This window comes from Chionomys nivalis, chromosome 1 (genome assembly GCF_950005125.1).
Source record: "Chionomys nivalis chromosome 1, mChiNiv1.1, whole genome shotgun sequence".
NCBI classification, from domain to species: Eukaryota; Metazoa; Chordata; class Mammalia; order Rodentia; family Cricetidae; genus Chionomys; species Chionomys nivalis.
Genome location: NC_080086.1, coordinates 4554072 through 4698250, shown reverse-complemented (window position 1 = coordinate 4698250; position 144179 = coordinate 4554072). Strand labels below are relative to the sequence as shown.

The following is a 144179-nucleotide window of genomic DNA, read 5'->3' as shown; positions in this document are numbered from 1 at the left end:
GACACAATTGCTCCTGGCAACATCTCTCTATTCCCGAGAGAATGTTGAGCACCAAAGACACTCCACCTGGAGCATTTCTTTTTGGCAGAACTGGCCTTTGGGCAAAGAAATGTCCATACCTCAACCACTGACAGAGATACAGAGCGAGCATCAATGGATAAAACAGGACTGTCATATCCTGCCAAGACAGGGTAAGATAGTTTTGAAAAGTTGCTTGCCTTTGAAAATGGTATGTCAGTTATGTTAGGCCTTAGCCAAAGTTGGTTGCTTCAACACTGCAAACGTGACCTTGGGTGATTGCCCAGGTAGCTAGTTGTCTCTGTGATTTGTTGCATGTTTTGGAAGTTGTTTGATTGCACTTCCTAATTACTCAGGTAGCATTATTTCTCTTCTCAGATCTTTGATGGGGTTGAAGACTATATAAATATAGTTACTTTCCACTCATGACTTGGCCAAGCTATTTATTATATAAGACATAAGCTAGTTAGAATAGGATATTTGTACTTACTGTATATAATTTCGTAGTAGGTTTAGAACTCTCTTACTTAAACAAAAGGGGGAGGTGTTGCGGGAGGTCCTTCCGCTCCTCCAGCCAATAGCCACTGAGATACCAGCCCATTGGGGCATGGTCTCTCTCTCTTTAAAAAAGCGGCCACTTCCCTCCTTGTTCTCTCTTACTTCCTGCTCCACTTCCGGCGACTAGACTCCCTTCCTGATTGTGCAGAGGGCTGTTGTCTGGGACGGTAATCTGTAAGTTTTTTCCCCTTTAAATAAATAACCATTCTATTAACCATAATTCCAAACTGGTGTTTGTGACTTATGCCATTGGGGCATGGTCTCTCAGCGGTTATTGGCTGGAGGAGCGGAAGGACCTCCCGCAACACCTCTTCTTCAAGTTTCTGTTTGGGTTCCTGGCCCGCACTCCCTCCCTTAAGCTGCTGTGGGTCAGAGGCTTCCATCACAGCTCAGAATGAAGCAAGAACAATGGATATAACGAAACCACACCAGGACAAAGGCGGAAACACACAGAACCAAAGCATCACGTCAGGGGTTGAGGTAGAGTTCTGTGAACACGAAGATGATACATTTAAAGGTCACACCTGAAGCTGTTTGTCAGGGCAGCTCAGAGGAAGAAGCAGAGGTCACAGTGATCCCGGCAGAGAGCTAGAGAGGGAGAGTGGAGTCCTGTGGAGCTCCTCAGTGGCCAGCACGCGCCTCTACACCTCACCTTCGCCTTGAGATGGTATTTTCTCTAGAGAAAATGAAAAGGAAACAGCCTTTCATCTTCATAGGGTAGCAAGGCCGACATGTTCAGTTCACCAAAGAATTGAAACAGAGATGACAGCTCCTGCTGGGGTGAACATTTAATCTTTCTTTGATGCTAAGGTAGACTAAAATACTTGACAATACTTGTTAGTTCACAAACAACTTTCACAAAATGTTCATGTGTTTTAAAAAGCCTCCATTACATACTGCAGTTTGAGTTGGTAATTTTTGCACCATCTGGTAGCTATTATAGTATCCTGCAAATAGAAGGTTGGAGGAGACTTGGAAGGCCTGTGTTTACGTTCTCTTGAAAAAAGAAGAGACTTCTCCGTGGTCAGACAGAATCCTTAAATGGTTTATGGCGTTCTGAGCTCAAAGCAAACACCAGATAAGTAAACACGCAGCGCTTGACTCCTCCTGTGTACCTTGAGTTGAAGGTGGGACTGCAGCAAGTCTGCAGGGACCTGAGCTTAGGTGGCTCTGTCATCTGCAAGGGAGAAATGGCCCTGGGTCGTGCAACAATGACTGGAAAGATGCCTAGCACTCTGCATTGTGTTTCCAGACTGTGTGTGCATGGAAAGCAGAGGAGAGAAAATGCCAGCCATTGTCTTCACCAAACAATGCAGAAGCCATCTGTAGGGCGGGGTAGTTGAAGAATCTTCCCGGGAATAAGGAAGGCATAAACATTGCCACCCGGCTCAACGAGCGGCAAAGAGTGACAAAAGCAGAGATGTACTACAAGCGACAAAGTTTTTTTTTTTTCTTTTTTCTGTTGGTTTTTCGAGACAGGGTTTCTCTGTGTAGCCCTGACTGTCCTGGAACTAGCTCTTGTAGACCAGGCTGACCTCGAACTCTCAGAGATCTGCCTGCCTCTGCCTCCCGAGTGCTGGGATTAAAGGGTGCGCCACCACTGCCCGGCAAAGTTATTTTCAAATGCTACCCTTCCTACTGTATTGTCTCCAATGCTCTTGGGTCACATGCCTGAGCCAGGAAATAGCATGTGTGTGCGTGTGTGCGTGTGTGTGTGTGTGTGTGTGTGTGTACTGTGTGCATGCAGGGATGAAAACAGACTTGACACTTAATCTCCATCTTGTTGGGTTTTGAGACGGGGGTGTCCCTGAGCCTGGAGCTTTCCCTTTGGCTGGCTTCTGGTGACCCTTGGGTCAAGCTGCCTCTGCCTTCCCATCACTGGGGGTTGAATCTCCTGACTCCTGTGGGGGGGGGTGTAGCTGGGCATCTGACCTCAGATCCTTCTGCGTGCACAACCAGCACTTCACCCACTCAGCCATCTCCCACACCAGGAAGCTCTTCCTATTCTGAGTTCTGGGCTCGTTTCTCTACTCAAAGACCTTTAGGGTCACGCTGTCTGCTGAGCTCCCTCACGAGGTTGAGTATGAACAGAGATAAAAAGTGGAATCAGAAACTTGAGGCATGTGTGCAGTATACGACGTGGACTATGGCTCTACCTGGGACAAGGTCACTCACCTAGCACCAGAGACTTTTACACGTTTTTGTTTGGTTTTATATTCATTTTGTTTATTGTGGGGAAGGAGGCTCACGCTCCTGCCAAAGCATGCCTAATTGCGGGAGTCGATTCTCTCCTTCCTCCATGTGGGCTGGGGGCACTGAACTCAGGTTGCCAGGCTTGGTGGCATGCACCCTTACCTATCAACTCTCTGGAGACACCAATGGTCTCGAAGTGTCTTGTCTCCATGTGCCTCCAGAAATATTGTACTTGCATATTTAACAAACTTGGCTTTTGTTTCCTCTTAGACCAAGACCATCAAAGTCTCTCCTGAGGAATTTTCCAAAGGCACAAGGCCTGCAGACCTCCAGTACATAAAAATGAGGAACTCCATAGCAAGGGCAGGGCACGAACAGTGGTCCCCCAGAACTCCGTGTAGGATACCAGAAAGATGGCGTCCCCCACGAGCCTCTGGTGACTTGGTCTCCTTGCATCCCATCCCCCGCAGGAATGCGGACCGTTTCCACTGATGATATAATCATAGTCCTACCGGAAGGGGTTGCCATGGCTGCTGTGTCACTAGCAGGCCTTCACAGTCATACAGATGGATGAAGAAATAGCTCAATCCGGAAAGTATTATTATACCCATTCCGCTTAGGCAGAAACCTAAGCCGGGGGCAGTTTACTTATGGTTGCCCTATTTCCTGAAGGAAATGTGTGTTAAAAATTCTTCCTCTGTCTAAAGTTCTACTTCTTCACCTTAAAACACTGGAATCCTTTTCTTCTAGTTGTTACTGATACCTGGCTTTTGTTTAGGTTTTGTTTGCTTGTTTTGTTTTGGGCTGACTTTTGAGGCAGTGTCTCACTATGGAGCCCTGGCTGACCTGGAATTCACTCTGTAGACCAGGGTGCCCTCAAACTCATGGAGATCTGCCTGCCTCTGTCTCCCAAGTGCTGGCATTAATGGAGTGAGCCCCCATGACTGGGCTGTTTGTTTCTGAGAGACTCTCACTGTGTGGCCCGGATAAGCCTGAACCTGCGTAGTCAAAGCTGGCCTAAAACTCACGGTGACTCTTCTGCCTCCGTTTTCCAGTGTGCTGGTGTTATAATAATACCACTGGCGGTTTCATTTTTTTTTTTAATCTCTGTGATTGGGACCCACAAGGAGAACCAAAGCAGAGCTTGTAGGGCAGCTGCAGAGCTACGGCTGTCACTTACTGTTGTGTGGGCTTCACATTTGTGCCACCGCGGCTGGAGAGGGCTCCATAAATGGTTCCGCTTAACAGGGTGTCCATTTATGGGGTGCCTATGGGGAAGTTAACATTGGGAGCTGATTTTTCTTAGCAGAAAATGGAAAAATCTGCATGGAGTTTCTATAGAAAACTCTGGGTTGAGTTCACTCTGGAACACATAATTACTTCATGCCGAAATCAAGAAGTCAGTCGGCGATTGTCCTCACAGATGTGCTGGTAAATTACAACCCATGCCTTGTCACTGCCACCGACCAAAAGATACCCTTTGCTGGGTGCTTAAAATAATGATCTTCCCTCGTGTAAATTAATGGGGTTGGGGGTAAAACGCAGCACTGTGTGTTCCAAGGCATTTATGATGACTCGCGACACGACTTGGGACCCGAGGAAGACTTCCGAGGAGATTAAAATGTTATTGTAGCACTCTGAAGGATGTGTGCATGCTCACACACGTGTGCACACACACAGGCACAGATGTCTCTCTCTCTCCCTCTTTATTCATCTCTTTTCCCTTTTCTAGAAGAGGGTAACATCATCCATGCTAACGCATGCATTTGAGGATTTTGTCCATGTGTCCACTGTGTTTGGATCCTGTTCACCTCCAATCTTCCCCCAACTCCTCCAAGACCCGGCTCTCACTCGCCCTTTCGAATCCTCCTTTTTCTGTAATAACCCACTCCATCCAGTTCATGCTGCCCTTGTTCTCCTGCACGTTGGTCAACACTGGAGCAGGGTTGACCTGCCGGGGGCTATGCTCTTAAAGAACACTAACTCTACCTGCCCCATTAACTGGCAACAGCTTCATAGCTAAAGGTGCCAGACTTCTGAGCACCTCCCCACCAAATCTGTGCTAGCGTGTTCATTGACTTGATCTTATACAAACAGGACTGAAGAAAAACACAGCTGCCGTGACGCCATGCGTGGAGGTGCATACCTTTTAACCCAGAACTCCAGAGGAGAAGCAACTGGATTTCCATGAGTTTCAGGCTTGTCAGGGCTACAGACAGACCTTGACTCACCCCTCACCCAAATATATCTTTCTCAAAAACTGTTCATTGATTGAATAGTTATGTGTCTGTTAGGGAAAAGGAAACTGTCCACCCCACCCCCAACCCCGCAAGAATTATCTTTCTTGACATTCAGCGTGTGCATATCTGTGTAACCTCACTTTCCATCTGCAGGCTGGGGGCACCTCAATGTAGCACAATGGTCCCTGCTACGTCTGTCCCAGGGCATGGAGGAAATGTGTCAAGAGAGTTTTAACACAGAACAGTGATTTGAAACTTTAATTTCCTTTTCTCCTGGTATCGTGCTGCAGTTTGAAAGAGAAATGCCCCCATAGGTTCAGGTATATCTCTACAGGGCCCCCAGTTGGTGGCATTGTTTGAGGCAGAGGTGGAACCGTGCTGAGGAAGTTTGGGAGCAGGCTTTGAGAGTCCATAGGCTCATTCCACTTCCTGTTCGCTTTGTCTGCTTCCTGAGCGTGGCTGAGACTGTGATCTCTGAACTTCCTGTTCCTACGACCAGCTACCATGCATGTCCCTCTGTTAACCAGAATGAACCCTCCCATTTGTCCTCTGCCTTGATCATGCTGTTCTGAGAGAGCAACGGAAAAGCGGCTGCTACCTCACCTGTGCCGTCTCACCTTGTCGATGGAGTTTTCATTTCATCCAGTTCTGTCTGAGAACTCATTCATCTTTGCACACAAGCAAAGCTTCATGTGTTTTGGAAGCACTTTATCCCCAGACTCAGGAAGGATAGACAGCTCAACTGGGCTAGCTCCCAGAGCAGTTTAAGGGGAAGACAAACTAGGAGAGAAGTTCTTCTGAACATTCCTGACATCGTGTGTGTGTGTGTGTTTGCGCGCGCGTGTGTGCGTGTGTGTGCGTGTGTGTGTGTGTGTGTGTATGTGTGCATGTGTACGTGTGCATGTTTCAAGCATGTTTGGTGGGTGCACATGTTTGTGAAGGCCAGAGATTGGATTCAGGTATTCTTCCTCAGGCTCTGCCCACCTGGAGCTTGATGATGGGCTAGGCTGTCTGACCCGAGCCTAGCTGCAAATCCCCCTGCCTCCCCTCCCAGTGCCGGGAGTACAGGTGTGCCCTAGAACACCTGATTTGTACCTTGGGCTCTGGGGATTTGAACTCAAGCCCTCTTGTTTGCACAGCAAGCTCTTTACCAAATGAGCCATCTTCTTAAGCTCGTTATTTCTCAGGAAGTTGTTAAAGATCTATTTTTCAGTGTGTGTGTGTGTGTGTGTGTGTGTGTGTGTGTATTCAATATTTAAGTCCTTTAATTTCTCTTTCAGTGCTGTTTTGACTTTCTCACCCAGTGTACTTCCTGGTTTTCCCGGTGCCGTCTTGGACACATAGCTCTTCTGCACTGTGTTAAATGCCAAGCGTGAGAATTTTCCGGCAGCTACTGACATGCTCAGTCCTTGCTCTCTGGCTGGTTCTGAGTTTGAAGCTGTGACTGTGATCTCGCACTGAGGCTGCACTCATCTGTGAGCCCTGAAGTGTGTGCTTTCTCGCTGTGTGCCCTCTGTTCCCCACCCATCCTCTTACCTGTCATCATAGCTCTCCCCTGGATATTTCTACCTGATCCCACAGAGGAAGCACAAACCATGGCCAACTTGATAGGAAGTCAGATGGATGTTTGATCGTAAGATTAAAAGACCGCCGACATTCACACAGGGATTTCACAGAGATCAGTTAAATCATGCACGGATCATGACGTTCCCAACTCAGGAAATGCATAATAACATCTACAGGGTGGGCAGACACATGGTTCTGCTGTTTGTCAGTCTCTCCTTTGACACAACCCTGACCTGCTAAAACTGCCCTTTTCAGACTTACCATTAGCCTCCCGGAGCAGTCAGCAAATGGTTACATGAGTCAATACTCTGTTTGACTGCAGAGCCACCAAAGAGTGACACTAGGTTCCTCAGAGGTGTGGCTCTGTCCTCACCAATGGTCTCAGTCATGGCCATCAAATTGGCAAGCCCTGCAGAATCAGAATAACACTATTTAATATTTAATATATCCCAACTTCTTGTCTATGGTTTCAAAGCTTAAAGACATGCTGGTAGTGGCTTAAATATAAGTTAAATACAAGAACATTTTAAAGTTTTTATATTTTAGAGACACAAGTGATGGAGGAAGGTAATTGGTTAATTAATAAAGAAACTACTTGGCCTGATAAGTTAGAACATAGATGGGTGGAGTAAACAGAACAGAATGCTGGAAGGAAGAGGAAGTGAGGTAAGATGCCTCAGACAGATGCCATGCAGCTGCTCCCAGGACTGCCAGGTCAGACATGCTGAATCTTTCCTGGTAAGACTGGTGCTACACAGATTATTAGAGATGGGTTGACCAGGATATGAGAATTAGCCAGTAAGGGCTAGAGCTAATGGGCCAAGCAGTGTTTAAAAGAATACAGTTTGTGTGTTGTTATTTTGGGGCATAAGCTAGCCAGGCGGCTGGGAGCTGGGTAGCAGGAATGCATCCCACAGCTCCCACTACACACAAGAAAAAAATACCTGTGAGTGAAATGACATTTTGATTAAAAATAAAAATGTAATTACTTCTTTATTGAAAGAGTGTATGTGTCCCACACAGCTGGGTCCTGGAAGCTGGGGTGTCCTGGAAGCTGGGGTGTCCTGGAAGCCGGGGTGTCCCGGTGAGAAAGAAATGACAAGCACACACAGAAAAGCTGGGATCGGGTGGGCTGTGCTTTCTGATGGAGGGAACTCATCTGCTTTATTAGAAACGGCACTGGAGGGGTTAGCCGGTGGGAAGTCTCTGTGGGAGCAGTCTGGGTTGCAACCGGCAGCAGGAGGAACCTAGCTTTTCACACACTGGTCAATCACTCATAAACACTCAGACGTGGACAGGAGGGAAGCTTTCCAAGTCCTCTGAGCCTCACCCAGGGAAAACTTTGCCACCCCTATGGGTCTGAGGCACTGGGGTCTTGCCATGCTGTTCCCACATCAGCAACACACTCCACTCAGATTTCATCTGCTCCCCACAAGTGTAAAACTGAAAAACAACACAAAAAACTTCCAATGAATCTCAAATGAACAGCACGTGATGGTGTTTGTTAATGAGGAACATTTGGGGAAAATGCTCAAAAACACAGGTTCTCATATCTGTGTCTTCTCTTGGTATTGTTTGTTGCTTTGTTTGAGATAGGATCTCATATTTAATATATAGATGATGATGATGTGAACTCATGGTCCTCCAGCTTCTGCTACACAAACAGCTGGGACCACAGGCTTTTTATACCACACCCTGTTCATGCAGTGCTGGGGATGGACCCCAGGGCTTTGTGTGTGCAGGGTGAGAGCTCAGCCCACTAAGCTACATTCCCAGTTTTTTGTTTTGTTCTGGGCTTTTTTGTTTTGGTTTTTGGTTTTTTTCAAGACAAGGTTTCTCTGTAGCTTTGGAGCCTACCCTTGAACTAGCTCTTGTAGACCAGGCTGACCTTGAACTCAGAGATCTGTCTGCCTCTGCCTCCCAAGTGCTGGGATTAAAGGCTTGTACCACCACTGCACTGTCCTGCTCTAGCTGTAGACTTTAGACAAGACATCTCCTGGTGCTCCAAGAGATCAAGTCACAGAATTTCTTTCTGAAAGAACTCCTTGGAGGTCCAATAAAGTATATTTTCATCATCAATAACTAGAGCTGGCCACCAAGAAGTAGCCACAGGAGCTTGTTTAAATGGGTGACTTAGTTGTCAAAGGTGGAGGTAAGGGGCTACTTTGTGGGAAGTACTTGCCTAATGCTCAAGGCTTTTCATCTCCAGCATTCCCATCTCCCTACCACCTCCACCACCACCACAACTACCACCACCACAACTACCACCTCCACCACCACCACAACCACCACCTCCACCACTGCTATAACCACCACCTCCACCACTGCCACAACCACCACCTCCACCACTGCCACAACCACCACCTCCACCACCACCACAACTACCACCTCCACCATTGCTATAACCACCACCTCCACCACTGCCACAACCACCACCTCCACCATTGCTATAACCACCACCTCCACCACCGCCACAACCACCACCTCCACCACTGCCACAACCACCACCTCCACCATTGCTATAACCACCACCTCCACCACCACCACAACTACCACCTCCACCATTGCTATAACCACCACCTCCACCACCGCCACAACCACCACCTCCACCACCACCACAACTACCACCTCCACCATTGCTATAACCACCACCTCCACCAGTGCCACAACCACCACCTCCACCATTGCTATAACCACCACCTCCACCACTGCCACAACCACCACCTCCACCCCGCTGGCACTGCCACCCCACAAGCTCTGGGCTGTTACCTAAACTGATTCCTGGCCAAGCTGGGTCCTGTGAATACCCTATTTGGGGGCCCAGACAACAACCGGCGGGGCAAACCTAGGGTTGCATCTGGATGTACAAACTGAAAAGCAAGCCCCAGAGCTGGCTTCTACCTCAGGAGCCTTCCTCCTCTGTAGGATTAATGTCAACACCTGTTATTAACATGAACAAAGCGCCAACCGTGTGCACATGGCTTGTTGACCAGCAGTTATGCTGGCACAGCTTGGTGGAAGGCACTGGGGGTTTGTACCGATGCTCTTGTCCTGACAGGTTTTCCGAATCAGTAGAAGAATTTATGGTTCCACCTACGGTGACTAATCAGCTTTACTTCAGCTTAAATTACTTGTCCTTATTAGAGCCCAAAATTAATTTTCTTTTAATAATTAAAGTATGATTTGCATTTATGAATTAATGTTGTTGAGGCTACCTCATATCATTAATTAAAAGAGCATTGATTCATGATGAGTTTATGAGCACTCAGGTTTTTTGGGGGGGGGGTTTGTTTTCCACCCCAAGAAAATATTCTTGAGATGAAAGCTGCTGATTCATAATCAGATTAACTTAAAGATTTGTCTGAGCCAGAAAAGGAAGAGGGGGAAATGGGAACCAGCAGAAGGGTAGAGGCTGTGGTTTTAACTTTTATGAGGAATAAAATGTTCTAGAATCAAAACTTGCTGCTGTTTATAATGAAAAAGCAGCAGGGTGACTCTGGAAAACAACGAAACCTTGCCCTGCTGATAGCAGTCCTCGCTGTTCCGTGCTCCAAGGACGGAGAAATCCAGCCCAGGTTTGTCCTGGGAGCTGGTCCCCGGAATGCTGTGTTTACTACCAATGACATTTCAGGAATGCACTGTCTGAGGTGACAGAAGTGGCTTTGCCCACCAGACAGCAGGGACACTCCTGAGCCGCAAGGGCCTGTGCCTCACCCTGCATCCAGCTGGTGGTGATTGTGTTGTGTTTTTATCTCCTGTGGCCTAGCAGTTACAATCCCATTTAACAGGAACAAGCAGATCCTGGGCTAGGTAGTGTCTCAGCCTTTAAAACAGAGCTGAAATATCACTTAGGGCAGAGACTGAGAACACAGGCACTAAGCTGATTGGCTTACAATGCTGCCATGGTGGGCTCTTCCCCTGTGTGAGCCTGTAAATCCTGCTGTGCGGCGTGCAGACCTTTCCCCTTGAGTCCAACCCAGACATGGAAATAGATCAACCTGTTACCATGGATACTTAAAAACATGGCCAGTGACTAAATTTTGTGTCCAAATCATATCTGTGCCTCCCCCAGTACTCCTTGGAGAGAGACCGCCCAGGGAAGCGGCCCAGTGTCCGACAACCCCTGTCCCCGTCCAATGGTCCGGATCTTAGCATTTATCTGCCCGGGCCCCATGATAGGGTTCTGAGCTCCTGGATTCTGCTGTCCACCCACTCTAGGCCCAATGATCCCTGTACCGACTCCCAGTTTGCAGCAACTCAGGGATAATTACTCTGACTTTTAAGGCCTTTTTAATTCTCTCTTTATCCAGATAGGAAAATTCTACTTGACTTTTGTTTTTTAGCTTAAGCAAAATGCTTGCCCCAGAAAAATCAGTTCAAGAATGAATTTAAATGTGAGACTTAGTCGGCCTCCTTAGACTATTTCACTCTGGACCTTGCACACATCCAACCATTATCCATCTGACCAAATTTGCCTGTGTCTATCACCCTGGCAGACGGGTACATAAAGGAAAATGAGAAGCATCTTGGCATTCTTCATGTATGTATAGCTGGGTCACGGTGCTGGGTGGAAATGGCCAAGCTGAGCCCAGAGAGCTCACCCAGCCGGCGCTGGCTTCTAGTAAGAATCAACTCTGAGACAATGGCTGAAGTAGAACTACGGAAGAGACAGGAAAGGGTGACATGGTTTCAGCTTGGGAAGAAGAAAACGTCATGCTGGCAAGGTCCTTGGCCTGCAGGGAAAACTGTCAGAATTGTTGGTCAGGACCACAACATTTGGAAAATTCTCCGTTCTAATGCAATGGTGGCAATCTCCCCAAACCACAGTAACTCGCATTGCAGAAGTTGTTTTTCCCCCTCCCTGCCCCCCGCAGGCCCCATGACAATGCTTCTCAGCCCTCTGACCTTCCTCGCTGACCTCTCTAGTCCGTCCTAGAAGTGGCCAATCTTGGGCCCCAAAGAAAGCTTTCACCTACATCTCCTATCGGTTCTTCCTCCTCCCCGCGATATCAACCCCTAGTCTGTAAGCAGACAAGGAGCACTTGATATATTTGCTCCAATCAAACCCAGTCTGTTGTGTGTCTTCCACCAACTTTTCAATAGTAATATAAATAATATTTAGATGTTCTACTAGTTACACTGTAGATAAAGCATTGCTGCCAGTAACATTTAAAGATCAACACATTTTTGTCAAATACATTAAAATTGTTGTCTCTAGCCCATGACCAGTTGTATTCCCAGGAATCCCCCAAATAAACGCAAAGGTACATATAGCCACGCAAAGCCTACAATAATGGTGTTCTGTGTCAATGACTTTTCTTGTCTCTGTGAACAAATTCATGACAAGAGATGGCTTTCAGGACTTGTTTCAGCTCATAGGAGCTATTCCACCGTTCCGTAGAAGGCAGCCATGGACAGCTGTTTGCAGCTGGCAGTCTGTGGTGACTGCTGGCTCACATCTTGACAGACCAGGAAGCAGAAGGCTGAACCTAGAAGCAAGACTTTGCTATAACCTTCAAGGCCCAGTGACCTCTTTCTCGCACTCAAACAGTTCTTTATCTTCCCCAAGCAGTACCCTGGGGACCAAGTGTTCTAACCCATAAGCCTGTGTGTACAATTCACCCACAAACCCTAACCGCTCTCAGCAGGTTTAGGATGGTAACCCAAGTATGAAGAACTCAGCGTTAACAGCAGGATATGGATAAGCAAACTGTGTACATTTTAACAGTGTATTTCCTAGTGGTGAAAAAGGAATACATTATCAAAACATACAGTATGGATAAATCTCAGGAGCTTCCACTGAGATGAAGGAGCTGGAGGCTGGAGGGGCCTCTGTGGTTAAAAGTACTTGCAGCTCTTGCAGAGGCCCTGAGCTTGGTTTCCAGCACCCACATCAGGTGGCTCACAAACCAACTATGACTCCAGCTCTAGGGGATCCAACATCCTCCTCTCGCCTCCATGGGCACTGCACACGTGTGTGCACACACATGAACACAAAAATAATCAAAACCAAATCATTGTTAAAAGCAGCCTGATGTGCATACAAAGAAGGAAAGTGTCTGTGCAGCTTGAGAAGAAGCCCTATGCCCTGAGAAACACATCAGGTAAAATGATGATTGAACAGCGACACAGCCTGACCAGGAAGGAGGACCGTGCAAACGCCTAGGGGGAGGAGCGTGATAGAGATGTAGGCTGTGGGTGTGCACAGCATCGAGACTCACAGAGCAGTGTGCTCAAGACTTCTGGAGTCGCTGTATGTTTCCGATCTAAAACTCTGAAACTCAATCATAGACGTCGAACAATAGGTTTGCTTTCTAGTTATATGGACCAGCCATCCTGAGGTTACCATCTGTATATTTTAGGATTTTGGGATCATGCTATCCAACGCAGTAACCGAGAGCCATGCTAGGTGGCTCAAAATGTGCTGCGTGACTGCACCAAGCCAAGCATGAGCTAGCTATTCCACGTGGACTGTAGATCCTGGCTACATGGGGAAGTAAGTGTTGTGTCTCCTGACCCCTTATACTGGCTAAGTGCTGCAAGAATATTTCAACTGCTTTTCTTTCTTAAATGTGCCAAGCAATTTTATGTTAGTCCCTTTATATTCACTGGATAGGCCTGAATTATGTATCTTTAGTGATGGTCTAGAAATGGAGGCCTCATATCCCATTGATCTATCATTTATCTGTCTGTCTGTCTGTGTGTCTGTCTATCCATCATCCACCTATCTATCCTGAAAGGATCTAGAAACAATTAAAGAAAGGCAGCACTGGCGGCAGAGACTGGCGCGCAGACGCGGCAAAGATAGGCGCACAGACGCGGCGGACGCGGGATGGTCCAAGCATGAAACAGTGAAGCCCACACTGAGAGCAGATCGCCCCACTACTGATGGAGGTGGGTCTTGTATTAATCTGTTGCTTTCATTGGTTAATTAATAAAGAAACTGCCTAGGCCCATTTGATAGGCCAACCCTTAGGTAGGTGGAGTAAACAGAAATGAATGTTGGGAGAAAGAAGCCGAGTCAGTGAGTCGCCATGATTCTCCCACTCCAGACAGATGCAGGTTAAGATCTTTCCTGGTAAGCCAGCTCGTGGTACTACACAGATTATTAGAAATGGGTTAATCTATATATGAGAGCTAGCCAGTAAGAGGCTAGAGCTAATGGGCCAAGCAGTGTTTAAAAGAATACAGTTTCTGTGTAATTATTTCGGGGCATAAGCTAGCCATGCGGGCAGCTGGGTGCTGGGGACCCAGCCCTGCCGCTCATATTACAACACACTACAATTAAATCAAGTAGATTTTGGGGGGGCTGGCCTGCAGAGTGGTAGGCCTTTAATTGGTGAGGTCCCCTGGCAAACGGGGAGCCTGGTCCTGTCCCTGAAGACCCTCCAGAGTGGGGAGAGTGTTTTTGGCCCACGGCAGGACCCAGGGAACGAAGCGGGGGCATTTCCCGACACCCCTTGACTCCCTGGTCAGTCTGTGAGGGCTGCTCCCCTCTGCTGGGGCTGCTCCTCCTCTGCTGTGACCTCTCTCTCCCTGGTCCATCCCAGCTTGTGCCCAGGGGCCTCCTCCCTTCTCCCTCCCTTCCACAGGGCCGCAGGATCACCCAGTTTAGCCTGTTTGGGCACTGGGTCGGGAGCTCGTGGCAGAGGGGCAGCGGGAGTTTCTTGATTTTGGTGGCTGGCCTGCAGAGTGGTAGGCCTTTTGTTGGCAAGGTCCCTGGCAAACGGGGACCCTTCTGAGTGGTGAGAGGGATCTCGGCCCACGGCGGGAGCCAGGAAACAGAGCGAGGGCATTTTGTAAGCAGGGCCCCTGGCCAGCAGGGAAACCTGATCCTGTTTTAAGAGACCCATTAGATAGCATCGATAGGAGGAGATGGGCAGGCACCAAGGCAAGAATTCACCCAACAATCTGAAAACAACATGAAAACACCAGAACCCAATGATTTTACAACAGAAGGACTTGAACACCGTAACACAGAAGAAGTGGAAAAATTGACTTTATGAAAGCAATAGAGTCCCTTAAGCAACATGTAAAAAATGCCCTTATAGAAATGGATGAGAAGTATAACAAAAAGTTTGAAGAAATGAGTAAATATGTAAATGATACCCTGGGACACCAAGAAAAAATGATCAAACAGGTAATGGAAACAGTTCAAGAATTGAAAACTGAAATGGAAGCAAAGAAGAAAACACAAACTGAGGACCAGCTGGATATGGAAAATCTAGGACAACGAGCAGAGACTACAGAAACAAGCATAATCAATAGAATACAAGAGATAAAAGAAAGAATCTCAGATTCTGAGGACACCATAGAGAAAATAAATGCACTGATCAAAGAAAACAGCAAAGTCAACAAATTCTCATCACAAAACATTCAGGAAATATGGGACACAATAAAAAGACCAAACCTAAGAATAATAGGGATAGAAGAAGAAGAAGAGTCACAGCTCAAAGGCCCAGAAAATATTTTTAACAAAATTATGGAAGAAAACTTTCCCAACATAAAGAAAGATATTCCTTTGAATATTCAAGAAGCATACAGAACACCAAATAGACTGGATCAAAAAAAAATCCCCTCACCATACAATAACCAAAACACAAAATATACAGATTAAAGAAAGAATATTAAGAGCTGCAAAGAAAAAGGGCAAGTAACTTATAAAGGTTAACCGATCAGACTTACACCTGAATTCTCTATGGAAACCATGAAAGCCAGAAGGTCCTGGATAGAGGCACTGCAGAAACCAAGAGACCATGGATGCAAGCCCAAACTACTATACCCAGCCAAGCTATCGTTCACTATCAGTGGAGAAAATAAGACACTCCAGGATAAGAACTAATTTAAACAATATGTAGCCACAAATCCAGCCCTACAGAAAGTAATAGAAGGAAAATCACAACCCAAGGAATCCAACATTACCAACACTGCCTACAATAACTCAGGCATCTAGCGACCCTTCACCAGAACAACTCAAAGAAGGGGGACACACAAGCTCTACTACCAAAAACAATAAGAATAACCGGAGTAAACAACCACTGGTCATTAATATCATTTAATATTAATGGTCTCAATTCACCTATAAAAAGGCACAGGCTAAGAGATTGGATACGAAAACAAGATCCAACATTCTGCTGTTTATAAGAAATACATCTCAACCACAAAGAGAGGCATCTACTCATAGTAAAGGGTTGGGAAAAGGTTTTTCAAGCAAATGGTCCTAAGAAAAAAGCAGGTGTGGCCATATTAATTTCTAACAAAACTGACTTCAAACTAAAATCAATCAGAAGAGATCGAGATGGACACTTTATACTCATAACTGGAACAATTCATCAGGATGAAGTCTCAATCCTGAATATCTACGCCCCTAATATAAAAGCACCCATTTATGTAAAAGAAATATTACGAGAACTCAAGGCAGACATCAAACCACACACACTAATATTAGGAGACTTCAACACACCTCTCTCACCAATGGACAGGTCTATCAGACAGAAACCTAACAGAGAATTAAGAGAATTATTGGAGGTAATGAAGCAAATGGACTTAACAGACATCTATAGAACACTCCACCCAAATAGGAAAGAATATACCTTCTTCTCTGCAGCTCATGGAACCTTCGCGAAAACTGACCACATGCTCGGTAACAAAGGAAACCTCCATAGATACAAAAAAATATCAGTGTCCACCTGTGTCTTATCAGATCACCATGGATTAAAAATAGAAGGCAACAACAATGCTACCCCCAGAAAGCCGACAAACTCATGGAAACTGAACAGTCAACTACTGAACCACACCTGGGTCAAGGAAGAAATTAAGAAAGAAATTAAAGTCTTTCTTAAATTTAATGAAAATAAAGAGACAACATATTCAAACCTATGGGACACGATGAAAGCAATGCTAAGAGGAAAGTTCATAGCACTAAGTGCCCACTTAAAGAAAACGGAGAAAGCATACATTGGGGACTTAACAGCACACCTGAAAGCTCTAGAAAAAGAAAAGAGATGCGCCCAAGAGGAGTAAAAGACTGGAAATAATCAAACTGAGGGTGGAAATCAACAAAATAGAAACACAGAAAACAGTCCAAAGAATCAATGAAACAAAAAGTTGATTCTTGGAGAAAATCAGCAAGATCGACAAACCCCTATCCAAACTAATTAAACAACAGAGAGAGAACACACAAATAAATAAGATCAGAAAAGAAAAGGGGGACATAACCACAGACACAGAGGAAATTCAGAGAATCATTAGATCTTACTACAAAAGCCTATATGCCACAAAACTGGAAAATGCAAAAGAAATGGACTTTTTTTTAGATAAGTACCATATACCAAAGTTAAACCAAGACCAGGTGAATGAACTAAATAGACCTGTTAGTCACAAAGAATAAGAAACTGTTATCAAAAATCTCCCTTCCAAAAAAAGCCCAGGACCAGATGGTTTCAATGCAGAATTCTACCAGAACTTCCAAGAAGACCTAATACCTATACTCCTTAATGTATTTCACAATATGGAAACAGAAGAGTCATTGCCAAATTCCTTTTATGAAGCTACAGTTACCCTGATACCAAAACCACACAAAGACCCAACCAAAAAGAGAATTACAAGCCTATCTTACTCATGAACATTGACGCAAAAATTCTCAATGAAATACTGGCAAACCGAATCCAAGAACACATTAGAAAAATTATCCATTATGATCAAGTAGGCTTCATCCCAGAGATGCAGGGCTGGTTCAACATACGCAGATCTATCAATGTAATCCACCATATAAATAGACTAAAAGAAAAAACCATATGATCATTTCATTAGATGCTGAAAAAGCATTTGACAAAATTCAACACTCCTTTATGATAAAGGTCTTGGAGAGATTAGGGATACAAGGGACATACCTAAATATGATAAAAGCTATTTACAGCAAGCCGACAGCTTACATTAAATTAAAGGGAGAAAAACTCAAAGCCATCCCAATAAAATCAGGAACACGATGAGGCTGTCCACTCTCTCCATACCTCTTCAATATAGTGCTTGAAGTTCTAGCAATAGCAATAAGACAACATAAGGGAATCAAGGGGATTCATATTGGAAATGAAAAAGTTAAGCTTTCGTTATTTGCAGATGATATGATAGTATACATAAGCGACCCCAAAAACTCTACCAAAGAACTCCTACAGCTGATAAACACCTTTAGTAATGTGGCAGGATACAAGATCAACTCCAAAAAATCAGTTGCCTTCCTATACACTAAGGATAAGGAAGCAGAGAGGGAAATCAGAGAAGCATCACCTTTCACAATAGCCACAAATAGCATAAAATATCTTGGGGTAACTCTGACCAAGGAAGTGAAAGATCTATTTGACAAGAACTTTAAGTCTTTGAAGAAAGAAATTGAAGAGGACACCAGAAAATGGAAGGATCTCCCTTGCTCTTGGATTGGGGGATCAACATAGTAAAAATGGCAATTCTACCAAAAGCAATCTATAGATTCAATGCAATCCCCATCAAAATCCTATCAAAATTCTTCACAGATCTGGAGAAGACAATAATCAACTTTATATGGAAAAAAAAAACCCAGGATAGCCAAAACAATCTTATACAATAAAGGAACTTCTGGAGGCATTACCATCCCTGACTTCAAACTCTATTACAGAGCTACAGTATTGAAAACAACTTGGTATTGACATAAAAACAGAGAAGTCGACCAATGGAATCAAATAGAAGACCCGGACTTTAACCCACAAACCTATGAACACCTGATTTTCGATAAAGGAGCTAAAAGTATACAATGGAAAAAAGAGAGCATCTTCAACAAATTGTGCTGGCTTAACTGGATGACAATCTGTAGAAGAATGAAAATAGATCCATATCTATCACCATGCACAAAACTCAAGTCCAAATGGATTAAACACCTCAATATCAGTCCAAACACACTGAACCTGGTAGAAGAGAAAGTGGGAAGTACTCTACAACACATGGGCACAGGAGAACACTTCCTACGTATAACCCCAGCAGCACAGGGCAACATTGAATAAATGGGACCTCCTGAAACTGAGAAGCTTCTGTAAAGCAAAGGACACTGTCACTAAGACAAAAAGGCAACCCACTGACTGGGAGAAGATCTTCACCAACCCTGCAACTGACAAAGGTCTGATCTCCAAAATATATAAAGAACTCAAGAAACTAGACTGTAAAAAACTAATCAACCCAATTTTAAAATGGGGCACTGAGCTGAACAGATTATTCTCAACAGAAGAAATTCAAATGGCCAAAAGACACTTAAGGTCATGCTCAACCTCCTTAGCGATCAGGGAAATGCAAACCAAGACAACTTTAAGATACCATCTTACACCTGTCAAAATGGCTAAAATCAAAAACACCAATGATAGCCTTTGCTTGAGAGGTTGTGGAGTAAGGAGTGCACTCATCTATTGCTGGTGGGAATGCAAACTTGTGCAACCATTTTGGAAAGCAGTGTGGCGGTTTCTCAGGAAATTCGGGATCAACCTACCCTTGGACCTAGCAATACCACTCTTGGGAATATACCCAAGAGATGCCTTATCATACAACAAAAGTATATGCTCAACTATGTTCATAGCAGCATTGTCTGTAATAGCCAGAACCTGGAAACAACCTAGATGCCCTTCAATGGAAGAATGGATGAAGAAAGTATGGAATATATACATATTAGAGTACTACTCAGCAGTAAAAAACAATGACTTCTTGAATTTTGCATGCAAATGGATGGAAATAGAAAACACTATCCTGAGTGAGGTAAGCCAGACCCAAAAAGAGGAGCATGGGATGTACTCACTCATAATTGGTTTCTAGCCATAAATAAAGGACATTGAGCCTAGAATTCGTGATCCTAGAGAAGCTAAATAAGAAGGTGAACCCAAAGAAAAACATATAGGCATCCTCCTGAATATTAACCTTCATCAGGCGATGAAAGGAGACAGAGACAGTGACCCACATTGGAGCAACGGACTGAAATCCCAAGGTCCAAATCAGGAGCAGAAGGAGAGAGAGCATGAACAAGGAACTCAGGACTGCGAGGGGTGCACCCACACACTGAGACAATGGGGATGATCTATCGGGAACTCACCAAGGCCAGCTGGACTGGGTCTGAAAAAGCATGAGATAAAACCGGACTCACTGAACATAACAGACAATGAGGACTGCTGAGAACTCAAGAACAATGGCACTGGGTTTTGATCCTACTGCAGGTACTGGCTTTGTGGGAGCCTAGGCTGTTTGGATGCTCACCTTACTAGACCTGGAAGGAGGTGGGAGGTCCTTGGACTTCCCACAGGGCAGGGAACCCTGACTGCTCTCCGGGCTGATGAGGGAGGGGGACTTGATTGAGGGAGAGGGAGGGAAATGGGAGGCGGTGGCGAGGAGGAGGCATAAATCTTTAATAATTAAATAAATAAATTATAAAACCTCAAAAAACAAAACAAAACAAAAAATTTAGAAAGGCAGCACTAAGCACACTCTCTCACCATGCTGTTGGCAACATTCTACATAAGAAGGATAGATACAGGACTGGGGAAGTGTCTCAGTAGTTAAAGCACTGTCCACACAGGTGTGAGGACAGTTCAGATCCCTGAACTCACATAGATGCCAGGTAGGCATGGTGACCGGACTGCATTTCCAGCCCCCAAAGGCAGAGGCAGAAAATCCCAGAGCAAGGTGGTCATGTCACAGAACTCCGGGTTTGACTGAGAGACCTTGCCTCCTTGAATAAAATGGAAGATAATCCCCGGTATCAACAACAGGCCTCCACATGCTTGAGCACACCAATACATGTGAAATATGAAAGCATGTCTACACATGCATGCGTTCCACATACACATGTGTCCACACATATGCAAGCATGTCTATACATGCATGTGCAACATACACATACAGGTAACAATATCAGGAAATGTAGATGCATGAAGAAATGGGTCAGGAAATGTACCAAGTACAAGGCATCGTATCTTACCACAAAGAACTGCTCAGAATCAAAATGAGGGGTGAAAATACCTCAAATGGATCATTTTTCAAGGGGCTTTCAAGAGCAGAGCGGGGTCATGGGAGCATCAAATGACAATATCAACAAACTACAACCTATCATGTAAAAAAAATCCTGTGTCTGTAATCATATCAATACATAGATAAAGCACCCACATCAGGTGGCTTATAGCCATATTTAACTCCATTTCTAGGGACCCAGTACATCTTGGCCTCTATATGTGTGCCTGGTGCCACAGAGACCAGAAGAGGGCATGGGAGTCCCTGAAATTGGAATTACAGATTGTAGCACAGAGATATATGTTTGTTTCCCAGCCACCCAGACCAAATAATCACACAGAAACTATATGAATTACAACACTGTTTGGACAATGACTCAGGCATATTCCTAGCTAGCTCTTACATCTTAAATTAACCCATTTCCATTAGTCTATGCATTGCCACATGGCTGTGGCATTACCTCACTTTCTATATGTCTTCTTTCCTCAGTGGCTGGCTTGCGTCTGCTTGACTCCGCTTGCTCTCTATATATCTCTGTTTGGATTTGCCTAGCTTTACTCTGCTAAGCCACTGGCTGAAACAGCTTTATTCATCAACCAATAAAAGCAACACACGTACAGAAGGACCTCCCACATCAACAGAGAGTTGTTAGCCTCCATATAGGTGCTGGGTGTTGAACCCAGTCCTCTGCCAGAGCAGTAAGTGCTCTTAACAATGGAGACATCTCTCCATCCCCAATAAATAAGCATGTTAGGAAATGGGGAACAAAAGGAAATTAGCAATGAATAATAAAAAAAACCTTATAGGTAAAAGTTCAATGAGCTTACTTACCTAGTCTTAAAACATCTCCCCTAATTCTAATTATAGAGGGGTTGTTTTACTTTAGAAATATGATTTTAAAACCATGCAGTCAGAAAAAAATCAAAATAAACTCAAAACCAGTTACAATATTTTCCTGACTTTGTGTCTTCATATCACCAAGAAGATTCAGCTCACTTGGTGAGAAAAATGAACCTAACTAAAGTTTGGCTCAGAATTGATCACTAGACCCATGTGAGTAATTTTTATAAAATCTCTGTAAGATATTTAGAGATGGAAAGTTTAGATATCCCAAGAAAACTGGCAGCAATAGGCGTCACTAGAAATACTACTTATCAAACTAACCAGCCAACTTGATCAGGCAGCAAGCAAGAGCAATGCAGGGTGTAATAGCCTCACATTTCAGGCACGCTTGCCTCTGCTGTGTCTGGAAATAGTCAACTTAAGTGATGTCAAGCACTGAAAACTTTAAAAATATTTCATGGAATTAAAAAACAACTGTAATACAGGGCTAGAGAGATGCTCAGTGGGTAAGGCCGCTTACTTTGCAAACCTCAGGACCTGAATTTTAATCCCCAGCACTAGAGCAAAGAGCTGGGCATAGCTGACTGTGTCTGCAAGCCCAGCATTGGGAGAGGAGTTCACTGGTCAACTAGCTTGTAAGAAATGATGACCTTCATTCAAGGTCACTGGTTCAAAGAGGGACCCTGCTGCAGGTGATAAGGTGGAGAGTCACAGAGGGAAACCCTATATTCTGTTCTGGGTTCCTTACATCCACACATAGGCACACACACCCCCACACATATGCATCACATACACACTCACCAATCATACAGAAATGTAATCAAGATTTCATGGGAATAGGCAGGAAATGAAAATGACGGTGGCAGTTAGAGTGAGGAATCCCCACAGTCTCAGACCTTTGAGCAGTTGGTCCCCCCCCCCCAGTTCCTGGCACTGTTTGGGGAGGCATAGGAGGTATGAATTTGCTGGAGGGGGTGCATCATGGTGGGGGGGGCGTTGGGGTTTCAAAGTCTTGAGCCATTCCTAGTTTGTTCTCTCTGTTTGTTCCCTGCTTGTAATCTGAGGTATGAGCTCTCAGCTGTGCCATGACCACCACACTCCCCTGACTCTCAGCTGTGCTCCCCCTGTCATGACCACCACACTCCCCTGATTCTCAGCTGTGCTCCCCCTGCTATGCCCACCACTCCTCCCTACCATGGTGGTCATGGTCTCCTGTACCCTTGGGACCATAAGCCCAAATAATCCCCTCCTTCTAGGCATTGCCTTAACCATACTGTAACTCATACAACTACTTGTGGAAGAAGATATTCTTAGGTTCATATTACAGAAGGGTTGAATTTGTTGCTCTGCTACAATAACCCTATGAAAAAGAAAGGAATAAAGCTGTTGCCTGCATCTGAGGAAGAACAATTAAAATCAAATTACACACAGGCAGTAATTGGATGTTTAGCTCTCAGCATTGAAGTCAGTCCTATACCAGTAGCTTCATAATTAAAAGCAACAGAGCCGGTTGATGTATTAACTTATTGTTTGTATAATAACAAAACCTTTTCAAAGGGCTGGAGGTCCTTACAAATTAAAACAGGGCACATAGGTAGCCCAGGTTATCAGAAGATAGCCCCGGCCGTCAGAATGTAACACACAGTGTCCACAGATGCATGGCACACTGGGATGTGGAGGAAAGCATCCACTTTTCTAGAGTTTTGAGAAAGAATCTTCATAGGGAGGAAGAGATGACCTAGCAGAAGCTTCCAGAAAAACTGAGAAATTGTCATACTGATTTCCAAAGTGGCTGTACAAATTTGCATTCCCACCAGCAATCGAGGAGTGTTCCCTTTTCCCCACAGCCTCTCCAGCATAAATTGTCATCAGTGTTCTTGAACTTGGCCATTCTTCCAGGTGTAAGATGGAATCTCAGAGTTGTTTTGATTTGCATTTCTCTGATGACTAAGGATGTTGAACATTTCCTTAAGTGTCTTTCAGCCATTTTAGATTCCTCTGTTGAGAGTTCTCTGCTTAGGTTTGTACCCCATTTTTATTGGATTATTTGTTCTTTTGATAAACAATTTCTTCAGTTCCTTGTATATTTTGGACATCAGCCCTCTGTCTGATGTGGGGTTGGTGAAGATCTCTTTGCATTCTGTCGGCTGTTGTTTTGTCTTGTTGACCGTGTCCTTTGCTTCACAGAAGCTTTTCAGTTTCAGGAAGTCCCATTTATTAATTGTTTATCTCAGTGTCTGTGTTACTGGGGTTATATTTAGGAAGTGGTCTCTTGTGCCAATGTGTTCAAGTGTATTTTCCACTTTCTCTTCTATGAGGTTCAATGTGGTTGGCTTTATGTTGAGGTCTTTGATCCATTTGGACTTGATAGATATAGATCTATTTTCATTCTCCTACATGTTGGTATCCAGTTTTGCCAGTGCTATTTGTTAAATATGCTGTATTCTTTCCATTTTATAATTTTTACTTCTTTGTAAAAAAGTCAGGTGTTTGTAGGTGTGTGGATTAATATCTGGGTCTTTGATTTGGTTTCATTGGTCCTCCTGTCTGTTTTTATGCCAATACCAGGCTGTTTTCAGTACAATATCTCTGTAGTAGAGTTTGAAGTCAGGGATTGTGATGCCTCCAGAAGTTCCTTTATTGTACAGGATTGTTGTGGCTATCCTGGGTTTTCTGTTTTTCCATATGAAAAACTCCCTCTGACCTGCTCTTGCGGAGGTTGCTGGCTCAGGACTGCCCCTGCAGAGATCCCTGGCTTGGGCCCAGTCAACCCTTTTTCTCTTGATGTTGCTTTTGTGGGGGCATTTCATCCCAGCAACAAGAACAATAACAAGATAACTCTTCTCACCCACTTTCACATGCTGGGTTCATGGCAAGCTTCGTTTCATTTCTGTGCTCCTGGCAAGGATCTTCAGAACCAAAGATTGCCCTTAAACTGTATCAAAATAACAGAAGTCTGACATGGACTCTATCAATTGGGGTTAAATCTTTTGGCCTTGGAACTAAGCACAAAGCATTCAGCTCGAATACATGGAAGTGGTAATAGTTAACAGTACAGGATTACAATATCAGCTTTGACATGCGCCTCTAGGGGCATTTTAACAAAAGTCCTATTTATAGAACGTCCATTGTGTGGAGTAGGTGACCTGCCCAGGTGCCATGTGCTGAGGAGGAAGTGGCACACCTGGAGCTCCTCAGAGAACAGCTACACCGTCATGGAGTCTTCAGAGCTGAGTCTTTAGACTCTGACCACCTGGGGGACTGGAACACAAACCTTTGATGGCCCTATGAGTGGGACTCTAGAAATACAAGCCTGGCCACACGTTGTTTGAGTACAATGACTTCACTTGCCAGCGTCTTCTTTTCCTCACTGAGTGCATCTGACTTTCTCCCTGAGCCACTTTCTAAAGACTGAATTAATAGACACGGGTATATAAAACTCTAAGTGAGGGGATGGGAGGAGGGCTGGTATGTAAAGCGCTTGTCCTGGAAGCATGCACACCTGAGTTCCGCCCCAGCGCTCACGGTTGTGGGTGCTTGCAGTCTCAGCTAGGGAGGCAGAGGCAGCGGGTCCCCTGAGGCAAGCCAGTCTAGATTACCTAGGTAGGCTGCAGGTAGGTCAGAGATCCTATCCTGAAGAAAACAAGTCGGGGGCTCCTGAGTAATGGCACTCTGGGGTGACTCTGGCTTGCATAGACTCATGTAGTGCACACACATGCATACTTACAACACCCAGAGAAAAGAAACCTCATTGTGCCCTCTGCTACAAAATGTTCATAATTAAACAGAGTTGCCAGGAAATCATGCATTGAATTTACACCAAGAAGCCTCTCCTTGAGATACTGACCCAACCACCTGCTAGACCAATGCCAAGGCCAGTCACGGAGGCAGTAGACAGTCGTTCCTGAAGCCAAACACAGGTAGCTCCTTCGACGATGTCTTCCTTGCCCAGAAGCTTGACTTGCTGACTTTTTCACTTCTTTGGGTCTCAGAAGAAGTCTCCTGATGTGTCCCTCCCTGGTCTGGAGAGAACAGTCCTCCTGCATCAGCATCCTGAGTGCTGAGACTGGCAGTGTCTGCCACCATACCTAACCTTCTAGTGTTTATAATGCTGTCTCCTGCTCTTCGGTCTGTGGTAGGCTTCCGTCTAGAATCTTTCAAAGGCAGCAAACTTCAGATAAAGCAGTCAGTTTTTACCTACCCACAGGAGATGATATTTATTCCTGGTCCCGAGCGTCTACTTTATCTGGAAACTTCCTTAGAGTGGTCTTGGCCTCTTCCCACCTTTCCAGAGTCTATGAGCTCAACCTTGCGTGTTTGATAAACAGCTACTGCAAAGCACTTTTCATGTCGCCTCTTCCACAGGTTGTAAGAGGCCGCTGCGGCACGAGGCCTGCGTCCATCTGGTCAGGACAGAAGGATGAGCGTGCCTCCTCCTGAGATGCACCGCTAACGAGCTCAGATCCCCGTGTCCTATGCCACGTTATCCCTCCAGTCTCAATCAGCCACAGGCACCGTGGCTCCGTCTCCAGCTGTCTCAGTCTTTGCTGCTCTCATAAGTAGCTTATGACTCGGGGTCTCTTTTGTGACCTGTTGACCTTAGGTTGTTACTTAAGGATGTTAGTTCAAGGCCGTCTCTCCCATTCCACTATTTTAACTTAATGAGTCCTCTGTAGCCGTTGTTCAGTTCTTGCTTTAATCCCTCTCAGTAAGTTACCGTGGTTTTAATTGTTAAGGACCCAATCTAGGATCATCTGGAAGAGTCTTAGTGGGGATTTCCCAAATCAGGTCTCCTCTGGGTATGTCTGCAGGAGATGTCTTACCGATGTTAACTGAGACAGGAAGGCTCTGTCTAAAATTGGGAGGCATCAGTGCCTGGGTTTGAATCCCAAACTGCACGGAAAAGGAGCAAAGGAGTTGGGCACAGGCCTCTGTCCATCCATTCTCTGCCCAGTCTTGACTGTGACTGGGATGTGGCTGGCTGCCATCTTGACTTCCCCACAGTGAGGGGCTGTAGCCTGGAACTGTGAGCTGAAAGAAACCCTCTCTGCCTTAAGTCGCTTCCTGTCTTCTTATCTCCACCACAGCAGTGGCGTGAGGCCAGTCGGCCTTCCTGCTCTCCCTTTCACCTCCTTGTCTTCCTTACTCACCCTTCCACCTCTAGAAATTGCTCCAAATAAATGACTTCAAGGATTCACAGAATCGGCAGCATTGGTGACTTCTGGGCAAGTGATACAAACACAGAAACTGTCAGTTCCCACCCCAGAGCCTCTGAGTCAGGAACTCCAGAGGCAGAGCCAGCACTCTGAGGCTCACAGCCCTCAGGATACTCTGACACAGTCAGTTTTGATAACCACAGCCCTAACTCACCCAGCTCCAGGGTTTGTGTCTGCTCAGATAGACATCTTGCCTTAGACTCTTCTGGGATGACTAACCCATTTACTAGGCTCATCCTCAATTGCTTAATGCCTCTAGCCTATACTACCTCCATCTCCAACCAAAAGACCATAAAGGACTTACAATGAGGGTCCCTGAGTCTCATGTGATTTAGTGATAAGTTGGCAACTTTGTAACTTTGTTTTAATTTAGTTTACAGCCCGTCAGTCAGCTCATGTGTCTACAACACAAGCCACTCACGGATCCGCAAGTCTCGGTGTTTGGTTCTTAATGGATAAACAGAAATATTCCGTCACAAATACCATAGGTCACACTAATTTTAAAAAAAGTGGTTTTCACAGCATTTATTTCCTAACAATTTGAAAAGCATCAGCTGACTCAGTTACTCTAAAACTGTGTCTGGTTTGTTTGTGGGATAGTTGGTGTTCTACATCAGGAGATTAGCTGATTTCTGGAACATGTGGATTTTTCCTTCTTATTTTTTTGCTTAATCTATGAAACAAATATTTAGGGGCAGTAACAGTGAGGAGGCTAGGATGAGAGGCGGGGGAAAGGAATTGAATCTGAGAAAAGAAAGATTTTTTTTTTAAATCATGTCAAATAAACCCAATATACAAACAGTTGTATTTAGCTATTTTAATATATTTTCCTATCTGTTCATACTTCAATAAGCGTTATCTAATACCTACATATTTCTAATAATGAAATAGTTCAGGTATTTATTAACTACTTTCCTTTATTCTCTAAAGAGTAAATCGACAATATCTGTAGACCTTCATGGTTCAACTGTGATCTGATACCAAACGGGTCCTGTTTGGGGCACTCTGCCATTCAGGGGAAGGCACTTCACGGGGAGGGCAGAACAAGTCACTCACTCAAGCTGTAATGAAAAGCATTTAGTTTTTATGAGTTAGTCGGAGGCGTATTCTCAAGGGAGTGTTTCAGAGCTCTTATGCATTCAATCTGTTTCCCCAAGGGGGAGGAAAAAGGGATTCAGTGAACTAAAGTCGGTGAGATGAGTCATTGTTTAGCCCTACTCCAAAGGCTTACGCAGTTTCAACTCAGCCCCTCGGGCTCAGGGTGCCAGTGCCTGGCAGACTTTCCTTTGTGATCCATCTCCAGTGACCACAACATCCCTAGGCCTGCATCCTCAGTCTCCATGGAACCCGCCGTGAAGACGGGGTCCTCATGGTATTAACACTAAACTTTTAGCCTTGATGGCAAATGACAGACAGCGTTCTCCTTTCTGATTGTGCGATGGTTAATCCTGACTGCCAATTGATTGGGTTAATACACACCTGCAGTATTGGCGGGACATACCTCTGGGAGCGCCTCAGCCGTCGTTTCTACAGAGGATTGATGGAAAGGGTCTAGGATTTAGGACTCGATTAAAGGAGCAAAGGAGAAAAAGCAGTCCAGCATCCATGCTCATCTATCTCGGCTTCCTGAGAGGGTAAGGCGCTCCACCCACACTCTGTCCACACAGGCTTTCGGCTGCCACGTCTTCCCTACCCTAACGGACCGTGTCCCAAAAAACTGTGAGCCCAGATAACTCCAACCACACCCTACGTTTCTTCCTGTCAGATGTTCGGTCAGCACAACGGGAAAAGTCGCGGGAGATGGCATCTGTACAGAGTTCTGACGTTTGTGTTTTCTCTCAGGAACGGCACTCCGGCCTCATCTGATGCTTTTTGCGCTTCCCCTAATCCTAACTAACCACATTTCCACCAAGCCTGGGCTCCAGGAAGAGTTACGACCGCCTTCTCAAACCCTCAAGCTTCCTTCAATTTTTCTTGCATCTTCTGTGTTAATTTCAGTCTTTATTCACCTCAGTTTTCTCCCCCAGTCCCCACAGGTACTGTTTTTCTGTGAAACTCAACAACTCTCCTTCAGTAGCTCGTGTAGATGCTAGAGCATAGGTTTTCAACCAGTGGGCCGTAACCCCGTGGGGGGCGGGAATGAACAACTCTTTCACAGGGGTCCCCCAAGACCATCAGGAAACACAGATATTTACATTACCTAGTGTGGATTTGGGGAAAACAAGTATCAACATAGCATTTCCTTCCAGGCAAAGTGCTGGAACCTAGCTTGGCATTTGTAGACGAGAACAGGAGTTGAATCCAACATTCAAGCTCCATTTCCTGTACTGTGGAGACTGAGCTTCAGGCATGTTCTCTTACCATTCTGGGGGCTGGTTTTGGAGCTGATCCGTGGAGAAGCTGTACAATGGAGCAAGAGAAACCACGTTTACCAAGTCAGAATGTTCTCGGTACGAAGCACAAATCTTTATACCTACAATGTTCCGATAACTACCACAGTAATTCTGCTGCAGGAAGACAGAGTTAAAATAAGCTGCCAAGCAGGGCGGTGGTGGCGCATGCCTTTAATCCCAGCACTCGGGAGGCAGAGGCAGGAGGATCTCTGTGAGTTCGAGGCCAGCCTGGTCTACAAGAGCTAGTTCCAGGACAGGAACCAAAAAGCTACAGAGAAACCCTGTCTCTAAAAATCCAAAACAAAAAACAAAAAAAAAACAAAAACAAAAAACAAGCTGCCAGGCAGAGGCGATGGCTCAGTAGATAGAAGTGTTCACACAAGTGTTAGGACCTGCGTTCAGATCCCCAGAACCCAATGTGAAACCCAATACTGGAGCTCAAGTCTGTTATCCTGACATCTTAGAGCCAGATGGGAAACATAGAGAGGAGAATGCCCAGGAGTACACACATACATATAGACACACATGTATGTATATATATACACATATATGTATATATAATGTGCATGTATATGTATGCATGTACATTTATGTGTGTGTATATATATATATATATATAATTTTATTTATTTTAAAACATGGGCAAAGGCACTTGCTATTAAACCTAACAACCTGAGTTTCATCCCCAGGATTTAGAAGGTTAAAAGAGAAAACTTAGGCCTGCAAGTTGTCCTTTGATGACCACATGTGCACCATATATACTTATTCTTATTCCTAAAATAATGTGGGGGAGTCCCCTGGGGGGCTCACGGAGCAAGCTCTGGCGGGCCCCCAGCGGTGCCGGGTGCTGGCTCCAGGGTCCGGCACCCGAGTGGCGGCAGAGGGAAGCCATGCGGCAGAATTCCCAATGCGCGGTGGTTGTGAGCAGACCCACGGACACAGAAAGTAGCCATAAAAGCATTTATTAAAAGGGGAGTGATTAACCTTTTACGGTCTAATTTCTTGAGTTCATTGTATATTTTGGATATCAGACCTTTGTCAGTTGCAGGGTTGGTGAAGATCTTCTCCCAGTCAGTGGGTTGCCTTTCTGTCTTAGTGACAGTGTCCTTTGCTTTACAGAAGCTTCTCAGTCTCAGGAGGTCCCATTTATTCAATGATGTCCTTAGTGCTGCTGGGGTTATACGTAGGAAGTGTTCTCCTGTGCCCATGAACTCACCAAGGCCAGCTGGCCGGGGTCTGAAAAAGCATGGGACAAAACCGGTCTCGCTGAACATAATGGACAATGAGGACTACTGAGAACTGAAGAACAATGGCAATGGGTTCTTGATCCTATTGCACGTAATGGCTTTGTGGGAGCCCAGGTAGTTTGGATGCTCACCTTACTAGACCTGGATGGAGGTGGGTGGTCCTTGGACCTCCCACAGGGCAGAGAAACCTGCTTGCTCTTTGGGCTGAGGAGGAAGGAAGACTTGATTGGGGGAGGGGGAGGGAATGGGAGGTGGTGGCGGGGAAGAGGCAGAAATCTTTAATAATTAAATAAATTAATTAATAAAAAAAAAAAGAAAATGCCAAAAAATAAAAAAATAAAAAATAAAAGGGGAGAAAGGGGGAAAGGAGGGAGGGAGGGAGAGAGAGAGAGAGAGAGAGAGAGAGAGAGAGAGAGAGAGAGAGAGAGGGAAAGGGAAAGAGCCAGAGAGAGCGCGGCCACGCTGAAGAAAACAGAAGGAGAGACAAGATGGCGCGGGCAGGTCAGAGGTCAGATGGCGTGGGCAGGTCAGAGTGGGCGTGGCTTGTCCCTTAAAGGGCAAGGAAAGCACAACATTCCCAGGTCTTCCTTATAATAAAAAGCAGGAGACGAGACACCACAGCCCAAAGGAACTGGGGCGGCGAACTCTCCAGACTGCTTCCTGCTGATTGTGGGCGTCGTCTTTTGGGGGGGGCGCGAGAGAAGGCTGGGTGCTGGTCGCATCCTGGCATGGCTGGTCTCTTTGCTTTGACCGGTGTTTGTAGCATGAAAATTGTCTGGTGTCCCTAAGGTATTGGCAGAACAAAAACAAAGTTAAATTAAGAAAAAATTTTAGGACCAGGGAATTGAGGGGGTATCTGACCTGTTTATGATGGATTTCTTAATTCGGCTCCCTCTTGGTGAGGTCACCTCGCAAAGAGGTCATCCTGCAAAACCTCAACCTGGCGAAACCTCTCAGCTGTCAAACTGTCAGAGATCTTTGAGAAGGATAAGATTTTACTTGAGTTACTGATTAAAAAATGACAGAGAGCTTACTTGATTGGCACCCAGAGCTACTCTTTTTTGGGTCCTCCATGGTCGCTGAAGGTTGCATTTGACATTTTTTGTTTAGCGCAGGCTCCAGAAGACCCAAAACCCTGTGGGCTAAGAAATCTGTAGGAAGACAGGCCTACCTTGACCTGAGCAGCTAGGCTGTCGATTCCAGTGATTTCGTCCACGTCTGGAGATCTTTACTTTAGACGAAAGGCAGGTTTTCCCAATGGTCAGCGCTCTGCAGTTGAAGCGAAATGTAGAAGGACGTTGTTCTGCGCGCGTCTGTCTTCTTTGGAGGGAGCAGAGAGCTGCTGCTAGGAGCCAACCTGTCTCTTTTTTGTTGTGAAAAGTTTTTTTTTTTAATAATTAAATATTTAAATATCACATTCCCTAGATCTCTGAGCAGTTGAGGGCAAAGAACTATTTGTAATATGAGGTTAGTGGTGGAACTGACAATGGTAGAGAACAGCTTAAGAGACTTAAAGGTACACACCAGTTTAAAATATGAGACTCATGTTTTGTAGTCTGAAATGAGATGTAATAAACAATTATATATAGAAAGAGTGAACAGGAATTGGGCAATGTGGATGCCTCTAATGGGCCCTATTAAAGGCATTTGATCATTGGGTGCACGGATCATCCGAGTCACGGCACCAATCTTATTCCTAAAATAATGTGGGGGAGTCCCCTGGGGGGCTCACGGAGCAAGCTCTGGCGGGCCCCCAGCGGTGCCGGGTGCTGGCTCCAGGGTCCGGCACCCGAGCGGCGGCAGAGGGAAGCCATGCGGCAGAGGGAAGCCATGCGGCAGAATTCCCAATGCGCGGTGGTTGTGAGCAGACCCACGGACACAGAAAGTAGCCATAAAAGCATTTATTAAAAGGGGAGAAAGGGGGAAAGGAGGGAGGGAGAGAGAGAGAGAGAGAGAGAGAGAGAGAGAGAGAGAGAGAGAGAAAGAGAGAGAGGGAAAGGGAAAGGGAAAGAGCCAGAGAGAGCACGGCCACGCTGAAGAAAACAGAAGAAGGAGAGACAAGATGGCGCGGGCAGGTCAGAGGTCAGATGGCGTGGGCAGGTCAGAGTGGGCGTGGCTTGTCCCTTAAAGGGCAAGGAAAGCACAACACTTATAAAATAAACAAATTTAAAACAAGATGAATCGCCATTACAGTATATGAAGGATTCTTTTTCTGCAGTCGAAGCCTATTCTATCCACATAAACGTATTCCTTAGAATGCATTGGAATTCAGAGTTTTGTTCTTAATGATGCTAGTACTCACTTGGTTTTTTTTTTGAGCAAGCGGCCTTCCTGTTACAAGCTCAGGACGGACAGATTCCTCCGTACCCCTCCCTCCTTTCAGAGCTCAGGGCTGTGAGAGGCAACTCTAGCCTGCTCACCCAGAACCTGCCTGTTTGCTTTTTGATCCTGGGCCAACTTGGTGCTGTGTATTTTAGCTCTCGTTTGTTAGATTGCTTTATTCTTGTCTAAAACTTCACAGGAAGTCATCAATTATGTTATTCTTATGCGTGAGAAAAGTAAAGTAAACCAATCATTATAAAGGAAAATATTCAGCTATTTCTAGGAAGCATCACTAGCCAGGGCCAGGCGTGCAAGCACACAAGTCACAAATCTACCTTCATTCCAACTTATACCTCATTTTAGAAACAATCCTTCTGAGGTGTCTTTATCTTTTAATTTAAAAGTTGATTCTATTTATTATCACTGTGTGTGCTCACGTGCTTGCACTTGTATGTGTGCGTGCATGCCACGGCGTGTGTGGAGGTCAGAGCACAGTCTTGGGGAGTGGTACCTCTCCTCCCACTGTAGGTTCTGGGTGTCTTGCTCAGGTCATCAGACGTGTGCGGTGAGTCCTTTACTAGCAGGGCAGCCTTGCTAGCCCTACACTTGAACTTCTCACACTTGGTAGAATTAACCTTGCCTTCTGTGTCTTTTGTTACTCGATCCACAGTGACCCATACTAAGTATGTTCTTGAGGGTTCATTTTATCTGAAGCAGAATTTGAACCTAATTAAAACAGGATTCTCATGGGATGTTGTAGCCAAGAAAGAAATTTCTAGGTGTTTTTAGAGTCCTTTCAGAGACACAGGGAATGGCAAAGGAGATTACCCTGCACATTTCAACTCTTGGGAACCTACTCTTGGCTCTGAAAAAATATGTTTCTGTTTGAACACAACCTTAAATTAGCTTTAAATGTTTAGAGAAAAAACATTACTAGATCCAAAGCGATGTAGTTGGATATATTCAGAGTTCTGTTTTCTTTTTCTTTCCTTATTTTTAAGATCTTTTAAAAATTGTTCTTTGGTTTATTTTTATCTATGTCTTTGTGTGTATCTGTGTAAATAAATGCCACGTGTGTGCCAATTCCAGAGGGGGGCAGGATGGGGTGTTACAACACCAGGAGCTTGGAATTACATTGTGAGCCACTTGACATGGTGCTGGGGATTGTTTTCTGAAAACTGATTTCTGCTGGTATATATACAGTTTAGCCATTCTTTCTGAAATAAAATACAACAGGATAACTTACAAACTATCTTTATAGTAGCAGTGGACATTAGGCCAGGGTTCTGTAAGAGTGCCCTAAAAGTCAGTGGCTCAAAGAACACAAAGTCAACCAAACAAGTATCACATGATGATGTGACCCACACAGGAGCACTAAAATAGTGACATCATCAAACAAGAGCGTGCAATAGGTCTTAGGAGAGTGGGAAGGATGGTGGGGAGGGGCCAGGAAGATGCTGTTTCCTCAGGAGATGGGAACGGTGAGTGTAAGCACAGTGATTTGACTTGCGCTAATAACGATTCACTGTATATCTCACAATAGGCCGATGAGAGGGACAAACTGTCTCACCACAAAGGACTTACATATGGTGTTATGCCAATTTAATCATTGCATAGTGTATACACGCATTAAAATGTCACACGGTACCCCAGGAATGTGGATAATTATTATGGATCCATTAAAAATAGAACATTTTCTAAACAATGAAGTTTGTCTCCTTGGTAACAGCCCCAGATAGGTGCTGTGGCAACTTCAGACAGTGGAGACCCAGGCTGGCGGTACCTCTGCTTGTCCGTAGTTGGCTTCCAGTCTGGCTCTCACAGTCGATCACCATGAGAGCTGACTGGTACAGGTGAGCTCCCGACCAGGGCTTTGCTCTCACAATGACGAGGCACAAGATCTTCAAATCACTTAGCCTGTAGTGACAGATATCTGCTCACATGACCACGCCAGGCCGCGAGAGAGAATCCAGAAGATAGCTTTCTGTGTTCGTGCAGGAGAGGACAGACAGGATGGGAAGCCGTATGTTGCTTGACTGCAAGAAACTACCAGGAACCAACCTGCACATCGCCAAGTGCCAGGGAAGCTGTGCCAGCACAGCGGGAGTCGAGGAACAAACCGCGCCAAATATTTCCACAATGATAATGTAGCAAGGTAAAACCCGAAGCAGGCCTCTTTGACTTAACGTCACCACATCAAAAAACTTTGGTTACCAAAAGCTCAGAGGAAATCACCAACTTAAAATGAACCATCTCCTAAAGAGCTGGGAATTCGTTTTCTCCTAGATAACTGGCCGGGTTCCAAAGTTATTTCAATGGGGCTCGTCTGCTTTACGTGGTTCCAAAGATGATATTGTTCTTAATGCGCCAAAGGCAAGAGCTGCTAAGCAGAAACCACTTGTGCTGTTTTAATAGGTGACAGAGAGGGTACAGAGAGCCGTGGGAGGAAAGAAACAAGGTCCAGAGTGACTTTTCAGACAGTCGGGGCAGAGCTCTTCAGCTCAAAAACACCAGAATGTATGTGGCTCCGTCCCTCAAAGTTTATCACAGGCCCCGTGGGGTTGCTTCTGTATCAACCTGCCTTCTAAACAGTCACCCTTATAATACCCACGGAGCAGTGCACCCCTTCGCCCCTCGCCAGAGGAGCTTCTCATGGCGCAGAGGGTGGTGAAGGCAGAGGGTCCCAACAGGCGAGGTGCAGAGTCGTGGTCCACCCTGGAGACCTCTGTCCTAAAGTTGCTTTTGTATCACCCCCAGCCTGGCCCCTTGGCTCAGGGATCCTCACAGGGTGGGGGTGGGCGCATCTAAAAGATATTGAGAGACAGAGGTGGGGGGGATTGTTGTGAAGTATTGTTGCACCCGTGGGTCACACACACACACTCACACCATGAAGCCAGTCAACACTCCGCGGAGGAAGGGGAACTGACTCATGAGGCCCCACCCTAAGCGAGCAGCAGCCATTGGCAGTTACAGCCACTGGAAGAGCGGGTTCAGTTTTCTTCAACTGTGAGGCTCCGGGTAGGTTTCTCATGCTCAGCAGATGGTTCTGTTCCTAGGCAGCGCTAATTAGACTCAGAGGGGCGGGGCATGAAGTCGGAAGAGGGACTTAAGCAATGGAGTCGAAGGAGAGGCAATGCGGTGGGTAGATATGATTTAAATGTATACTGTATCCATAAATGAAATTATCACAGGCTTTTGTTTTGGTTTTGTTTCTTTTAATGTGGTTGCTTCTTAGCCATGTGTAATAAGTAGAATTGGGGAACCAAAGGGAGGAAGGACTGGAAAGTGAGGGAACTGGGAAAGCGTCCCATCTGCCCTCTGCTTTTCTGCAGAAAGAAGGACACGCTAAGAATGGAGAAAGAAGCCATGGCTGATGTGAACCATCTCTTCCAGGATAAGAGCGGCGGGACTGGGCTTTTCCTGGTCGGGGACCACAGGGAATTTGATTACTCCCTATACTGAGGGGTTAGATTGGGAGAGGCAGCATGGGAGGGGTGTGGAGAGGGAATGGCCACCAGGGAGAGCAATTTGGAGAGATGGAGACCTCTTTTATTTTTCAATCAGCTCCCAGACATTCGTAGACAACCATTAAGGGACGGGAAACCTCAGACTTGAAGATTTCTCTCTGTGGTGGTTCATAAAATCAGCTTAGAGGAAGCAAAGCCCATTCTTCCAGAGTCCCACCAAATGTTCCAAATGTCTTTTCGGCTTCCAAACATACGTTTGCACCCTTCTTTCTTGTGGTTTTGCTTCAACTCACTGGGTGGGTCCCCCACTGCTTGCAGCATGACTTCTGAAGACTCTGAAGACGCCTGCTCTTGAGGGGACAGCGTCATGGGGTTCAGCCCGGGGGCGCTGAGAACTGCCTTAAGAACTGAACTAAGGAGGGCTGTTCTCTGTGACTCTGGTTTCTCTCCTGACAATTGAGCCTTCTGTAATCACAGAGACACGACAGTTGGCCTCCTCAGAAATGGCCTCCAATTGCTTTCAAAGCTGAGCTCAGTCTAACTGTGCATGCAAAACCATAAAGCATTGTCACAGTCGGGGACAGACCCGCCTCTGACGCCAAGGATGGAACAAAGATTGCTTTACTTGTGGAAATGTACAAGAACTCTCACTTGATTGCATATGCTCCATGGCTAACAACGACAAGCCCGGATTATCCAAGAAGGTTCTCTCATTTGAGCTATGGCAACATTATTTTGCAAAGAGATAAAAGTAAGACAGAGCATAGCAGTTGTGTAAACTGAGAGAGAAAACCAGTAAAGAGGGATTCTTAAAATTTTATTTTCTAATTTTTATGTGCATGAGTGTTTTGCCTGCCTGTATATATATGTGCACCATAACATGCCTGGTTTCTGAGGAGGTTACAAGACAGTGACAGGTCCCCTGGAACTGAACCTGGGTCCTCTGCAAGAGCAGCCAGTACTTTTCAGCTGCTGAGCTGTCTCTCTGGCCCCGGGCTGGGGTTTGTTTATTTTCTTTCTGTCTCAAGTAAATTCAGACCCTACTTAGGTGTACGTTGAAAAGGTTACTAGAACTTTGCTAGAATGATCTGCGTGAGAATGTTTATCGTGCAATGCTCCTCTCCCTAGAGGATGAAGAAGCGGATGCCCTGAGCTTCAGATGTCTTCCTGGGATGGCAGCATTTGACTTTGAATTTTCTAGCTTAGGTTGTGCAGGGACAAGGGACGTCATCGGCAGCTCTGGCTCCCCAGGAGCTGAGCACATGGACTGTGTCTATGTAGCCGTGTGCTGTGTCCTCACATAGCTACTCCACTTCATGATCATGACTGCACAGGTCTGCCTTTTAAATTCCAGACTGCTCGGGCTCAGGCTGTCCATGTATCTGGAAATGAGTTCAAGATGGGCTACAGAGGATTTACGGTGGTTGGGTAAAAGTCAGCATTCCTTAGGACCTTGTGAGACTGTTTCCCATCTGCCAAAGGGAGTCATTTCTCTTGCCTCTGGAAGAAGGGACAGATGGCTGGCTACCTGTGGCGCCTATCAGCATATCAGAGCCCATGCTTGCCTCCGGTCTCCCCCAGTCCATGCTCATTTCAAAGTCTGCTCTAGCCTCCTGGTTCTCCCCTCTCCCCGACTACACATCCTCCTTATAACCCAACTACTCTTTCTCTATCTCTCTTTAACTCCCTCTCTCCACTCTTCTCCCCAACTACGCTCTCTTGCAGACAGCTCTGGCCGTGTCCAGTCTACTTCTCTCTGTTCTAGACTCTTCCAATTGCCTCTAGCTATTTTCTCCTTCTTATTAACAATAAAACCCTCCCTCAATCATGGAACCGTCATGTCAGCAGTTTCTTTTCTGTGCTTCCTTGCATACACTGACCAGCTCTAAACAATTTCTTAAATCTTCAGTATGGCTTATAAAATTTTCCCATACAACGTGACCCCCTAAGCCAACCCAACACAGGGAGAAACAGGCTTTCCAGTCAACACAGAAACCCTCCCACATCATCCATGTCCAGCCACCATCCCGCCACGTGGAGCTGTTACTCTGGACAGTGGTGATGCACCTCTGCTTAGATTCTGAACATAGCATGCTTTTTTACAATAATGACGAAGACACAGTGCAGAACTAGCTAACCGGTTTTCCACCTCTCATTGAAATGAATAAGAAAGAAAAAGCAAAACCCCAAACAAGCACGTGCAGAAAGAAATGTTTCAGCCTTACTGACACGACAGGGGGAAATGGAGGGAAACCTGCCGTGGCTGCTCCCCTGTGGATCACAACCTTCCCTGATGCTTAGTAAGATGTCTGGTTTCTGCTCTTACCCCCAACCCCTCTATCACTACTAACGGGGACAGTATTCCACTAAAAGCACTTTAAACAACTTTCAAACGGAAGCCACTGGCCGCAGTGGACAGACTGAGGACAACAGATGTCTACAATGCTGGGATGTTCATCTTCACGGCCAGCTTGACTGATTTGGAATCACCTGGGAAACAGACCTCTGTGCTTCTGTGAGGGTGTTTCCAGGGAGACTGACCGAGGATGAAGATCCACCCTGGATGTAAGCTGCAGCGTCCCACAGGCAAGGATCTTCCCGAGCTGGCTATGAGTTGTGACTTCAGAAGCAGTGTGAGCAGCTGCCTCCCATTCCTGCTGCCATACTTCCTTGCTAGCATGGGCTCTATTCCCTTACGCTGGGAGCCAAATCAGACCCTCCCCCCAACATTGCTTAATGTCGGGTACCTGGTTACAAGAATGAGGGCTGACTAATAAGCAAGCCTAGAGCGCACACACCAAGGGAAACAGTTCATCCTTCTGCCCCCGTCGAGAGTGTTCAGATCCATCATCCTGGTCCATTCGCAGAAACTGAGGTCCAGACAGACCACAGGGTTCAACGCTGGCACCAGAGCTGCTGGGAGAAGCATATACTTTCCAGCCTTCTTGGAGCCGATCATGGCTTTGTCTTCATCCTTCAAGGACGGGCTTTCAGAAGCTGGGAGGGGTGAAGGGTGACAACATCCACAGATGCCGGTGTAGGAGGAGGCTGCTTGCTGTCCCGGCCACCCAGAACCGAAAAAACCACACAGAATTTGTATTAATTAAATCACTGCTTGACCCATTAGCTCTAACTTCTTATTGGCTAACCCTTACATCTTAATTTAACCCATTTCTATTAATCTGTGTATCACCACGAGGTTGTGGCCTATCAGCAGAGTTCCAGCACGTCTATCTCCAACGGCAGGTCGATGGCGTCTCCAGACTCCATCCTCTTTCTTCCCAGCATTCACTTCTGTCTTCCAAGCCTACCTAAATTCTGCCCTATCAACAGACCAAGGCAGTTTCTTTATTCATCAGTGCTAATCACAGCAAACAGAGGGGACTCCCACATCATGCCTGTTGTAATAAGGGCGGCAGGGCTGCGTCCCCGGCACCCGGCCGCCCACATGGCTTATGCCCCAAAATAATTACACAGAAACTGTATTCTTTTAATCACTGCCTGGCCCATTAGTTCCGGCCTCTTATTGGCTAGCTCTTACATATTGATCTAACCCATTTCTAATATTCTGTGTAGTACCATGAGCTGGCTTACCAGGAAAGATCTTAACCTGCGTCTGTCTGGAGTGGGAGAATCATGGCGACTCCTGACTCAGCTTCTTTCTCCCAGCATCCTGTTCTGTCTACTCCGCCTACCTAATTTTCTGTCCTATTAAAGGGGCCAAGGCAGTTTCTTTATTACTTAACCAATGAAACAACAGATAGAAAGATGACCCACCTCCATCATTTCCCCTTTTTCTGTTTAAACAAAAAGAAAGGCTTTAACTTTAACATAGTAAAATTACATATAACAAAATGGTTATCAAGTAAAAATTATAGTTACAATATTTATATCTATTTTATCTCTTATCATAACTAAGGAAAACTATAACTATCTATCCATTCTTCAACTCCATCAAAGACTCCAGAAGGATATAATATTACCTAAGTAAACAAGAAGTCCAAAGCTCTAGAAATGACAGAGACATCTCACTGCCTGGACAGTCACCCAAAGTTCTTTTGTACCGTTGGGGCATCCATCTTCAGCCTTCAGGCCCATAGTATCCAGCAGACATTTTCATCAAGCAGGAAATTCCAAAGACAGTTTAGTCACTTTTTGCTGTGTCCTGCAGAATGTCTTGCAGACTCTTTCATGAGTCAGGAACCCCGAAAATCCATCTCACCTTTAGGCAAGTTTAGCAGTCCTTTTTCTGCGGGTTCTCTGTGTCCAGTTTATGCAACAGTCCAGGCAAGAGCAGTTTCTTGTCCAAATGACTATCAAACTCCTTAAGGAGCCTCTTCGGTGCCCATCTTCCTCTTGAAGTAGATTGGTGCTGCCAGGAGCAGACGTGTCTCATTATCATGAAAAGCCCTAAGTTATTAAAACATTAAATGCCATATTCTGCAGTCTTTGAAAGATATGAAGAATGCCTATCTAGCTGAAATATATCTATGCACATCTAGAAAATCTAACTAACATGACTAAAAGCTTGACAATTATCGATGATTATCCATTAACAACCTATATACATTACATTTTTAAATGAACTATACAGTCACAATACCTTAATCAAGATTAGAAATATGCATATACATATAACAAAATTGACCTTCAAATCCACACCAAAGCAAATTATTCATATCTATATCATATCCCCCTTTAAATGTAAAAGAACATTTATAAACCATATTTGCGTCTGTCTGGAGTGGGAGAATCATGGCGACTCCTGACTCAGCTTCTTTCTCCCAGCATCCTGTTCTGTCTACTCCGCCTACCTAATTTTCTGTCCTATTAAAGGGGCCAAGGCAGTTTCTTTATTACTTAACCAATGAAACAACAGATAGAAAGATGACCCACCTCCATCACATGCCAGAGGTTTTCATCTGCAGATACTCTGTCCTGATGTCTGTCTTGCTCAGGCTCAAGTTTCTGGAGAGAATTCTGAAATATTCATGACTTTGCTTTCCATCTATTTAGCCAAAAATCTTCCTCAGGCACCTCTCATCCTTAGCAACCCTTGGCTATTGGGAAATGAGATGGAATAAAGGGGAGTGAACAGTAGGGTGTCAGTGCTCAGAGGGATGACAGTCACGCCCCCTGCTCCCCCCCCCCCAAGCAGGCAGCCTTCTAGGCTCTTCTAAGCCCACCTGCCCTCCTCATTCCTACTCTCTCCTATCTGAATAACCGCTTGAGCTTGACCTAGCAAGTTAGGGGATCAAATGCAATCTGTGTTCCTTCCTCTAGAGAGGTGTATGTTTTACTCATCCATATCAATCACACACTAGGTCTAAAATGCATCCTAAAGGTGCTCATGAATTCACAGAGCAGAGTGCCTATGTGCAAAATCAACACCTCAGTGGAATTCCTCTGCCCTGACCAGCATGACCACTGCTTTCCCAAGATTTTCTTCTGGGCAGCATCTGGCTTCAGGGTTGCCGATATTCAAGCCTGAATTTTCAGATCGAACGTTGTATTTTATCTTTTCTTTTTATAAACTGAAAGAACTTTTCTAAAAGCTACTTCTTACCTCATTATATTTGTCTGCACAATGTAGTGGCTGGTCTCACCTGTAGGGAGTTCCCTAGTCTGGTTATTATTGCTTTCTTGTCATAAGAGAGAAGGAAGGAAGAACCTGTCTTACCCTCTCTGTGATCTCAGACACTTGCATTCTAATAAATACGGTTCTGTTTGAACTACAGTGTCCCCAGAGAATATCCATTGGCAACAATTTTAAGCAAAAGTGAAAAACATCCTCTGCTTGGCTTCCTTCTGAAAGCCCGCTGGGCAGAACTGACTGGTTTCCGGGAGAGCCAAGCAGTATTCTGCCCTGCTTGGCTCTCCTATGCTCTCATGGCCTGTAAGAGTGCAAATTCCCAGGGTTTTTTTTTTTTAGAGTGTTTATTTTTATTTTATGTGTATGTATGTTTGCCTGAATGTATGTACATACACCACACGTGTGCATTGTCTGAGGCAGCCGGGAAGAGAGTGTCAAATGCCCTGGAACTGGAGTTACAGACTGATGTGAGCTGCCTTGCCAGTGCTGGTACCCAAATCCAGGTCCTCTGCGAAAGCAACAAGTTATCTTAACCTCTGAGCCATCTCTTACTGCCGGTGGCAGCTAGCCACACCAAGCGACTTTGTCTTAGGGTTTCAGCTCTCTTCGTTCATTTGTTGTAAAGCTCCAGGACCTACAGAATTCACAAGATGATGACATTGAGGGGAAACAATGCTAGAAATGAGCACAAATCGAGCATCCCTAATCTAAGAATCTTCAATCCATGAAGACCCTGAGACTGGAGCTTCCTGGGGTCAGTGTGATTTTACTAATGGTGTTTTCTGATTTTTCGGTTACACAGACTGTGTCCAATTCTAGCTGCTCACAGTACCGTCTTGGTTCATCTCCAGACTCCGGGCAGACACCATATATGAAGTCAATGAGCTTCGTGCTAATAGGTGGGGCCCACCCAGAAGATATGTCATTATGCATATGCAAATATTATAGATTTCTCCAAACCTGAAATAGGAAATACAAACGCTTCTGGTTCCATTGTTTCAGATACAGGAAACACCACCCACTCTGTCCAGGAGAACTGAATTCTGGGAGTGAAGCCACGGAAGGAAGTAGAGAATACACAGTAGAAGCAACAACTGTGCTATATGCCTAGGACAGATTTGTCTTAGAGCCTTTACCCAAATCCCTCCCCCACCCCGTGTGTTTGGCCGTTATATGAGAGACTTCTGGGGAGACACAACACACAGGTCTACTCACCCCATAAGGGGACCCTAAGGCAGACCAAAGAAACGACCGCACCAAAGTCCGACTTGGGGAACCACTGAACTTTTATTGGGGTTACTTACAGGAGCAGGGATGACTCAGAAGCAGCTGCATTCCGGGAAAGCCCACCCCAGCACCCGATCACAGGTCAGAGCACTGGTACAAGGATGTGCAAGCATTTGGGAAAAGGCTAAGCGCAGGGTGTACTGAAATAGAAAACTTCAATCACTTCCTGTGATGCAACTTCTCACTTAAGAGCATCCTGATAGGGATGCTACGACAACGAAGCGCATGCTCCAGGCAGGACAGCAAAGCGCATGCGCCAGGCAAGGCGGCCTTTACACACATCACTCCAGCCAATCTCCCCAGTCCACATGTTTTTACTGTTATCTTCCAACTTTCCCTTTATTAAGGGCTTTTAAACTTTTATCCATGTGTCTGTGTCTGAGTGAGTGCATATGAAACACGAGCGTTTAAATACATGCCTAATGTTCCTCATGACAACACGCGAGGTGTTATAGTTATTAAAGAAATCAGTCACCTGCCATTTATTAGTAACAAACACACCTGTGACAATTCTCTTAAAATGTGGCATGATGATAGCATTATGTCCTGATAATGATTCTTCCACAATAATCCCTACACTGTCCCTGATTTCTGATTCTCCCTCCATGAACTGCAAACTCGGCTGGTGGTGCCGGCTGGGCTTCCGAGGAGGAGCCCCCGGGTCAGTCTACTAACGCTATAAGACAGATCGGATTTCCATGCTTGCAATTAATAAAACCATAATTAAATACACGATGGCAGAACTGAACGTAATTCAATCTTCCTGCCATGACTCAGAAGTCACACTCGGGTCATCATTACGAAACTCAATTACAGTGTGGCAGAGGTGTAGCGAGACTCAAGAGTGGCATCTGGCCTGAAAGAATGTTGCAGCCCAGATTTGACTGCGTGTTTACGAGGGAGAGATCAATTTCGCAAACATCTGGTCCCTCCTTTACCGTTTCCCACACTGTTCTGATCCTAAAATAGGCTCGGTACAATCCCCCATCTTAATCTCCACTATCCAGATCCGTTCTCCAGCTCGTAATGAGAGGATCAAGTTTGTTGTTGTTTTAATTTTCGTGGGATTATTCTCATAAGCGACTTCCATCTAAGGAAGGGTCCAATATTTCAAATTCCATTTCTGAAAATATTAACAGATTCCTTTTGGTTTACGCTGCCACCGTTTGTATCTGTAGCTTGTGCTTTATTTTTTTCCACATTGCACTTTATTGTTTGACAAAATACATTGACTATTATCTTCCTGTCCTATTATTAGTGGGGGTGAGACATTAAAGCTGTTGTAATTAGTATTATTTAGAGACAGTTTCTTACTATGTATCTCTGGCTGGCCAAGAACTCATTACATAGCCCAGGCTGGCCTTGAACTCTTAGAATTCTGCCTCCCTCAGCCTCCCGAGTGCCAGAATCAAAGGCATTTGCTATCATGCCCAGCACTGAATTTGAGTTTTTAAGAAGACACTATCATTCAGTTCTGAAGTCCTAGGTATGATAACTGTTGGTTTTTCTTCAAAGTCTTTTACATTGGTTAAGCACACCATAGGGTGCCGCGGGCTCTCAGCCCTTGGAGAGGCTTTCCCTAGCCTGGGCCGACACTTCTGTTACTTGCTGAACGCACGTACACCTAGAAGGGTAGGAGGTGTGATCTCCTTTTCCGTCTAAACTCAGAGCAGTGGCAAAGAGGAAGGCGTGGCAATTCTGGCTGAGAACGAGGATCTCTAAATGTCCTCATTTATACACTCTGAACAAAATGACCAAGCATTTGAACTAGCAAAATTAATACAAGAAAAACTATTATTTTCTTCTCAAAGTAGTAAAACATACATGAAGGCAAAAATTTACAACTGGTTCCCCAGCTAGAGTGCTAACCCTGTGTTTGAGCCTCAGGGTCATGTGAAGCCAGATGTATGACACAGGCCGGCATTCCCAGCACTTCAGAGGTGGGGTATGAAGGATCAGACATTCAGTGTCGTCCTTAGCAACACAGCTGAGGCTACGTGAAACCCTAAAAGGGTATTCTTAATACTTCTTTAAATTTCAAAGGCTTCCATAATTTCCCGTGCTTTATATCAAACTATCCTTCTAAATCAAAACCAGGAATTGTTTAAGTCATCATCCCTCTTCCCAGACTCCTCTGCTTCATCTGAGACATTCACTCAGCATTAGACCTAAAGTCCCCTTTCCCAGCCTTTCGAACACTGCTGGGCTTTCCAGCTTTGTTCTCAGGGAAGCTCTCTCCACCTTCCCACTCCAGGTAACAATCCATCCTACTAAATGGCCTCTACTTCTTTTACCTCTACACCATCATATTGTAATGAGCTGTTGTATCCGTTAGCAGTTCAGCTAGTAATAGGAGACCTGCCACTTCTCTCCCACGTGAAAGAAGTCCAAAGATAAGTAGTTTGGGGTTCTTAGATTTGCTCTTCTTTTCTCCCCTCTGTTGTCTTCTTTAGCAGGATGCTGAGCTTCTATGATGCCACAAGACTCTTGGATTACTACAGTGAGCACACCCATGCCATGGGCAGTAAGAAAGCTTGAGGCAGCCAGCAGATCAGTACTGGCTTGCAAAGGAGGTGATTTCCCAGTAGCCCTGAGCAACTTCCCTCCACACCTCGTAGGCCCAACTAACAATGAGTGTCTGTGGGAGGCAGAGGCAGGTGGATCTCTGTGAGTTCGAGATCAGCCTGGTCTACAAGAGCTAGTTCCAGGACAGGCTCCAAAACCACAGAGAAACTCTGTCTCGAAAAACCAAAAAAAAAAAAAAAAAAAAAAAAACAGAGACATTTCTGCCGAGCACAAAACCAGGTTTCTGTCACCAAGAAAGAAGGGAAGAAAGAGAATGGATGGGCAGCTGTCATCATCTGCCTCACTTTTCTTTAAATTTCTTAAAAAGATTTTATTTGAAATTATGTGTACGTATGTGAGCCTATATGTGTGTGTGTGTCCCCATGGGTGCAGTGCCTATGGAGACCAGAAGAGGGCAGAAGATCTCCCGGATTTGTAGTTACAGAAGTTTGTGAGCCACCAATATTGGTGCTGGGGACAGAATTTGGAATTTGGGTTCTCTACAAGAGCAATACACTCTCTTAACTACAGAATCATCTTTTCAGCTCCTGAATTCCCTCCCCCCACTTTTTTTCGAGACAGGGTTTATCTGTAGCTTTGGAGCCTGTCCTGGAACTAGCTCTTGTAGACTAGGCTAGCCTTAAACTCACAGAGATCTGCTTGCCTTTGCTTCCCGAGTGCTGGAATTAAGGGTGTGTACCACCACTGCCCAGTCTGAATCCCCCTTTAAAACCATGTTTCCCTAGGTGAACTATGAGCTTATGAAAGTTTGACATTATATAGTGTTCGTTTTGCAATTCCTGTGCTATGATTTATTTATTAGCTGGAAGATTGTGGATCTCACGTGTTGAAGAACAAAGAAAGGAGTAAGGAGGAGATATCATTAGATATCCAGCTCACGTTATCATCCGCTCATCCCTTAGTCACCGAGTTCCTGGTCTGAGTCAGGCCCGAGTTGGGCACTGGCAGGTACGATGGAGGAACAGGATTAAAGCTTTAAGAAGGGGCTGGGCTGAGGGTGGCAGAGGACACTGGAGCCTTCAGGCGAACAATTTCAGGGATGTGAATGGACCATCCTCTGGGGTTGGAAAGTTGGAAGTTTACTTTGTGTGGAATACAGAGTGGAGCGAAAGTTATGTTCAGATCTGCATAACCGATTCCTGCCAGGATTACACACGTTTTTCAGTCCTTGGGTGGCCTCCCAGACTTCCTCACTGCAGGATTTCCCAGGACTTTGCCCCTAGTGAATTCTGACCGCTGGCCTTTCATCTGGGATGTGAGTACATCTGCCAGTTTTAGAGGGGTCCCCTACCGTATCCCCTCATTGAATGTCTCAGGTAGCTTTGTCAGAGCCTGGGGTTATCCGATTGAGGAATTGTCTACAGCAGATTGGCCTGTGGGCATGTCTGTCCTGATTGTTAATTGATACAGGGGTTCCCAGTCCACTGTGGGTGGCACCATTCCCTGTGCAGGTGGTCCTGAGCTGTATAAGAAAGTCAGCTAAACTTCAGTCTGTAAGTGAGCCATCATACGGCATTCCTCCATGGTTCCTACTTTCAATGTTGTGTCCCTGCCTTGACTTCCCTCAGTGATAGACTGACCTGGAAGTGTAAGTCAAATAAGCCCATTCCTTCCCTAACTTTGGTCAGAGTATTTTCCTACAGAAACAGAAAAGTGATTAGGCCACCAAACGTGGACACAGTCTTCCCACAACCCTATCATACAGGTTGGTGTTCTCCGGTGGACTAGTTTGAGAAATGGTAAAATGATTCCAGTGGACATATCCAAGAGCTGCCAGGTTTTTCTAGAGAGATGTGTCTCAAAGAACTGTGTATACGTCTCCCTGTCCAACCTTGAGAAGGAACATGGGGATCATACCTGTGTTTAGGTTTCTCAGGACTGTAAGATAATACAACATCATTGTTTTAAGTCATCAGGTTTGTGACAATTTCCTATAGTGGCAAGAGGAAAGTGTCCACAGAGGTGGAGGCAGGGCTGTTGTTCTTGGGGACTTCACTCAGGTGAAGCCAGAACTCTGACTTTGATGCAAAAGAGAACATCCGGACAAATTAATATAAAGCAGAGATGGCATTTGTATTCAAACATATATCTTTTTTTTCTCTGTAGCTTTGGTGCTTGTCCTGGAACTAGCTCTTGTAGACCAGGCTGGACTTGAACTCACAGAGATCCATCTGTTTCTGCCTCCCAAGTGCTGGGATTAAAGGCGTGCGCCACCACTGCCCGGCTTGAAACGTATCTTAAATGTAAATTTTAGATATGAAGATGGACGGCTAACAGAGAGGCATCCAGGGGAAAAGTAAGGCACACGTGGGGCAGTGTGGGAGTAGCGGTATCAGAGGAAAGATGTAATTCATTATCTTTATAACAAGATATAGAGTTTTGTGGGCTCTGAAGTGACCATCTTCAGTGAGGTCACAATGTGGCTCCTAAGGAGACCTGACAGGGTTGGGCTTTAGCAACACGCTGGATGTCAGGATGTAGAAAGTTGAGACAGCCTATCTCCACCACGAACAAAAGTTAACAGCTTTGCTAATGAGAGTCCCAGGAAATATCTGGGAGAAGAGGGGGTCCTATCCAAGGTCATATGGATCTCAGCCTTCAGCCTCATTTATTGGTGTTTTAACATTTTTTTTTATTTAAGATAACTATGGGCATTCACAGACAACAGGAATTGTGCTGGAATTCCCAATATGCAGCTGTTAAGAGGTTGCACAGACTCCAAACTGCGGGTCTCCTGCCACTGTGTCCCCGCATCGCTAGGTCCTGTCTTAGTGCAGCTCCTCTCTTCTTCCCGCTGCTCTCCACATTGGCTGCTCTTCCGATTTGCCTCTCTTCTGAAGCCTTCCTCTCAAGCTGTTTTCTATGATCGAATCTGACAATGACACAGACTTCAAGTGTTCTCGTGTAGCTGGGTGCTGTTCCGCGAACAGAAGTAGAGACCGGAAGTATGAGCTGTTTATCAATCCTACAAAGGCATCTGGGGTCATCCCAGGAAGTCCAACACATACATGATGTATTTTACACTGGAGAAAAAAAATGTACCAACTAAATGGGGCTGAGGTGGGAAGAGACCTCTCTGCTCATCTAGAACTGGGGAAAACTCACTGGCTTTGCAGCTATCAATAAGACCGTCTTCCAGTTTGGGGATACGGTGTCTTATTGGGTGCCCGGTTCTTAGGAAAGGCGTCTATAAATGGCGGGCATGGTTTTTTGTCATAGTACATTTAATTCTGTTCAATTCTGGTCACATGAGAGCTGTCATGGATAAGTTAACTTGTTCATCTCTGGACTCAAGACAAAACGGAGGCCATTTTCACACACTCATTTTCAGACCTCCACGAGAGAAGAGCATCGTAAAAAGGGAAGACGCCAAGACTGGCAGATGTGGCGAAAGGCACACACTGGGCACTCAAATTTCCATCAGCTTTGGCACTCGGGCAGGTGACTGATAGCGTTTAGTGGAGTGGAAGATTGCCAACCTCGGAAGTGAGGTTGGGACACGCCCACCTCAAGGCTGGAAAGGATTCCAGTGAGGTTAAGGAGGACTCCAGTCCCACACTCCCGGCAATCCCACTTCCTTGGACTGTGCGTTTGACTCCTAGAGGAAGCATCTCACCAAATTCCTCAAGTGTTGCCTTCTTCCGTTTAAGTCTTAGCTGGAATTCTCTTTTTCCCTGGTCCTGCATGGGTGGTAGAGGTGACAGAGCTGAGGAACAACCACAGGTCAAAACCACGGGGAAACGGACCTTTAAAGAAGAAAGCAGTCACACGGACTGTGAGAAGCCGGCCTTCATAGTTAATATCCTTATAGCGATGATTAAAAGCAAGTGCCAGGAAACTAAAGGGAACACTTCATAACTGGACCGCACTCTTGCGGCTCACCACCCTATGCAAATGCATCTCTTTTCAAACGAGTAACTACTGGTGCGCTTTGGGCATGTGCGAGCATCGGCCAGGCCCAAGGACTGAATTTTGTCCACTCCAGTCACTGCCTGACACAAAATAGTGAAAACAACACACAAATCTGCCTTTCCAGGTCAGGGTTCCGATGCCCTTCGCTGATTAAAGACTATTTTTAAAGCCGTGTGGGTGCATCTTTTGAATCCGAGCCCAGTTCTTTCCAAACGCGTTACTCACCTCTGATTCATTTGTCGTTTTTCTCTTTTTTTCTTGTCTGTTGCCTCTATCATGGCCTGCTGCTGGGGGCGTGGGGGTGCGGGTGCTGAATCACAGCTACTCAGAGGAAAAGCAATTCCAACTAGTCCTTGGAGAAGGCAAGATTTCCTTCTCTTTCCTGACAGTCTTCGTAGCCCAAGCTGGCCATATGCCTACCCTACTCTCTCCAGTACGCTGGGCTCTTTCTTCTCCAATATCTGATTCACTCTTTGGGGGGCGGATACTGCCCGTTGCTAAGGATGGACGCGGAATCGCAGAGGAAAAGCAATTCAAACAGGGTCTCCGTAGCCCGTAGCCTAGCCAGGCCTCGAACTTGCCACAGTCCTCCTGCCTCAGTCTTTCCAGGGGCCCAGCTCTCCCTACAACTGTGTTACATTCGATTCATTCACTTCGTTTTTACTTCTCCTCACTCGCGAAGGTCATCGCGGGCTGTTAGGGTGGACACCTAAGCACAGCCGAGGGAAAGCCCAGTACTCGGGCAGGTCGGACCTTTTCTTTCTTCTCTCTGGTCAACCGGCACAGAGCAGGCGGCTGCGGAGTTTCCAGCGCTGGCGACCCGAGGCGATGCTACCTCAGAAGGCTCAGGCCCACAGGCCCCCGCCCTCCCACGATGCGGCACCGCGCAGTTCCCTAACGGTGTCTGTGGGCGGGGACCAGCGGCCACAACCCCAGCGGGTGAGGGGCTGATCCCGCTCCTCTGCCCCCAGCCCGCGACCCAGAGAAGGGGCGGAGCTACCGGCCCTTGGCCTGCCTTCCCGGCCCTCGGCCAGCCCTCCTGAGTCTCGACCCCGCCTCCACGGCCCTCTGCTCCTCCCCCAGACTCTCTGCCCCGCCTCCAAGACCCTCCGCCCCACCCCCAGAACCTCCTCCCCGCCCCAGGCCCTTCGTCCCACCCCTAGAACCTCCGCCCCGACCCCAGGCCCTTCGCCCCGCCCTCAGACCTTCCGCCCCGCCCTCAGACCCTTCGCCCCGCCCTCAGACACTCCGCTCCGCCCCCAGACACTCCGCTCCGCCCCCAGACCCTCCGCTGGGCCTCCCGGCCCCGGTGCGGCCTCCCCGGCTCGTGCTCGCCGCCCTCATCCCGCCCCTCTGCGGGGCTCGGCGCGGCCCTTCGGTCCCGCCCTCCCTTCCTCCTCCGCGCCGCTGTGCACCGCCCTCCCCGCCCGGGCCAGGCCGGCGTGCGCCCTCTCTGCGCGTCTCCTCCGCCGGCTCAGCCCTTCGCGCGCCGCCCTGCGGCCCGGCCTCCTCAGCCCCGGCCCCGCCGCTCGCTCGGTCGCTCTCGGCCGCCGGGTCGCCGCGGGGCCGCCTCAGCCGCCGCTGCTCAGCCAGGGCCGGGCCGGGCCGGGCCGGGCCTCTGCCGCGGGCTGTGCACCCGGACGGCGGGACGAGCTGCGACGCGCAGTAAGTAGAACTTTCCCGGCCCGCGCCCCCCGCGGCCCCGCTGTCACCCCCGCGCCCTCGCTCCGCCGCCCAAAAGTTGGTGCTGCCCTCCCGGGGTCGCCTCTCTCCCGGTGTCCTTGGCGAGCGAGTTTAGAGGCCACTTTTGAGTGGAAGGGAAATGCACGGCTGACCCTTTGCGGTTCCCCGCCTCTCCAGATGGAAATCGGATGCTCGCCTGGAGGGTGAGCTTTCCCTCTGGAAAAGGAAAAGTGGCCTTTGGTAGGTTTTCGCATTTTGTCTGAACCGTGGCCACCGTGCCTCCTTGCTCAGCCTCCCGGGTGGCCAGCCCCTCCGGGGAACCAAGCCGCCAAGAGGGGGCTAGCAAAGTTCGCCGCGTTCTGAACCCTGGAAACTTGCAGAGGGCCAGGCTCAGGGAGGCTCAGCTTTAGGGGTCGTGGGCTTGGCGTGCGAGGCCGCTGCGGCCCGGCGGTGGGCGGCGGAGACCGGCTCGCTTGTCGCCTGGGTGTTGCGTTGTCTCTGCACCGCCGAGCCGCTCGGGGTTGCCCGACCACTACTTTCCCAGCATCGAATTGCAGGTCAATATTGGTCCTAATCTTTGGAAGTAGAGAAGGAAATATGCGGGGCACGTTTCCAAGCTGACTTGAGCTCGTGAGGTCAGCCCTGCCAACACATCAAAGCCTTGCGTTAAAAAAAAAAAAAAATCCCCCTCCAACTCGCTGACAGCAGGGACGCAGGAACACTTAGGGACTTAGATTGGGGCTCAGCGATTTTTCATGAGATCTGTTTTGTCCCAGGGACTCATTTAAAATACATAGCGACCTCTGCTTTTCTGCTCAGTTTTAGGGTGTGTGTTAGGGGTGGGGGTTAAGGTAATTTTTCTTCTTTTTTAGAAGTCTTTTTTATCTGTGGCTGCCAGGGGTTTGGATCGTGATACGGAGGCAAAGAACCAATAGGTTTCCTGGTGCTATTTTTTTTAAAACCCATCCTTTGCTTGAGGCAGTCCCGAATGTCTGTCAGTCCACTGCAGGGGGAGGTGCTGGCGAATACAGGAATCAAGGCTCCGGACAACTGCACTATCAGTTTGGGAAGTGGTTTGTGCTTTATCTTTCAGTGGTCACATTAATGGTTCCTGTGATTTTACTTATTTCCACGGGGAACTTCCCACAAACCTCAAAATTACACATGGCCAATACTCCATTTAAGAAGACTGAACACAGTTTGATCATTCTTCTACTGAAGGATCAGATGCAACACAGCATAATTTGCAATGTAGGTGATTAAATCTTTTCAAAAATCCATCACTCATCCCTCCCCCTTAAGCGGCTCAAGATGGTACTTTCCGTACTAGACTCAATTGGCCGTGATGGACTGCGATCCTCGTAGGTGGTCAAGCCCTGTTTCTGGGCTTCTGGAGTTTGGGGGGGGGGGGGCGGGGAGTGGAGAGCCCCTAGAGGGAGCCAGGCCAGGATTGTGCACACAGGAAAGTTTTTCAGTTAGTGACCTGGGCAGAAAAGCAGTTACAGAGGTGTCCAGTTCATTACAGGGGTCACAGTTTCCAGTGCTGCATTTTTTTAAGAAATATTTGGAACTTGCAAATTTAAAATTCTGCAGGATCGTGGTGTCATTTTTTTTGCATCTTTGTCTTCTTTGCATTTTTTTTTAAGCTTGTGACTTTTAAAATCGGAATCCTTGGTGCTTGGTTTTTCATAGCCTTTTGTGTTCAGAGGTGTGTATTAGCGCTTGACCTGAATGCCTTGCATTCTGAGAAGTGATTAATTCTTCAGGGTTTCCTACTTCTCATTGAGTCTTCTATTGTTGTATATAACAACTTGGGAGTAAAACTGTTGTTTGCTGCAGGATGTCGTTGTTCTTTTCGTTGTAGTTAATTTTGGCAGATGGTTTTGTCAGTTAATAAAACATCGAGACCCCAGATAACTTGCACGTGTCAAAACTTGGCAGGTTTCCTTCTAGGTGGAGGTGGAGTGGGGCCGCTTAGGAATCATGAATAATGTGCCAACTACTCACTCTCCATGGAGGTTGCTTTGTTCCAGTCCTGAGTAGGTTTCCAAATTCTGGATGTAGACATAGTACCTGCATCTGGGGGAGATGCCTTGTAGCAGCTAGCCAGGGTTGTCAGCATCCAGGGAATTAAGGGAGGGGCTCTGCTCCTCCAGCCCTGTCATCTGTATTCACATCCTTTTCACGTCTGTCTTCACAACCAGGGTCACCACTGCTAACAGGTCAGCTGTGAGCGGAGCCCCTGATGTGCCTGGCACATCGTAGTCAGCAGTGGCAGCATCTTCTGTGTCCCTAGAACTTACTTTATGGCCATCCAGACGTCACACTCGCCCTCACCTGTTCTAAACTTGTCCCTCCAAGCTTGTTGCCTGGCTCATTGCACTCTTCTGCCCTCCAAGAGATTGACCGCATGGTGCTGGGATGTTTTTCTGTAAAGTCTCCTCCAAAGCCATCTGATTTTTAGTCCGCTATGTTAACGTTTGGGTTAGGCCACTCTTGTCTTCCTTCAGTCCAGTGGCCTGCATTGCCCCTTCCTGCTTGTTTGCTTACCAATAGTCTGAAGAAAAAAGTCACTTGCTTTTTTCAGACCTTCAGGATTCCCAAGAAAAGCGTGGTCCTGGGAGTAAGATGCCCCATCCCCAGCAGACTTTCCTGCCCCTCACCTGCGTCTCCCCAGCACTTAGGCCAGTTCTCCAGCAGACTGGTCACAGGGCCATTGTCCCAGCTGCCATTCTGTCCTTTGGTACCACCTCCTTGAATAACTTCTCACCTTTGGGTGCCAGCTCCAGTACCCTTTCTTCTGGAGGTTCTCTTTGAGAAGGCCACCATCATCATGTCTGTTAGACCCAACCTATTTTCTTCCACAAGGACAGTCAGGCATCCTTCTTATTCACCACAATTCATAATATGCTGCACGTATTGTTTAGCCTCACTTCCCTGAGGGCAGCAATAGTGCCTGCTTCTCTCCCCAGTCCCTAGCATACATAGCAGTGCGCAGTAAATAGCTGCTGGTCTAGTGTCCATTTTTCGTTTATGCTCACTGTATGGTCCTGGCTGGCCTGCAACTCTCTACATAGACCAGGCTAGCCCCAAACTCCCAGAGATCTGCCTGCCTCGGTCTGCCGAGTGCTGGGATTAAAGCACTTGGATGCCATCACACCCAGCACATACATGTTTCAATGGTCCTTATCGCTGTTATGTTTGTTTTGTGACAGAAAAGCCAAACCAGCCCTACTATGTTCCAAACAGTGTTAGCTGCGTGATCTTAAACAGCCTGAGTGCAAATATCAAGTAAAAATAATGCACTTGTGGTGTTTAGGAAATGCATGGTAATATATGTGGCCGCCGAAACAACTTCTTTATTAACTAGTGGTAATAAAACATATTCATAGCATACAGAGGGGAAGCCCACATCAAATATATTGAGATAACATCTAATTAACGTTGTCCTTGTGATTCTCTGTGGTACATTCCGCTTTTCTGACTACAACATTAAAATTAGTTTTTATTAGCACAGGATTGCAGAATGGAAATAATTTTACAGTGCCATATGTTTACACAGTGTCACGTGGTTGTGTGCCAGACAGATGATGTTGGCCGCTCAGTGCCAGATGTTCAGGAGGTTGGGGAAACAACTGTAGGAAAAGGCAAGCCAGGTCTAAGGATGCGCAGTGGTGTTCCAGCTGCCCTCTGTCCTGACAGTCAGGAGAGGAGCCACAGGAGCCACCTAGAGACACACCTTCCATGGCCAAAGAAGCTTAAAGCAACGCTGGGTGTTTGGCTGGGTGTTTTGTCGTGTGGTTGCTCTGCACGGTCCTGACTTGGTGTCCTGCAGCCCAGAGGTGTCCATGCAATCATGTTACTGCTCACACACTGCCTCCCGACTCTTCCTTCAGCTACTGCCCTCACCCTTAGATGTGTAATCCCAGCCTCCTTCACTGTAGGTTCACTGTCTCTCTTCAGGACTGACTCCTCCGCACACAGCCTCCAGCTTTCCCTCTGGGCACTCCTGGGGTGGGGAACGAGAGAGATTACACATCTGGTCACACGCTGGCTTGGGGAGGGTGTGGCTGACCTGGACTTAGTCAGGAAAAGGACCCTTAGGTTTTCAGATCTTCACTGTATTCAGAGAAACTGGTCCTTTTATTCCGTTAAAGACAGAGGTATGCCTTTTGTGGCAGGGTCTTTTACTTTATCTTAGTACATGCATATTGAGACCAAGACTTACCTGCATGAAAAAAACAGGAATGGATTTTGGGGTGGGCCCGGCATGTGACTTGCTTCCTGCTGGGTCTCTTGGCCCAGGACATTTGCATCACCAATGTAGCCATTATTGTGGCTGGGCGCCTTTGTTACTCTTGGTCACTTAGGTGTGTATGCCTGCTGGCTACCTAGGTGAACTTGGACAATTGCCTGGGGTGTCTTGGTTCCAATATTATTTATTGCCTTTTATTTCCCAGCCCTCATGTCAGCTATAGCTTGATTTAGTTGTTTGTATGTTTTATACATTCAGGTGTTGTTGCCAAGCTCAACCTCATTAACTTGAGAGCTGTCTGAGTTTGAGCATTGTAGCATACTTAATAGCATGTAGTTTACTCTGGTTTGAAAAGAAATCATATAGATATAGGTTGTAACAAGAGGCAAGTTGTAATCATTTCCTTCCAGATTATATTCATGTGGATGTATACTTTGTCTTTCTTGTTAATTATCATTGGCATCTGAGTGCTGAATCAAATTTATCCTTAATTGTAGTAATTTTATTATTGGGAAACCAGTTAAGATTAAATGATTCTTGCAAATGTAAATATAGATACCAAAAATTAGATTCCTTTACTACATAGACATTAGTCAAAAAAGTAAGAATTTATTTTTGTTTAATATAGTAGAACATATATTATGTGCAGTTCTGCAATAGAGATGTCATTGGGGAATAGGTTAGGTTAGATCTAATTCTTAGAGTTTGGCCATTCCTGCAAGAGGTTCAGTTACTAGATACATTAGAATCTGTTGGGAAACAAAGTAGTTTATTTGTATTTTATCTTCCTTATCTTTAACTGTACAATAACGTCTTTATTTACTTATTTTAAATGTATTACTGCATTATTTGTTTGCTTTGTGTGAGTTGGGGAGTCTCGCATGTGGAGGTCAGAGGACAATTTGGGGTCTTTGTCCGCCTTCCATGTGGGTCCAGGCATTGAGCTCGGGTCTTAGGCTTGGTGGCAAGCACCCGTACCCACTGAGCCATCTTGCCAGCCTAATATTTATTTTTTAAGCAAAAAATTATTTTGTAGGATAAAATTATCATGAACTAACCTGCATATGCCTAGCTGAAGTTTTAATAGGCGTTGACACAGGTCTGGAATCCCCAACACCACCAGCATAAGGGACATAGCCACTGTCCTCCCAAGTGTCTCATTCTCTCTAGCAGTGCGTCCTCTCCCCATCCTCCCTGCACTGCAGAAGGCCAAATTTCTAGACTCTGAGATGGGAGTCATGGGTGTATTGTCTCCTTCAGAGTGGTTGTCTGGGACTCACTCATAGTGGTGTGTTTAGCAGTAGTACTGGGGTGTAACTCATTGTAGAGTGCTTGTCCAGCCTGGTCTCCGGTACTATATGAACTGTGGTGGGTGACTCTGCCCTCCAGCAGCTGGAGGCAGAAGCAGGAAGATTAGAAATTGAAGGTCATCCTCCTTTACTTAGCAAGTTCCGAATCCGGGCTGGGATACCAAGGGCAGTTCTCAAGCACAAACAGACAACCCAGATAGACAGACACATGGACTGCCGGGCCGTGTTGCTGTATGCGTACCCATTCTTCTGTTGGACCTCTGGGCCATTTTCTTTCATTATATGAGCTGAGCTTTTAAAGAAACTACCAAAGTATTTTCTGTGCAGATTCCACCGTTTTATGTTTGTTTTGCTTCTGCTTTGCAGTGTTTGGCTGTCCTTAAACTGACCCTCCGGACCTCCACCCACCTCCAGAGAGAGGGAGGGAAGGAAGGAGGGAGGAAAGAAGGAGGGAGGAAGGCAGGGGGGGAAGGGAGGGGTAATAAGCAGGTGTGTAGCACCATTTTCCTTTCTTAGCAGTGTGTGCGCACACTCATACCTTTCTTACTGCACTTGGTATGATTAGTATTTTTCATTAAGTCTTTGGGGTGTTCTTTGGTGGTTTTCATTGACACTTATCTGATAATTGATATTGAATATCTCTAAATTTATTTTTATTTTATCTTATATGTGTGAGTGTTTTGCTTACATGTATGTCTGTGTACCACATGTATGCCTGGTGCCCTCTGAGGCCAGAAAAGGATGTCAGATATCCTGAGACTGGAGTTACAGATTGTTTTGAGACACCATGTGGGTGCTGGGAACTGAACCCAGGTCCTCTACAAAAGTAGAAAGTACTGACTTCTGAACCATCTTTCCAACCCTTTCCATATTCTTACTGTGTTTTAAGATTGAATTTTGAGAGGTTTCCTGTATTTGGGTACAGTTATTCATCAAATAGATGCTTTGCAAACGTGTTTGAGTCTGCAGCTGCCTTTCCCCCTCTTCCTGGGCACCTTTGAAGACTGAGGGTCTTACATTTCCATGCAGTCCAACCTATGATTGCTTTCTTTTGTGGACTGTGTTCTACAATGTAGTGTTCAACACATCTTTGTTAACCCAAAGTCAGAACTGTCTTTTCCTGTGCTCTCTTCCAAGTTTTATAGCAACAGCCTTTAGATTTAGACCTATGGTCTATTTTGAGTTCATTTTTATACAGTGTGCATTATGGGTCCAGGTTCATTTTCTACACACAGTAACCCAGTTGTTCCAGCATTATTTATTAGGGGATTTTTGTCTAATAAGGTTTCCTTGACCTGTCTCTAAAATCGATTGTCTACTCGTCAGTGGCTATCCATTGCCGAATGAAAGAAGCCGAATCCAGTTCTTGATAATGTGCTTGCGCTGTTTAATAACACTCTTGGTCTCTTTTCTATGACCTTATGGAAACTTTTCCTCTTTTGCGGTGGGGATCCGCCCTTCTAAATCGTTGCCTTCATTTTCACTTTTAGTTTTTCCTTTTGTTTCCTCTTTTTATTTTTATTTCTCATTTTATTTTGCATTTTATTGAGTAACTGCTCAAAGAAGGTACTAGAAGAGAAAGTGTCAACTTCAGTTGGAAGCCCAGGACAGGGCTAGAGAGATGGCTTAGCTATGAAGAGGCTCACATCCCTCCAGAGGACTTGAGTTTCGTTCTAGCACCCACATCAGGTGGTTCACAACTTCCTGTAACTCCATCTCCAAGGGATCCGATGTGAATACATGCGCGCACGCGCGTGAACACACACACACATATGCACACATAAATCAAATTAGACAAATCTCAACAACAAAAAGTTAGAAGCCGGCCATGCCTGAGCCACTGGATGTTCTGAGCAGTACCAGATCCTGAGCTCTTCATTTATAAGTCGGGCTACCAATGTATTCTTTGAATCGTTTTGAAAAACAAAAAAAGGGGGTGTTTGCTTGTGTCCTTACTTGGAGTGAATGCTTGTCATGTGTAGAGCCAGTGCCCTTCATAGGCTCCGTGGGGGAGAGACAGTGCTGTCACTAGGTCATCCAAAGTGAGAGAACAGGGCTTACCGTCATAAGGGCCCCAAGACCTTTGCAGCAGGGATTCTGTCTGCACCTGTGTCGAAGCTCCCTTCACTCGACTCAGCCTCAGGCCCAGGATGCTCCACTTGGTCTGTGTGTGGCTTCTCTCTCTCACCCACTGCTCAGCCTCCAGCAGGGACTCTTGAGAATCAGTATGTCCTAGGCACCAGGATCCGTGAAGCCAGGCTTTTGGCAACACATTCACAATATTACTGGTCTTCTGAAAATGCCTCTTCCTAGCTGGCATGGTGCTGCCTGCCTGTGCTGCAGAGGCAGACTTACGTGGATCTCTGAGTTTGAGGCTAGCCCAGTGTATCTGGAAAGTTCCAGAACAGCCAGGGAGACACAGTGAGACCCGTTCTCAACAAACGAACATCAAAACATTCTTGGTAGGTGTCACCGTCTTCATTTGCTTATTTATCAAAACCAAACCACACACCCTTCCATGCGTGGAGATGTAGCAGAGAAAATGCAGAGAGCTCCTGTTGGTTGGCCTCCCCGGGCAGGTGGGTAGTGAGGAGGAAGCAGTTTCACCTGTTTCTGCCTGGCTTTAACTCGCGGTCTCCCTGAGGCCCCACACAGCCCATCGGTTCTCTGTTTCTTCTCAGGATGTCGGTTGGTGAGCCTTTTCTCGCTGCAGTTCATCAATTCTGAAAAGTTTAGCCTGAGAGGGCGGTCTCCCCACTCCGCGTAGCTTTTACTCTGACATTCAGAGGTGGAATGTACGTCCCCGTCTGTGCCTCCTCAGCCACAGGGCAGTTAGTGCTGCAGGGTCAGCGTGTGGCCGCATCCTCCTTAGTTCCTGCCTAGGCCCATGGCACATCATGTTCATGTGCGTGTTTGCATGAGTGGTGCCAGGTGACACGCAGCACAGCCCCTCACTCCTCAGGGGGTGTCCATCAGCTGAGGACAGACAGGGCATGCAGCCTGACCGGTAGGAAAAGCAAGGGGCGGGGTGGGGTGGGGCGGGGCACCTTGAAGCCGGCACTCCTCACCAGCTGGCCACAGTCAGAACTTAGGATGATGTTTGCAGGTCGTCACATCAGACCTCGTACAGCGGGCTCTCTTCTGCCCTGCCCCTGTCCCTCATCTATGTGCCTAGCAGCTGGAGCAGGCTCTCACTAAGGTGTCTTTTGCAGTGATGCCTCATACGGTGTGCTGTTTGTTCATGCGAACCTTAACCCCAGCCTGGCCGTCTTCTCCCTTGCAGGAGTGCTCGGTTCCCCGAGAGCCAGTCTTTCTTCCATGCCATATGCATGCCTACTTCTCATAGTCCTTTGTGTGGTAATTTGGGAAGCTCTCGACTTCAAACAGCTGAACTTCTAAGGGGCTCTTTTGGCTCATTTGTTGCTAGGTTCAAAGTGATTGCGCAGGCTCTAAGCTCGCAGTCCCCTGTTGCAGTTCAAGGAGTGTAAGTAGGCTCTTTGAAGCTCCCTAGCCAGTGGTGCCCTTGCTGTGGGTGTTCTGTGGAGTACTCTTTTCTAAAGTGAGGTGCTTTGTCTGTGAGAGTCTCTGGAGGCCAGAGGCCTCTTCATGGTTTCTTTCTGGCCCCGCGGACCCCCTAAGTAGTCCCTGATGTCCAGATTCACTCCTGGCCTGCTGCACTTCGGGCTTTGGTGTGTTCATCTGTGGCCAGCCTCTCTGTTCTGGGGCAGTTTTCCTGGCCCCTGAACTCACACGAGCCACATTTCCACGCTTGGCAGTGTTTATTGTTCCACACATTCCAAACACAAGGATGTCAGAGTCTCTCTCTTTGTGCCCTAATTCATCATTACTGCTTGGAGCTCATCCTGGCCCTAGAAGTGTTAGCTAGACCTTCCCGCTCTGAGAAGAGTGGTGACTGAGGGGAGAGAGAAAACAAGAAGTGCTCTCCGCTCCCCAGCTGTTCCTATTAGCTCCCTTGTTTCTGTCATAATCGTGTTTGTATTAGCACAGAGCTACACTGTGACTTTACAAAGTCAGAGATAACAGAGCAGTGTTAAACAGTGCTTTTAAAATGCTTCAGAAAGATCTTAAATGCAGCAGCTCGCACACCCGTAGACAGTGACCATGAAGGCGCCACCCAGGGGAGCCTTCCCTGTTCTCGGAGTGTTCTCTGGTCCTGCCTGCCACTGAGATGTGCAGGTTCAGGACTGAGGCTCCAGGTCTAGGTCCTGCTGTCTTCCCTGCTAGACCAGGACCCTCTAGAAAGCAGCGTCCCACCGTGCTGGGCATCTACCCAGGATGTCAGTACAGGCAGCTGTTTGATGAATGCATTCACTGTCTCATCTCAAGCAGAGTGTGCAGTAAGTGCCTGACGAAGAAACAGGACGCCAACAGCATCTGCAGGAACCCCAGGCTTCGACTTCTAGCGTATCCCGCTCTTTTGACCATTTTTCATTAAAAAAAAAAATCTTACTGCACTCCTTGGTGCCTGGTGTCATGTGACTTACTCTGTGCCATTGTAGATTGCACACTCATATTATTAATGACTTTTAATCCTTTCTTTATTGTTTTCCAATTTTTCTGTAATGAATGTATATTTTATAATTGAAGAAACTTACTATTTGTGAGATTGTTTTATTTGTTGGTCGATTGGTTGTTTTATTTTGCGTGCTTGGAATTGAACCTAGGGCTTCAGGGACAGACATGTGCTCTATCACCCGATTATATTCCCAGCCCAGAATTGTTTCTTAAAAGAGACAAAGGAAAGTTTATACATAGACCATGGGACATAGGAAAGGGAATTGAGAGAACAAGTTGGGGGCTATACTAAAACAGATGTGCTGGGAGCATGTGTGTGCTGGGGACAGAAGGACAGGATTCTCTCAGGAGTTTGATCCCCAGATTCTCTCATTCCTGGGTCCTTTAAATACAATGTTATCCAAGTAAACTGATTGAGGATTAATTTCAGGTGAGTCTGTAAGATAACCTGCCCTCAGTGTTCCACAGGTTCTGGAGGGGAGGGTGACTTGCAAGGACTTGAGTGATTGTACCTCCTCAGAGTCTTGTCATGAGGTCCGACAAACACACACACACACACACACACCACCCAAGATGTCACACACATATGCAGACACACACACACACCACCCAAGATGTGAGGAGCTGAGGTTTGGGAAGTGATCAGGTTGTGAAGGCAGATCCCTTATACTCTTACGGGAGAGTTAACTCTATCGCGTGAGGACACAGCACAGGAGGACGCTGCTGTTACCCAGAAAGTGGGCGCCTCCCTGACCTCCAGTCTTATGCCTGGAAACCATGAAAGTGCGACTTTCTGTTGTTTATAAACCAGCAGCCATAGTGTGTGTGTGTTTGTTCCCATAGGAGCACTAAGCGACTGAAACAATTCATGTTCCATTGGCACAGCTTCCTCTGTGGATGAGGTGAGGAAAGGTGCCATCTGGAAGTGAAACCACGTGATCCCAAGGTCTGCATTTGAAGTCGACCTAAAGATTTATGACAGGCAGCCTCGGAGAGCTCAGCTGGTGTGGGGATCAGGGGCAGCCAAGACAGCCTGGCAGCAGGAGGGCTCTGCTGAGCATCGCTGCCATTGTGCTCTGTAATCTCCTGATAATATGGGAGGGAAGGTGAGCACAGATAGGAGCTGGAAGAGAGAACCCGCTGTCTAGTGGGCCGAGCCCTGCAGCCTGTGGAGCCTACCCTGCTGGAGGAAGCCTGAGTAAAGATGTGGTGTGCTGTAGTGATGAGGGTGTCTCCTTTGAAGAGAGGACTGCCGCCTGCCAGACAGGGACCTTGAAGCCAAGGTCAATTCTAGAGCAGCCCCCACTTTCCATGTTAAATCCATGTGTGTGGAAATCATGGCCTTTCTCTGGACAGCACTGACTTCTTGAGACCTTTCATACTGGGGGCTGGATGGGCCAACTCTATATCGGGAGCTTGGCCTCCTCTGCCGGATAGTGCAGGAGAGCTGAGGGACAGGTCCTAGCTGTGTGGCCTTGATGCTGGTGGATCGGGCAGTCCTGTAGTAGCTCATTGCAGGTCCCCTCACAGAGCCTCTGAGTGCTGTGAGATGGGTGTGCCAGGAAAGCCCTTCTGGTCTCCAGCTGTTCCCTTTAGGGGCAGGGCAGGGCATCTGGGCAGTTCCAGGAGCCTGGGGAAGTTCAGAGGGAAAGTGCACTCAAGCTGGGAGGAGTGTCAGACAGCAGGGCAGCAGGGTGCAGCGCAGCTAAACAGAGATCCTGCTCTGTGTCTGCTGGTTCTGTGTGCCTAGGGGTGAGGAGTACTATTCCAGCCCTGGGGCAAAGGCCGGCCTTCTCCTAAAGCTTGTTCACCTTTGGTTGATAGGGAGCTTACTGATGAAAACACTGGGCATTATTGTTTTTCCTGGCATTGTTCTCAACTAAAATTTCTGCTTATTCCAGTTTTACCCTGAGAAATGTTGAAATCGAATGAGAATTAACGTGGCTTTGGAGAGTGTTCAGTGTTTAGTACATTTGTTTATGGTTGTTTGTGTTTACTCAGTGCACACTCACAGCACACCTTGTGGTGAGGAAGTTGTTTTTGTGGTAGTTGGTTTGACAAAGAGAAGGACCTCCGCATCTTTGGAAGCTTACATTTAGCAAAAGCTGAACTTGAAACAGAACTGAGGCTGAACTGGACGGTGTGGCTCACACCAGGGATTCCATCACTTAGTAGGCTGAGCTGGATGTTGTGCCTCACACCAGGATTCTGTCACGCAGTAGGCTGAACTGGATGTTGTGCCTCACACCAGGATTCTGTCACACAGTAGGCTGAGCTGGACGGTGTGGCTCACACCAGGGATTCTGTCACACAGTAGGCTGAGCTGGACAGTGTGGCTCACACTGAGATTCTGTCACGCAGTAGGGTGAGCTGGACAGTGTGGCTCACACCAGGGATTCTGTCACACAGTAGACTGAGCTGGATGGTGTGGCTCACACCAGGGACTCCGTCATGCAGTAGACTGAGCTGGGACAAGGTGGTGGCTCTTCTATGTACTTGCCAACCTAGACTACATAGCATGTTCGTGTCCAGCCTGAGCTACAGAATTAAGACCCTGCCCCAAGAAAGGGCTTGGGCTGGGTGTGCCGCTCCGTGGCAGAACACTTGCTCAGGTGCCATGTGTGAGGCCCTGGTCAGCTCTGTAAAGAAAGTGGTTAAATACTTGTCATTTAGAAGACAGCACACACCAAAGACCAGAGTCCTAAGAGAAATGGAATGTCAGGTAGTGGTGTGATGGTGAATGTGGTGGGAAGCTGGGAAAAGTCTCTACCACAGCCTGAGGACATGGTGAGGCTGGTCCAGGATGTAAGCCATCTCTAGTCTTATCCCTGAGGACACGGTAGAGGCTGGTCCAGGATGTAAGCCATCTCTAGTCTTATCCCTGAGGACACGGTAGAGGCTGGTCCAGGGTGTCAGCTGTCTCCAGTCTCATCCCTGAGGACATGGTGAGGCTGGTCCAGGATGTAAGCTCTCTCCAGTCTCATCCCTGAGGACATGGTGAGGCTGGTCCAGGATGTAAGCTCTCTCCAGTCTCATCCCTGAGGACACGGTAGAACCTAGTCCAGGATGTAAGCTCTCTCCAGTCTCATCCCTGAGGATGTGGTAGAGCCTGGTCCAGGATGTCAGCTGTCTCCAGTCTCATCTCCAGTACTCATTGCTGATAGTCTTGATATGTCACTTCTACTTTCTGAACTTACTTCCCTAACTCTAAGTGCCAGGTCTGATTATCAGCCAGGATAATCAAGAATCAAATGTACATACATACACAAACTGGATGGGTGGAGTGACATTGGGAGGAAGTGTGCAGTAGAGGCACTTTTGGGATGATGGTGTGGCCAGGCCCAGGTATGGAGGTGGTGTGTGTGGCCCTGAGGGGTGTAGGCTTTGTTCCAAGTCAGGATTTTATGAACAAATCTTCCACTGGGTTTCTTGGTCCAGGCTGCCTGTCTCCATTTCATCCCCCTGCTGTGTGTGTGGGGGGGCACAAGGTGGATGTGCTGTCCTCTTGATGGTGCCCACCTGGAAGTCCCTGGCTTCACAGCGAGGACAGGAGAGCTATGGTCCCAGAGCGTTGGACTGGTTCCTTCTTGTTTCTCTTCCTGAGTTGGCTTTCCTCACTTAGGTCCTTCAGAACGTCAGCTAGCCACATTGTGTCTACACCTGATTTAGTTCCTAACTTTCATTGCTGATAAACAGATCTGCAGCTTATATTTGGAGAGATAGCTCCAAAGCTGAAGTGATCAGACCACCATGAATGTTGGAGGCAAGATTAATAGACTTTTTCTTCATGGCCTGCTTGATCAGGGTCCTTCTGTTAAGTCTTTGGAGCCTTTCACATCAGGGATTTTCAGTTCCTACTAGTGCACAAGCCGACCAATGTAACAGGAACAAGTGGGCTGCTTGTCGTTCCAGCTGCCCGACTAGCTTACACCTGAAATAACCACACAGAAACTGTATTCATTTAAACACTGTCTGGCCCATTAGTTCTAACCTCTTATTGGCTAACTCTCACATCTTGATTCAACCCATTTCTAATAATCTGTGTGTCACCACAAGGCCGCGGCTTACCAAGAAAGATTCAGCATGTCTGACCTGGCAGCTCCATGGCGGCACTCTGACTGCCCTTCTTCCCAGCATTCTGTTCTGTCTACTCTGCCTGCCTAAGTTCTGCCCTATCAAAAGGCCAAGGCAGTTTCTTTATTCAACCAATGAAAGCAGCACATAGACAGAAGACCTCCTACACCAGACGACCCTGTTCCTCAGCTTGGTGAGATGTTTGCATGTTTGCATTCCTGCTGGGCTTCAGTTATGGGCTACCCGTGTCAACTGCATAGAAAGCAACTGCCTGGCTTCTGCTGGCGTCCTGTTATTTATCTTCCCTCTGTGCTAGCAAAGCCTAAGTTCTTACTCAATCTCTCTCGCTCAGCTGATTATTTGATTTTATTTTCTGGAAAAATTGGCCCAGGTCACTGCAGTTCGTATCAGTGACCTTTTTGTTTTACAGAATGCTCTTTGATTGAATGCCAGCTAGTAGATTAGGTGTGTTGTTCTAGTGGGTCTAACTGGCGTGTGACTTGCCAACTCAAGTTCCCCAAACTAAATTATTTGTATGACAAAAAATGGACTCTCTTGCTTTACAGACATGTTCCACTCTTTCCAGAAGTTGTACAGTTGGTCCTTCATAGGTTGTCTGGAGACCAGCTGGAATACAGGCACAGGGCTGACTTTAAGGTCAGGATCACTGGCCTCCGTGAGCCCTGGGAGTCCATAGGATCCCATGACAAATGTCAATATCTAAAGTCCAAAAGTACTTTCATTACAATAAGGCTCATCTCTGTGTAGGCTGGCCACTTGAGTAGCATTGTTGACAAGGTCCCAACTCTCCCTTCAGTCTGGGAGAACTGGGAGTCATAGCTGCAGTAAACAATGTAGATGTTTCTGGGGCTTTAAGGAGGGATTTCATAGCTAGGGAGAGAAAGAATAATATCAGTTTATCATGCTGTTTAACCAGAGCACATTGAGAGCAGGAAAGAGAAACGTGTCATTTTCAGTTCTAGAAGGGGATCCCTAGAAAGTGGCTAGAAAAACAGATTATAAGTTTGGCCAGCAGTACAGATACAGTCCAGCCATTTCTTCAGCATGATCAGTTGGCTGACCTCACAGCTGGGCAGTTGAGAAGCAATCAGTTTGTCTTGTAGCGTGTGGGTGAGAAAGAAGAGACTCCAACAGCAGAGGGCTGTAGTGCCTGGCCCAGCTGGAGGACCAGCCAGGAAGGGGGTGGATGCTGCTCTCTGACGGGGCACAGAGAGGAGGGCCATCCTGTGACATCATGTCACCGAAGACAGCACCTAAGATAAAGGCTTGAAGCTATGACGAGCAAGTAAGACTGCACTTCCCAGGAGGACTGAAGAGTGTGAGCCATGGGCACGAGTGGACAGCAGGTGGGAGGTCTTGGTTAACCATTGTGGGAATGAGGAACAAACAGGGTGGTAGACAGTTTTAGTTGGGAGACAGGAATTAGGAAAATTTTCTTAGGTAAGGTGGCCCTTTGGCAAAGGTTCACAGCGGTAAAAGCAAGGTGGTACATTTAGAAACGTAGGTGTAAAATCTGAAATTCCAAACTTAGGTACTTTGTATTTTCATCATGTTTTCTGAAACAAGTAGAATGTGTCTTTGACGGTCCCCAACAGGATTGTGTGAACAAGGCTCTTGACCCCATTGTGCTGTTACACCTGGAATTACAGGCTCTCTTCAGAGCCAAGACCCTTCCAGGCTATGTTAAGTATGTGCAGCAGCAGCATGGCCGTTCTCTCCAGTTAACAGAACGTGTAATTTAAGAAGTAAATGCTGTGACTAACTGTGGAGCTACAGTGAAGCCCTTGCCACCCCACCACCCTGCCATCCCCACTACCCCAGCCTTCTTCAGATGGAGGCACCAGGGAACCCCAGACCCCTCCCTGCCACCAGGCCTTTAAAGCAGACAGGTCATGACGTTTAAATTAGTATGAATTCCACAAACAAAGTTGTTTTTTCAGTCATGCTCTTTAGGTTTGTTGACTTAAATCCTAGGAAAAACACTGAGTTGAGTGATGTGAATGAGCTATGCCAGGTTCTGCTGGGCCTTTTTTGTTAGCCCTTCAGCTCTATGGGTTAACCCGTGTAGAGATGCTTTCTAAGCTGCAGTCTGAACTGAGCACCCAGTGGGAAACCTGCTGTGAGGGGTCAGTCTGGAGTGAGGAGGAGGAGCAGAGGGCAGGGGTCAGGTCAGTCTGGAGTGAGGAGCAGGAGCAGAGGGCAGGGGTCAGGTCAGTCTGGAGTGAGGAGGAGGAGCAGAGGGCAGGGGTCAGGTCAGTCTGGAGTGAGGAGCAGGAGCAGAGGGCAGGGGTCAGGTCAGTCTGGAGTGAGGAGGAGGAGCAGAGGGCAGGGGTCAGGTCAGTCTGGAGTGAGGAGCAGGAGCAGAGGGCAGGGGTCAGGTCAGTCTGGTGTGAGGAGCAGGAGCAGAGGGCAGGGGTCAGGTCAGTCTGGAGTGAGGAGGAGGAGCAGAGGGCAGGGGTCAGGTCAGTCTGGAGTGAGGAGCAGGAGCAGAGGGCAGGGGTCAGGTCAGTCTGGAGTGAGGAGGAGGAGCAGAGGGCAGGGGTCAGGTCAGTCTGGAGTGAGGAGCAGGAGCAGAGGGCAGGGGTCAGGTCAGTCTGGAGTGAGGAGGAGGAGCAGAGGGCAGGGGTCAGGTCAGTCTGGAGTGAGGAGCAGGAGCAGAGGGCAGGGGTCAGGTCAGTCTGGAGTGAGGAGCAGGAGCAGAGGGCAGGGGTCAGGTCAGTCTGGAGTGAGGAGGAGGAGCAGAGGGCAGGGGTCAGGTCAGTCTGGAGTGAGGAGCAGGAGCAGAGGGCAGGGGTCAGGTCAGTCTGGAGTGAGGAGGAGGAGCAGAGGGCAGGGGTCAGGTCAGTCTGGAGTGAGGAGGAGGAGCAGAGGGCAGGGGTCAGGTCAGTCTGGAGTGAGGAGCAGGAGCAGAGGGCAGGGGTCAGGTCAGTCTGGTGTGAGGAGGAGGAGCAGAGGGCAGGGGTCAGGTCAGTCTGGTGTGAGGAGGAGGAGCAGAGGGCAGGGGTCAGGTCAGTCTGGAGTGAGGAGGAGGAGCAGAGGGCAGGGGTCAGGTCAGTCTGGAGTGAGGAGCAGGAGCAGAGGGCAGGGGTCAGGTCAGTCTGGTGTGAGGAGGAGGAGCAGAGGGCAGGGGTCAGGTCAGTCTGGAGTGAGGAGCAGGAGCAGAGGGCAGGGGTCAGGTCAGTCTGGTGTGAGGAGGAGGAGCAGAGGGCAGGGGTCAGGTCAGTCTGGTGTGAGGAGGAGGAGCAGAGGGCAGGGGTCAGGTCAGTCTGGTGTGAGGAGGAGGAGCAGAGGGCAGGGGTCAGGTCAGTCTGGTGTGAGGAGGAGGAGCAGAGGGCAGGGGTCAGGTCAGTCTGGAGTGAGGAGCAGGAGAGGAGAGATGGTTCCAGGTCCAGCCTGCTGTTCTGGCATGGGTAGAACATCCTAGAAGGTAACTTACACGCTTCCTCTGTATGTCTGCTTTTGAGTTGAGGTGCACTGAGGCAGGCGTGCTGAAAGACCCCTGTCAATCAGTCTCTGACTGTAGTGAGGAGCCCTGATGCAGAGGCTGACGCACAGGACGCTCTGCTTCCCTGAGTGCTCTCTCCTGCTGCTGCCAGCACTGTCTGAAGCATGATTGTTTTACAGGCGCCACTTTCAAAGCCATCGTCCTGTTATCTAAACTTTTGGTTGTGTCTCCTGGATATGATTGTGATGTGTGTGGACAGCATATGTCCTGATCTCAAGGCTGTGCACTCCTGGATATGACTTGTGATGTGTGTGGGCAGCATATGTCCTGATATCAAGGCTGTGCACTAGAAATCTTTGTAAGCGTCCATGATGACTCCACCGCTTTTTTAATGTAGTAATTATTTTTGGTTATTTGGGCGTTTCACATAATCTACCCTGATCACACTCTCTTCCCGGTCTCCCCAGGTCCACCCCACCCTGTGATCTCCCTAGAAGAAAAGAAAAAAGCAAATCCAATTTGTGTTGTCCATACACTCACTGGAGCATGGTCAAATTCCCAACGCCTGCCCCTTAAAGAAAACCAAGTCCTTCTCCTTCAGCACCCCACCCCCACCAGAAGCCAGCAACTGTGAAGACTGCACCTCTGCATCCCCAGCACAGTTTTTTAAGAGTTCTCTTCAATGGCTTTCTGTCTACACTGTTTTCTTGTTGGGTGGTAGCAGCGGGGGAGGGGGAGTTGTCTCAGAATCTGTGCAGCTCTGCCTGTCCTGGAACTCACTGTGTACACCAGGCTGGCCGTGAACTCACTGTGTAGACCAGGCTGTGGTTAAAGGTGTGTGCTACGACACCTTGCAGAACACTTTAAAAAAATGTTTCCTGGCAAACACCTTTTATTGTGTGGAATTGGAAGTGACAGGCACTGCTCTGTGCAAGTGTCTACTGTTCTGGAGGAGGAAGAACCATCTTCGAAATAACAAGCTGGGGAATATGGTGTCTGTGTCTTTTCCACTGTGGAATAACAATGGAGAAAGCAAGAGAAACAGTTTGGAATGAAACTGTTTGGAAGTGCAGTCATGACTTTTCTGTGGCCGTGGCAACAGGTTAAAGCATGGTGGCAGGACCAAGAGCTGGCCGAGCGTATTCTCATCCATACCGTGGGAGAAAGAACAAGGACTGGGACAAGACTACAAACCCTCATATCTACCCCCAGTGATGTACTTTCTCTGGCAAGGGTGTGCCTCCTAAAGGTTCCATAACCCCCAAAGAGCGCCACCAACTGGGCACCAGGTTTTCAAATACTTGAGTCAATGGGCAACATCTTATACTCAATCCATAGTGGAGCTATCGGTAATAATGAGAGATTACAATCTCCTTAGCAGTTGAGACAACCTTCTAAACATAAAGAAAAGAATACTAAATGTAATCAGTCAGAATCAGGTTAAAAATAGCAGTTGTGGGGATGGCCACTCTCCTGGCAGTTGTGGAACTTAGCGGGTTAGAATCACTGGAGAGAACGGGCGGGAGCGCCTCCCTTGCAGTGTTGTTGAGTGGTCAGAACTGTAGCTAAGGCAGACAGTACTTAATACAGGCTGTGTGCTCTGGAGGCTTGGCTTTCAGTAGCATAACCACCCTGTGCCTGTTCTCACCAGAGAATGAGGAAAATCCCATCGCACGGTCGTTTCAGTGACATCAGTAGATGAGTTCATGTCCATGAAGCTCTGTGCTCTGCCGTTTGTCACGTGGAAAGAGCTCTAGCCGCTCTCTTTTGAGCCTGGAGACAAACTGGCTCTAAACATTACAGATGCCACCTTATGCTTTCAGTCAGAGCTGAGAGCACAGCCAAACTGAGCCCTACCGGTTGGGTGCTATAACTCCAGAAAGGACCCTAAGACCCGCCTTCAGGCCCTTTGACAGGAGACGGTACTTCAGAAACAGGTCACATTCAAGTCCTTGACGTAAATGGCATTAAAACCTAAAGACAGTCAGCTCTGCGAGCCGATTGCTTTATTGTGTATATTTCTCTTTGATGGGAAATTGGGCAGTGATTCAAGATTAACATACACCATCAGCCAGTTTAGGAAATTAGCTAATTGTTTAGAACATGATGAAACATGCCAACATCCTAAAGTAGTTTTGTGTTCACCAGTGGAGTATCTTTTCTCCTACGTCTATGTTTGTCCTGCATGTGCACTAGAGTCCCTTTGGTGCAGGGCTGGTGGTGAGCGCCCGGGATTCGTGCTGGGCAGGCACCTTCTACTTCCTGCATTCCCAAGCCTCTACTTTTCTTTCCCTTTTCTGCAAGAAACTCATTTTTGTTATTTTAGAATAAACCCTTCTCAATCTTTGACTTACTCTTCCTGCATTTTAAAGTTCATTTTCTTAGGCTGTAGCGCATGGGGGAGGAGGTCGGAGACCTAACTGGAGAAGTTTCAGACGTCCACCTAGAGACCTCTGTGAGCCATCTTGGGTTTTTTCTCCTGGGAGTAGCATTATGAACAGATGGTTCATCTACACAGTGAAGTGGGATAATCAAGTCTGAGCTGAACAGAGGTTAACACAGCAATCTCTGACATTTGGGAGAATGTCCAGGTGACTGGCAGTGGTATCTCTACCAGTATTTGGGATTTTGTCTGTGGTAGCATGAAAACACAGCGTAGCAAGGGACCTTTCTGTTCTCGTTAGAATTTTCCCTTTGATCTAGGAAGCAGTCCCACCCACAGCAGCATTCCCTCCTTATAGGGAAGAATTGAAACCCCCACTCCCCCTCCACACACATACACACTTCAGGAAATAGTATATCAGGTTCCTGTGTTGTCAGAGCCCTCTTCCTTACTTTCTCTGGTCTAATTGTTTGAGTTGTCCAGATTCTGTGTGAGATGTGGGGTTGGTGAGAATAAGGGCTCCATGCTGTAGAAGAGGGGTGGGTGGAAGTCAGAAGCCAGGGCAGGGTGAAGCCTGTGCAGAGAGAGCCCTTGTGTGCTCAGAGAAGCTGCCTCCTGCCCTCACCTGTGAGGTTACCTTTGTCATCTACGTCACTCAGAAAACATTCCTCCCTTCGTGTAGTTTTTTGTTTTTGTTTTTTATTCTTTGGGGGCTGCCACCCAGTTCCCAAATAAGCACATGGAGACTTATTCTTAGCTTATAAATGCCCAGCCAACTTTTCTAACTTAAATTATCCCATTTCTCTTCCTCTGTTTTGCCTCTGGGCTTTTTACCTTTCTTTATCCTAAATATCTTTCTTTCCTTTTCACTCTGTGACTGGCTGGGTGCCTGGCCCCTGGCATCCTCCTCTCCTCCTTTTCTTGCTCCTCTGTCTTCTCTCGAGCCTAGATTTCTTCTCCTGTTTAATCCCCTCTGCATGCCAGCCCTGCCTATCCTTTCTCTCCTGTCAACTCTTTATCTGACCAATCAGGTGTTTTAGGCAGGCAAAGTAACAAAGCTTCACAGAGTTGAACAAATGCAACATAAAGGAATAAAACATATCTTTGCATCATTAAACAAATACTCAACAGCATAAACGAATGGACCACATCTCCAGTTAATATTCCACACCACCTCTGGATCCCTCTGAGGACCCTGCCTCCATCAGAGCTGTGAGAGGGTTGTCTCCACAGCACTAACCTGCGTCCTCACCTCTTCTTCACCTTTCTCTCTTCTTCCAGTCCATCCGTTTCAACTTTTGCTGTCAAAACGCAGGGCTAGCCATGTGGTGGCTTTTTGTTTGTTTGGTTGGTTGGTTTTTATATACCTCCTGGGCCATGGATATTATGTGATTCTATTCCCAGGGCTCACTTTTTTACATTTAACCCTTCATGTCCCATTATTATACCAGGTGTGTGTTCTGTAATAAAGTTTCTACTCATGTTGTTATGTTTGTTTTTCAACCTCTATATATTTGTTGGTATATGTTCCCTCCCTCAAATTGGGATCCTAAATCTTCAACAGAATTTGAGTGAATACTGGTCTAGCCCGAAGCTGGTCTTGTGAAGACACTGTGGTACAGGATATTGAAATATAGCCAGGGGAAGGAAACCTTGGCCAAATAATGATCCCACAGCTTAGCAGCTGAACTTTGTGAAGTATATTTCGGAGGTGTTTAAGCAAAAATCAGTGGGTGGGCTGTTTAGAATAGTCGATCACCTTCTGTTCTTAGCTTCTGATATTCTGCTCTCTGATATCCTGTGTGTTTAGTGGATTGTGAGATTGTTGGGGTGAAGTTCAGTTCTTTATGGGTGTGGACCAGTGAGTGTTTCAGGACAGAGGGACAAGGTATTGTGAAGTGCAGACATTTCCTGAGAGCAGCCTGGGATAGGAGAGGTGGCCTGTGAAAACACACTGAGTTGCCCTCAGAGTGTGGACGTGTCTGAACTGGACAGAGCGCTGCCTGGGGCTTGTCTGCTGAGTGCTCACCGTAGCTTTTACCAGCAGCTGTGAGTGCATGAGCTGCCAGCCACCCGTCCTGCTCATGTGGTAGCAGCATTAGTAGCTAGAAGAAGCTCCAGTGTAGGACCACAGATAAGGAGGGACATGTTAATGCCTGTCATCTGTTGGGACCTAGCAAACGTTACTTTATTTCTCTAGAGCAGTGGTTCTCAGCCTGCCTAATGCTGTGACCTTTAATACAGTTCCTGGCGTTGTGAAGTTTTCCAACCATGAAATTATTTTCATTGCTACTTCATAACTGTAATTTTGCTACTGTTATGAATCATAATATAAATATATGTGTTGTTTGGGGTCTTAGGTGACCTCTGTGAAAGGGCCATTCTACCCCCACAGGGGTCACGACCCACAGGTTGAGAAGCTGCTTTGGATAATGGTGATATCTCACAGGTTTGCACAGAAAGAAATCCATGCTGTAGTCTTTATAGTGCCTGCCCTACTTTAAATAAGGCAAGAATTTAGCAATTTGTTGTTATATAATTGTTTTCGTTGTTACCATAGCCTATTGACTGGTGATGTTTTAACCGTAAGAGCAGCACACAGCGAGTATGTCCACAGCAAGTCCACCTTGTTCTTTCTGGAGCCCTTTGTTGTCTTCGCCTTTCCTATGGGATATGTGAAACAAAGGGTACCTTTCTCACTAACACTGCTTTTAACAGAACTGAATTTCATAGGAAGTGTGTATCTGTGAATTTGATGTCAGAGAAAAGAAACAAAAACACCTGGTGTGTTCCTGTCCTTTATCATTATGAGAAACCCACAAAGTTAGGAATATTTCAGATTTGTATGGTATTTATGACTTTATTCTTATTTTGTGGGTACAGGGGTATATTGTTTATGAAAAAGCAAGCTGATACATTTTGTTTTATTTCTGTTTTTTGCTCATGTTTGAAAATGTCGTGCACGAACGAGTACTGTACTCTTCCTATCCCACTCGCTCCCCTCAGCTCCCGCCTTGTCCCCCAAGCTCTGGTCTCTTATTCCTAACTATTATTGTCACACACACATTAACACGTGCACATGCCGAGTTCCTTTGCTCTGTGTTGTTCATATGTATATGTTTGGGGGATGACCAATTGAAACTGAAGATCTGTCATGGGAGGGATGTGAGAGGGAGGGAGAAGAGGAGGGGAGGGAGGAGAGGAGAGGGGAGAGAGGTCACAACAGATGCCCTGGTCTTCTGGCATTAGAGTCTTTGCACTCCCTCTTCTGTGATGTTTCCTGAGCCCTGAGTAGGTTGTGATGTAGATGTGTCATCTGCACTGGGCTGGGCCCCATGGTCACGTGTTCTCTGCATTTTAACTGCTTGTGGATCTCTGTGATAGTCTCCCTCTGTTACAAAGAAGCTTTGGTGAGGGTGAGAACTGCACTAGTTTGTAGGTATGAGGGTGATTGATTATTCCTAGGGGTGGCAAGAAGACATCTTACTTGTCTGCTGGGGAGTGAGGTGCGTTTGGCCACAGAGAGAATTGGTGGGGTTCAGACATGGGATGCCAACATGAATGGAGCTAGAGGCAGGAAGGCTGACTGGTGGGAGGCTGTCTCATGCTCTGCAGCGGCTCCAGGAAAGGAGGTGAGAAGGAGGTTAGACAGTCTCCTGCCTGACACAGAGGGATTCATGGGCAACAGCGATGTGCTCAAGGATTTGGTCTTTGTGTTTTCATCTGTGAAGTGAACCGGATGGAGGGGGAGCAGTGGGCTGGGAAGGTAAAGAGGGGCGGAGAAGGTGAGTGGGGAGGGAGTCTACTCCTGTGGCTGCTAGTTTAAATAGCTAGTCGCTTCCTGCGTGGTTTTAATTGGCTGCCCGGTTCTCTTTCCAGCTGGTTGACCTTCTCTGCACTTTGCATCCATCCCCAGGGTCTCCTGGAGGACACGTAGGAAGTTGTAGTCAGGAACTGGCTTCTGGAGACAGCAGCCCTGCGGCTGGAACCGGCTGTAGGAGGGCACCTGTGGACTCAGGTTTACGTCCTCTGCTGTGGAAACACACACATTTTATTCCCAGTTTTGTATCTCACTTGAGATACAAAAATCCACCATTTTTTCTTATTACTATTTCATGTAATTTCATGACTAAGACTTTAAGAATTGAGGTTTTGTGGGGGTGGGGTTGTCCTTTATTCATAAGAGAGTAGTGTGTGTCTGAGTATATCTTGAAAATAGTAAAAATGGCTGACAGTAGCTGACCTTGCTCTAAACTTTCTATAAATAGACGCAGAGACTTGTGAAGGGCATAGTGTGAACGCGGCAGACTGAACTGCGTCAGTTCCGTCCTGCAGCCAGGATTTCTTAGACTCCTTCATGCTTCGCATTCTTCAGGCATTAGGCAGCAGGCAGAGGAGCGGTCAGAGGAGATCTGCCAGGCCGCCTCCCTCCATCCCAACCAGGGTTTCCCTCAACATCGTTAGCCTTGGTTTTAGGCAGTTTTCCCAATGCCTGACTAGTAACAGCTTATCCGCAGGTGCTGTGTTGTTGCATGGAATTTCAGGTGGTAGAAAGCGGGAGAGAACCTTTCCTGGAACACTCTAGGCCATTAAGTGGTCTTTAAAGAAACAACTGAATTCCTTTCCAATAACACAAAGTGTTAGGTGAAACGGGAGATTGTTCTCGGGAAGCGCTGTCTGTGCTTTGCTTTTTTAGGACTGCAAGTTAAAATAAGGGAAGTCATGATTGTTAAGATAGATGTTGGCCATCACGCTAAGAACGCTGCGTATGTTTTCAGGTGCCTGTGCCAACCACTCAGGATAGCAGCATGGTGTTCTGTTGTCTCTCACACTGCCTCATGCTGGCTGGCCCTGCTCGAACCCTGCAGGGAGGTGAGTCAGATGCTCATGCGCCCAGGACAGTTACTTTGAAACACGTTTTAGAGTTTTGGGAGACATTCATAGTTCTGTTCACTGGTGATTCCAGGACTGTCCTTTGCAGCGTGTCTATTCAAAGAACCTCAGTGACTGTCCGAATGCCCAGGCCACCCTGGTGCTGACAGGTGCATGTCCTAACAAGTTCAGTTCTGAGATGGCTGCTCTGCTCTTTAACTGCTACTTATGAAAGCAGAGGCGTCTACACAGAGTGCAGCTAGGAAGGCTCCGTGGCTTCTCTGGTGACACTGAACTGTCCTGTGAGCTCTCTCTCATCAGGGTTCCTGACCTCAAGTATTCAAAACTGAGTCCTGTCTCAGGTTGCTTTGGGTGTGCCTGCCCCATCATCTCTTGTCTCCCAGATGTGGAAGAGACTCACTGGTCTCAGGAGGGAAAGCGTTCTGACCTTGTTTGTGGCGAGTAAATCACTTCTGAGGGAACTGTGCACATTTTACAGGTGAATAAACTCTTTAAGGACACAAGCCAGTGAGCCATGCATAAATTCCTTAGCCCTTGCTAAAGTTATGTGATTGCATGACCCTCAGAGGTCTCACATAAATTAATCCTCCACCCAAAATGTGCAACCTTAAAATCTAGTAATTGCTCGATTACTGGAGCAACTGGGCTCCCCAATCTACAGTTCCATTTCTTTACTGGCTCAGCTCTCATGCAGAGCCTGCTACAGTGTTTGGACACTAAAAAAATCGTGACTACATGCTCACACGGTTGAGTGTGCGACAATGACACTAACAAAGCCAGCTGGTTACATCCGTGTAAAAACTAAAAAGCCTGTTAAGTCCTGCTCGTGTGAAGGACAGGGACAGGGAGGACAGCCCAGCTAGTGTCCCTGTAATTAGATCAAAACTCAGAGACTAGTCTGCTGCTAGGTCCCATTTCCACCTCAGCTGCTGGCTGGGTAGCAGGACTCGCCTATTGGTTCTGTTGAGAGAACTGTGCCTGAGGCCTCATGCTGGGGACCACATGCACAGGGCTTGACCATTTCAGGTTTCGAGTTCTCTGGACCCTTCAGGTTACAGAGGTGAGGGTTAAATGACTTACCTTGGAATTTGTTTCTAAAGAGCTTTTTGTTTGTTTGTTTGTTTTCTTTAATTCTTGACTAAGTACAGAGACTCTTTTGCCTTCTACCCTTTCTGCCCTTCTTTATAAAATGCTCTTTGCCTGTTAGTAAATGAAGGTTTCACGTAGAGCTGGGGGTCAGCCTGCCTGGCAGAGGACAGACAGCCTTGCTCGCTGTGGGGAGGGTAGCCTCCCTGTGCCTCTCGGGTGCTGCAGCATCCAGTTTTGATGGACAACCGAGAAGCTCTGCGGTCTCACACCCGTGACAGTGTGAGAAATGAGCTGTTTGAGCTTCCACGTTGATGTCCTACAGGCAGAGTAGCTGCCAAATAAGATTTTCTCCATAAAGACAATTTCTCAAGTCCTTTTTCTTTTAGAGGGTGATGATAGAGACTAATTTTCAATTTATCACAGGCAGCTTGTTAGGTTTATAAATTTGAAACAGTACAAACAAACTGAGTTCTATATTTTCTTTTTTAAAGGAGATATATAAGGGTTTATTTTATGTGTATTTCTGTGAGTAGATCTGTGTGTACCACGTGTGTACAATGCTTTTAGGGGCCAGAAGAGGGTGCTGGATCCTCTGAAACTAGGATTCTAGGTGGTTGGGAGCTGCCTGACATAAGTACAGGAACTGAACTGGGCTCCTCTGCACAAGCAGTGTGCCCTCTTGACCACGAGCCATTCTCCAGCCTCTGAAACATTTGATTTCTCTGAAAAGGCAGGTTTGGTAAAACAGGATTCATTTTACAGATTGTCTTCTATCTGTTCTGAATAGGGCTGCAGGCCTCCTCCAGAGCCTTCTCTGACCCCTGCTGTCAGAGGTGTCCATGAGGAGGACAGGGTGGGACTCAGCTGCCCTACAAAGCTTTCTGGGATGAAAGACTTGGTGGTAATGAATGTGCCTCTGGTAATGGGAAATGGTTTAGAATACTCTGAAGGTTTTGTATTCTGAACATGTGTGCATGCTTGTGTTTGTTTGTGTGTGTGTGTGTCCATACACATGCACGTATGCTTGTGTTCACTTTCCTGTTGCTGTTCTATGTTGCTTTGATGGAAAATATTTTATATTCTTGTATTTGGTTTGAAGGGTTCTATGAGGGTATTTCTGAATAAAGCTCGTGAAGAAGTGTTTGTTGTTACAGTATGTACTAGCAGCTTTGAAAAGGCTGGAGGTGGCAGAGCAGGGCATTTTCTGCCGTTCAAGTTCCGGGTAACTTGTATCCAGATACACTTGACTTGGCATCCAGGCCTAGAGAGTTTCCACGATAATAAATATCCCGATTGCATTCATCATCTTTCATTTTCCCCAAGAAACGAGCCATTGTGACCTAATTTTATTTGATTTCTGGTTTTAGAAGACAGGGAACATTTTGCCTGTTGTAACATTTTGAGTAAAGCCAAAAAACTGAGTGTGTATGTTTGAGACTGATACTTTCTGATAATGTGTCGCAGGGGGCTCAGACTGGAGATTTCAGTGTGACTGTAATGTAATGAAATGTGAAAGAAATAAGATGTCATGAGAAATGAGGGAATCAGCATATCCATTTGTTAATGTGCATGTCTGATAATAAAACATCAGAATCCGTCTTCATGGTCCACTCGGTTAGGAGTACAGTGACTTAATGTCATCTTGTTAATGTTTTCATTTTGTGTTGTGCTGTGCTGTAGTCTCGCTTAGGAACAGGTGAATGAAGTTTTTACTTGTACGGCGAGGTTAATTTGACCCTGTTTCCAGTGTCTGTACAAAGTAGGATGTGGCTTCAGAAAAGAAACTTTCCTTTTGATTTTCTTCAATACTGCAATCTACAATATGGTAATTACTAGCAAGATTATTTTGAGTTAAAACATAGATGCTTTAGAACTGAAATGCATAGAACTGAAGATCATCGTGGCAAATGAAATAAACAAGACTAAAGACTACATTTTTCTCTCCTGTGGAATTTAGGCAAGATAGACATGAAAGAGAGACAGGTGGAGGACTCTTCTCTGGGGATGGAGAAGAGTAAAGGGCAGAGAGGACAAGAAGGGCTACAAAGAGGTGAAGTGCTCTAAGTATATTATATGTGCTTATGGAAATGTCACAGGAAAACCCAGTGATCAGGACAATTAATGAATCATAATTTATAAAAAGAGTCCATGGCCAGGAAAATTAATTCAAGTTGTATCCAGAAATGCACTGCTGGGCAGATGATAAAGTCCACAGCCATCCGGCCACTTAGAGATGGCTGCTGGTGGTGCTTCGTGGGAAGCCTGTACTGAAATGTCATGCTCTACTCCATGCAAATGTCAGTGTAAGGTTGACCAGATGTCCCAGATGTTACTCTATGAGTTTTGAAGAACTATTTCTTTTTTATGGAGATAAATTTATTGAGGTAAGCTGCAGTGAGAATGTGTACAGGGCCAAACATGTACACTGAGCTCCTGAGTGCAGACTAATGTGGATTTGAGTGTTTTGTCTTGATTTTGTGATCCATGCCAGAGTCGGTAGAATCCTGCTTCAGAGGGTGGCCGGGGGACCCAGGGGCAAATAGTGTCTCTGGCATAGTCTGTCTTGTGTTGCTGTAACACAGCACTTTAGACTCTGCATTCTATGATGAAGGAAACTTATGGCTCACAGTTCTAGATCAAGGTAAACACCTTCTGCCTGCATAGTCACATGCTAACTAGGAGGAACCAGGACAGAAACAGAAGGGGGGGCCTGTATGAGGAGCCCACTTCGGAGACAGACAGTGGCATGCATCCACTCATGAGGGTGGTACTCTCTTGGCCTGATAACCTCTTAAAGCCCAGCTCCCTGATGCTGTTTAAATGGCAGTTGATTTCAGTGCATTGAATTGAATTGAATGTATTTTGCAGGGGACACATACTAGCAATCTCTGTCTTAAACTCTGCCTCTTTCCCTGTGCCCATTACATCCACGGACAGTTGGGACGGTCGTTTCAGTTTCATAGCCATGTTAACTTACTATTCATTTCTTCCCCTCCCCTCTTGACTCTGTTGTTTTGATTAGCTCCCCCACTGGGACTAGCCATGCAGAAGATATTCAGGAAATATTCTAAACCTTTGAGCTTAAATATTACTTTATCTGTGGTGTTCCTTCTCAACATAACTGTTCCAGTGCTCCTTTTTCCTAACTGTCTGAATGGATTGGAGACCTTCTTCATCCTTTGGTGGATTAGTTTTGGTCTCTGTGGGGCATAAGAACCTGGAAAGGTCACACGGTGCTGTCTGTCCTGACACAGCCTTGGACCAAGTTCCTAGCCAGGAAGAGCCCTGGCTGCTCTTTCATGAGCTGAAGTCAGCGATAAGTGAACTACTTTTAAGTTTAAGTCAAACTTGATTTTATATCACTTGAAACAGTTTTTAGTTTTGCTTAGTTATATTCTCTAAAGGCAAAGATTGGTTGCTGCAGAGTATCTTTCCTGACACATTGGCTCCTTTTTAGTTTTCCTAAGTTCTGGGAACTTTCTCCCGAAGGCAAACAGTAGTCATTAATTTTTAAAAATTGCTCATTTAAAAAATAAAATTATAGTTCAAAGCATATAGAAAGTGCACAGTGTGAGCCAATGCAGTGGCTCCAAGCATATAGACAGTTCACAGTGTGAGCCAATGCAGTGGCTCCAAGCATATAGAAAGTGCACAGTGTGAGCCAATGCAGTGGCTCCAAGCATATAGAAAGTGCACAGTGTAAGCCAATGCAGTGGCTCCAAGCATATAGAAAGTGCACAGTGTGAGCCAATGCAGTGGCTCCAAGCATATAGAAAGTGTAGTGTGAGCTAATGCAGCGGCTCCAAGCATATAGAAAGTGCAGTGTGAGCCAATGCAGCGGCTCCAAGTGTTGTAATAGGAGCGGTGGGGCTGCGTCTCCGGCACCCGGCCACCCACATGGCTAGCTTATGCCCTGAAATAATTACACGGAAACTGTATTCTTTTAATCACCGCCTGGCCCATTAGTTCCAGCCTCTTATTGGCTAGCTCTTACATATTGATCTAACCCATTTCTAATATTCTGTGTAGCACCATGAGCTGGCTTACCAGGAAAGATCTTACCCTGCGTCTGTCTGGAGTGGGAGAATCATGGCGACTCCTGACTCGGCTTCTTTCTCCCAGCATTCTCTTCTGTTTACTCCACCCACCTAAGGGTTGCCTATCAAATGGGCCTAGGCAGTTTCTTTATTATTTAACCAATGACCTTCCTCCATCATTTCCCCTTTTTCTGTTTAAACAAAAAAGGCTTTCACTTTAACATAGTAAAATTACATATAACAAAATAGTTATCAAGCAAGAATTACAGTTACAATATTTATATCTATTTTATCTTTTATCATAATTAAGGAAAACTATAACTATAACTAACCATTCTTCAACTCCATCAAAGACTCCAGAAGGACATAATATTACCTAAGCAAACAAAAAATCCAAAGTTCTAGAAATGACAGAGACATCTCACTGCCTGACAGTCACCCAAAGTTCTTTTGTACCATTGGGGCATCCATCTTCAGCCTACAGGCCATAGTATTCAGCAGACATTTCCATGAAGCAGGAAATTTCAAAGACAGTTCAGTCACTATCTGCTGTGTCCTGCAGAATGTCTCGTAGACTCTTTTATAAATCAGAAACCCCGAAAGACCATCTCACCTTTAGGCAAGTTCAGCAGTCCTCTTTCTGCGGGTTCTCTGTGTCCAGTTTATGCAACAGTCCAGGCAAGAGCAGTTTCTTGCTCAAATGGCTATCAAACTCCATAAGGAGCCTCTTCAATGCCCATCTTCCTCTTGAAGTAGCTGGTGCTGCCAGAAGCAGACGTGTCTCATTGTCATGAAAAGCCCTAAGTTATTAAAACATTTAAATGCCATATTCTGCAGTCTTTGAAAGATATGAAGAATGCCTATCTAGCTGAAATATATCTCTATATATCTAGAAAATCTAACTAACATGACTACAAGCTTGACTATTGATGATTATCCATTAATCTATATTTCTTAATTATACATTACATTTTTAAATGAACTACACAATCACAATACCTTAATCAAGATTAGAAATATGCATATACATATAACAAAATTGACCTTCAAATCAACACCAATACAAATTATTCATATCTATACCATATCCCCCTTTAAATGTAAAAAAGAACATTTATAAACAATATATGGGAACATGGGCGCAGTTTTCTCTCCAAACTGCTTCCTGCTGAATGGGGGCGCTGTTATTCAGATCTTTCATGGTGTGACCTGTGTGTCAGGGTCATCTCGGTTGGCAGTTGTGTGAAGTAATTTTTTGAAGGGGTTCACAGTAACCTTTCAGGAGGGCGTGGTCTATCATACCATATTGGGATAGAAGAAATCCACAGGGTCGCATCCTCTGTGAAAACAAAAGAAGACCCTCTCCAAAGCATCATATCCTTAGACCCATATTCTGAAATCATAATACCCTTGTATCCATTCTGGTTTAGCTTGGCAGCCCATATAATGAAATGTCTCTCTGCACTTAGCTCCTTTACAGTCAAAAATTTTAAAGAAAACACAATAATACAAAGAATCCAGACTCTCTGTGAATTTTCCATTTTTACGTGGCTTATTTTTCTTTATTTCTTTTAATCTATAACATTCTGTACTTTGTCTCTTTAAAGACTTTACCCTTTTTTTAAAACATTAACTTTATTCTTTATATATATATTTTTCTCTCTCTCAAGCCTACGTACATTCATCCAACAGTGTCTGAATCAGTTCTATCGTGAATCTGTAATTTTTTTACTATCCAGGAGCACTTTGTTTTGTGCTTTTAAATCGCTAACAAAAACAGGTACTGCTTGCTTGCCCCGCCCAGTCCAACATGGCGGAGCCGCTCGTGCCTCTGATCCTTGCACATTGCACCAGTAGCGTGGTGGAGCTGCATGTGCCTCTGAGCCGTTTGGTGCCCCTGAACCACTCACAGTTCCAGGCACACAGTAGTCCACATTGCCACAAGCAAGCCGTAGCACTTTACTCCAAATGCTCCATTTAAAGACTCTTTCTCCCGCAGGAGCCAGACAGAGATCTCGATGGCGGCACAGCCCAGAAAGCCGGTATTTTAAAACAGCCAGTTTTTCCTGTTGCTGAGTCAGGACAATTTCTTTGCCGCACACAACCCACAAACAGCATAAAGCTGTCTTAAATTTTCTCTCTGTCCTTTTTAAGCTCTCTCAGGTTTTACGTGGAGTTCATTAGCACGTTGGGTGCCACTCTGTTGAAGTGTGAGCGGCAGGGCTGGGTGGGGCTGCGTCTCCGGCACCCGGCCACCCACATGGCTAGCTTATGCCCTGAAATAATTACACGGAAACTGTATTCTTTTAATCACCGCCTGGCCCATTAGTTCCAGCCTCTTATTGGCTAGCTCTTACATATTGATCTAACCCATTTCTAATATTCTGTGTAGTACCACGAGCTGGCTTACCAGGAAAGATCTTACCCTGCGTCTGTCTGGAGTGGGAGAATCATGGCGACTCCTGACTCGGCTTCTTTCTCCCAGCATTCTCTTCTGTTTACTCCACCCACCTAAGGGTTGCCTATCAAATGGGCCTAGGCAGTTTCTTTATTATTTAACCAATGACCTTCCTCCATCATCCAAGCATATAGAAAGTGCAGTGTGAGCCAATGCAGCGGCTCCAAGCATATAGAAAGTGCAGTGTGAGCCAATGCAGCAGCTCCAAGCATATAGAAAGTGCAGTGTGAGCCAATGCAGTGGCTCCAAGCATATAGAAAGTGCACAGTGTGAGCCAATTATTAATTATTGCCATTTCTATTCTTTTCTGTCAAAAGACATTTGGTTCATCCTCTCCAGAAGCTTAGTGATTTTTACAACCAGTAAATTAGAATTTCATACAGATTGGTCTCCAGTCTTAGGGAGGCTGGGCCTCTCACACCACCCACCCTCTTGGATATCTCTCATTGTAGTTTACACTTATGTTGTAAGCAACTACACAGAAGTTGAACTTTTTTTGTTGTTGTTGTTGCTTGGGGGTATTGTTGAGACTGAGATTTGATGCTGAAGAAATTATTGCATGGTCTGGGACTGGAGCATTCCCTGGACTTTCCTTCTGGTTCAAATATGGCTGTCTATTGTGTAAGGAGTAAATGAAGGTCTGTGGAGTGGGTGCCATCTCTTTCATTCAGTCCAGTGTTTTCCCGTGTACCTGTCCTTCAGGTCCTTTTCTACTGCAAATGGATTGACATAGCAGCAGCCCAGCCATCATGATCCATTCCAACCTGTACTCCTGAGTGGTCCAAGCTCATGACCTTGGTAAGAGTCACTTTGAGTACCAGGAACAAGAGCTTGGCAGGAACAAGCCTGAGAGAAGGTGGAATGTGTGAGAACTGAGGAATTTTCCTGCAGAGAGGGACAAGAAACAGAAGCCCGTGCAGGACGTGAGACTGCAGACTGCGAGGAGGGTGTCTGTGGGGTTGGAGAGAAGACGCCCCCAAAGGGAGTGGCACTATTTGGAGGTGTGGCCTTGTTGTCAGAAGGGTGCCACTGTGGGGCAGACTTTGGGGTCTCTTGCTCAGGCTTCTCTCAATGTGACAGTCAGTTGACTTCCTCTTCCCTCTGCGTCAAGACGCAGGACTCTGAGCTTCACTGTTAAGTCTGTCTGCATACCGCCATGCTCCCCGCCACGATGATAATGGAGTGAACCTCTGAAACTGTAAAGGAGCCACCCCGATTAAATGTTTTCTGTGTAAGAGTTACCATGGTCGTGGTTTCTCTTCACAGCAGTAAAAGCCCTAATACAGCTGCTTAGGTGTTTGACCTCACAGGTAAGGACAGAAGGAGATGGCAGAGAGAGTGGCCCTGGAGTGGGCATGGTTCTCCAGGCATGCCTGTGCCAGGACCTCCAGGGGCAAATGCTTCCCATGACTCTCAGCCCTCAAGCTGGAAGACTTCTCACTCTCAAGGGCTTGTTTTTCTTCCATGGAGACGATTGGGTCAGGTGCCAGCCAAGGCCATGAGCTTTAGCCAAAAATTAAATAAAAACCTGATGAGGAACTAGGAAGGGCTGGAGAACCGGTCACCTCATCTCCATGAGCAGTTTCTGAGAACACATAGTTTACCTCCCTTCCTCTGTGACCAGCTCTGCCAAAATGAGCCGGAGACAGGACAGAGGAGCGCCATTCTCAGGCTGTGCAGGAACTGCATGGGCGCCTGGGAGAGAAGCCACCTCACATTGTACACGCACAGTGGGTCCCCATCTGCCAGCAGCCCAGTTCCCCGCATCCTGGGAATGGGTGCTGCACTTGTTTTTGTGAAGCTCTGTTTTCCTAATGATCACTTCTCATATTATCCATTGAAGATTGGTTAAATTTGCTTTGGCTTAGCCCAACCTCCTTCCCCTCATTATCTAATTCAGGGCTGCTTAAGGTTTTCCACTAGCGACTTCTTTCCATCTGAGAAATTTTTACACAACTGTGGTTATAAATACATATAAAATCGATATGTAATACACTTAATGATAATAAACTATAGTTATTTCTTAAATAATTATTTAATAAACATGATTTTACCATTTATTAAAGACCGTGAGATGGGCACGCTCCAGGTGCTGTGTATCTAGCAGTGCCGTACACAGACAGACTAAGCGTGTCAGGAACTATGGCAGGAAGGGGGGCTTTGTCTCCTATGGGTAAACCGCCATTTCTGTGAGCAGAATGCTTTGTATGGTAAGAGCACTTCCCACCATAGCACAGTTGTCTTGTATCTGAGCCACGGTGTATTAGGCAGTGTTGGTGGTTGTGACATGATGGCGTGCACTGCTAAGAGTGCATTGTGTATGTTCACAACTCCATCTGCAGTGGAGTCACAGGACAGCATGAGTGAGCACGTCCAGAAACAGAGTGCACGTACACGTTTGACCTGGAGCTAATTCGTGGTCATCGTGCATCCATAGACTTCACTGTGGTCAGAATCTTCATGACCCTACACTCAGTCCCACAACACGATATGGACTTCATTTAACCAGCCTACATTAGAAATATCTGGTCATAGCCCACCATTTAGTAAGCTTTGCTGTAGTTTAATTCAGCTTCTTCTGTGTGCCCATGGGAGAAATCCCCATTGAAAAGAGGGAATACTGGATCTAGCCAGTCTGTGTACCAGACCCTTTTAAGAATTTTCTGGAAAGCTTGGTCAGCTCCTTCCCAGAAGACTCTCCCTGATAAACAGTAGTATTTTTGATAGGAGTGGATTGTTCTGCCAGACCTCCCTTCAGATCTGCCCTCCATCCCGCAATCAAGAGAATCCAGTAAATATGATGAGTTTTGGCCTGGTGTGGTCTGTGTGTGCTCCCCTCCCTCCCCTCCACAGGCGCAGGGTGGGGGGTCTCAGGAGGTGTGGTCTGTGTGTGCTCCCCTCCCCTCCACCAGCACAGGGGGGGTCTCAGGAGGTGTGGTCTGTGTGTGCTCCCCTCCCTCTGCTCCACCAGCACAGGGGGGTGGAGTCTCAGGGGGTGTGGTCTTTGGGAAGTGAACAGGTTCTGAGAGGTCATAAGTGGAATCAGTCCCGTATGAAATGGACCACAGAGAGCTGCCTTGTTCCTTTTGCCATGTGACAGTGTAGCAGGAAGGTGGCATCTGCGAGCAGGGCAGGTCCTCATCATACAACACACCCGATGTGTGATTAGTAAACTACCTACTTGTTGGCGTTGGTTAAGTAGCTCAGCACACCAATACATGAACTTCTGTGCAGTGTCCTTAAGTGTTTATCACAGGTCAGGGAAGAGTTAAGTAGACCATTGGTAAATGGTTTTATTTTATTTTATTAGTATTTTAGTGTATACATCCAGGATGTGTGCAGGTAGAGGTCAAAAGACTACTTTGTGGACTGATCTTTTCTTCCATCTTTGCATGGGCTCCAGGGGTTGAACCCAGGTTGCCAGGCCTGTGCAGCAAGCACTAAGCCGTCCCACTGAGTAACTGCTCTTTGAAGTTATTTGGTGCCACATTAATTCTTCCTTGAACAGTAAGCACGTTAGCTAAATACCTGGCCCCAGAGTGTCTGCATTCGAGTCCTGGCTCCCTGGCAGTGGAGGGTGATGAGCAGTGCTCTGAGGAAGTCTCTTGGGAAAGTGACAGTGACACCTGTCTGGAAGAGCTTTTGAGAATCACACTAATCGGCACATGTGGAGCACTTAGGACAGAGCCTGGCGTAGTGAGCCTTCTGCAAAGGGCTCAACACAGGAGCACAAGAACCCCAGGCTCCACTGCTCTTTGCAGAGCTCTGGAGCTGGCAGGGAATGTTTGAGCTCTGAACAGCGGCCTCCGTCCTCCTGCCTGACGGGTATGATGGTGCTTGTGCATTTCGTGCAGTTAGTGAGTTGATTTTAAAAACCAATGACTATGATAAGTATCCCGATTTGTTTTTTCTTGGACTTGAGACATTTGTGATGTTTCTTTCCACGTGAGTTTAAGAACTGCGCAGTCTGTTCCATCTCTGCCCTTGGATCCGGAAGTGTAGGCTGGCAAGTGGAGGTTTCATGTGGTCAGGGCATGATTTCCATGGGGTCTGCTCTCATCTGGCCTCTCAGGTCAGTAAACAGGCAGCCTTCTTGTGTCTTGCTGTGCCTGGAGACTGGGCCCCAGCCCCTCTCATGTCCTTAGTTTCCAGTTCCGTCTGTACGGTTACCGCCTGGGGGAACTGAGGCTTGTGAGTGGTGTCTGTGCCCTGTGGATGGAACAATAAACCACCGCATACATATTCAAGGTAGTTCCAAACCAATGGTAAAAGTACACCGTGGACAGTCTGCTGACTGCTAGTCCGTGCCCTGTCCTTTTATTCAGCTCAGTAACAGGGCATTGGAGCAGTAAGCTGGGGTGGCATTTCCAGTGGTGTGGGAAGACAGGGCACTTACTGGCTATGGAAACACTGTTTTATATAACAAAAACACGTGTCTCTTTTAGCTGTGCTCATTCTTGCTGGTTATGATATGTGGTGGCATTTCCTAACATCTCAGTTTTAAAAGTGTTTTATGATATTCACTGTGTTACTAAAGCAAGTTTTATGTGTGAAGTCTTTAATGTAGCTAGTGCTAAATATCCTTAGCAGAATGTAATTACGAGTTTTTACCCCATACTTGGTAGGTAGGTGAGTAGTTCCAGGAAGAAAAATGGTTCTATTTCTGTAACCGTCATTTCTCATCAGAGTAAATGGCATGTTTCCGTACTGCTTGAGCAGGCCCAGAATGGAGGGAGTACAGCTGAGTGCTGTGTGTGGGCCCAGTGCTTTGTGCAGTTGTGTTCCTGTGTGCTGCCGGACGGGGCACCGCACTGTTGTGTGCTGCCGGACGGGGCACCGCACTGTTGTGTGCTGCCGGACGGGGCACCGCACTGTCCTGTGTGCTGCCGGACGGGGCACCGCACTGTTCTTATGTGCTGTAGCTTCCTAGTGAGGACTCAGCTTCCACAGCAGCCAATTTGTTTCAGAACATCTAAGTGACCGATCAGTAATCGGCTCTGAGAAATGTAGATTGCAATAGGATACTAATAAGGGTTGCCAGTTATGTGATTGTGGCATGATGAGCCCTGCTTTAAGCATTCATATTCATTTTTACTTGGTCTTGACAAACTTAAGGATTATTATTCCCATTCTAGAGCAAGGAAACTGCCAATAGCCAATGAGGAGCAGGGTCAGATATCCCAGGGATGCTAAACTATGTCAGGGGCATGCTCTTTCTGACCATACAGACATCACTAATAGATGATAGATGCTCATGCTGAGCCTGATGGGCCCTTTCGACCTTCATTTTGACATCTGTAGCTCATCAGGCTTAACACATCATATAAACATGTGACATGCCTAACTGTGAATACGCCTCTGTTTAACTTTCTCTTGAATTCTACTGGGATGCTGAAATTGAGCCAGTGTGTTTGAGAAATAATAAACCAGATACATCATTGCTCTGATTTAGAAGAAGAATAAACACACAAAATTTTCTATGTAAATCTTGACTGGTGTGGACAGTTGGGATTAATACAACTTATTTCCATTTTAATAGCATTTAAAAGTCACTTCCATGTGGAAAATATTTTAGTCGACTATAAACATATAATCAAATTATCTCATCGTATTTTAAAATAATTTTTCAAATGGATCTGCGAAATAAATTTTATATAATAAGCAATAACTGGCTATAAGGCTGCAAGATAAAATTTAAAAAAGTAAAATATAAAATTTTGTTAAGGTAAATATTATAACTCTTTGGTTATTCTCCTCTGATTAAAGGCATCACTTTGAAATTTTAAATTAAAAAAAAAATTCCATGCTTAGTCAAAATGATGCTGTAGTTGCGCCCCTTACCCTTGATCTAAGGTCCTGCATCCCCATAGGCTTATGGAAGAGCACCTCAGTGTGGGGCTCAAGGCCAGAGCTGGGGCCAGACACAGGAATACCACAGTAAAAATGTCTCGTTCCTATATATTGCTCAGTGTTTAAACTTCTAGAAGATACTCTTCAATTTTACTCTCTGAGTAAAATTCTGTCAGGGACAGAAAACTGAGAAATAGAAAATAATTTATATGAAATATATTTCCATTGATAGGCCACTTGGCCACAAAGACACCGAAATGGAATGGTGCCAGACAGATGTGTGTGTGTGTGTGTGTGTGTGTGTGTGTGTGTGTGTGTGTGTAAAACATAAAGTTACTTATTGAAATTATTTTATTTGGATATTTTTTGTAAAAAAAAAACAATAAATGAAATTAAGCGAAATAACATGCTGGTGGGGTTTCTTCAGATTTCCTCTGCCTGTTCTCAGTCACATCCCCTTTTTCTCTATTGATGAGGACTTCTTTAGACCCAGAGGGCACGAGCTCAGCCTGTGTGCAGTGGAGTCTCTGATCCCTGCTCAGTGCTGGTCACCCTTCTTTCCATCCTGTGCCTCTGTCAGGCCGTCACAGTCTTTTAGGTTGGAGTCTGGGTTTTGAGCTTCTGAGCTTACCTGAAGCAAGAAGTGTGCTTTCTCCTGCACCATGGGGAGGAGTCAGTGATGTTTATTTCAAACTTTTGAAAACCTGAAAAATCTCACAGCCTAAATCTGATTTAGTGTTTCTTGTTTAGCTTTTTATTTTGTTTTATTTTTTCGTTTGGCTTGTTTTGGGTTATCTATCTAATCTCTCTGGTTCTAAAAATCTAACTCCTGCTTTGTTTTGCTTCTAGGCACCAGGATAAGGGCCTTTAGATGTACAGTAAGCATTTGCTCAGATCTCCCAATAACCCTGTGCGGTCATCCTCATGTTTAGATTTTATTTTTGCAATGCCATCTTCATTAATCTGAATACTGTTGCTTTCTGTTCTTAAACGGCCTGGTTTGGGACGTAAGCCCTGGCAGGGGGCTCTGATGAGAAGGCGTGGTTTCTGCATATGAAAATCTTCAAGTAAACAGCTGTACAGATGGCGAGTTCTGTTTAGACCTTACCTTGAGTGAGCGCATTGTTCTTAGGAGCTGTACAGTCTAACATCTCAGAAATCACCAACACTTCCGTCTGCAGTTTAGATTGCTTGTAAAGAAAGTTGTGTGGTGGCAGTTGGCACCGTGTCCATCCACACAGTATGGTGTGAAGATATTTCCTTCTTCCTCTCGTTTCCTTTCGCCCCGTGGTAGTATCTTTTCTATGTTCATCATTTTCCCGAGACAGTGGAGTTCTTGTCTGAAGTTCACTCATCAGCTGAGTTCCTTGCCTTTTCAGTTTCATTTCTAATGGTGTATAAAATTGACCTAATTCTTTTATTTTTATTTTTTTCTGGGCGTATACTTCTCTTTATTCGTGAATTCGCTTCATTTTTATTGTCAGTATTTCAGTGGGAACTCTCTCCTCCTCCCCTGGATAATGTTGAATAAGGAAACATTCTTCCTCAGGTTCCCATGAGAGCAAAAATCTGGACAGTGACAGAGAAAATTTTTTTAAAAACCCAAAAAGCTGTTTTATTTTTATATTAAATCATTATTGTTGATTGTAGCTGGGTGTATGTCCAGTTTCGCACATGAAGAGGTTGCTATCACGTACCCATTGCAGGACTGCTGTGGTTCTGAATGTCTGCAGGAGAGGGTCTGTGCCACTCTGACCACAGGAACTAGAGTTAGAAATCAAGGAGAGGTCCGAGAGTTGCCAAGGCTGTGGGGCTGATCGCAGCAGCACTGCTCCTAAGGCTAAGGTCCTGTTCCTAGGAGACAGGCCTCATCACTCAGGAAAATCCCAGTGGGGGCTCCCTGGATACAGACACTTTGTTGGTGGAATTTACCAGAATCTCTACCTTGCTGATGAAGCCTCTTGACAGAAAATGCCCTAGGTGGTTTCTGTGGACTCGAAGGCGGGGGGGGGGGGGGGGGGGGGGGGGGGGGGGGGGGGGGGGGTGCTGAAGAAACTGCCCTTGCCGCAGGGCCCACACACCAGGAAAGCCTCCTTCTGAGCGGCTACACTTACCAGAAGGTAGAACCTGCTCCATACTCACTAGTGTTCCTTTGCCAAACCTTCACGAGGTTTGACTATTCAGAGGAAATCCTTAGGAGCTCAGACCTATTTTCATAGAACAGGCAAGAGGGTTAAGTTGGACCACATAAAGCAATGTCCAGTAATAATAATAGCCCAACAGAGCTCTCATGAAGCAAAGATACCCACTTTGACTTCACTTCTGTTGGGATGTCTGGGAAGGGTTTGAGTTGTTAGCCCTGTCGTTACTCTGGTTCTAGGAAACTGTTAGTGTTGTTGAAGTTGTCTGTAGACTTGAGGGGGGATCTTGGAGCGCCACTGTGATAGAAACAAGCATATCTGGGTAACACACAAAGAATATGTGACCAGAGAGAAAGTAGCTCACCTAGGCAGTTTCTTTCTTCCAGGAATGCGCCAAGCACACAGGCGGGAAGCTCACATTCTAGCACAGGTAGTGACTGGCTTCCCCCACTGACTGGGGTCCAACCTCATGGTCTTTGTAATTAGCTAGTTTTCAATCAAGCGAAGGATGTGATGGAAAGAAAGAAGGCTTGACCACGGGGGTCACTTAAGTGTCTTTGTGTACACAGAATTACCAGCTGGAGGCTAACATTGGCATAAAGACTTTGCAAGGTGGTGGTGGGAGAAAAGATTTGCAGGAAAGTCTTGAAAGGTAGGGGAGATAAAAAGATTGAATTCCTTGCATAAATAAACATCTACAGTGTTTGACAAAAAAGACTAATGTTTAATATTTCTTGTAACTGTCAAAGCCGTCTTTGTTTTAAAAGAGTTGTATTATTTCACCCTCTTCTCTGCTGTGGTCATTAGAATGTAAGCACACATACAGCACACCCCAGGCGATGGGCGTGGCCTCCTGCAGGCCTTCATTCTTCTGGAACAGAAGTAGCTCTAGCCCTGGTCATCTTTAGAAGGTCCATCTTTTAATTTAAAAATAATTTAAAGTATCTGAGTATGAAAAAAAGTATCTGAGTATGAATTTTTTAAAGAAACACCCTACTACAGCACTACCTCCCTCCCTCTCTCCTCCCTTCCTTTCTGTAGACGAGACTGGCCTGGAACTGAGCCTGAGATGAGCTGCTGTGCCTCCCTCCCGGGGCTAGAATTACAGGTGTGCACCACCACTGCCCAGCACCACCACTGCCCAGCACCACCACTGCCCAGCACCACCACTGCCCAGCACCATCCCTTATTTAAAGAAGGACAGTTCAGGCTGGAGAGACTGCTCCCTTCCTCTTCTTCCAGAGAACCCGAGTTCAGTTTCCAGGAACTACATTCGCTCTCCTTGAGGGGACCCGATACTTTTGACTTCCTAAAGAACGTTCACTCACATAAAAATAAAAATTGTAAAACACTAAAATTCATGTGCTAAGATACAATAAACTATACTGTGTGATAAGCCCAAATGTATATCTTACTAACAATTAAAGATGTGACTTTAATTTCTTAGTGAAACTTGGAATCACGGAAGATGACACAGCTCAGCAGGAAGTGACTGTGGCCAAACTCATACTCTTGTTCCACGCCTCTCTGAAGAAACAGGCCTTGGTGGACCCTGGGTCCAGGGCAGGTAGCGACCTGCCCACCAGACCCTTCCAGCGCCCTAGCTAGTGTCACCGGCTATTCCACATCTCCTGGTGGGCACTGCAGTCACCGGAGTCTTTTACAATATGGATGGCTTTGAGGGGTTGAGTTACACCCCAGTTCTCACGGGAAGCCTTTCTTTTCTCCAGCTGACTTTCACCCTGGCAGATTTAGGCCCCATGCTGAGGCAAAGGGAAAGAGGAAGGGTGGAGCTGTAGAATAATCATAGAGAATCCTACAGGATCCTCTGCGGAGTGCTGCTGCAGGGGGAGATACACAATCCTGTGTTTCTGCACACTGGTGCGGAGCTGACACACAGTGAGATTCAAATCTCTGCATATACCACAATGAAAAACAATAAAATGCTTAGGGTGTATTTTCACAAAAATTATAGATGCTAGAAACCAAATGCTATAAACATTATTGAGAAAACTGAAGCCCTAATAAGGGCAGCCGATCTTGTGTACACTAGGGATCGAGTGCACAGGAACGGAGGCGGTCCAGTTCTCATGTGCACCAAAGGGAAGTAAGGACAGGTTTAAAGATGAGGAATCAGAAACTCTCAAACTAAGGTGTGAATCCTTAGAAACCAGACAGCAGCTCCTTGTATATGACACTAAGTGCCAGGGCAACAGAAGAAGAAGAAGAAAGTAAACATCAGAAGTAAAACTTGGGTTTAAATGGTGCCATCAAAAAAGTGACAAGAAACTCTTCTGTAATAGAAAATATTTGCAAATATTTTACAAAGGACTTACTTCTACACAGTATAAGATCTCTTACAACCTAGTTCAAAACTAATTGCCTTAATTAGCTCAAGTGCGCCCAAGTACATTAGCACATCTCCATGTACAACTACCCAATGGTGCTCCTGAGAGCACTCGGCACCGAGAAGAAACAGCAGAAGGATGAAATGCTGGGCGGTAATGGAAACAGGGCCTCAGCTTCTCGAGCATAGGTGGGCATGGAAAGTGCTGTGCTCACTAAAGAGCCGGTCACAGAGATGCACCTGCAGGCGGGGTTGTTTCTGTGAGAGCCTGAACAGGAGGCAGTGTAGCCCTTTGTGATAGAGATAAATCACAGCATAAAGAAGTCGGAGCCCTGTGTAAATTCAGCTGTGTGTGTGTTTTTAAATGTTTCAATCACTCCTTCATCCCCACTCTAGTGGGGTTGTGGGAATTTTTGTCTTCTGGAAGCCTTGGGCTAGAGTTTTGATGGGAAGTGGCAAGTGAGTACTAATGGGTTTCAGGCCTTTTTGTGGAGGGTGAGAACAGCCCCAAAATTGATTGTGGTAATGGCTACACAGTCAACTTAAACTCTTTAGCTAGTGACTCATGGAATGCTAGTGGTATCTTAGGAAACGCGTTAATCAAACAAACTGGATGGTCCGGCAATTTCTCATGCTTAACTTTAAGCAAGAAAGACAGAAGGACCAGTAAACCCCTAAAGAGAAGGCATGGACTCTAAAAATCTAGGAAACGAACCAACTTGTTTGGTGTAAGTGTATCAAAGTTACGTGGTTAGGATTCACAGCTTAAACCCTCTGTAATGACTAACCTGCCCTTCATAGATAAGAGACTGCTGCTACCACGTGGGTCTGACTGGCCTTGGAACAAAGAGCTTCCTGGAAGTTAGATTTGCAAGTTATTAATCATTAAATCATTAATGAAAGTCTGACATTTATCAGTGACCTACTGTTGTAAGTTACCTCGACAACATGCCTATCAGGGACCTATTGTACATAAGGTTCACCAACCACAGTCTTCCTAGTGGCTGCCGTCAGAGAGGAGGACAGAGGATGAGCATGGGTATTCATAGTCATATTCATAGAGGATGCTAAAAGGGAGCATCCTCAGGTGGTGAGAGCTGGGGAAGGATCAGATGGGAGAAGATTAGGAGGATGGTTATGCAGTCAGGACAAGAGTGTGGAGGAGAAGCCAGAGCGTTGACGCTATAGCGACATCCCAAGAGGAGGGTGTTACAGGAGGCACAGACTGCAGCACAGGGTTCTTGGTGATGCTGTCAGAACTGTGCTCCCTGAGGATAAATGGGGGTAAATTATAAAGTAAACTGTCAATGTAGATTGTATGTGTTCTAAAATGTATCATGCATCCTCATTTTCCCATCCTCGGTGGAGTTTTCAGCGGTTTTATTTTCTCAAAGCCGTGCCGATTTTCTGGATATTTTTAGTGAACACACTTAACTTTTGCATCGAAGAAGCTCTACATGAAGGCAGATTGGTGGGCAGTAATTTCCTCAGTGCTGTGGATACAATGTATTCCAAGCAGGTACTTAATGAAGAAGTCGCTCACTCTCTACTGGGCTCTTTGTGGTTTTTCTGTAGTGAAGTAAGGAATGGTGTTTTGCTGGGTTAACCCTGTGGTAACCAGATGGTCTATGCCAAGTTGTTCTTTGCTGCTGTGTACATGAAATCATCAAGAAGCGCTGTGGCCCTCCCTGGAGCTTCTTGCTTGTGGCCATAATTAGACCTTCCCTTAAATAGTGGAACTGATGGAGTCTCCACTGCTGTCTGTGAGGTGGAGCAGGGTATTTTGTTCAAGGCTCATGATGGACCAAGCTTCTCTGACTGGTTTTTTATTTTAGTTTGGTTTTGAGACAGGGTTTGCTGCGCAGCCTAGGCTGCTTTCAGAGTTATCACCCCCCCGCCACCACCACCACCACCACCACCACCACTGCTGTGCTAGGAGTTACAGGCACACACCACCAGTCCAGGCTCTTCTCCTTCTGTTTGGTTCAAATGAGTGTGCTGTACCCTGAAGCAGCCCCGTGAGGCAACCTCCGTGAAGCAACAGGAAACATTACTGCAGTCTAGGTCAAGAGTGCCTAGGAGGAGTGGTTATGGTTCTGCAGTGAGAACTGGAAAGCCCTCCAGCTTCTCCAGTGGTTATGGTTCTGCAGTGAGAACTGGAAAGCCTTCCAGGCTATGCCTTACTTGCTTGGTAATGGTTCCACAAATCTCTACTGTGAGGGAATCACAGCCCCCTTCTCTGCCCCTCAGCAATGGGACTTAGCTTCATTATGGACAGAGTTTTAGCCTCTGGGGCTGCATTCAGCTCTGTCCTCAGCTGCCTGCTCTAAGAGATGGGTGAGATCACTCTCCACAGATAAATAGCAGTAGAGCATTGTCTTGCCTCTTTCTAGGGAAGACTGACCTCTGGTGGCTGAAGCCACAAGCCCCACACTCACAGGAAAGCTCATTTCTGTCTGTTAGATTGCATTGTCTGTTCTTGTGGCCTCGCTCACACGGGTCCATGTCCGTAAGTGACTTCCCACATGTTTACACACAGCATCTCATCACTATCACACATGCCCTCTGTGCAGTCAGCCTTAATTCCAGACCCCAAGTATTCCCAATTCCTGTCATTCTTGTCTAATAATAAAACCTGAAAGTTCGATTTTAACTGAAGTATTTTGCCATTCTGAGTAGAGAGTCTATCATTCCTCTTGGTTAAAGCGCTGACTATGTTGTCTGATCTCTACCCTCGCCTGCCGCTTGTCTTCGCGCCAGCTGTCTGGTGTGTAAGTTGGCTGCGTCCTAGAAGGGAGTATTCCTAACTGCTTCAGTCTGCCAGTAAGTGCAGCCTTTTGTCAGTTTCTGCTCTTATCAGTCTTTCAAAGTTTAGTTTTTTGAGACCCACTTTTAAAAAGAAGCATGTTGGGTTACTTACAGAGAGCCTATACTGTGGAAAACAAAATGTGTCAACTGTCTCTCCCCTTTGTGAGGATGTAGGTGAGTGTAATATGTAGGGATTAATAGTTGGGCTTTACACTCGATGGTGAAAGCATTCTTAGTAGCTTTCCCCTGTGAGCAAAATAATGTCTTATTCAGAAAACAAGAAAAAATATCTTTTTTTTTTTTTTACTTTTATCTGCATTTATTTCATGTTGAATTTATTCCCGTGCCATAAGTTTTTGTTTCTTCAGTTTCTTCTGGGATATCTTTTTCTTCTGTGCAACCTCCTCTTCTGGCTTTGGAACAATCTGTTCCTTTTCAGTGAGGATCATCTCGATGTGGCAGGGGGAGCTCATGTATGGGTTAATCCGGCCATGAGCTCTGTAAGTTCGTCGGCGCATCTTAGGTGCTTTGTTCACCTGGATGTGCTCAATGACCAGAGAGTCCGCATCTCAACCCTTCAGTTCAGCATTGCTCTCTGCATTTTTCAGCATGTGCAGCAAAAATTCTGCACTCTTTTTTGGCCACCAACCCTGTGTCCAGCCCTACTGTTTGGCCTGGGCGCACCTACCGACTCCACCATTGTACCGTCGGAATGGCACACACTGCTTCTTCAAAGTGACATCTTTCAGATACTTGGTGGCTTTTCGGATATGCATACCCTTTATGGCCTGGGCCGTTTCACGGGTGTTCTTAAAGTGAACCCGAAGGTTTGATCCTCTCGATTTGCATGATTTTGTAGGCTGGGTCAAGAGAGTAGCGAACCATCTTCACGGGTCACCTCTGGCCGCTTACAGGAAGAAGAAAAAATATCTTTGATTAAGAGCCATGGGCTCAGGGGCTGGAGAGATAGCTCAGTGGTTTAGAGACTGACTGCTCTTCTAGAGGACCTGGGTTCAATTCCCAGCACCCACATAGCAGCTTACAGCTGTTTATAATTCTAAGATCTGACACCCTCACACAGACACACACATGCAGGCAAAACACCAAAGCACATAAAATAAAAGTCAATAGATTTAAAAATGGGGAGGCTGGGGGTTTGAAGTATTTCTGTAGGAATACAAACCCATGTTGTTTTCACTTTGCAGTCCTGGAATAGGACTGCAAGAACCAAAAATGAGCCAGCTTACTCGCTTGTATCTGTCTTAAGAAAGTTCTTGCAGGTTTCAGGGTGTGGCTTTTAAGGTTACTTGTCCAGGTGAGGTGTGGCATTGAGTGTGTTTTTCATGTTCAGACTGTCTGCCATGACAGTCATGGTGCAGTACATCTCCATAGCAGGAACTCCTGCGGTAGGTACCTGCATGGAATAGAAGAGTGTATCATTTGAGTGAGAAGTATTTCCTTTAATAACTAGAGGTGATTCTGACCACTTTGATAGGTAAGTAATTCTCAAATTGTGCCTTTATTTAAAAAACTCAAGAATTTATTTTCTCACCATGTAGCATGTATGTGTATCAGTATCATAAAATATGACCAAATAATATCACAAGAAAGCTTCTTGGAGACCAGAGAATACCTAGTTATTATGTTGTTGGACTATTAACCACTCTTCTGATAAGCTAAGACGTCTTAACTTCATAAGCCTGTCTTCAATATTTTAATATCATTTTGTAGAAACATGGCATTTCAATGCCCCATTGTAACAACACAAGGAGAGAGCAGTTGCCAGTGGAGGCCAGAAGAGGGCGACAGTCTCCTGGTACTGGAGTTACAGGCAGCGTGGGATAAGAACATGAGTGCTGCAAGCCAAACTTGTGTTCTTTGAAGAGCAGCAACTGCCGTGTCTCCAGCTCCCACAAGTGTCTGTGCACAGGTTCATTACTGTGGAAATCGTCTGTACTGTACAGTCAGGGTGAGAGAGTGCTGGGGCCTGGTAGATTGCAGAGAGGCGTCAGTGGCTACAAATAATAAAGGTGGGAGCCTTTGTTGTTGGCAGGAAGGGTGGTGAGCAGTTGGTGCCAGAGGAATCCTTCCACAGCTGCTTCCTTGATGGGCATGAGAGGTCAGATCTGGACTGGAAAGTGTGAAAGGCGAAGGCTCTATGCTCCTGGGACTTTCTTACTCAGCAGTGTCCAGGAAGCCAGGACTTCCACCTGACTTAAATGCCTGCTTTCTAAGCTTTTCAAAGAAAGTCACCAATTTCCTTATGTGTACAGCGTCACATTGGGTTGTGTTGAGTGAGACACGCATAATGCAAGCCACCACAGAGTCTGAGATGGAGCCTTCGGCACCCCTGAAAAGGAGTGAGCAGCAGACCGTCTGGGTGCTGAGCATTTTGTATCTGGGGATTTCTAGATGACAGTTCCCGCACCCTTGCTTCACTGCCTTGTCCTCCTGACACAGCCTCAGCTTTTTATCCCCCTGGGGACCCTTTCTTGTGATGCCTTGCTTGTTTTTATGTGTTGACTTTGAAAGGTCTTTCAGGAAGTTTGATATGGTATTATTGTGTATGTTGGTACTTAATTCTTTCATAGAAGGAAGTAGGAGAAATTGAGTTATTAATGTAGAAGGAGCTGTGGGCAGGCCTGCTTTTCGTCCCTCCCGGCTCCCCGCACAGTTAGCTTTGCCCCGGAAATAATAACATGGAAACTGTATTCTTTTAAACACTGCCTGGCCCATTAGTTTCAGCCTCTTATTGGCTAATTCTCACATCTTGCTTTAACCCATATTTAGTAATCTGTGTAGCACCACGAGGTGGTGGCTTACCGGGAAAGATCTTAACCTGCATCAGTCTCAGAGAGGAGAGGCATGGCGACTGCCTCCCTGCCTTCTTTCTCTCAGCATTCTGTTCTGTCTTCCCCGCCTACCTATGTTCTGACCTATCAGGCCAAGCGGTTTTCTTTATTAACTAACCAATGAAAGCAACAGATAGATAGAAGACCCACCTACATCATATTAATGTACATTAAAACTCTTAATTCAGTATCGCTTACATTTATAGAAAAATGTTGAAAATCACACAGGCAGGGAAGCTTGAATTGTTCATACAAAACATATTGCTTGCATAGAGTGTGTGCCCCAAAGCCAGGGTCTGGGGCTCTTCAGAGTCCTCTGTGACTGTCACATGTTCTAAAACACACAGATTGTTTTTAGACAAGAAATTTTTTTTTAAAAAAATGGAAATTTCTACATTTGTGCATAGCAAAGACTCAGAAACTTTCTTTCCTAGCAGTTTTTATTTTATTTTTGGGGGGGTGGGGGAGGAGACAAGGTTTCTCTGTGTATCACTGGCTGCCCTGGAATTCACTCTGTAGACCAAGCTAACCTTGAACTCAGAGATCCACCTGCTTCTGACTCTCAAGTGCTGGGATTAAAGGCGCACATCACCACACCTAGCTTTCTAGCAATTTTTAGTGTCCTTTTTTTAGCTAGTCATAGCCTAAGAAACTTTTAATCCATAAAACTTGCAGGCTTATTAAAAGTGGAAGAGCTAGATGCATCCCATCAGCATCCAGTTCTTTTACCCCGCCCTGCTTCTTCCACATGGGATGTCAGCTGAGAAATTCTGTCCGTGGTTGAAATGCCCGGAGTGCCAGTGTAATTAAACAGCATGTGGCCGTGCTCCAAAACCAGCGATTACGTGTCTAATATTAACCTGATGTGTCTGCAGAAGCTGTTAGAGCAAACATCTGGACCCTTGCACTGCTGAAGCTGAACTATTACATGATGGGTTAATAAAGGCGGTAGAGGTGCGCTGCAGAGCGCAGGCTGCGTATGTGCTTGCTTTCTCGCAGCCAAACTCAGGGACCGCTCATCTTCACCATCGCGCTCATCGGCCCCCTGCCACTCTGACAGAACAGCACAGATGATTTCCAGGGAAGCAGTCTTGATTTAGTATCACCACTTTGGAAGTTCTGTGAAGGCAGAGCATTGGAGCAGCAGCAGCTTGGAGCAGCCAGGAAGCACAGAACAAGCTTAGGCAGGCCCAGCCTCCTCGGCTTCCCTTGGCTGATGCCACCCACATTCAGGGCCAGTCTTGTCCTTCGCAATGTCTAGAGCTCCAGTCAGTTTCTTATCCAAATGTTGTAGCCCGGTCTCAGGCCATCACAGAATCTGGGAATGAGGGGGACCTCTTGGTTCGGCATTCACTTTGTTCTCTGTTGTTTTATTGCTGGGATTGAGCTCATAGCCTCATCAGGGCTCAGCGTGCCCTCTGCACTCAGTTGTCCCCAGCCTCACGGGCTCCACTCTGCACTCAGCTCCTGGGATTAAAAAGACGTGCTGTCTGTCTAAGCTAGTGTTGAAGCACCAGGTAATATAAAAATCACAGACTGTATATACATCATCTTTCATTTTCACAGACTAAAGGTGGCCTTCGATCTTTGTCCAAACTTGCAATGCATTGATTTACTCATCCTAAAGCATGTGACATTTTTGTAAAATATCAATGGTTACCTAAAAAAACAGCAGTAGTATAATGTTAGAGTATTGTTTAATAGGAAAAAGAGAAGTCTATAGGGTGAATGTTGGTGTCACTCACCTTGATAACAATAATATCTTCGTGTAACAATTTCTTGGTGTGTTTTGGGTGGAGGTGAGGTCTGTTGTGCACTCTGTGTGTCTGTCTGGTACTTTAGTGTCAGTCTCTGTGGGTCCTTGCTCCACCATTGTGAACCGTATTGCATCATGTTAGTTGGCCTTTTCAGGGCTGGGGTCTGCATTTATAAATTTATAACAACAATGAAATTGCGTCTGTGGATTATTTTCTCTCATTATATATCTGGTGCCCCTCCTTCCCACCAATTTACCTGAGCACTAGTGGGGGGGGGGCAGGAGGAAGATGTTCTGAGCAGAAAGCAATGCGCAGGAAACAATGCACAGGGCAGGCACATGTTGTCTCACAGCAGCTGAAGATGATGTTGCAGGAAAGTCGGCCGTGTGAAGAATGTGGGCTTTATTATCCTGCAGTAGTGAGGAGCATCCACTCTCTATCATGATAGAGCGCCCCCAGATATGTGTTAATACGGAGTGATGAACCCCTGGAGTGACAGAATCACCTGGGATGACCCCAGATATGTGTTAATACTGAGTGTGTGAACCCCTGGAGTGCCAGGTAACCTGGGATGACCCCACATATGCATTAATACTGACTGTGTGAACCCCTGGAGTGCCAGGTGACCTGGGATGGGTTTTGGTCAAGGAAAGGAGCTAGAATGCGTTGTTACTGACACTTTCAACCATTTCTGATGAAGTTCATATCCGTGTGCAGTCCGAGGAGCAGAGCACAGAGGTGTTTCCATCTGTTCAGAGTGTCTCTGGGTGTTTTCTCCTCTACAGTACATTCATTCTCTTCTTGAATATTGACTGTGAAATGAGCGTTCTTATGTCTGTTGCAGGTAGAATTCTTCTTAGCAGAGATGTAGAGGGGAACTTGCTGTCACTGGACCATCTATGTAAGAGTAAAACTGGCCACACCCATGGGACAGCTCTAGATGACTGCGCCTCTACTAATTTTTATCAGAAGTATTGGGCAGTTGGGGAAATGCCGTTAAAACTTGTAATGAAACATCAAGAATAATTGCCACAACTCTCCAAAGTAAGATATAGTTTATAGCAACTAATGCTCACAAAAGTTTAGCACAGACTCAGTGATAAGAAAAGATTTTTACCTACAGCAGTGGTTCTCAACCTTCTTATTGCTGCGACCCTTTAATACAGTCCCTCATGTGGTGACCCCAACCATAACGTTATTTTATTGCTACTTCATAACTAGTTTTGCTAGTGTCGTGAATCATAATATAAATATTTTTTTGGAGATAGAGGTTTGGCAAAGGGTTGCCACCTACAGGTTGAGAACCTTTGACCTAGAGGGTAAAGGCCATCTGTCAGATGCCTGTAAGGTGAGTCGGTGAATTTGCTGCCTCATGCTTTTCAGCTTGATACAGTTTTTGAAGTTCTTAATCAAATACATGAGCTTTACGAAGCCTACTGCAATACTTTTGTTGTATGTATGTGACTCCACTCTGCTTCCCTCCCCCTGCACACCAGTGAGGCCAGCAGCAGGCGCTTCTGGCTTCTGTGTTGAGCATGGGGGTGGGAGGGAAAGCGCAAGAGCTTCAGGGCTTCCAGAAAAGAAGAGCAAGGAGTGTGTTTCTGTGACGTTGGCTTCATTGTTCCCTCTGGGGAAAATGAGTTCTAGTTTTGGGGAGCAATAAGACTTATTACACCTGCACAGAGCCCTTCCTGCATGTCTGCACTCACTCCCCATCCAGGACATAGCTGTGGTTTCTGTCACTAGGTTTGGAAAGGTGGTCCCAGCTGATTCCCAGGACAGCTGCGGCAGTCTGCATTTCTGCCAGCAGAGAGGGAGAGCTCCTGCTTCCCCACTTCCTTACCGACATTTGTCATCTGTCTCTGTGTTCGTCAGAATGTTTATACTCCCAAAGTTTGCTTCTGACCAGTTTAAAAATAATTCATGTGAGGGACCAGTACCTATGAACTGATGGGCAGTGTGGCTGTTCCCGTGGTCAGCTGTGACCATGGATTCCTGTCCCTGTGATGTGTGGTCCATGCTGTTGTAGTCTGAATCAGTAAGTCTGGATCTGTAAGGTGGCTTTCACAGCGTCCTGCGGTTAGTGTTGCTTAAACAGGATAATCTCCTTTCTGGTTTTCCTTCAAGGTGGGGCATAACCTCTTCATTTAACACCTACTATATTACAGTGACCTGAGCTTAAGAGCATGGGTGGCTGTGATGCCATGCCCTTCTGTAGAGGCTTGGGGCTCCAAGGTTGAGGTCTAGACTTAGCTCCCTGTCTAGTTCTGGTTGCCTGAGCTCCTGAGCAGTTCAGTAACCCCTGCCATGGAATCTTTGGAGGTTTTTGTTTGATGAGGGTGTGGGTGAGTATTACATAAATCATTTAAACACTTGGCAACACATTTGAAGTTTTTAAACTGAAAATTCGGAAGGCCTTACCAGGAGTTGTAAACCACTTGGTGTAAACCACTTGTTGCCCATGGTATTCAGTCTCCAATGTGTCAGCAGCACTGGTGGCTGATGGTTTCCAAGTCATCTTCTGCTGACTTTAAACAAACTTTTTAAGACAGGATGTTACTGTGTAGCTGTGAGAACCTGTTCTAGGACCCTAGCTGTCCTAGAACTCACTGTGTAGACTAAGCTGGTCTTGAACTTACAGAGATCCCTGTGCTTCTGCCTCCACCATGGCTAGCATGACATTTTTAGTAATACAGATTTCTATTCAGCATCCTGGCCTTGTGACTCTAAAGAAAATTACCTATGACTGGAGACGAAGAGAGGACTTTTGTGTTTTCCTCATATTTACTTCATAAGTGGATTTATTTAAATAAACTTTCAACCAGTGGCTCAGTTGAGACAAATCAGGTGATTCACCTATCTGTATAGAGTGTTTATAGAGTGTGTTTGTCCGCTGTGTCTTGATGACGTAACCACATCACAGAAGACCTGCCCCTGTGCCGAGCCGGTATAATTAGCACAGAGTCCATGGGTCACATTATAATTCAGGTCCAGCCTGGACTGCAGAGCAAGTTCTAAGACAGCCAGAGCTACACAGAGAAGCCTGTATTAAAGGGAAAAAAGAAAAAGAAAGCAAGTTGGCGAATTGTCAGCATTTCTTGTCTCTGACCATTCCCTGAACATCTGGGTACTTACTTAGAACAGCTTCTGTGTTTCGTTTTTGTTGGTGTTCTGACGTTTGGACTTTTATTCTTGCTATAGGGTAAATGCTGGATGCCCCCAGCCCCAAAAGCACGTTTTTAAATGCTGATCCTCAGAGTGGTGCTAGCAGGGTTTGTAACTTTAAGGAAGTAGGGCCAGGGGTCTCGCAGATCCTGTGAGGGCCGTGAGACCTGTGAGGTAAGTGGGTGCTCTCTGCTCTGCACCCCTGTCCTCAGCATCCCCAACAGATGCATGGCAGCCCTGGTTACCAGGTCACCGCAGACTCTGAGACCACAGGCTTTCCTCTGTGAGTCGGTTATCTCGGGTGTTCTGTGATGCGATGGTAACTAGTGTAGTTGTTTTCCTAATGTAAACGTATTAGTCCTGACTTCATTTTCTTGCTGTGTTTGTGGTGTGCACATATGGGCTGTGTGTGTGGCTGCTCTATCCCTGTCATTCCTTTGAGACACAATCTGCACTGAACTTGGAGATAGGCTGGTGACAAGCAAGCCCCAACGGTCGTCCCACCTGCCCTGCCCTGCCCTGCCCTGCACAGGCGTCTGTGGCCATGGCCAGCTTCTGTGTGAGGTGCTAGGGATTTTCCCATGTTCTCCCATTCGCACAGCAAGTGTTCTTACCCGCTGGCCTATCTACACCCGATCCCCCGCGTGCGTGCCCAGTCTTGGTATTTAAAAAAGAAATCAGAAAATTGTCATGTCTTCAATATAATATTTTTAGATTAATAGCTAGAACAAATTACTGGTTTTTTGCATTTGAGCCCCAAACTTAGTCAACTTAATTTTCTCAGATGCTCTGCCACTGCTAAGTAAATTTAGAAAATGAGTTAGTATCATGAGGTGGAGGAGGGTTACTGGGTGGCGAGTGAGAGAAAGTGTTGTCAGGTGAACTCTTACCTGAGGAGGAAACAAAGGCACAGGCCCTTCGGCCTGAAGTTCTCTAAAGGCAGCAGAAGAGGAAAGAGGAAATGGCCTTTCTGATGGGGCTGTGCTGCAGCACTGGGAGGCAGCACAGCTGACCTGGAGTCTGTCCTTCTTCACGGTCTGTGGGGCAGAAGCAGACTTCCCTGACCACCTTTCCTGGACCCCTGTCCGTCAGCTGCTGACCCAGCAGACATGCTTCTTCCTGTTCTGTGAGCGGCTGAGGCGCACCTCCCAGTTCATTTTGTTAGGCCATGATGCGCAAATCTGTGCCCCTGGGGTCTGACCCCATTGTCTAAATTTATTATTCAATCCATGCCTTTCCCTCTGAATATTTAATTACACCTAAACAAAGCCAGATTCTTTTGAAAAGTTCTCAGTTTTCAAACGTTCTTCTAGGGTTTCACATTTGATTTGTTTTCAGAGGTCTGTGCTTTTCCTTGGGATCTCGGTTGGGCTATTGAATGTGTGAAAACTCAGATGATCAGAAATTCAGCATCTTTTTAATCAGGTGGCTGTGTAGACCTTAACAGTTTCGGCTGGACAGTGCATTTCAGACTGTGTGGTTTACAAGCTCCCGTCCCTGTAGAATGTGACAGAAACACTGTCCTCTAGTTCCCGCAGCCGACAAGAAAGTAGAGAGCGTGTGTGCACACATACCCTCCATATGCACACATAACACACTTGTATGCAGTGAGGTGCTAGTGAGTTAGCTGGATCCCCATGATGGGCAGCTGTTGTACGTGTGCAGTCTCAAAGCTGGGCAAGAGGAAGAGGCTCAACGGCATCGCTCTGCGCTGAGACAGTGATGTATTGTGTCTGATTTTTCTCTTTTAAGTACACAGTTCTAAGTTTTCTGTGCAGCTCTACAGAACTACCTGTCACTCTTACAAATTAAAAATATCCAAAACTTGACTTACTATTTTATTTAGTGCAGAATCTTACTGAGACAGGAAGTTGCTGGCTACTGTGTTTTGATTTTTTTGATGAGCATTAGTGCTTTGCCTGCTTGTGTGTCTATGTAAGGGTGGAACTAGAGTCACAGACAGCTGTGAGCTGCTGTGTGGGGGCTGGGAACTGAATCCAGGTCTTCTTAACCACTTAACTACTGAGCCATCTCTCCAGCCCATGTTTTGGAAATTTTAATGTCCAGTCTTAAGATAAATGTCAGCTGTTTTGTGTTTGTTTACTTCGTGTGTGTGTGTGTGTGTGGTGATGCTTTATTGGTTCTGAGCACTGGACATTTATGGCACCTGGATGAACATTTCAGGTCCTGTTAGGCCGTGCTACCACCTCACTATACAATGTTTATCACCTAAAATACAAGGATGTGATAGCTTTTCCCCAGAATATGCTATGAGCATAACCTTTAATAAGGATCTTTTCTGAAATAATATAAATTTCAGTCAAATAATTTTAATTTATATTTTTTCCACTTAAAAAAGAAACATACAGAAACTTAAGAATTTGTCAAGGCTGGGAAGATGACTTTGCATATAAGAGCACCTTCTACCAAGTCTGAGAGCCAGAGTTCGGTTCCAGAATCCACATAGTAGAGCAGGAGAACTGACTTCCACAAGTCTCTGACTGCTACATGCACCATGGTATGTGCATGTATGAATCACACACGCACACACACACACACACACATACACACGAGAACCGAGCTGAGAGGAGAGTGCATGTGGAGCCTGTGGCCCTGAGAAGTGGCAGGATGCAGCATGGGTTCTCTACGTTGTCTCCGTGCCTCAGAAGGGCTGCCCAGGTGCTGGGTACCGTTGCTCCCTCCGTTCAGATTTCCTCAAACTCCTTGGTTATTTCTGCTTTACCTTCACCTAAGGTAAAGCAGAGCCAGTCTGGCTGCTTCACTAGTGACCTTCGCTCTGTTTTGATGAACTTATTTTAAGAGAGAAAAGCTTTATTATGTGATATGGAACATCTTTTCTGAGACAATTTCATACAATACTGGTTAATGTTTTCACTTCTAAGTGGTATTAGACACAGTTTTTATAATTGTTTTTCTATCTCCTTTTCCATAAATATGATTTGCTTGGCTATTTCCCCTAAATGTTAAAAACAAAACAATATCCGGGAAACTGCTTCAGTAACTGTTTTGTTTAAACTCCTAGGAAGCTGCAGAGTACAAATGAGAGAGTAGCCTCCGTGTCTTAACGCCACCTGGGTGTCATTTCTGAGGTTCACACTGCAGGGTTTCATATGCTCCATAGCGTCGACTAACGGTGTGACTTAGCAGCACCGAGGAGTCTGAGCAGTCAGAGGAAGGGCTCTGATGCTGAACACGTTTGAAGTCCTCCCACTTAGAGTCCTCAGTGTGCCTGTGCTTCTCCTTGCCACCATCTGTGCAGTTACTGTCCAGTTCTACAGACGTGGGTGCTGTGTCCACCTGTGTCGTCACTGTGACAAAGGACTTGGTTTGTGGAGAATTAGGAGGCAAAAAATCAGAAACATTTCCAGGGGTGGGGGAAGTACAGTATGGAGAAGCTGCAGAGCTGTGTGTTGAACAGACCTGAAATCTCTTTAGTAGGACTGTATTTGGAAAAGGATTTCCTGTGGTGATAGTATACAGAGTGATGTGCAAGCAGAGGCAGTGTGGACAGCGATGAGCTAGCAGGTGATTGCAGTGCAGCAGTTTGCTCCACAGCTCCATTTGAGTTGTCTGCATCTGGAAGCCCAAGTGCCTGTCAGTGCTAAGAAAAGACACCATGGTCCTTTACCACGAGCATCTCTACTGCAGGTAGAGTAAGCCATTGCTGCTCTGCAGCATGAGCCAGGCTCACAGACACACTGCGTGAACTTCCATGTGCCCACACCTGTCGTGGTAGTTGCCTTTGCAGAGGATCAGGTCTAGAAGGGCACTTGGTCTTGGAGGTGCATAGGTAGATGCATTCATTTTGCCAAATTCTTACCTAGGATATCTGAATTTTCTCTAATATGTTATACTTCAATAAAAATGTTTCTTTTAAAGACCAGTTTTTATCAACCACTAAGCTTGTGTATACTGTTAGGATACCATTTCCAGCCTTCTCCCATCTAAACAGCCATTATTACCATGCTGCTATTCGCCCCTCAGACTCTGGGGTCAGGTAGTATTTGCACTCAGACCCTAGCGTGCGCCCTGCTTAGCTGAGATGAGTGGCTTTGGGAGGCACCCTTCCCTCAGAAACCCCATGCCATGCATCGCTCCCCCCCCCCAGCCTTTGGCTGTGAGTTCCATCCATCTGACTGCAGCAGCCATGGCCCTGAAGTGTCCTTCAGAGCTAGTGTTATGTAGGAAGGAGGTGAGCAGGCCTGCTTTTCGTCCCGCCCAGCTCCCACATAGTTAGCTTTACACCCAAAATAACAACACACAAACTGTATTCTTTTAAAGACTGCTTGGCCCATTAGCTCTAGCCTCTTACTGGCTAATTCTCACATCTTGATTAACCCATTTCTAATAATCTGTGTAGCACCACAAGGTGGCGACTTACCAGGAAGAATCTTAACCTGTGTCCATCTTGGAGAGGAGAGCTATATCGTCTGCTTCACTGCCTTCTTCCTCCCAGCATTCTGTCTGTCTTTCCCGCCTACCTAAGTTCTGACCTATCAGGCCAAGCAGTTTTCTTTATTAATCAACCAATGAAACAACAGATAGATAAAGACCCTCCTACATCAGTGTTAGAACTGGCTCTCACAGGAACTGCTCACATCTCTCTTGAAACAGTGTTAGTAGGTACACATGCCCATTTCATAAGCTCTTTCTGGCATTGTCAAACCTGCCACTTCCTAGCAGGGTCAACCTGGGTGAGCGTCCAAGTGCTCTCTGCCTCAATTTCTTACTTGTTTAATTCATGTCGTGAATTAAACTTACATGGGTGATGAAAGGTTAGAGACAGACAGAGTTGACTGGCAGACACTCTGTCACAGAAAGACTTAGTGCTTCCTCCTTGCTGTTGGTGTTGATTGAGTCAGTAAACTCAGCACATTGCCCTTAGGTTGACTTTTTGTCCTGAGTAATAAAAAGCCCAGGAGTTCCCTGCTCAAGGAGAACGGCCACAGGGTTGTCCTTAAATCTGCCTTCTCTGCAGGTTTTCAGTAGAAGTACCTGACATTTGCTCATTAATGGAAGAGCGCCCTACGGTGGCACGTGGGTGGCGCATGCTGTCTCCACAGGGTCTTTGGGGTACAAGCCGCAGTGGAAGAGGCTGCCCACTCGCACCGTCTCTAGGGGTTAAGAGTATCCTTGGACCCGACAGAGGCACACTACAGGACAGACGGCTTTTCATGCTCCCTTTAATAAACTACTGCAACAAACAGGTCCCAGAAGTTCATTGTTTTTATATTTTTTTTATTTAAGGGTTTTTGTGCCAAACAGTAGGGAACGCAGCAGCCGTGTATGGCTTTCTTATGCCAACGCGCTATCCCTGACTCCTGAGAGAAATACCCTGCTTGGCATCTCTGCTGGGCACTGTTTTATAATATATACACAGCCATGTCACGTGGTGCTGGACATTGTCTCTGCTGGGCACTGTTTTATAATATATACAACAGCCGTGTCATTGGCATCTCTGCTGGGCACTGTTTTATAATATATACACAGCCATGTCATTGGCATCTCTGCTGGGCACTGTTTATAATACATACACAGCCGTGTCATTGGCATCTCTGCTGGGCACTGTTTTATAATATACAGAGCCGTGTCACGTGGTGCTGGACATTGCCGTGGTTCTTTTTCAGTTGGTTTCAGTGAACTCTGAGCCACCGTGGCCTTTGGATGTGATTTGCATATCCCCCAAAGGAGTGTGTGTTGGAAGCCTGCTTCCTAGAGTTGCCTGTGATCCGAGACTTTGGACCTTTGAGGGGTGGGGCACCATGGAGTTGCCTTCAAAAGGAGTCGAGGTATCCCACCACACCCCAGTTATTTCTGGCAAGAGGGTTGTTGAAGCACTCTCAGCACATCTGGGACCCTTGCTTCCCATCCACTTGGCTTTGCCACTGTGGTACCTTCCATAGTGATGCCACCAGAGTACAGACTTGTGGAATAATACAAATCAAACTACCCCAGCATCCTCCCTATGCCTGGAGGACCTACCCCGTGAAAAACCCCTTCACCAGGTAGAGCCATCTGCTCTGGGCATTCAGTCATTGCTAGGTCAGTGATCTGAGGGGTAGGGATAGCACGGCTAGAATGTGGAGAAAGAGAGAAGGAGGGGAATGGACAAGGTGCTGGAAGCGGTGTGGACAGCGGCACTCCTGTCAGAGTTGACCCCCAGAAAGCTAGGGACGTCGGGAACCGCTTGCAGTGCTGCTCACATGGAGGCTGTGGGCTATGCCCACTGTGCTGCCTTCTTGTCCCGCTGCCCCACGCAGAGAGCTTGGTGTGGCAGTGCTCTCTGTCAGCCAGAAAAGACGCTAGTCTAACGACGGTTCCTGTGGTCCTTTAGGGTGTTAGAGGTAGCTGGGGATAATGACAGGCTTAGTTTGTCAGTGTAGTAGAAAGAGACCAGTCGACAGAGTTCATTTTGGAGACCACTCTCAGTTATTGATGCGCCTGTCTTCCAAAATGGATAAACAAAGATTTTGCTCATTTTTGAATTATGGTTATTATATGGAAATTCTTCATTTGTCCTTAGATCCTAGTTAAAAAGCAAATTTTACCCATTTGCCGGGTGCTGGTGGCGCACGCCTTTAATCCCAGCACTTGGGAGGCAGAGGCAGGCGGATCTCTGTGAGTTCGAAACCAGCCTGGTCTACAAGAGCTAGTTCCAGGACAGGCTCCAAAACTACAGAGAAACCCTGTCTCGAAAAACCAAATAAAAAAAAAATTTACCCATTTAAAAGACAATTGTGTGTGTGTGTGCCTTTCTGTCTGTCTGTCAGTTGAACTGAGTATTTGCACAAATGTGTGTGCAGGCCAGAACAGGGCATTGGACTGCGGGTGTTGGCAAGCCGTCTAACACAGTACAAGGATGGGAACTCCAGGCCCCAGGATAGAGCAGCATACTTGGGCCCCAGTCGCTGCCTCCCCAGCTCAGCGTAGGCTCCGCACAGAGAAGCATCTCTCCTTGGTTGTTTAAGCACTGTGCTTCTGAAAGAAACGTTTGGTCAGGCCGGGCGATGGTGGCGCATGCCTTTAATCCCAGCACTCCACTCGGGAGGCAGAGGGAGGCGGATCTCTGTGAGTTCGAGACCAGCCTGGTCTACAGAGCTAGTTCCAGGACAGGCTCCAAAGCCACAGAGAAACCCTGTCTCGAAAAACCAAAAAAAAAAAAAAAAAAAAAAAAGAAAGAAACGTTTGGTCCTGATTGAGGAGCTGCTTGTTAACAGCACTGGGTATGGAGTTAATCTCAATGCAGCTATGGAATCAGAATCATATATGGCTTAGGAAAATGGGTGTGATGGGTGTGTCAGTGTGTCAGGACACTATCCAGGATGAGCGTGGAAAAAAGAATGAGATTAAAACCTAGGTACTGCTTGCATTCACGGGAAAGTGTAAGGAAGGAGCCATCAGGATGGCTCAGCAGGTTAAGGAGCTTGCTGTCAGCCTTCCAACCGGAGTCAGTCTCGGACCTCTGGTAGAAAAGAACCATTTCCTACAAGTTGTCCTATGACCTCCACACCTGTGTGCTCCCACAGACACACACACACAAGATGGAAGTTACAAAATAATCCCACACTAGCTCAGAATTGCATAGAATAAAGGATTACTTATTTAGGGGTAGACTCCCAGATCACTGTCCTCTGCATGAACGGGGAACAGGAACGGAATCCAGAAGCCAGAAGGGAGAGAACAAGTGCCTGCTTTCTGTAGGCATTCATAGTATAAGAGGCCACGCCCAAGTGGACTGGTAACTTAAAGGCCACTGGCTGAAGGAGTTCCTACAGCACACACACAGTAAATGTAATAGAAACTTTTTTAAAGGTTAAGGAAAAAAGACACTTCTTAATAGAAGAATTAGTGTTTTTATTCCAGTAACTTTATCTGACTCAGAATGTTTTATACTAAATGTGATCAAAATTTTAAATAGTAATCCTTTAAAAAATCTTAGGTTGAAGCTGGGCATGGTGGCACATGCCTTTAATCCCAGCACTTGGAGGCAGAGGCAGGTGGTGTGGGTCTCTATAAGTTGAGTCCAGCCTGGTCTACAAAGTGAGTTGTTACACAGAGAAACCCTGTCTCAAAAAAACAAAAAAGAAAAAAAAATTTAAAGTTGTTGACTGTTCTTAGATACATGATACAGTAACCTAAAATGTCCCTTATTTTAAGTGGTCTTATTTTTCCAAGATGTTTTGTTGCTAATGACTCTGTATAATAGAAGTTTCTAATTTTTGAAAGAATTTTCATTTCTAGGTACAGAAATAACTTGAATTCATAATTCAGAAGTCACTTGAACTTGTACTGTTTGACCATATTAATCATTCTGGACTCTAGAGCCTGACTGTAGAGGTGTGTAAAGGCAGGGAAGACCTGCCATACAGTGGGCAGAGCTGAACCCCCCAAGCAGAACTGTGGTCATTACCATTTCTAGGGGCCTCCATGCCTGCAAGGGCTGGGACACACTTCCCTTTTATATGCAGGCATGGATTGCAGCCTCTAGCCCGTCTTTCAGCCGGGGTGGGGGGGGGACGGGACGGACACGGGACACTTTACAGGCATTGTGTCATTGTGTAGTATGAATGTGAAGTGTGGTCCCTACGGCCTGTGTGTCTGAACTCTTGGTTCTGAGAGATTATGCAGCCTCTGACATGAGATCTTGCAAGCAGCTGTGGGACCGTCAGAGTAGGATTTAAGGATTATATACCAGCTCCATTTTACCCTAGATAGAGTTCCCGATCCACTGAGATGTTATCAGACTGCCTCACACATGAGCTACCATGAAGCCTCCATGTCTTCCCCTCCACGAGGGAGCTAGACTGAGTCGAAGTAAATCCTTACTCCCTTAAGTTGCTTGCTGCAGGTTCCCTGTCATGGTAGTGAAGATATTAGTAACAGACTTTCTTCCCCATGACAAATTGCTGATTTCATTTAATACAAGTTCTCCTTTTTTCCTATTGTGGGACATTAGAACCTTTATCTTGTGTTAACGACCCAGCCTTGGCCATAAGCCCCTTCTGTGCTTGCTCCTCCTGTCCCAGGAGTACCTTTGCTTTGTCATTGTCACACAGATACTGTCTCTGCATGCGCAGCACAACGCCTGCCCTCTGTGAAGTCTACGCGACACTCATCTAGTCAGCAGCATTTTTCTAGGCTCGGTGTCCTGTGAGCCACTGTCACGACAGTTTGTAAATCAGCACATGACCAGCGGCAGTCTGCGCCTGTTTCAGATGCTGTAGTGAAAAACACTCAGTCCACATTCTGTTCCGTTTACACTGAGTGTCTTCTGTCTGGTGTATTTTTCTCCATCAGGTACATCAGGCTCTGGACAGCTCATTGCTGTGCCTGTGGGTGGAGCAGTTCATCCAGGGAAACCAACACAGAAAAAAAAAAAAAAAAAAAAAAAAAAAACAGCACAACAGCAAGCTAGCCAGAGGAAGACTGCTTTCTTCCAGTTCAGGAGCTGAAAAGTGAGAGGGCCAGCTTTCCTTCGCACAGCTAAGACTTCCTGCTGTGCTGCTCCTGGCCTGTCCTCAGGTGACTGTCAGAACACCAGTCACCCACGCCTGCTCTTGTGAGATGCCTCCATACACATAGATACTTGATCACAGAAGGCTTCTTCACAGGCAGTGGTTTGTAGCTAAAGAAACTTCTTCTCCGAGCCATTTTCATACCCTACTGAGTCCAAAGTAGCTCCGCCAAAGACTCTACCAAAACCAGAATTGCACACATAGAAACTGTGTGAGGAAAACAGGCCCTCGGGTGTGCTACTGCTGTTGGAGGGCTTCACCGTGTCACTGTTCCCATTCGAAACTCTACCTAGGACACTCAAATCATTTTCTTTCTGGGTACTCCGACTTTCACAACTACTCACCCACATGCAGCTCGATGTAGACTTCCAATTCCCCTGTGGTCAAGTCTGGGGACTGGGCATAGAGCCGGGATCTGACTTCAGAAGGTGTAGAGGATACTTCAGGTTTCAGTTTCTGGAGAGCTGTGCTAGGGGCTTCTGTTGGGAGGATGGGGAAACTCATTCTTAGGTGAGCTCACAAATAATGCAGTGGTGTTTGATGGAGCTGAGATGAATATAGTGTAGCCCCAAACCTGACAGAAGCCATGTCTTCGTCTCCAAGTGTGAAAACGAAACTGCAAAGACTGGTCCCGCCAGCCCTGGTCAGAGCCCTGTGCTCCAAGAGTGAGACGCTATGAGTCTGTATGATCAGCAGTGTCCCTGATAGCGGAAGTGCATGTGTTTGTGTTTAGTGCAGTAACTTAATGATTGAAAGTTCAAAGTGAAACCCTTCTTTGTAATGATGTAAATGAATGCAGACAGATTATAAAAATATATACAGCTTTAATGAGGAAATAGACTTACAGGACCACAGGTTCCCGTGGAGAACAGGAAAGCAGAAAAAAGGGCTGCCCGGCAGATTTATCCGTAAACATTAGCCCGAGGCAAACATGCCCCCCTAATGGGCGGGGCTTATCCCTACATCTCCCCCTTTTGTCTAAATAAGACAGAACTAAACCAAATACAACTATATACAATAATAACAAATAATAAATATAACAAACAATATTGAGAACAAAAGTTTTGCTAAACATTCTATCTCAAGGAGTCTAAATAATGTAGAGAGTAACTACAATTATATAATCTTCAACTCGGTCAAAGATCTGAGAAGGGAATAAATATTACTTAACAAACGAGAGATATCCAAAATGTGCAACAATTGACAGAGACAACTGACTACCTGGGCAATCACCCAAAGTCTCGTTTGCAATGTTGAGTCAACCAACTTTGGCTAAGGCCTAACATAACTGACATACCATTCTTAGAACTATCCTACCCTGTCTTGGCAGGATAAGACAATCCTGTTTCATATCTTTGTCAGAAGTTGAGGTATGGGGTTTTCTTAACCCAAAGGCCAGTTCTGCCAAGAAGACAAGCTCCCAGTGGAGTGTCTTTGGTGCTCAATGTTCTCTCGGGAGTAGAGTGGCGTTGCCAGGAGTAATTGTGTCTCGTTGGCACAGAATTTTAGGTTAAAGGCCATTTTCTACAGCTCTTCAAAGAGGCTGAAGATTATACTATCTATACTAAATATAATCTCTATGTATCTAAAAGACCTGATTAACCTAAAAATAAATATGACAAACATATAATTCTCAATACCTATCTAACTTGAAGACTAAAAGAATAAACAACTGTGCGATATATGAAGACAATGATCTTCAACTGTAAACAATGTCATAGTATCAGAGGTAGAAATGTACAATGTAATATGGTAGATGTATCAATACAATATAGACAAAGTTATAAGCATACTCATACAAAAATAGAGGTAGGAATACTCACATTCAATATTCAATATATCAATATACAAGAATCAGTACCAATACAATTTTCTAAAAACAGTAATTCACAAATACCAATCATCCCATAAAACCAGTTAATTCCCCCCCCTTTTTTTTGAAAATACCCCTAATTCCATAAAATATCACCCCATCCCCTCAACCCTAAACCAACCACTAAAAGATGTCTCTATATCACCCCATCCCCTCAACCCTAAACCAACCACTAAAAGATGTCTCTAACCCTGAGGGCAAACTCTGTTGGGAGAGGGGACATCATCCTCTAAATTGCTTCTAGCTGACATGGGGGCGACGTTCTTCTTAGGGGATCCTGTGAAAGCAAATGATGGTAAAATTCCCAAATTAACCTTTGACCTAAGAAAATTGTAACTAGTCTCTGAGCGTTTTGAGAAGGTCCGGCCAGAGTGTTGTCAAAAATGTGCACCATTTGAAATTGTCTCGTGCAGTTGGTACCAAAAAAACAGGTCTAATTTTAGCGCTTAAAAAAAAATTCATGACGTCATAAAAACCAGATTGAGTTGATGTCGTGGGGCCCCATCTTCATCCTGGAAACTTTAAAGATTACTGTCGGAAAATTTGTTGCTTGTTATGGGAAATTTAAACATTAACAACAAGGACATATACTGACATATAAAGAAAGACACAGATATGAGGAAAGGCAAAGAAAGTTTATCAAGTACATAATTATTCTTATTCTGTCCCATTTCATGGCTCCTGACCTGAGACAGAAACTCTGAGATATCTCTTATCAACAGGCTTGGAAGTGAAGAGGGACTGAACCATAGTCCAACTCCAAAACCAGCTCTACATATTTATAAAGAAATGTTTAATAAGACATATAAAAAATTAATACTTACAAAATGTATAGAATTTTATTGTTGATCCTTAGTGGGTCGTAACTAGTTTCCATCCGTCAGTAATTAAATATTCAGGGTCCCTTAAATTCTTTGAAGATGAGTATTTTCCTGTGGAGATAAGAAAAGAACCCTGCCCCCAACCTATCAGCATTTCTTACCATCAGTATGATCACCATCCTTGTGAATAAATTGTTATTTATCTTTTCCAAGTGACTTCTCTTCTTCAAACCGAACCTTTATTAATTTCGACGGTATCCACAATTTTTCCTCCCCTGTGGAGACAAGAGCAAATCCCCTTCCCCAACGCAGCACATCTCCTGGCTTCCATTGTGAGGTCAGCACATCCTTGAAATAAACTGGTTGATTTAGTTCAGTAGATTTTTCTATTATCCAATGTCTTTCTGCAGCCGTTGTTCCCTTCTCATTAGCGTTGAGAAAACTCAAGGTTAACAAAGCATTATGTAACCTATTTCTGGGGGTGTTTTCCACCCCTTTCTGTTTGTTCAACATATCCTTTATAGTTCGATTTGATCTTTCTATGACTGCTTGACCTGTAGGATTGTATGGTATACCTGTAACATGCTTGATACTGTAATAATCAAAAAACCATTTCATTTTCCTAGAGACATAAGCAGGACCATTATCCGTCTTTATTTGTGTAGGTATACCCATGATAGCCATGACTTCTAATAAATGAGTGATTACTGAATCAGCTTTTTCTGAACTTAAAGCCATTGCCCACTAAAAGCCTGAATACGTGTCAATGGTGTGATGAACATATTTTAATTTGCCAAATTCTGCAAAGTGGAACACATCCATCTGCCAGATTTCATTCCTTTGGGTGCCCTTTGGATTAGCCCCTGTAGGCAGTGGCGTTTGGTTATAGAAAGAGCAAGTAGGGCATTTCTTTACAATCTCCTTAGCTTATTGCCATGTAATAGAAAACTCTTTCTTCAAACCTTTGCTATTAACATGATGTTTTTTTATGAAATTCAGAGGCTTGTAGCACACTACCAATCAATAATTGATCAATTTCTGCATTACCTTGTGCTAGATGACCTGGCAGACCCGTATGGGATCGGATGTGTGTTATGTACATAGGGCAAAGCCTGTTCCTAATCAAATCTTGTACCTGGATAAACAATGAGGTTAGTTCTGTATCATCAGATATAAATTCAGCAGTTTCAATATGTAAAATAACTCTTTCTGTGTATTGTGAATCAATAACTATATTAATAAGTTCTTTAAAATCCCTTAGCACCATAAGAATGGCATATAATTCTGCCTTCTGGACAGAACCATAAGGACTTTGTTCCACCTTACCCAAGTCTTCTGATTTGTAACCTGCCTTCCCTGATTTATTGGCATCAGTATAGAATGTACGGGCTCCAGTTATTGGAGCATCACAGACGATTCGAGGAAGAATCCAAGAAGTTCTCTTTATGAAGTTAAGCCTCTTGCTTTTTGGATAGTTGTTATTAATGTCTCCCAAAAAATTAGCACAAGCTCTTTGCCATGGTTCATTATCTTCCCATAATTTCTTTAGTTCATCAGCAGTGAAAGGCACTATAATTTCTGCTGGGTCTATGCCTGCTAGTTGACGAACTCTCAACTTGCCTTTTATAATTAACTCAGAGACTTTTTCCACATAAGTTTTCAGTTTCTTACTTGGTTTATGTGGTAAAAAGATCCATTCCAAGATAATATCATCTCTCTGCATTAAAATTCCTGTAGGGGAAATTTTTGATGGTAGTATGACGAGAATACAATCGAGCCTGGATTTACCCTGTCCACATGCGCCTGTTGTAATTTTTCCTCAATCATTGTCAGTTCCTTTTCTGCTTCAGCTGTTAATTCTCTGGGACTGTTTAAATCTTTGTCACCATCCAAGGTTTTGTTCAAATGAATTATTAGATCAGGTGTTATCCCAATAGCTGGTCGTAGACTAGAAATGTCTCCTAACAGTCTTTGAAAGTCATTGAGAGTCCGTAGGCGATCTCTCCTAATTTGTGCCTTTTGTGTCTTAATTTTTTGCAAACCTATTTTATAACCTAAATAATTAACAGAATCTCCCTTCTGAATTTTTTCAGGAGCAATTTGCAATCCCCATTTAGGTAAAAGTATCTTTATTTCTTCAAACAGTCTGTTTAAGGTATCCATGTTTGAATCAGATAACAAAATGTCGTCCATGTAATGATATACTATCGATTTGGGAAATTTCTTGCGTATTATTTGCAATGGTTGATTCATCTTTCTGATCATTATTGCTTGTAACAGTAGGCATGGGGCTTCCTAATTGTCCTGATGAGGCACGTTCTCTGCAGAAACTGGAAATGACTGAACCATGTTTGCCATAGGGGCCTGTGAGCCCCCCCCCTCACGTTTCCCGTCTGTATCAGGTTGCCTTGTCTATCTCTTGTAGACCTGCACTCATTCGTCCAATGTCTGCCCTTTCCACATCTTCTACATAAACCTGAAGGCTGAGTCCTCCTATTTCTGTCATTTCTTGAAGATGCATTATTATTATTTCTGAAAATCCATTGTCTACAATTCCTTTTCATATGACCCATTTTGCCACAATTAAAACATTTGGTATTCTGATGTCTCCTTTTACCATTGGAAATTGCTTCTTCTACCCATGCTTCAGTGCCATAGTCAAATGTATCAACATTCAGTGTATGCAAGACCCATTCTTCCAAGGGCGCTGATCTGAGCTTTAAAGGCCCCAAAATCCTTTTGCATTCCACATTTGCATTTTCATAAGCCAAAGACTCAATCATTATACGTCTTGCTTCTGGGTCAGATATCCCTATTTGTACAGCTTTAGTTAGTCTTTGTAAAAAGTCACTAAAGGGTTCTCTCTGACCCTGTTTAACTCTGACAAATGATTCCATTCTCTGTCCTGGGTCTTGCACCCTGTCCTAAGCCCTTAAGGCTGCTGTAGTACACATGGAGAGTGTGTTTTCATCCAAATTAGCTTGTTCCCGAGGGTCGGAAAAGAGCCCCTCTCCTAGAATTTGATCTAGGGAAATCTCAGTTCCCTTCGCTCTTTCCTGCTGTTCTGAAAGTCTAGTCTCTTGCCTGAATAAGCATTTCCATTTCAATTGCTGTCCACTCTCAAGTACCGCAGAACTCGGTTGCAGCCAGTCAGAGGGAGTTACTCTGCTTGTCGTGGCCCAGGATCTTAGCATCTCTTTAACAAAAGAGGCATGCATTCCAAAAGTCATTACAGCCTCCTTAATTTCTTTGAGATCATTCATACGGACAGGTTCCCATGTATCTTCCTTGATGACCCTAGGGTTTCTGGAACCAACCACTTTCTCTGTTGTTATTACTGGAAAGGCAGGTAGAACTGTAGGTAGAGCTTTGTGGGAATTGTCCCGGAGAGATTTACCCACAGATGTAGTTAAAATTTGCCTTTCTACCCCTTGCTCTTCTTCATCAGAATTTAGAAATTCCTCAATCTTTTCAATTCTATTCACCATCGCCTTCTGCAATGTCTGAATCTCCTGTCCAGAATTATGTTCCAAAGCCTTCATTGAGGATTCTAAAGTATGAAGTTTGTCCATTAGAGATAACATCTCATCTTTGGACATAATTTTTATAGCATAAACCGTGCCTTCTTGTATTGACAATCTTTCCGCCAATCTGTCACAGGCTTTAGACAAAATCCAATTGTCACATTCAGCAGTTTTGATTCTCTCAGTTAATGTTTCAGTTCCTACTGAAAGGGACTGAAGTTTACGATCCAAATCAGCGGTTCCCTCTTCCATAGTAATGAATTTCTCCTTAATATCAGCCGTTAATGTTACAGTTCTTACAGAAAGGGACTGAAGCTTACGGTCCAAATCAGCGGTTCCCTCTTCCATAGTAATGAATTTCTCCTTAACATCAGCCTGTATCTCTTCTAAATTTTGTTCAGTTTGTCGAGTTGTGTTAAACAAAGATCTGTTCTGCCTGGAGAACTTCAAACTGATTCTTGAGAAGATTGTTGTCATTCTCAATTGTTTTTAAGCGTTCAACCTCGTCTCGTAAAGACTTTATCATATTTCTATTATCAAACCATATAGTACCAAGGAAAAGTACGAATCCCAGAAAGATCCATATCAGTGGGGCTGACAGACACTTCTTGTAAAATCTCCCACATGGTACAATCAAAAAGGCTGTTAAAGTCTTGAATGGTAATGTTTTCAGACATTTTTCTTATTTATAAAAGAAAATTATTTACCTGTAATGACGTTTTCCTACCAGTGGTGGCGAAAGAAATGCACCTGAGTCCACGTGGTCTAAGCCAGAGCCGGTCTGAAACAATTAACTCAAAATGAAAATTATTGTACTGCCTGAGAAGTTAGATTGGTCACGGAAGGGGTCACTTTGTCTGCTGCTTCAAAACCTCAGGTGCTTCCGTTAATTCAGGCAGCGGAGTTCCGCTGCAAACTTAGCCAAGGCAGGCAGGGAGGGGTTAACATGCTCTGGCCCGAGTAAGTCTGAAAGAAGGGGTGGGCCCACAGGCTAGGCGTAAGGGACTGAGTGGGGGTCGCTCTGGGACTGTATCGTGGCCTGGAGTGGGGGAAGGGAAAGTGAGCCAGGAGCGCGCTGTGAAAGCTAGCAGGCTATGCTCGCCCAATCGCACTTCCTGAGCTCCGGTAGCTAACTTGCTCACAAAGGCTGGGAAAGATCGAGCTTGCCCCCCCCCATGCCGGGGCGGGGGCAAAATATCCCAACGTTGGACGCCAAAATGTAACGGCATAAATGAATGCAGACAGATTATAAAAATATATACAGCTTTAATGGGGAAATAGACTTACAGGACCACAGGTTCCCACGGAGAACAGGAAAGCAGAAAAAAGGGCTGCTGGGATCACGCCTGGCAGATTTATCAGTAAACATTAGCCCGAGGCGAACCCGCCCCCTAATGGGTGGGGCTTATCCCTACACTTCTTCCCTGAGAGGAAAATATGAGGTCATGTGCCAGAGGTTAATTAGGGATCTGGAACATAGATGGCGTGCCTAGAAGGGGAGATCACAGAAGGGGGCACTGGGGACAGTTGCTCATTGCAGTCACAGAGGATGTGAGCTCTGGATCCCACTATTAGGCCACAGTGTGTCTAGAGGTAAGACTCCATCATGTCCTAACTGTGAGCCGGTCATCCTGAGCCTGAGGGATCCTTTGCCATGCAGGTTTCTTTGGAAGGAGATGATTTCAGTGAAACCCAAAGCTTTCTCAAGATTGAGGATTTTTTAATGGACAATAAATTGTTACTAACTAGGCTTCAATTCAGAACCTTTAATTTAACAAAGGTATATGTAATGTCTGATAATTGTGTCCAAAGAAAGAATATCAGGAGTGCTATTTCTGGTGAACCAGGCGTCTAACAAGAAAGGAGCTGGTCTTGTCAGGACTCTCCAGTTTCCTCAATGGTCTCTGGAATGACGATGCGGCTGCAATCTAATGTGTTTGCCAACCTATGAAAGCTTCAGGGAGTCTACTGCAGAACCTGCTCAAGTCCAGGGCTGCAGCTCCTTCGTTTCTGTGGCATGTAAACCTCCCACCCCTGCTCTAGGCATTAACATCTCACGGGCACCACGCTTGAGGAACTCAGAGAAGTCAGCTCAAGCTCATGTGCTGGCTGGCATCATAGGAGGGCTGGGCCAGCATTCTGGGAAGTTAACAATCAGAGTCTCCTTATGTTAGAGTTGACAGAAAGTGTGCTTTTGTGCCCTTGAGGCTTGGTGCTCTTCACTTGTCCACCCCAGGCACAGGTGGCCTGAATTGTCGTAAGGCTTGACGAGACTGCGTGAGGGACAAGAAAAGATTTTAGTGTTTTATAAACCTTAAAACTAATCCAAATAATCACCTAATTAAAACAATGTTTATTACTTCTCCTAAGCCTGTCATTCTCTCTTAAAATCAAGAAAGAGCACAAGACAATAGGCAGGCAGACATCCTTGGACTGTAGGCCTTTCACAGAACAGGTAGACTCCTCAGACTGTAGGCCTACCACAGAACAGGTAGACTCCTCAGACTGTAGGCCTACCACAGAACAGGTAGACTCCTCAGACTGTAGGCTACCACAGAACAGGTAGACTCCTCAGACTGTAGGCCTACCACAGAATGAGCTGAGGTTTAAAGCCCAGGAAGAAGGGATACTATGGAACTTCAGTGAGATGATGTGCCCAGTTAGTGGGGGAGCTTGGTTTATTTCGGTAAAGCCTTCTGATTGGTACATAATGTGGCCAGATTGTTTTTAAGGGACTGGATAAACAGTGAACACTGGGAAGGGTGTGTTTTTTACTGTTAGTGGTTGGACTCTTCTGACTTGATGAAATCAGGGAACCAACAGTGATAAAAGACAGACATGCGTGAGGGAATGATTTCCTTCTGCTGGTTTTCATAGCCCCAGTGTGAGCAGCTCAGAGAGACCTGGGGAGGCCAGGGGATGTGACACAGGAATGCACACTGGTCAGCAGGACACGGAGCAAGTTTGTTTAAAATGGTTTGGTCATTTATGATTCCTGAAGTGACAGGAACTTTAAAAACTCTTGACATTATACTAATGAACAAATTGAGAAGAGAGACACCAGCATGGCATTGAGCAAGTCTTTAGACCTGGGACACAATTAGAAGTTACTGTGAGTTGGGGTGGGGCATGTGGTAGGAGCCATTTACCCTGTGGAGTTCTGTGCCATAAAGCAAGCCTGGACTTCAACCACAATGGGACATTTTAGTGTTATGCTATAGTTCACATAATATAGGGAAATTTTCCTATATTGAAAGATGATGTTTTACCTTTTTTTGTGTGTTTGTTTTTTAGCTTGTAATACAGAATCTGTCTTTTCTGTGTTTCCAGAGCCAGAGCCATGACCTGAACCCTGATGACCACTGTCAGGGCCTCTGAGTGACTGGCAGGTGCACCATGGAACTGAAAGTATGGGTGGATGGAGTTCAGAGGATCGTCTGCGGTGTCACTGAAGTCACAACCTGCCAGGAGGTTGTGATAGCCTTAGCCCAGGCTATAGGTGAGTGAAATCCATCAAGTGCTCGTGGGTGTGGAGATGTGTGCGCATGAGTTAGCTTTCTCGGCGTCTTGATAAAATACCTCAGGTTAGCCTAAGCAGGAGGCTTTGGCTGAGAGTTTCAGAAGGTTCAGCCTATAGTTTCTTGGCCTAAGATGTCTGGGCAGAACATCCAGGTAATCGAAGTACATGGAGTGCAGGGAGAAGAGGAGGGGAGGAAGGGAGGAATAGGAATCTTGTTTCCTTCCCAGCAGAACCCACTACAGGACCTCCTAATCCTTCTTAAATAGTGCCACCCCCTGCTCACTATGTATTCAGATATGTGAGCCTGTGGAAGTGATTCTTACTCAAACCACCACAGTGTCCAAGTCAAAAAAGGGTTTACAGAAGTGGTCCCAAAGGACATGACCCCATGGACCAACTTCCTCCAATTAGACTTCAGTTCCTGCCTCTTTTCACTTCTCAATAGTACAACCATAAGTCCATCAAAGGATGAATCCGTCTATTTGGTGAGGTCCCTAATCATCACCTCTAGAAATGCCACCACAGACACCACAGACCTGTGCTCTGCTAACCGAGGCTTTCCTGCTCCATCAAGTGCACCTTTACCCCATGTGTGGTGCACACTGCGTTCTTCTCTAGTGGGCTCTCAGGCGCACTGTGTGTCAGGCTATGGTAAGGTTTGCGCTCTGAACCTCCCTCATGCTGCCTTGTCTGAAGTCTGTACTGCCTGCTCCTGATGTTTGTCTTCAATAATGTTTTTTTATTGTAGATGTTTCCTAATCCAGAGCAGACTCCTAGCTCCCAGAACCCCTTCTGAGTTAAACTCTACTTATTGTCAATTTCTGAATACATTAAAATAAAGAATAAAGTAAATTAGGCAGTGTATCTTTATTAAATAGAAATGTGGACTTTTTTTTTTAATATAATGAAGATGAAGTTGCCATGTTTCATGCCGTGAAGTCCATGCTTCTAGCCACATTTCCTGGGTCTGTCTTCTGTCTTTCCTCCTGTTCTATTTCAACTTTCCCTCTAATTTATTTTAAGCTTTTCTTTAAAAGTACTTATTTGAAAAAAAGTAAACAAATTTAAAAATAAAAGTATATACATACACATATATGTCTTTGTGTGTGTGTATGTATGTTTGTATACACACACCTCCACATAAAAGCTTCCCATGGTAGTAGGGATTGAACCCAGGGACTCAGGAGTGCTGAGCAAGTGCTCTTCCACTGTTGTGGAAAGGTCTCTTTTTGGTTCATGGCTACTCATCCCCGAAATAAACACACAGAAACTATATTACTTAAATTACTGCTTGACCCATTAGCTCTAGCTTCTTACTGGCTAACTCTTCATTAATTTAACCCATCTCCATTAAACTGTGCATCACCGTGAGGTCGTAGCCTACCAGCAAAGTTTCAGCACATCTGTCTCTGGTGGCAGCTCCATGTCTTCTCTTAATTCTACCTTCCTTCTCCCAGCAATCAGTTTAGTTTTCCCTGCCTACCTCTATTCTTTTGCCCTATCACAGGCCATGACAGTTTCTTTATTAACCAATGGTATTCACAGCATACAGAGGGGAGGGAATCCCACATCATGCCTCTGTCCCAAAACCTGCTTGTCATTCCTGTTTTGAGACAGGGTTACCACAGCTTACCCAGGCTGACCTTGGAATACTCTGTACTCCAGGCAAGACCTGAACTTGCAATCCTCCTGCCTCAGTCTCCTGAGTTGCTGGAATTATAGGGCCGAGCCACTAGGCCCTGTTTAAGATTTTATCAGAATTGATATATACTTATTAGATGCTTTAGATTATTTTTTGGAACACAATGAAGGCATAAACCTCTATCTCCATAAAACCAAGTAATGTGTTCATAGTTTCTATTTGCGTTATAAATCTGCCATTTAGCAAACATGATTAAGAGGAAATTGCATTCGGGACCTGCTAGGTGCTCGGCTGTTCTATGTCCCTGAGCTCCTAGTCAGAGGTTGGTAGCAGACGCATGTCAGTCATTCAGGGATTGGAACGGGTCACCGTTGTCAGCGCACTCATCTTTCTTTTCCGTAGGTCTGCAGCCTCACTGCATTAAAGCAGTGCTGGAAATGCTGGGCTTCCCTGTTGAGCAAAACCCCTCACCAGGACCGTTGTTTGTGGACTTGGGCTTGATGTGGAAGGGGACTAAGGCATTCTCTTCTGCCAGTGTATTCACCTCAACAGTGTTGCTGTTGTTTGTTTGTTTGTTTAAGTTCTCTCTCTCTCTCTCTCTCTCTCTCTCTCTCTCTCTCTCTCTCTCTCTCTCTCTGTGTGTGTGTGTGTGTGTGTGTGTGTGTGTGTGTGTAGTCTGGCCGGTTTCCCCTCCCTCTCTCATTCCAGTCCCTACCCCCCACTTACCCTTTGCCTCCCCATCCCCCCTCCATTTTTATTCAGAAAAGGGCAGGCCCCCCATGGGTATGACAAAACACACATGTCAGGTTTTAGTAAGACCAAGCACCTTGCCTTGTATTAAGGGTGGGCAAGGTGGTCCAGTGTAAGGAGTAGGGTCCCAAAAACCAGCAAGAGTCAGAGACAGCCCCTGTCCCACTGTGAGGAATCCCACAAGAAATCTTTAAAGTCAAAGCCTCACTATGTAGACCAGGCTGGCCTTGACCTGTGGCACCAGGGACCTGGAGCAACTCTCCTGTCTCAGCCATCCGAGTGCACACACCAGCATGCCGAGGAGAAAAGTGAGCCTGGAGAAGCCACACACGCTGAGCTGCTGCCACCGCTGTGTCTTTCTGTATGGTGTCCACACACCCACACTGCAGAGAGTGCCATGGAGAAAACATGTCCTGTTTGCCAGATGTGTTTCTTCATGTAGAATGAAGGATGTATTTAACCTGTGAACAAATGTTTTCTCAGTAACTCAATTCAAGGCCTACTTTGAAAGGTTAAAAACTTGAATATAGATGTTTTATGATGTTACTTCAAATTTTGCCTAAAAAGTCCTTTATTTGTATCACAAATACTTAACTGAATACAGAGCTCCTCTGAGGAGGAGCTGGCCTGGTGACTGGCCTGCAGCTGCTTCCTGTCCGCCACAGTCTAACTTATCCCACTACTTAAAACCATAATCAGTGTTTTCTTTGCCCTTGTTTATTTATGTCACACTTGTCTAACAGGCAGCTTAGATGCTCAGTGCCACAGATATCTAGACGGGTAGGTAGCATGATGAACATTCAGGCTATGTTGGTTTACCCTTCTTATGTTCCGCTTCTGAATCGCTGGGTGCGCTTTGTACCCACACACCCCGATGTCCATATGTTGACCCAGAAATGGAGAAAACACTGTGTGTGTTAGCAGCTCATGATGCTGCTCCTATGCCCCCACTGCAAGATGGCAGAGCCAGGCCTCTCCTTCGTAGGACAGTAACTACTACTGTTTGCTTTCTTTGATGTGTGGGGCACATATGCATACGTGTGTCACCTCCATGTATAAAGGTCGTTTCTCATGACCTCCCTAGCGTTTTGTCGAGACAGTTTCTCACTGTCCCAGACTCCACAAGGATCATACTTGTGTCCTGTTGTTCCTGGTGTTTTGGGGGGCTCTGGGCTCCGAACTTAGGTGCTCATGTTTGTCAGGCTGCTGTTTACTGACTGATGTCTCTTCTCAGCACCTCATGTACACGTTTAACAAACTCAGAATCCACCCACCTTAAATGAAAATGTTTATGAAATGTGTTCACACCTGTAACATTACATTGTCTTTTTTTCTTTCTGTACTATACTTATCTATTTATTTATACATCTATTTATTTGGGGGGAAAGGCAGCAAATATACCAAAACTCACATGTGGAGTGTTGGAGGAGGCCGCTCGTTAATTTCCCAGCTGTCCAGACTCCCAAAATAATCACACAGACTATATTATTTAAATCACTGCTCTGCCAATCACTTAAGTTTATTGTTAGCTAGCTCTTATATCTTTGGTTAACGCATTTCTATTAGTTTATATTTTACCACAAAGCTCGTGGTCTACCATGGTTCCGCCTGGTGGTTCAATGGCGACTCCCTGACTTTGCCTACTCTCTCTCTCTCTCTAGAGAGGGAGAGATAGATGTAAATATAGATATATAGACATATAGATATATAGATATATCTTCCAACTTTTCCAACTTGGCTATATTCTGTTATTGGCCAAAGGCAGCTTCTTTATTCATGAACCAATAAAAGCAGCCCGCAGACAGAAGGACCTCCCACACCATGGAGGCCGGAAACATTTCAGGATCAGCTCTTTGTTTCCACCTTGTATGTGCCCAGGGTCACCAGGCTTGGTGACAAGCATCTTTACCCACTGAGCCCTCATTCTGGCCCTATGTTGTCTTTTGAAAGTTTACTTCAATCCTGTAATTAGTGGATAAAGCATATTTTTATTTAAATGATTTTACTGTTTTGTCTCTCACAATAAAATCTAAATTTTGGGGTTTTTTGAAGAACCTTTGAAACTATTATTATCAACATTAAACCAAACTTATCTTCAGACTCCCATTTTTACATGAAGTTATTTGGAAGGGGCAGCTTCACTGGGCAGCTTCAGTTGTGTGAGCTGTAGGCCAGCTGAGTACTGGGGAGCCCTGAGACCTGGGTACTGCAGTGAGCTGGGGCTGGTTCTCCACTAACCCTGGGTCTGTCTTGTCAAGGCTGACACAGTGAGAATCTGTGCGGCTTTAACTTCTGGGACCTTCCCTCTTGGCTGCGGGGAAGCATTCCCAGCGCTTCCCTTTGTTCAGTCTTGCCCCAGAAGTCCTGAGCGCTTAGATGTCTGACCAGAGTATAAAATTCTTAGTCAGGGGATAGAAAGTGAACTTCCCAGCAGCTCAGGGGTCCTCACTCACAGTTGAGCTCTGAACACCATGCTGCCTGTCAGCTGCCAGAAGCACCTGGACTCTCAGCGCTGGCGTTTCCGTGCTGCCCTAGAGCAGCCGTCAGTTTTGTCTGTTGCGCCATTTATCACTCCTGTCCCACTATGACAGAATATTCTGGTCCTTTCCAGGTCGAACCGGAAGGTACACCCTAATAGAAAAATGGAGAGATACGGAAAGGCACTTGGCACCACACGAAAACCCCATCATATCCTTGAACAAGTGGGGGCAGTATGCTAGCGACGTACAGCTCATCTTGCGTCGGACTGGGCCATCTCTCAGTGAGCGACCCACCTCAGACAGTGTGGCCCGGATTCCTGAAAGAACTTTGTACCGACAGAGCTTGCCCCCCTTAGCCAAACTGCGGCCTCAGGTGGACAAGTCGATCAAAAGAAGAGAACCTAAAAGAAAATCACTAACCTTCACAGGAGGTGCCAAAGGGCTGATGGACATTTTTGGGAAAGGGAAGGAAACTGAGTTTCGGCAGAAGGTGCTGAGCAGCTGCAGAAGCACCGTGGAGGAGCTGAAGCGGCTGATCCGGCTCCAGACAGAGAAGCTGCAGGCCATCGAGCAGCAGCTGGAGTCCAGCGAGCTCGAAATACGATTCTGGGAGCAGAAGTACAACTGCAGCCTGGAAGAGGAGATTGTCCGCCTGGAGCAGAGGATCAAGAGGAATGATGTGGAGATCGAGGAGGAGGAGTTCTGGGAAAATGAACTGCAGATCGAACAAGAAAATGAAAAGCAGCTGCAGGACCAGCTTGAGGAGATACGGCAGAAAGTCACGGACTGTGACAGTAAACTGAAGGACTACCTGGCGCAGATCCACACCATGGAGAGCGGCCTCGAAGCGGAGAAGCTGCACCGGGAGGTTCAGGAGGCACAGGTCAATGAGGAGGAGGTGAAAGGGAAGATTGAAAAGGTCAAGGGGGAGATGGACCTTCAAGGGCAGCAGAGCCTAAGGCTGGAGAATGGCATCCGAGCCCTGGAGAGGTCTCTGGGGCAGGCTACCAAGCGCTTACAGGTAAGGCTATCTCTGAGCAGGATACCTCATCTGTGTAAGGGGAAGCTTAAGACAGACCCAGCTGTGGCTCTGCAGCCCAGGCTGTCTCGTGGACCTAGGAACCTTAGACTGAGAAGTCCATGAGAATCTTGCTCGCTTCATGCTATAATAAGAGTTAGCAGATTCAGCTCCAACACCCCATCAAAACAAGAGAACTAGCTCTTGTGAGCCAAATTTCTCTTAATGTGCGGACAGTCCTAAAGTGCGTAGGAAGGGATTTGTCACAAGACCAGCAAGACTGATGTAGCACTGAGGTGTGTAGAAACAGTACTTTTGATGGCAGACTAACGCCGTACATTTATTTTACACAAGTGTGTGGCCGCATCCAGAAGGGACGCCTCCTGTCTAGGAGGATGGGCAGAACTCTCTTTAGCCACCCTGTGCACAGAACCAAGAGTGTCAAATGATCCTGAAAGCAGGCCCCACCCCTCAGCCCCTCCCACCCCTGCGCAGCAAGGCAATCCCACCCACACAGTACCTTACAGAATAGCTGGTGTTTCCAACCAGGACAAGGAACAGGAGCTGGAGCAGCTGACCAAAGAGCTGCGGCAAGTCAACCTCCAGCAGTTCATCCAGCAGACAGGGACGAAGGTCACCGTGCTGCCAGCTGAGCCCACTGAAATAGAGGCCTCCCAGGCAGACATAGAGACAGGTAAGGCCTTCCTCTGTCCTCCCTGAAGTCACCTTCAGTGATGTCCTTCTTGTTTCTGGGAAATCAGTAACATTTGGGGAATCTGTTTATTTGGATGGACATATGGTTTATTGTAAACTGCTTCTGTATGGACCTGTTTACCAAAGTATAAATATGAATATGGGTCATGTTAATTTGCACCCTAACTTCTCCTGACTCCCCCTCCTCTCCTGAGTCTGTTTTTCATCTGTTCTGTAATTGGAACTTCCCATCTGTGTGCTGTGGTCCCCGCAACTGGGAGAAGCCGCAGAGCAAAGCCCATTAGACTTTGGGAGCAGGCTCCTGGCCAGAGTCCCTGCCCTCTCCTTCCCAGTCCCTGCCCTCTCCTTCCCAGATCTCCTGCCCTCTCCTTCCCAGTCCCTGCCCTCTCCTTCCCAGTCCCTGCCCTCTCCTTCCCAGTCCCTGCCCTCTCCTTCCCAGTCCCTGCCTTCTCCTTCCCAGATCTCCTGCCTTCTCCTTCCCAGATCTCCTGCCCTCTCCTTCCCAGTCCCTGCCTTCTTCCCCTGCTTCTGGCTGCTGTGTGGCCTTCTCTCTGTAATTCTTTGGGGTGGGAAGTTGCTAAGTTTTCTGGTTAGTCAATTCACCAGATGACTGTCTGTTCCCTGTTTAGAAGCGCCATTCCAGTCTGGGTCCCTGAAGCGACCTGGTTCTTCACGGCAGCTCCCCAGTAATCTCCGTATTCTGCAGAACCCCATCTCCTCTGGATTTAATCCTGAAGGCATCTATGTATAACATTGTCTTCAGGGGAAAGGTCCAGCCAAGGTATCGAAGACAGTAAAATCCTTCAGTGTGTGCCAACTGAACAAGGATCTGTCCCAGGCCACTCTACCCTCTCCAGTTGCAGACCACTTGAGCCCTGTGCACTGACGCCGAACACGGAGCTGTTCACACTTGCAGTATTGACGCGCTGTCTAGCAGCTGACATGCAAAGCCTTCGTTTTTATTTGTAGTATTCTGAGAACATTAGAAAAGTATTAGCCTATGTTTATACATGAATAAACCCTGAATTAAAGAGTAAAGTTATGTAACTGTTTAGTTTAATTTATTCCATGTAACTGATTGATGTATGAATGTTGCTGTTTAATATTTTATTAATCCTTATCCTATGACTTAATTATATTAACTGTTGTGGGCTTCTAACTGTGCATGTTGGCAGATTCCGTCCGAGCTTTGCTCATGCATAGCTACGCGGCCTCCTGGGACGCTCACTGTCCAGACTGACTCCAGCGCAGCCAGCTGCACTTAATGCTGGGGCTTCTCCCCACCCTGCTTTAGGGAGAGAGTTGAGCTTTCTCTCTGCTCTGGAAGCTGAGAGTTTCTTTACAGTATTTCCCAATGTAAATTACCATATACCATCACAGAAACAGCTTTAATGGAGTAATGTTCATATAAAATGCTTGTGGTCATAGACTGCCAGCAGGTCAGCTGATGGCTGCCCATGGGTTTCCTGGTACACGCTGAGGTCTTCCTGCCTTACGCTCCCATGATGTGAGGAGGAAAGAGTCCTGAAGATGGGGATCATGGGATACCTTTCAGAGCAACCCACTTCCTCTGTGTAGTCCGTGCCAGGCCAGCAGGGGTAGGTGCCGTATGCCGTGATGTAAATGTGACCGCGTGCTTTCTCTAGTCACCCAGTCAAACACCGTGGTCGGGTATTTTTTTACCAAGGAAATAAAGTTAAATTCAGAGATTGTTTTTATTTTTAAGTTTGACTTTATAGGATATTAGTCTTATATTTGTATCATTTTGTGTATTAAACCAAAAAAAGAGAGTCAATACTTTTCTCACACACAGTGACTTAGCTGCACACAAGTAATATTCAGACAGTGTCAGAGCCTTCCAGCCGTTTCCATTCTCTCGGAGCACACGTGGCACAAGGCAAGTAAGACTTCGGTCTGAAACGTGAAGTAGTTTTTAATTCTAAAGAGAATGCACCCTCTGTACTACTTACATGCAATAAAATAAAAGTGGATTAGTAGAGCAACGCCTGGTGTTGCTAAGGACGACTCTGGATGTGTGAACACATCCGGGCTACTTTTAGTTTACTAGGTGTTTAGTGAAGCCGAGCACACAGCTTTGTTTGGGTTTCCAGTGAGAAGATTTAAGAATGACTGTGAAGTAATAGACGCTTCTTGAGAACTGAAAGCCATGAATGTCGCCCCTTACCCACATAAATAAATAAATATCAGACCTCAACCTGATGTCTTTGGGTCCTCGGACTTACCAAGTTGATCTTGCTATTACTGCTCTGCAGAGGACTTGAGAAGGAACTGCAGCCTGTACACATTTGATCCAGATTTGTAACAATTGTTTCATATCTACATATATTTAAAAATAATAATTCCAAGGGATTTGTATCTTTTTGTGACAGTGGTGACTCATGACGCCCAGCCCATGCCTTATTCTGTCCATTAAACCTTGACCACAAAGGTAAACATTACACAAATGGATAAATGTTAATGAGAAATCAAAGACAAAGCTGGGCACAGTGGCTCGTGACATGATCCCAACACTCAGGAGACCGAGGCAGGAGAGTTGCCACAAGACCCAGGCTGTCCTAAGCCTCGTGGAAAGTTCTAGAATAGCTTGGAGTCTAGTATGAGACCCTATCTCAGAAGGAAAGGGAAGGACCTGCACGATTCCCTGGCACGCTTGGTGGAGTAGCACAGTACACAGCTCACGAGGGTGCTGTGAGCTGCCAGGTTTCACATCCCACCAGCTCCCGACAGTCCTGGCTCTCCACCAGTGAGTACCACACTTTACATCTCTACCAACCTCAGCTCCGAAGCTGCCAGCTGCCCTCCATGAGCCTACCTATACACACAGACAGCGTCCCGGACGGGCGGAATGCGGCCATGTGAGTTCACAGACAGACTGAGCAGCTGGGCTTTGTCCCCAGGTCCAGGACTTCCCCAAGCACACCACTGTCAAATGTTTTCTAAGTCTTTTTTAGCTAGAGAAAACAACTAATTTCCCTACAAAATTTTAGTCTACTGTGCCTGTTTTTACCTACTGTGACTACAAGCGCATCGGCTTTCGAGCCCTGTCTGTGGCCACATCTCAGAGGGGTGCGGGCAGTGAGATTCAAAAAATACCAAATGTCAAATTTTGCATATGGGGAAACAAATATCCAGGTTCTAAATAATAAATTAGATCACAAATTTTCGTGTCTTTTAAATTAGCACTGCAGGTTATATTATGTGGTTTTTTTCTACAGGTATTAAATATGTAATATGTTTTATTCTGACCAGTGAATAATTTGAATATCATTGGTCTGTTTGACCTCTAGAGCATCCTTGTTCTCAGAGAATCACCCACAGTGGGTTACCTCATTTGTGTGTGTATGTGTGTGTGTGTGTGTGTGTATGTATGTGTGTGTTTTGTCGTTTTCTTTATATTTTGGCTGTTAACGTTCGTTTTTGTCTCAGTTAACAGGGCGTTTTTTTTATATGTGAGGCTTCAGATGGTGCTGAAGCTGCCCTTTGAATGCCCACTTAGTTATCGGCAGGCAGGCAGCTCAGCAGTTCCTAGAGTTGAAGTCAGTTTAAACAGAGCTGATTCCAGCCTGGCATGTAAGGTAGACACAGCTCGTGGTGAGTGTGGTGGCCCAGACCTATAGATCCGCACTGCCCCCACAGCCAAGACCAAATGCAGTCCTACGCTCACACAGTCTTGGTCCGAGACAAGGATGCTATGCCAGGGAGACCTTCCCAAGTGAGGACTGACAGGCTGAAGAAATAGTATGGAGAAAAGACAGGGCTGATTTCAGGCACGCACTGGGGCAGCAGTTAGCGTTGGACGTTGCCTTCGACAAAGTAGGCCTTAACTTTTATATATATATATCTATCTACAAAGTGACGCTCTGCATCCCTCTCTAACACAGCCTGTCTTGACTAGTCTGCGGTGAAGCTAGCTCCTACGTATTCCTTTGGTAACATGTCAGTGTCTTTAAGTTGCATGTGCGTCCTGTCTGCTGTGGCTTCGTTCCAGGAGAAGGCTGTCGGCTGGTCAAGGGTTCACGGCCATCAGTATTTATTCAGTATTGCTGCTTCACACTACCCGTGCACCTTGGACGCCAGGTCAGTGGCAGCGTCAGAGCCGCCAGAGCTCCTTCCCGTGCATTTTATATATTTTTAGAAACCAAATGGCTGCAGATGGCTCTTTAGCGTACTATTAAACCAGCAGAACTCTAAAAGGCAATAAATAGATGCGTATGTATGGGGGGAGGGGAAGGAGTGGAAATACAGGTTTACAGCAGCCCTGGTGAGAGGCCGTCCATGTACTGCTCAGTGTCCTGTCACTGACCCAGAAGGGTTTGCGTTGCTGCACCTTTAGACAGAAAGTGTCCATATTCGCTGACTGTGGGCCATGAACATGCTTTTAGTACTGCTTTGCTGATGTATAAATAAGAAATCTGTAATATGTATTATATGTAATTATTTTCTTTTGACTTCATTTCAAAATGTATATTTTCTGATTATTATCATGAGGTATAAAGCAAAAGATCAATATCTGATATTCTCCCAAATAATAAATTTTCAAGATTCATTGGGGCAATACAATTGTTGTTTTCTTTCTTATATGCTTAATACTTCAAGATATAGTTTTGTTTCCTTTGAAAGATGACAAAGTAGGTCTATGAATCAGTGATTAAAAATTATATTTTTTTCTAAATGCAGTGTTAACCTGAAGAACTAGAAGGTAGCAACTAGGCTGGGGAGATGGCTCGGTAGTAAAGAACCTGCTGTGCAGGCATGAGCCCTGAGTTCAACCCCTCAGCACCCACGTGACACACAGCACACACCAGAACTCAGTGCTGAGATCAAAGATAAGTGGATCCTGGACTCGTTGGCCAGCCAACCAAGCTGAAATAACGTGTCCAAGTTCCATGGAAGACCCTGCCTAACAACTAAGATGGTGGCTGAGAACAGTGGTTGACCTCTGACCTCCCAACAGAAGAGTGCACCTGCACATGGATATGTGCGCCTGCGTGCACTCTACACACACACACACACACACACACACACAAAGAAAAGGGAGGCTGCTTCATTAAAGTAGACTTCAAAGAGACTAATGCCCCCCCTCCCCCATTTCAGCCATGAAACTAAGATGCTCACTGGTTTGTGTTTCCAGCTTTAAGACATCAACACGAACCCTGCGGTGCCCATGGGACATGCAGTTGCAGCCTGAGTAAAGGTTGATGTTGCAGCCACCCCAGGAACTGCTCAAAAGCCACGGTGACTAAGTAGCTGAAATCAGCTCTTCGGCGCCCAGAGCAGTTTCTGTGTCCCTGGTAACATTGCCAGAGCTCACAGAGGACAGCATCTACACCTTGCCCACCCCCACTGTGCAGTGTATCCACCTTTGGAGGAGTAGTTTATAAAAAGTAGAGGCGAAACCTAGGTTGAAAAAAAATATGCATGAGTGATACTGTGTTGCAAAAGCAAAGAAAATGAGAAAACTTACCCAAGAATTCTGTCCCCTAGTTAGGCTTTAGACCCAATGACCCCTCCTGTCCCCTCTTCAGCATGTGCTAATGGCTGGAGAACAGTGTTCCCCAGCAACACAGTTCCTCCCTGGCTGTGCACACTCTTCAGGCAGAGCACGTTAGGAGATGCCAATGGAGAGTTTATTTAATGAGCACTGCTTACGGACTGAATCACCGTGGCTTCCCCACCTCAAGGTGAGTGGCAACCTCACTCCACGTGGTGAGCTCAGTTAAAGGGCTAAGGGTAGGTAGAGTGTCATGAAACCTTGGTGGAAGGGTTCCCCGCCAGCTCAAGCACCAGAGAACGCCTGAGAAGGTGACAGAAAATGGAAGACCTGTGACCCAGGGTTGGGTAGAACTCTGAAGTCCAGGCAGCTGTGGCTAGGGGGAAGGTAGACAAGGTGTCACGGTCATGAGCCATGGTTGCCATGGGAAGAGTGTGGATTTGAAACGCACCCAGCATGTGTTTGGACATGTGGTCCTGTTTTTTTTCATTTTATTTTATTTTGGATCTTTTGAGACAGGGTTTCTCCGTAGCTTTTGATTCCTGTCCTGGAACTAGCTCTTATAGACCAGGCTGGCCTCGAACTCAGAGAGATCTGCCTGCCTCTGCCTCCCGAGTGCTGGGATTAAAGGCCTGGGCCACCACCGCCCGGCTGTGGTCCTGTTTTAGAAGACATTATACAACCTTTGGGACACGGAACCTAGCTGGGAGAAATGGGCACTAGGGTGGGTCCTGGGAGGTACAGGACAGATGGCTCACTTCCTTTTGCTTGGTCCACTGGGATTGGAGCAGCCATCGGGTGCACATACCCACTGCCACAGAGCCACACGCCACATGCCCTCCCCACGATGAACGACAGCCCCTCAAACTCTGAACTTGGGCCCACGTAAACCCTTTAAGTGACAGACACTGGCTGTATCCCAGTTGTCATTGTCACTTCAAGCTTGGAAATGACATGGTCACGTTCATATGTAAGGAAGACACTTCTGGCTGCCAGCGTGCGTCCACGTAAGCAGAACTGGCCAGAGGTGGGTGAGCTAGGGAAGGAGCTGTGAGCACATGCGTATTTAAAAGGCTCTACAGAATGCTCTCTTGGGACCAGGAATTCAACAGCGGCTCAGCAGAGCAGCTCTAAGCAAGAACTAGTGGCGCCTCTCTGTGACTGAGGCGAGCGGGGCTTCAGATAGAAGGCTGGGCATAGTCTGGAGAGTGTTTTAGGGAGGGCAAGTCACCGGGAAAGGCACTTGTTACCAAGCTGGACAACCTGCACTCGATCCCAGGAATCCACATGGTGGGAAGAGAGAAGCGGCTCTCCGTACTTCCACATGTGTGCCAGTGCAAAATAAACTAATGTAAGAGTGGTTTTTTAGGGGGGAAATGTGCAGAAAGCAGTCTGTTAGCACCCAGTCATTACTGCTGAGTCTGAGTTTAGCATGGGCTGCAGAGTGAGACCCTGCACAGACAGACAGACAGGCAGGCAGGTAGGTAGGTAGATAGATAGAGAAATAGATAGAAAATCTTAACTCTTCATTTAATAAAAGTAGAAACTGAGGCTCAGAGAAAATTATTGCTAATGTCACATGGCTCTTGCGAAACAGATGCAATGAGGCAGCCAACTTTAAAAAACACGTTTTTAATTTTATATATGTGTTATGTGCACACGTATGTAGGCATGTGTGTGCCTGCTGCCAGAGAGGTTGCTAGATCCCCTGGAGCAGGAGTTAGGGATAGCTGTGAGCTGCCGTGGGAACTGAGCCACAAAGATGGCAGCCACCAAAGTTACCCATGAGCAGCGGTTGGGGGACAGAACAGATACCTCCCTAAGCACCTGCAGGGTCACCTGGTCAGAAAACTGCCTGCCTCTCCGGAACGCCCACCTCACAAGGAGTGGATACTAGTACCTATGCCAACCCTTCTAACTTTTCCGAAAACATACTACTGCCTTCTCCCCCCACCCCGCTTCAGTTCAGTTCCCCCATCACGTGCAAACAGCATCCTCTATCCTTCCATGCTCTGTCACAGCCTGCCCATGATTAGCCTGTTCTCTTGACATCCATCACCCCCCAGGACAGATACCAGGGCAGGCTTAATGCTGCCTTCCTCCCTGTTTCCAGGCACGGGTTTGACACGAGCCTCTGAGAGATGCTGGTTGTATTAAAAGACAGACAGACAGACAGACAGATGGGTGCTGTGTGCTACAAATGAGAGAACAAGCCACTGCCCAGGACGGATGTGTGTCCTCAGTGGTCCACAGTACACCATGGTGCTCCTTTCTCCCTGACTGCCCTTTCCTGGGGGTAGCTGGGTGGGAGAGGATACAAGGAGACATGGCAGGGAGATGAGAAGGCTGGCCCTTTTCACCCGCATGCCTGGTACTTCTTTTCCGGTGCTCACTGACCCCACCTATTTCCAAGTCATCTGCCTGTCACAGAAGATCCTGCAAGGCTTCACAGGGAGGCCCAGGAGCCCGTCACAGAAGATCCTGCAAGGCTTCACAGGGAGGCTCAGGAGCCCGTCACAGAAGATCCTGCGTGGCCTCTGATCCCATGGCCTTGCCTCACAGGAAGGACCAGACGTCAGCATCTCCAATGGTCTGACCTCTCTTCTTTTACCAACCTCATATCTGACGTAAACGTTAGACACAGACACTCAGGTTGGAGATGGGTGAATCTGTATTTCTCAGTAGACTCACTTGAGAATCAGCTCTCATTCTTTATTTGGGCTTCCATCTTTGCCCCAGATACATGGGAGACAGACTCTGAGGGCAGTACCTCTAACGTAACTTAAGAAGAATAAATATTCTTGTCCAAATAAAAGTTCTAATTTCCTCTTCTCTACCTCATAAGAGCGTCAATGCAACATGCCAGGTGTTAGCTTAGTCCGTTGTGATTTTCCTTGTCTGTTCTGTTTACTGCAAGTGTGTACACACCTCACAGCCTCTCCTCAGCCTGTCTGTCAACCCTGGAAGGTCCAGATTGCTGTCACACAGAGAAGTGTGTGTAGAAGGAGCTGGGAGCTTGCAGGAAGAGGCAGGCAAGTACTTCCTTGATCTTCAACTGCACAGTTGAGTCTATTCAATAAAGCTCCTTCCCTGGATTTCCCACTGTAGGGACACAGGGTGTCACTGCCTGGCCATCTGATGCCCTCTGCAGGACTTTCCATTGCAGGGCTGGCCACAGATTGTCACTACCTGGTCATCTGATGCCCTCTGCAGGAAGGCTCTATTTTGGCTGTTTGAACCTAGAAGTCCCCAAGGTTGGGTGGGTACCCCTTCAGCCTTCATGGGACCAAGAGTTCAATCTTGTGGCTTGGTAAATATTAACTCTGTTTGTAGCCAGTCTGGTGGGGCTGAAGTTATTCTAAAGGCATACTTGTGTCCCTTGCTTTGACTACCAGACTACAGAATCAGTGGACCCCAAGAAATTAGAATTCCCCCAGGATTCTCAAGCTGGGAGAAGAGAAAGAGTAGACGCTGGGCCAGCTGGAAGGGAAACTTTTCAGAAAAGAAGATTCACAATTGGTTTGACTGCCTTACAGAGAAGAGAATGATGGCAGAAGTGGTGGCACCGCACCTTGGCCAGAGCTGCTTGTTTGGGAACAACCCTGCTCCTCTGCTTAAAACTCAACCTCAAATCAAGACCCTGAAAATGGGCTTGGGAAGGGAACCACTGAACGCCCCTTCCCACCGTGCCACATGGGCACATGCTCTTCCTGCTTCTCACAACTAACTTGACTGTTTTAACTGACTCACTGAGAACCAACAGCTGACCCTGGCTTGTCGGGGTGCAGGCTGTCTCCATACATCCAGGAGCACAGTTTCCACGGCTTATCTTAAAGCTTAAGAGCTGTCTTCATGCTCTAAAGTTCACTTAATTTTTTTTTTTTTTTTTTTTTTGGTTTTTCGAGACAGGGTTTCTCTGTAGCTTTGGAGCCTGTCCTGGAACTAGCTTTTGTAGACCAGGCTGGACTCGAACTCACAGAGATCCGCCTGCCTCTGCCTCCCAAGTGCTGGGATTAAAGGCGTGCACCACCACTGCCCGGCTCATTAATTTTTTTTTAATTTACACCAAGAACCATATTGGGAGAAGTTCTGCTATGGATGTAAATATTCTAATTTCACTCTACGTATCTTCAGAAACCCTTACTGTAGCCAGTGTGTTGCCTGCCATCCTACTTTTTCTTCTTTCTGAATCTGTATCCCAAATCTACTTTACTTAGACCCTCTGAGAGAAATGTTGGACCTCAGTAGGAACCTACCTGTGCACACATGCACACACACAGAGGCCCACACATATACACCACTCACACACACACATGAACACACACAGGGGCTCACACACACAGAGGCACACACACACACATACACCACTCACACGCACACACGAACACACACAGGGGCTCACACACACAGAGGCCCACACACACACACATACACCACTCACACACACACACACGAACACACACACAAACACACACAGGGGCTCACACACACAGAGGCCCACACATACACCACTCACACACACACACACACACACGAACACCTACAGGGGCTCACACACAGAGGCACAACAAACATTCACACACAAAGGTGCACACGCACACACCACACACGCGTGCGCATACACACCCATGAAAAAGGCTAAAGAAAATGAGATGGATAAAGCTGAGCCGCGAATGACCCCCAGGTCTAGATTGACTTCTGCCGGGACTTAACCTTGAGCAGTCATTTCCTCCCCAGGGCTTTGGCAGTCATCCCTGAAGACAGGCAACCACCCCTGTTAACCTGTGTTGCTGTTTTAAAGGCCTGTGATTAGCTTATCTTCCTCCTGCAGTATGGTCCTTCTGATCCCCCCCTGTGACCCATTCTGAAAGACTAACATTGCAAATGTCTCAATTGTTTTTATTTTCTCTTCCCCCCCCCCCCTTCCCATTCTTTTATCAGGAAAGCTCCTTGGGTGAGTCAAGAACTCAGGGCCTGCAGGCCTGCAGTAGCCAGTAACCTTACACTAGGGGGCAGCAGCTACCGTCAGTCACCGGCCCTGGCTACAAAGCCTGGTGAACCCGCCTGAGCAGAGAAGGCCTCACAGGAAGGTTGCAGGAATTCTTCATGTTGTGTTGTTTTTGAAAAAGGATGGTTGGCTTCCTTCGACGACTTAAGTCGGTCTTTTGCCAATGCAGAATAGCAGTGGGCATGTTTCATTAACTAATGTGTCACAGGTTTCCTCTGAGGCCGCAAAGTGACATTGGTGGGATCTTCTTAGATTTAGTCTTTCAGTGTGGTCTTGTGATTTTTGCCTACTATGAATTTGACCAAAGCGAACAAACCATGCCACCGAGGTAATCAAGAGGAAACACTTCTGTTTCTGCCAGGTTGAGCAGGGCAGACCCAGGCTGGCACGGAGCACTGAAGAATCAGAACGTCACAGGAGAATGTGCACAAAGGCGCGTGTGCCCGTGACTTCTCTGGTTGCCGTGACATAATGCCTGGAAAGGGTTAATATGGAAGGGAGGGTTTGCTTTTGTTTGTGGTTTGAGAGTAGAGCCCCGTCATGGTGGGGAGGGCTTGGTGTCAGGATAGGAGGCCACTTGCTACATGGCACCTGAGGCAGGAAGCACAGAGAGATGTGCTCAGCCCACTTTCTCCTTCTTCATCCGGTCTAGGGCCCAGTCCACGGTGCAGTGTTGCCCGTGGTTGAGCTTAGCTGGGTTCTAACAGCGCCCTCGGGGGTGGGCGTGAGAAGGCGTGGCGTCAGTGAGAGTCAGACAAAGGGAGGCAGCAGAGTCAGTCATTTCACCACGGGGAGAGCCTTATAGACCCGCCTCCCAGCACCCAGGCTGCATCCTGATTGGTTAGCATCGCATGGTCGCCCCAATGGCTAGGCATGGTCAGGACCTCTGACGCCAGGCAGGCACCAGGTTGCCTGTCTCTAGGCCTGGTAGCCTTAACTTCCTACAGCTGAAGTGGGTCTTTCCACCCCCGTTAACCCAATCCAGAAACTCCTTTACAGATGCACCAGAGTTTTGTCTCCTAGAGACTGCTGAGATGACAATATTAACCATCACAGTGGGTATATTTACAGAGCTCGCACAGGGAGCAGCATCACCTGGTACTTGAGCGTTCTCAAAGACAGCGTGGACTATTGGACTCACGCGCTCCAACTAAGTTTCCCAAATAAGAATCTTACAAAACGTAGATTAAAGTTCCATGAAACAGTGCATCAAAAACTGGCCTTCTGAATCCAGACTCTTTGACAAGACTTAATACAGAGCGTCTTTCTATCAACCTGAATACGCTCAGCTAGAGCAGTTCCACCCACTAGGGGACATGAGAAAATTCCCAGCGCTGTCTTTTGACAGCCGCAACCGTTGCTAGAGGCGTTATTTCCCTTTAATGGGGTGGGGGGGGGGGAAGACGCATAACAAGAAAACTGTAATATGATTTCTAAAGCGGGCCAAGGACTTGATTTTCAAACCTCAGATCTGACTGAGGCAAACAGACTCATATTGATGAGAAGAGAACGCTCTGTATTGGCAAACTAAAGACATCCCCTCACGTAGCAGAAAGAAGACAAAAGTAAGCATGAGTGAGAATGTGGAGAGAGGAATCCTTGGGCACCATCGGTGAGTCTGTAAATCGGAACCGCCCTTCTGGAAAGCAACAGGGATCTAACCCAGCACTGTATACGCCAAAAAACGGCCATCGTTGTACCAAAAGGATAGCCACACTCAGGCCCACTGCAACACGTTTCACACCAGACACGTGGAATCACGCCACACACACACGTGTGTGTGTGTGTGCGCGCGCACGCATACCCTCACACACGATGGCCTATTACTCTGCTCTAGAAAGGAAGACATTTGTAACAACACAAATGAGTTTGAAAGGCATTATACTAAATCATCTTCATCATCCAGACATGTTGGGGTCCGATGCCCCAACATAAAACTACTTTTCCCTGGACTGAATAAGCATGGGTTGAAACTGGACTCTGAGCATGGCGGACAATGAAGGCTGATGAGAAGCCAAGGACAACAGCACTAGGTTTCAATCCTATTACATGAACTGGCTTTGTGGGAGCTTAGCCTGTTTAGATGCTCACCTTCCTGGACGTAGATAGAAGACCTTCGTCTTCCCGCAGGGCAGAGAATTTGTACTGCTCTTCAGTATCGAGAGGGAGGGGGAATGGTGTGGGGGGAGGAGAAGAGGAGTGGGGATAGGGGGAGGGGAGTGGGGGGAGGGGGCAATATTTGGGAGGAGGGGAGGGAAATGGGAAACGGGGAGCAGGTGGAAATTTTAATTAAAAAAGAATAAAAAAATAAAAAGAAAAAAAATAATAAAAAAAGAAAAAGAGAAAAAAAAACTACTTTTCCCTAACTGGACCCCTGCGGAGGTGTGGGAAAAAATGAGACACAGTTCACACAGCTATATCGGAAGGGAGTCTCAGGCTCTGTTCATTCCTGAAGATCATCCGCGTTTATTATTCAAACACCTTTTATTCCCCTGGTAAACCAAGGTGGGAGCTGATTAATATTCTCTTTCCTGGACCAGCACATCAGCAACTCAGTCACCAGCTTGGAATCCACACCTCTCCCCAGGCGATCTACATAATAACAAAAAGAAAGACAGCCCATCCTGAGGCCTTTGTTAGGTAGCCACAGTTTGTCTGGCAGGATATTGACTGCCTTGGAAACCAAGCATGGTCAGAGAACTTGGCTGTAAATATCTTGTATGAAATATGGGCCAACACAGACACAGAAAGACAAACAGTCCATATTCTTATTTAGGAAGTGTCTCTATGTGTGTGTGTGTCTGTGTGTGTGTCTGTGTGTGTCTGTGTGTGTGTGTCTGTGTGTGTGTATGTGTGTGTGTCTGTGTGTGTATATATGTGTGTGTCTGTGTGTGTATCTGTGTGTGTGTATGTGTGTGTGTGTGTATGTGTGTGGGGGTCTAGCTCAGAAGCACAGACTTGGATGGCGGCTGGGAGGAAGCAGAGTGGAGCGGGGTAAAAGGTACTGGTTTGGGTGCACAGTACGAACCGACAGCAGGGATGGTCCTGACATCCAGAGCCCAGCAGGGCAGCCAGAGCTAAGCAGACATCTCAGTGTAAAGCATGATGTCATAGGGCAGTGCATAAGTTATTAGGTGAAGTTACCATCATCATTCCTCATCATTCACATGCCACAAAATATCATATCACTCTACAAATGTATGTATACAACGATTTGCCAATC

At 46.1% G+C, this 144179-nt stretch overlaps 1 protein-coding gene and 1 pseudogene across 1 annotated transcript; one reads left to right on the top strand and one right to left on the bottom strand.

The window, feature by feature from the left end:
- The first annotated feature begins 50755 nt into the window (after window positions 1-50755).
- On the top strand, window positions 50756-135003 carry Rassf8 (Ras association domain family member 8). The gene is made up of 5 exons (XM_057771372.1): window positions 50756-51119; window positions 123643-123811; window positions 128836-129725; window positions 130272-130416; window positions 131066-135003. Exons 2-5 carry the CDS (start codon window positions 123709-123711, stop codon window positions 131185-131187), a joined length of 1260 nt encoding a protein of 419 aa, XP_057627355.1. The 5' UTR covers window positions 50756-51119; window positions 123643-123708; the 3' UTR covers window positions 131188-135003.
- LOC130875490 (60S ribosomal protein L17-like) lies at window positions 97103-97669 on the bottom strand (annotated as a pseudogene).
- Window positions 135004-144179: the final 9176 nt, after the last annotated feature.

Bases quoted from the DNA above. Each gene is read 5' to 3' on its own strand.
- Rassf8 (XM_057771372.1), top strand. From the start codon at position 123,709: ATGGAACTGAAAGTATGGGTGGATGGAGTTCAGAGGATCGTCTGCGGT. The intron at 123,812-128,835 runs GTGAGTGAAATC...GGTCCTTTCCAG, and splicing joins AGCCTTAGCCCAGGCTATAG to GTCGAACCGGAAGGTACACC. The intron at 130,417-131,065 runs GTAAGGCCTTCC...TTCCCTGTTTAG, and splicing joins CCAGGCAGACATAGAGACAG to AAGCGCCATTCCAGTCTGGG.